The 144,179-nt window shown below is 44.5% G+C and overlaps 1 protein-coding gene across 1 annotated transcript; it reads left to right on the forward strand.

Annotated features, from left to right (window-relative positions):
- The first annotated feature begins 2,587 nt into the window (after positions 1-2,587).
- Positions 2,588-72,634, forward strand: TIMP2 (TIMP metallopeptidase inhibitor 2). The gene is made up of 5 exons (XM_069752413.1): positions 2,588-3,200; positions 36,854-36,954; positions 43,348-43,456; positions 63,766-63,890; positions 70,312-72,634. Exons 1-5 carry the CDS (start codon positions 2,780-2,782, stop codon positions 70,507-70,509), a joined length of 954 nt encoding a protein of 317 aa, XP_069608514.1. The 5' UTR covers positions 2,588-2,779; the 3' UTR covers positions 70,510-72,634.
- Positions 72,635-144,179: the final 71,545 nt, after the last annotated feature.

The following is a 144,179-nucleotide window of genomic DNA, read 5'->3' on the forward strand; positions in this document are numbered from 1 at the left end:
CTTTCTCCCTTATGGAGGCACTGAGGGTTTCTCCCTTATGGAGACACTGAGGCTTTCTTCCTTATGATGGGCACTGAGGCTTTCTCCCTTATGCTGGGCACTGAGGCTTTCTCCCTTATGGTGGGCACTGAGGCTTTCTCCCTTATGGTGGGCACTGAGGCTTTCTCCCTTATGGTGGGCACTGAGGCTTTCTCCCTTTTGGAGGCACTGAGGCTTTCTCCCTTATGGTGGGCACTGAGGCTTTCTCCCTTATGGTGGGCACTGAAGCTTTCTCCCTCATGGAGGCACTGAGGCTTTCTCCCTTATGGTGGGCACTGAGGCTTTCTCCCTTATGTTGGGCACTGAGGCTTTTTCCCTTATGGTGGGCACTGAGGCTTGTTCTCATATGGTGGGCACTGAGGTTTTCCCCCTTATGGTGGGCACTGAGGCTTTTTCCCTTATGGAGGCACTGAGGGTTGCTCCCATATGCGGGCACTGAGGCTTTCTCCCTTATGGTGGGCACTGAGGCTTCCTCCTTTATGGGGGCACTGTGGCTTTCTCCCATATGGGGGCACTGAGGCTTTCTCCCTTATGGTGGGCACTGAGGCTTTCTCCCTTATGGTGGGCACTGAGGCTTTCTCCCTTATGGTGGGCACTGAGGCTTTCTCCCTTATGGGAGCACTGAGGCTTTTTCCCTTATGGAGGCACTGAGGCTTTCTCCCTTATGGTGGGCACTGAGGTTTTCCCCCTTATGGTGGGCACTGAGGCTTTCTCCGTTATGGTGGGCACTGAGGTTTTCCCCCTTATGGTGGGCACTGAGGTTTTCTCCCTTATGGTGGGCACTGAGGCTTTTTCCCTTATGGAGGCACTGAGGCTTTCTCCCTTATGGTGGGCACTGAGGCTTTCTCCCTTATGGGGGGCACTGAGGCTTTCTCCCTTATGGGGGGCACTGAGGCTTTCTCCCTTATGGTGGGCACTGAGGCTTTCTCTCTTATGTTGGGCACTGAGGCTTTCTCCCTTATGGTGGGCACTGAGGCTTGCTCTCATATGGTGGGCACTGAGGCTTGCTCTCATATGGTGGGCACTGAGGCTTTCTCCCTTATGGTGGGCACTGAGGCTTTCTCCCTTATGGGGGGCACTGAGGCTTTCTCCCTTATGGGGGGCACTGAGGCTTTCTCCCTTATGGTGGGCACTGAGGCTTTTTCCCTTATGGTGGGCACTGAGGCTTTCTCCCGTATGGTGGGCACTGAGGCTTACTCCCTTATGGAGGCACTGAGGCTTGCTTCCCTAAGGTGGGCACTGAGGCTTTCTCCCTTATCGGGGGCACTGAGGCTTTCTCCCTTATGGAGGCACTGAGGGTTTCTCCCTTATGGAGACACTGAGGCTTTCTTCCTTATGATGGGCACTGAGGCTTTCTCCCTTATGCTGGGCACTGAGGCTTTCTCCCTTATGGTGGGCACTGAGGCTTTCTCCCTTATGGTGGGCACTGAGGCTTTCTCCCTTATGGTGGGCACTGAAGCTTTCTCCCTCATGGAGGCACTGAGGCTTTTTCCCTTATGGTGGGCACTGAGGCTTTTTCCCTTATGGTGGGCACTGAGGCTTGCTCTCATATGGTGGGCACTGAAGTTTTCCCCCTTATGGTGGGCACTGAGGCTTTTTCCCTTATGGAGGCACTGAGGGTTGCTCCCATATGCGGGCACTGAGGCTTTCTCCCTTATGGTGGGCACTGAGGCTTCCTCCTTTATGGGGGCACTGTGGCTTTCTCCCATATGGGGGCACTGAGGCTTTCTCCCTTATGGTGGCACTGAGGCTTTCTCCCTTATGGTGGCACTAAGGCTTTCTCCCTTATGGTGGGCACTGAGGCTTGCTCCCTCATGGTGGGCACCAAGGCTTTCTCCCTTATGGTGGGCACTGAGGTTTGCTTCCATATGCGGGCACTGAGGCTTTCTTCCTTATGGTGGGCACTGAGGCTTTCTCCCTTATGGTGGGCACTGAGGCTTTCTCCCTTATGGGAGCACTGAGGCTTTTTCCCTTATGGAGGCACTGAGGCTTTCTCCCTTATGGTGGGCACTGAGGCTTTCTCCCTTATGGTGGGCACTGAGGCTTTCTCCCTTATGGGAGCACTGAGGCTTTTTCCCTTATGGAGGCACTGAGGCTTTCTCCCTTATGGTGGGCACTGAGGTTTTCCCCCTTATGGTGGGCACTGAGGCTTTCTCCGTTATGGTGGGCACTGAGGTTTTCCCCCTTATGGTGGGCACTGAGGCTTTTTCCCTTATGGAGGCACTGAGGCTTTCTCCCTTATGGTGGGCACTGAGGCTTTCTCCCTTATGGGGGGCACTGAGGCTTTCTCCCTTATGGGGGGCACTGAGGCTTTCTCCCTTATGGGGGCACTGAGGCTTTCTCCCTTATGGTGGGCACTGAGGCTTTCTCTCTTATGTTGGGCACTGAGGCTTTCTCCCTTATGGTGGGCACTGAGGCTTGCTCTCATATGGTGGGCACTGAGGCTTGCTCTCATATGGTGGGCACTGAGGCTTTCTCCCTTATGGTGGGCACTGAGGCTTTCTCCCTTATGGGGGGCACTGAGGCTTTCTCCCTTATGGGGGGCACTGTCCTCTCATTCAGGATAACACAGGCTATGGTGCTGCAGAATACAGTGGAATTTTATGTCGCCGTTTTTCTGTATCGCGACATCTGACCTGTACTCGCTATTGGCCGGTAGAAGACAATGTTGCTAAATTGCAGACAAGGAGTTATGGCCGTGGTTCCCTCATGATTGGGGTGACAGCTGCCTGGTGGAGCCATGACAGACAGACGTCCCTGTGAGAAGTCGTGCACACAGGGCTCCGCTGTCAGCGGCTTCTGTCAGACATTTTGGGGTGAGCCGCATCTCCGCTCGTCTCCTCCGTCCCTCCTCTCCGTCATCCCCGTGACTCTCGCACTCCCCGGATCCTGGCCGGCTGCCCAGAAGGAGGCGGAGTCTGCGCCCCAAAGCCCCTCACTCCAGCCAAGGCGTAGACAGAAGCCACAGCCCGGGACATCCAGCGATCCGCTCTCCTCCAACCTGGTCCTACATGCGGCTTTGAGAATGCGGACGGCCCCGGTTTCCGGCCTCCTGGCCCCCGTGGCCCTTCTGCTTCTCCTGTGGCCCTCAGAGCGAGTGACTGACGCCTGCAGCTGCTCCCCCGTGCACCCACAGCAGGCCTTCTGTAACGCGGACATAGGTGAGGCCGGCGGTGCGGCTGTGTGGACGGGCAGGGGGTGATGGGCAGCGGCGGAGGTGCTGGCACTGGCTGCTGATGAGAGGAGAACACTGCGGTGCATCCGTCGCAGGCAGAGCTGGGCGCTGGGCATGATGACAGGAGGCTGTGTGCTCTCTGGTCTGTGCCCAGGACTCCGGCCACTGCTTGGGTATATGAGAAGTGTCCGCAGCTGGCAGGGACCTCGGTGGGGGCACTATGGGGGCACTGCTGACCGAGACGTGTTTGAGGACACCAATGCTTTGCAATGTATTCTGCGCTGCGACTTGTCCACCAGTCCCAGGGGCGGTCCCCACGATCTGCGCTGCCACTTGTTCGCCAGTCCCAGGGGTGATCCCCACGATCTGCGCTGCCACTTGTTCACCAGTCCCAGGGGCGGTCCCCACGATCTGCGCTGCCACTTGTTCGCCAGTCCCAGGGGTGATCCCCAAGGTCTGCGCTGCCACTTGTTCACCAGTCCCAGGGCAGTCCCCACGGTCTGCGCTGCTACTTGTTCACCAGTCCCAGGGCAGTCCCCACGGTCTGCGCTGCCACTTGTTCACCAGTCCCAGAGGTGGTCCCCACGGTCTGCGCTGCCACTTGTTCACCAGTCGCAGGGGTGGTTCCCACGGTCTGTGCTGCCACTTGTTCACCAGTCCCAGGGCGGTCCCCACGGTCTGCGCTGCCACTTGTTCACCAGTCACAGGGGTGGTCCCCCACGGTCTGCGCTGCTACTTGTTCACCAGTCCCAGGGCGGTCCCCACGGTCTGCGCTGCTACTTGTTCACCAGTCCCAGGGCAGTCCCCACGGTCTGCGCTGCCACTTGTTCACCAGTCCCAGAGGTGGTCCCCACGGTCTGCGCTGCCACTTGTTCACCAGTCCCAGGGGTGGTCCCCAAGGTCTGTGCTGTCACTTGTTCACCAGTCCCAGGGGTGGTCCCCAAGGTCTGTGCTGCCACTTGTTCACCAGTCCCAGGGGCGGTCCCCACAGTCTACACTGCCACTTGTTCACCAGTCCCAGGGTCGGTCCCCACAGTCTGCACTGCCACTTGTTCACCAGTCCCAGGGGCGGTCCCCAAGGTCTATGCTCAGCACTACAAGTAGAAGCAGCTCCTTATATGCCGGGACTTGTGCCTTCCTGCTGCCCTGAGCTCTGGCTGTACTTGTATAGGGATGAATCCTGTAAATCCTCTGCTTTCTGCGGGTTATAAACAGTTCTCTTCTGCACAATATAGAATATTCCCAGACGCAGCGACAACGCACACAGCCCGCACCCATATAGCAGAAGGAAGGTCTGTGTGCAACGAGAGGCGGTGGGTAACAGTACAGCCCTCCCTATAAGATGATGGCCTCTGGGCATTCTCCCTACTTATATTTTATTTGTCACATGATTCATGCCACCCAAAGTGTGACTTAAGAGACCAGCTTGTTTTTTTCAGGCTTGTATATTTTCTTCTGAAACTTTTTGAAGTTTCAGAAGAAAACACACTTTTAAGATATGACTAGAACGATCAGTCCTGGGCACAAGTTCATGGAAAGGATGCCCTGAAACCAGAGCCACAAAGCTTATAAGAAGCATGGGGGATCTTTGAAGAACTACCGTATATACTCGAGTATAAGCCGACCCGAGTATAAGCCGACCCCCCTAATTTTGCCACAAAAAACTGGGAAAACTTATTGACTCGAGTATAAGCCTAGGGTGGAAATGCAGCATTTACCGGTGAATTTCAAAAATAAAAATAGATCATTATTTCCCCATTGCTGTGCCATATAGTGCTCTACACCGTTCATTATTTCCCCATAGCTGTGCCCCATATAGTGCTCTGCACCGTTCATTGTGCCCCATTGCTGTGCCATATACAGTGCTCTGCACCGTTCATTGTGCCCCATTGCTGTGCCATATACGGTGCTCTGCACCGTTCATTGTGCCCCATTGCTGTGCCATATACAGTGCTCTGCACCGTTCATTGTGCCCCATATCTGTGCCCATATACGGTGCTCTGCTCCGTTCATTGTGCCCCATTGCTGTGCCATATACGGTGCTCTGCACCGTTCATTGTGCCCCATATCTGTGCCCATATACAGTGCTCTGCACCGTTCATTGTGCCCCATTGCTGTGCCATATACGGTGCTTTGCACCGTTCATTGTGCCCCATTGCTGTGCCATATACGGTGCTCTGCACCATTCATTGTGCCCCATAGAAATCTCTGCCGCCGCTGCTGCAATAAAAAAAAAACACATACTCACCTCCCTTGATTGCAGCTCCCGGCGTCTCGTTCCGGCGCCTCCATCTTCCCGGCGTCTCTGCTCTGACTGATCAGGCAGAGGGCGCCGCGCACACTATATGCGTCATCACGCCCTCTGCCTGAACAGTCAGAGCGCAGACGCCGGGAAGATGGAGGCGCCGGCCGGGAAGATGGAGCGGCGCCCGGCGGCTGGAACGAGGACAGGTGAATATGCTATACTTACCTAGTCCTGGCGATCCTCGCGCTGTCCCTCTGCCTGGTCTTCGGTGCCGCAGCTCTTCCTGTCAGCGGTCACCGGCACCGCTGATTAGAGGAATGAATAGGCGGCTCCGCCCCTATGGGAGGTGGAGCCGCTTATTCATATCTCTAATGAGCGATCCCACGTGACCGCTGAAGAGGGGAAGAAGCTGCAGCACAGAAGACCGTGGGACGGCAGGGACAGCGCGAGGATCGCTGGGACTAGGTAAGTATACCTCAGCGCCCTCACCCCCTCACCCGCCGACCCTGCCACCCACATTGACTCGAGTATAAGCCGAGAGGGGCACTTTCAGCCCAAAAATTTGGGCTGAAAATCTCGGCTTATACTCGAGTATATACGGTATATGTATTTAGTCCTGAGAAGGAAAATCTAAGGGGGACAGTATTGACTTGAAAAAGTACCGTAGATAAACCTCCATTCAAAAGACAAGGGGGCACTCCTTCCACCTAGAGGAAGATAGGTTCAATCCCCGGAGGAGACAAGGCTCCTTTACTGTGAGAACTGTTAATCCGTGGAATAGTCCTGCTCAGGAGCTGGTCACAGGTGGAACAATCCATGGTTTAAAAAAAAAGTCTCTTTATAAGAGAATAACATACGGTAAATGTTTATGTACAATATATAAAGTTATTGTATCAGTCAACATGGGATCAGAAGGGAACAACTTGCTCTTTAGGCTGACTGTTATTATGGATGTGCGTATTCCCCCTCCTTGTTTCCTTTCCCACCCTGTGTTGAATTTGATGGACATTTGTTTGTTTTCAGTAGTATTGTGTTACTATGCAGATAGTCTGGGATGCCCGTCATTTGCATTATTCTACCAATCTGCATTGACCTCAAGTCTAGGACTTGAAAACATTGAATAGCCAGTTAGCCATCGTGCCCAAAAATTAGCCATTGGAATCTGACCAGACGGATCGTTTTCTGCTGATCTATGAAAGTTCTTATAAGATCGATCCTATTGTCTGGCTTCTGAAACAAAGTATTGGCCAACTAGCCCCTAAAGTCTGTACTATCTTGTCCACACCTGCTTTAGCCTTAGGCCATGTTCCAACAATGAGTTTTTGATGCTGCTTATTTTCGCCACAAAATACAAGAAACTAAGTGATACATGGCTGGTATCAGGGTCTCTGTTCCTACAGGATGCTTCTCTTAGATGGGGTAGCAAAAACCTGATGGCAAATTCCATTTAAACCAGCCAATGGGTCACTCTTTGCCTTTGCAGTGATTTTGGTTCCACCAGTCTTACTATGTAGGGAAAGCATGTTAAAGGGGTATTCCCAAATCTGGAAGTTATCCCCTGTCCATCAGATGGGGAATAACTTCCCAATTGCTGAGGGTCTGACCTCAAGGAACCCCCACCGATCCTGAGAGTCATTTGAATGGAATAACGGAAGTGCTTATGGGAGTGCTGAAGACCATCAGTGCGCAGCATTTGGCTGTCATCGGCACTAACGTTGAGAATGAATGGGTAGGTGGGAGGCCCAGCGAACAGACCGCCAGCAATCGAGATGTTATCTCCTATCCTGAGAATAGGGGATAACCTAGAAGCTTGAGAGTACCCCTTGGAAGGTGTACAGAGGAATACTCAGGATGGCCTGAATGGCCAGATGGGAGGAAGCTACCGGCACTCTAGGGAGTGCAGATAAGTTGTCACTACAAGATGGAAGGGGAGAGTCCTCCTGATGTCCTTATTTAATCTCTAGGTACAGTAACCCCCATGTGAGTGAGCGGATCTTTGTGTAATCTGGATTGTGTGCTCTGCTCAGGCTGAGGTTTCCTTTATGTCAGCTATTTAATAACTCCTCTGAAGTAGGTGATCGTAGAGGCAGTAGTCATTGCTGTATGGGCTAGAAATACCTGATATATGCATGCTCAGTAATTATGCATGACTTCTAGGAGAAAGCGCCGGCTACCTCCCACCTCGGCACAGTAATGATATCCAGATGAAAGGAAATGGGGAGGAGAGATGCTGACCTAAAGGAAACATTCTGTGCTTAGAAGAGGTGGTCATGCTTCCTTCCATGGGCAGTCAGACACACGGGCACAGATTACTGTACACCGACGAGATGCCTGCTCAGCATGTTTGTATATTTACATATGTGGATGTGCTTTGTGGACATTTCTAGAATTGGAAGCAATCCAGATTGAAAGACAATCTTCAAAAACACTTCAACAAACAATAATGATAACTTTGCTGATTTTTTTTGCTGATGAAGCACAGAGGAAATGGTACCCAGAATTCTTGCTGGATAAACGTTACCGCTGGTTACATTGTAGAAAGAAATGATATTTTTCTTTCGGTTCTTTATCTATTACCTGCTACCAGTTTAATTTCTTAAACTCTCGGACAGTCCTTTTAATCCCCTAACATATGTTCTAACGTGATAAAATCAGAAAGGCAGCCCCGGGAAACAAAACACCAGGGCCTACACATTCTCAATGGAAAATTCAAGGTACAGTACAAACAAAGCTGCAGGCAACCGTAAGGGAATGTGATGTGTTCAGTTTCTTCACACTGTTAGGCCATTGGCAGGAAAAGTGTTAACAAAAAAAGTACAAACTTATACTTTACATTTATGGCGACAATATATGCCAAATGTGTGTATTTTTACCGAAAAACATGGGGCACTGAAGTTTTAGAACAGAGAATAACCAAAATAACCATATAGTAAAGGAAACGGTTTTATAAAAGAAGAACCTGAATCTGGTCCCATTTCTATCAGCGAAGAACAGAAAACGGCAGAATGGACATAGCTTCTTAAAAATTGCATAGTTGAATATTAAGAAGGATTAGGCTGCTGTATTTCAACATGCCCAACTATTCTCATGGTAAAGCCACAGTCAGGGATGATTCACAGCGGCCTACTGTCCTTTCCAAATTGAAAATACATTTTATTAGGTCTTATTATTTGTTCTACTTAAAAGGAACTAACTTTACTTTCCATATACTTTAAATAGTACAGGCAAATAAAAAACTTTGTAATATATCTTATCAGAGAAATTATCTTCCTTCCCAACTTATCAGACACTTCTTCCTTTGTCAACCACTTTGAAAAAACAGCAACAATCTCTTTGTACAGGTAAGGCATAGCTCATTATACTCTATGGAGGAGGGAAGAAGAGAGAGGAGCAAGGAGAGGAAACAAGCAGAGAGACAGAAACATTGTGCAGAGCTCTCTAACAAGTGTTTTACCTGACTTCAAAGCTTGACTCATAGCACAAATAGCACACCAAGACTAGGCATAAAAATAAACTTTTTTTAAAATTATTTTTATTTTTTTTCTCCCAAAACCAAAGTAATTACACAACAAAAGTGAGGCATCGCAATGTTTCTGATGAAGTATCTTTCATCATGGTGAAAACGAGAATTGGTCATTTCCACACTCTCTCTGGAGCCCTAGACAGCCCTGCGATTCCATCCCTTCATACACTGGTAGAAATTGATTTTTTTCTTTTTTCATTCTAGAAGGACATCCGATCCCACACATATCCCGTTTTAAGCCATAACTTGAAACTTTACTACACTTTACCTTGTGGTGTAAATTTTTTGGGATATGAGGGTATAAAAAAATTAAACATAGACAATGTACCATTTACAGTGACTCTTTGTTTCTCTTTGTCCCTTGACCAGTTTTTTAACCATTTGCATATAGTGCCCCCTAGTCCCTACTTCTGAAGCCATACAAGGCCATTGTGTGGTACAGTATCAAATGCTTTTGAAAAGTCCAGGTGTATCACATCTGCCGCATGATCAACATCCAGATTTGCATTACCTTCTCATAGAAACCCACTACTTTTTTTGTTAAGGAATTCTTTGGTTATTAAACAATATACAAAATAGAAGCAGGTCCTGTAGAGAAAGGGTTCTAAAAGACCAATGTGAGTGATAGTGCCTAAGTACAGTAAACAAGTAACAAATAATTGTAATGACGGGAATGTCCATATCAATGTGGTTGACTGAGGTGGGACAAGAATATAAGATTATCTTATAGAGGGCAAAAGAGGAAGACCATCTGGTGGGGGGTGGTGCCCAGTAATTTAGGGTGAGTGCAATGTATAATGCTTATTTTTGGTAGCAGGTCCAAGGCTTTCTTAGCCCTAGATGCCCCTATTTTGTGGAACAGTGAAGGTGGGTGAGATTCCCAGCTAGGCAGCTTTTCGGGGTGTTCAATTGAGTGCATTTTGCGTGAAGAAAGTATACACCACTCCTAGTTATGAGATATGGTGCCCAAATAGGGTTCAAACCCGTAGATTATGTAATAGAAAAACTTGGCACTCAGGATGTTACAGTGAAAGTTTTATTTGGCAATCCTTATAGTTGTTAACGTTTCGGTCCTACATTTGGACTTTCATCAAGAACGAGGTTCCAGGTTCTGCCACGAGGTGGTGGCCTGTCTACAAGGAAGAGGGGGCAGTGCAGTCTTGTGGAGCTGTGATAGTGTGAGAGTAGGTAAATGATACTGATTGTCCCTTGAATTATGGATATAGTACCACTTGTAGCAGCGGTAGGTAATGGCGCTCTAAGTACATTTTAGTTATCCAATCTGAGTAAGAAGGGGTGTTGATGGTTTCCAAAGTACAAGGATTCAGTGTTTTGCAGCTCCCAACAATAGTGCTAGCAAGTCATGTTTTTTAGGTTGAAAGTATTTAGAAGGGTGTGACAATATCTCACTACTTCTACAGTTCTTCTAGACATCCTCCCTCTGAGCTGGGAGATAACTGTATGGTAAAGAAGGACTGTTAGGGTAAGTTCACACAGGGTGTTTTTGCTGCTTTTATTTTCTGCAGCAAAACCTGATCTTCTTGGCAGGAAAGAAGCTACGTCAAAAATGCAGGTTTAGGTGCGTTTTGTTGCGTATTTAGTGCGTTTTTTTTTCTCTTTGTCCATGCTAATATCCTTGGATTTTCAGCAGCAAAAACGCAGCAAATAAATATACCTGTGTTTTTGCTGTGTTTTTTTCAACACCCATTCAAGTCAATGGGTGAAAAAACGCGGCGAAAACTCTGAAAGAAGTGACATGCTCCATGTCCAAAAAATGCAGCAAAGCACAAAATACTGATCAAACAAAAAACCAATGTGTGTGCATGAGATTTCTGAAATCTCATACGCTTTGCTGGTACTGTAAAAAGCAGCTGAAAATTAGCATAAAAACACAGCAAAAACGCTCAGTGTGAACTTACCCTAGATGTGTAGAATGTAACATCGGCAAGATTTGTGCTGCTTTTTACTTCACGCAAGATATACAGGTGCTTCTCCCTAAATTAGAATATCATCAAAATGTTAATTTATTTCAGTTCTTCAATACAAGAAGTGAAACTCATATATTATATAGAGTCATTACAAACAGAGGGATCTATTTCAAGTGTTTATTTTAATGTTGATGATTATGGCTTAAAGCCAATGAAAATCCAAAAGTCATTATCTCAGTAAATTAGAATAATTAACTAAAAACACCTGCAAAGGCTTCCTAAGCGTTTATAAAGGTCCCTTAGTCAGTTTCAGTAGGCTCCACAATCATGGGGAAGACTGCTGACTTGACAGATGTCCAGAAGGCAGTCATTGACACTCCACAAGAAGGGTAAGCCACAAAAGGTCATTGCTAAAGAAGCTGGCTGTTCAGAGTGCTTTATCCAAGCATATTAATGGAAGGTTGAGTGGAAGGAAAAAGTATGGTAAAAAAAGGTGCACAAGCAACCAGGATAACTGCAGCCTTGAAAGAATTGTTAAGAAAAGGCCAAAAATTTGGGGGGGATTCACAAGGAGTGGACTTCTGCTGAAGTCTTTGCTTCAAGAGCCGCCACACACAGAAGTATCCAGGACATGCGCTACAAGTGTCACATTCCAAGTGTCAAGCCACTCATGACCAATAGACAATGCCAGAAGCGTCTTACCTGGGCCAAGGAGACAAAGAACTGGACTGTTGCTCAGTGGTACAAGGGGTTGTTTTCAGATGAAAGTAAATTTTGCATTTAATTTGGAAGTCAAGGTCCCAGATTCTGGCGGAAGAGTGGAGAGGTACAAATTCCAAGCTGCTTGAGGTCTAGTGTGAAGTTTCCACAATCAGTGATGGTTTGGGGAGCCATGTCATCTGCTGGTGTAGGTCCAGTTCGTTCTATCAAGACCAAAGTCAGCGTAGCCGTGAAGCAGGAAATTTTAAAGTACTTCATGCTTCCCTCTGCCGACAAGCTTTTTGAAGATGGAAATTCGATTCTCCAGCAGGACTTGGCCCCTGTCCACTCCGCCAAAAGTACCAGTACCTGGTTTAAAAACAACATTATCACTGTACTTGATTGGCCAGTAAACTCACCTGAACTTAGCCCCATAGAGAATATATGAGGTATTGTAAAGAGGAAGATGAGACACCAGACCCAACAATGCAGACAAGCTGAAGGCTGCTGTCAAAGCAACTTGGGCTTCCATAACACCTCAGCAGTGCCACAGGCTGATTGCCTCCATGCCACGCCGCATTGATACATTAAAGGGAACCTGTCACCCCAAAAATCGCGGGTGAGGTAAGCCCACCGGCATCAGGGGCTTATCTACAGCATTCTGTAACGCTGTAGATAAGCCCCCGATGTTACCTGAAAAAGGAGAAAAAGACGTTATATTATACTCACCCAGGGGCGGTCCCGCTGCTGGTCAGGTCGGATGGGCGTCTATGGTCCGCTGCGGCGCCTCCCATCTTCATTACAAGACGTCCTCTTCTGATCTTCAGCCACGGCTCCGGCGCAGGCGTACTTTGCTCTGCCCTGTTGAGGGCAGACAAAGTACTGCAGTGCGCAGGCGCCGGGCCTCTGAACTTTCCGGCGCCTGCGCACTGCAGTACTATCCTCTGCTCTCAAGAGGGCAGAGCAAAGTACGCCTGCGCCGGAGCCGTGGCTGAAGATTAGAAGAGGACGTCTTGTAATGAAGATGGGAGGCGCCGCAGCGGACCAGAGACGCCCATCCGACCTGACCAGCAGCGGGACCGCCCCTGGGTGAGTATAATATAACATCTTTTTCTCCTTTTTCAGGTAACATCGGGGGCTAATCTACAGCATTACAGAATGCTGCAGATAAGCTCCTGATGCCGGTGGGCTTACCTCACCCGCGATTTTCGGGGTGACAGGTTCCCTTTAATTGATGCAAAAGGAGCTCTGGCCAAGTATTGAGTGCATTAATTGGATTTTAAAATCATTTTTCAAGCTGGTGTTATAAAGTAATCTAATTTACTGAGATAATGACTTTGGATTTTCATTGGCTGTAAGCCATAGTCATCAACATTAAAGGTACCTTCACACTGAACAACTTAACAACGATATCGCTAGCGATCCGTGACGTTGCAGCGTCCTGGATAGCGATATCATTGTGTTTGACACGCACCAGCGATCTGGATCCCGCTGTGACATCGCTGGTCGGAGCAGAAAGGCCAGAACTTTATTTTGTCGCTGGATCACCCGCTGACATCGCTGAATCGGCGTGTGTGACGCCGATTCAGCGATGTCTTCACTGGTAACCAGGGTAAACATCGGGTTACTAAGCGCAGGGCCGCGCTTAGTAACCCGATGTTTACCCTGGTTACCAGTGTAAATGTAAAAAAAAAAAAACAGTACATACTTACATTCCTGTGTCTGTCCCGCGCCGTCAGCTCCCCGCACTGACTGTGAGCGCCGGCCGGCCGTAAAGCACAGCGGTGACGTCACTGCTCTGCTTTACGGCCGTCCGGCGCTGACACAGTGCAGGGAAGCTGACGGCGCTGGACAGACACCGGAATGTAAGTATGTACTGTTTTTTTTTTTTTACATTTACACTGGTAACCAGGGTAAACATCGGGTTACTAAGCGCGGCCCTGCGCTTAGTAACCCGATGTTTACCCTGGTTACCAGGAGACTTCGGCATCGTTGGTCGCTGGAGAGCTGTCTGTGTGACAGCTCTCCAGCGACGAAACAGCGACGCTGCAGCTATCGGCATCGTTGCCTATATCGCTGCAGCGTCGCTTAATGTGATGGTACCTTAACAGAAATAAACACCTGAAATAGATCACTCTGTTGGTAATGACTCTATATAATATGAGTTTCACTTTTTGTATCGAAGAACTGAAATAAATTAACTTTTGGATGATATTCTAATTTAGTGAGAAGCACTTGTAGCTATATAAGAAGCAATGTAAGATAGTTTTCTGATTATTGTGGAGCATCAGGAATAGGAGGAGGGAACTGGAAGTATCAGGAACTGTCTTTGTGGATGCTGTTGGATCTGCAAGATTAGGGTGGACAAATATCTGAGAATTTGGAAGCTATAGAGCCAATATGAAAACCAGCTTTAAATATATAATGGACAATTAATAAAACTTACATTGACATCTAAAAAATAGGATCTGCAACCAGGTACGGTATATTGGCTATTTAATTTAGCACCCAGATTTTCACAGCATTTACTGTATTTCTCTTTTTTTATCAGTGATTAAACCAAAACTATATGGTGTTCTCCATAAAGGAATTGAACTGATATTGGTTTCTTTATCATATAGCAAGCCATAAATAGGTTCAGATGCAAAAATACAACTGAGAACATTAGCGGTGGAGAGCATTAGTTGCTAGTGAGAGTTTGGTTGTTTTTGATAATTGTTCTCATGGTTGTTTTGGATGATTGCTTGATGAGTGTCCTCACTATTATAATGATTTAGCAAGGTTCACTGCGTCTCTCTGGATGAACATGTACTACCCTGTACATTCCTCAATCTCACAAACTACAATTGCATCTGCTTTTACCAAGTTCTTGTTTAAAGAAGCACTCATCCTATCAATGTTTTTATCTTAATATATTGAATTCATCATATTATATAGCACTGTGTACTTACAATTGCTCATTTTGCCTTTATACTCAGCTAATTATTCTCTTGTTCCATTAGGTCTATGACATCACATGATTTTAAACAGACTAGCTGAATCCTCCTAGGCTCTATGTAGAAACAGGAGGTCAATTTTCCCTGTATGATTCACCTGTCACTACATAATTCCTTGGCCAGGAAATGATCAGAGCAGCTGGATCAAGAGTTGAAGACGAGAATGATAAATGCAGGGAAAAGAGACTTCCAGTTTCTACATACAATAGAGGAGAGAAAAGAGAAGAATTAGCTGGGTAAAAAGGCAAAATTAGCAATTGTAAGTATGCTGTGCAGTACAATATGATGATTGCAATGTATTAAGAGGATAAAAACTTTGATGAACTGCTTTAAAGTATTTACTGAAAAAGTTACTTAGAAGTTTTACAGTTTTATTTTTCAGAAAAAGAAATATTTCTCAAAGTAGTTTTCCTGCTATAAGTTTGTCTATGGGCTTGCTCTATGTGAAAATATTGCTCTATGTGAAAATAACAAAATCAGCCGTTGCTCACCCTCCGCAGATCCAGCTCTGCCTTAGTGACTCCTATATTGACAGGCTGCAGCGGTGACGTCATAACTGCATCACTTGTGATTGTCACAGCCAATCACTAGGCTCAGTGGTGTCATGCTGACTACCTCGACATCAACACTAAGCTTAGTGATTGGCTTCAGCGGTTAAGTGCGCTGTAGTCATAACTTCACTGCTGCAGCCTGTCAGCAAAGACCGGAGCAGTGGCAGTGATGCAACCTAGGGGGATAAATAAGATATACCTGAAAATCTCCTTTGATTATGGCCCAAATATGCAGTTCTATGAATTGGAGTTCAGAGGGGTTATTGTTTTATACAAGTTGATAAGTTTATATTCATAAAATGGATATATCTTGACAAAATCACCCCAAAAAATTAGACTGCAAATATAAAATTCACCATTTAGTAACGACTTTCTATGATATACTCAGTAAGCCGTGATTAGTACCTACCAACAGTGGAATCCGCTAGGATAGCTAATGTGCATGGGAGGAAAAGTGTGTCTGGTCCGTTCCCTCTGAAAAGCTACTGTAAAGGAAATGCTGGCTACAATAGAAAGGAATCATAAGACAGTGCGTCTCGTAATGCTTAGGGGATGCATAGTCGCTAGCAGGTCACGGTCTTTATGCTAACTCCTGTCCACTAACAAAAGCTTCATTGATTTGTAAGTAAGCCTCAGAACGGTCCATGGAGCAATGGCAGAAGGAGCCTGCATTGATGAATTACATTTTCTCTTACAACATGTGGATGAATATTTGTGCATGCATATCTTACATTGGAAGATATATTAAGGTGCGCTATGGTAAGAATATCCAGCGAAGCCAGAGTGATGCTCTGGTCAATGTTCTGAAAAACCAAATGAGTATTAACATTCAGTTGGATGTTACTTTGATATGTACTGCCTCGCTAAATAATTTTGCAAGCCAAGTACACTCCCCCGCATAGTAACAGTATTTCTTAATGGCAGTGGCATATTGTAACAGGATAATGTCAAACTGTTCAGAAATTATTGGAGAAAAATGGCAAAAAGTTTATTGTGTAGACTTCTAAATTCCCATTAATTCAATTGAGCATTTGTGGGATTATTATTATTTATTTATATAGCACTATTGATTCCATGGTGCAATACATGAGTAGGGGTTACATAAAAATTACAGATATTACTTACAGTAGGCAAACTAACAATTGCAGACTGATACAGAGGGACGAGGACCCTGCCCTTGCGGGCTTACATTCTACAGGATGGTCAGGAAAGAGACAATAGTAGCTTCGGTAGTGGTGAGGAGGCAGCGAGGTCAGTGCAGGCTGTAGGCTTTCCTGAAGAGGTGGATTTTAAGGTTCCGTCTGAAGGATCCGAATGTGGTTGATAATAGGACATGTTGGGGCAAAGAATTCCAGAGGATGGGGGATATTCGGGAGAAGTCTTGGAGGCGGTGGGGTGAGGAGCAAATAAGTGTGGAGGAGAGAAGGAGGTCTTGGGAGGACAGGAGATTACATGAGGGAAGATATCGGGAGATTAGTTCAGAAATACTCTATATGGGGGAGACAGGTTATGGATGGCCTTGTAGGTCAGTATTAGTAATTTGAACTGAATACGCTGAGGAAATGGGAGCCAGTGAAGAGATTTGCAGAGGGGGGAAGCGGAGAAGTAGCGAGGAGAGAGATGAATTAGTCAGGCAGCAGAGTTTAGGATGGACTGGAGAGGTGCAAGTGTGTTAGCAGGGAGGCCACAGAAAAGGATGTTGCAGTAGTCAAGGTGGGAGGTGATGAAGGCATACACAAGCATTTTAGTAGATTGACGGTTGAGGAAAGGACGGATTCTGGACACATATTTGAGCTGGAGGCAACAGGTGGAAAGAGCTTGGATGTGTGGTTTGAAGGACAGGGCAGACTCAAGTGTTACTCCGAGGCAGCGGACTTCCGGTACAGGAGAAAGCGTGATGTCGTTAATTACGATAGATAGGTCAGGTAAGGAAGATCTATGAGATGGAGAAAAGATGAGGAGTTCAGATTTGTCCACATTGAGTTTGAGGAAGCGAGAGGAGAAGAATGTGGATATGGCTGATAGACACTCCGGGATTCTGGACAGCAGAGAGGTGACGTCTGGGCCACAAAGTTAGATCTGAGTGTCATCAGCATAAAGGTGGTACTGGAATCCATGGGACTTTATGAGTTGTCCTAGGCCAAGTGTATAGATTGAGAAGAGTAGGGGTCCTAGAATGGGATGTGCTGGAATTAACAGGTCTAAGCCCTCCTTCACACATCAGTGTCGCTGGTACTAATGATGACAGTTTTCACACGTACCAGCTGTTTGCTTATCCTTTACTGGTTAGTTTACGGGGACCCCAGAAAAAAATGACACGGGGTCCTCCTATAATTTCTAACCAGCATAGGCTAAACAGACAGCTGTGGCCAAATTTTAATGGCCAGGGAAGGGGCCAGGGATATTGGACCCCCTAACAGACTAACAACATTATCCCTCAGCGGTCCCAGAAATGGCTCATATGCGCCAAATCTGGCTCTTAGCCTCGCTCTTCCCACTTGCTCTGGTGCGGCGGCAAGTGGTGATAATAAGGTTGGGTTGATGTCACCTTTGTATTGTCAGCTGACATCAAAGCGTAGGGGTTAGTAGCGGAGAGGTGTCTATAAGGCGTCCTTTATTTAAAATTAATACACCCCACCCTCTTTTTCCTATTTATTACATTAAAAATCAAAATAATAAAACATCATATTCCTTACCTGTCCAACAACAATCCAATTGCCCGACGAAGAGCTCCAGCTCCACTACATCTGGATTGCAATGGCATGATGCGACAACTCAGCCATGAATTAAGGAGACGCTGAGCTGAGATTGGGACGCAGCTTCAGTGATGATCGGTAACGTCATAGAGGATACCGCAAGTCACAACCAGCTGTCCCAAACTCAGCTCAGGGTAAGGCCGGGTTCACATTGCGTCAATGGCAATGCACTGATGGCATCCGTTACACAACGGCACTTACGCAATGTAACAGATGCTTCAGCGCACCCATTGACTGCCATTATGTAGCGCATCGCTAACACATTTCATAATCGGCATGCATTAGCGATGTGCTGTCATTCTGTGACGGACCCTCGGACGCGGTCTGCAGTGTCTCCGGGTCCATCACCGATAGCGTAGGTGGAGCATCTGCGTTATCGCGATCACATAACGCGATCTTTAAAAGGCACTAGCGTTGCTGCAGTCCGTTTAACGCATGCGTTGATTTGACTGCATCAACGCAATGTGAACCCTGCCTAAGTCTGCCGATGAACTGCTGTAACCTTCATTGCGTCACCGCTAGCACCATGAGAAGTTATCGTATCCAGAGAGTGGTGATGAGTGATTGCTACTCTGATGGGTCCCAGGCTTTTGATCTGCAGTGAGTGCTAATAATGAACCTATCAACAAAGGAAAGGCTTAATAGCACGGTTTCTATTTTTGCAGTCAACACCAATGTTCGTAGTACAATGCAGTCTAAAGAAAATTCGCCTGAATTCTGGGGCCATACTTTTTGAAAGGAGACATTTTTACAGCACACCTGGCACACTTCTCCAATGTTTTAAAAACGTTCAGTGGTTTATTGCGGCCATGTTTACATGTGCCAATAATTGGGAATGAGCAGTTTTACAGACCTGTGAATGAGGATTTTTAGATGATTTCTTAGAACAAAATCGGATAATCACTTATGTAAATACCGTATATAATATCCTTGTTTGAAAGGTAGTCCAATGGGATAGTTAGTAATTTGGAAGGAATGTTTTCCCTTTTATTGCAGATTGGATTATGCCTTATGATTTCTTGCAACTTTGGATGAATAGATGAAAATAACGTTCTAGTATTTACCATTTCCCGCCATCCTCATTCTTTCTTTTACCCGGTTTGAACTTTATTGGCCTAAGTCTTTTTTTCAACCATACTGTACTATGTAACTACTTTGTAACTATGTAATTTTCTTATAAAGGAAAGGTTTCCTGGTGCTGTTCAGTTCAACAGTAAGTTGAGTATTTTCAATGATGCCTTGTTTTCCAGCCTGAAACTTAAATATATTTCTCAGGAAGCATACAGACCACATTGTGGCTAGGAGGGATAGCAGCTCATTCTAAGCGTCAGCATTGGCTCCAAAAAGTTTACCTACCCCCATCCCTACAAACAAGCATGTGTCGTATTGCACATGTCTTTGTCAAAATCTTCCATGCTATCAGACGTTCTTTTCTTACTTTTTACTCTTTCTTTGGGGTTTGTTCCAAATTGGTAAATTATCACTAATCAATAGAATAGGGACAATTTACTATTTAATCCATAGAATAGTGATAACTTCCTACTATTGATTCTTAGGGCACAAAAGCGCACAGAGAGGTAAAAAAATACTCTGTTGTAAAAAAGTCACAGTAAATAAGCAAGTGCTAGTCAAAAAATGAAAAAATACAGGGTATTTAGTTAATACTTTTTTTGCAAAAAAAAGTATGTTAAGCTGCTCCACCAATCGCCAAGGTATACCCATAATAGAGCAGTCCTATCTAATGCTCTTTGTTCTTTGGTGGTGTGAACAGGTTTCTACAGACTTGTTCACTGTGCAAGTAGCCCATGTGTTTTTGGTTTTATTGATTCTTAGGGGTCCGACCTTTGGGTCCCACATCAATTCCATATAGACCAATCTGAATGGCACACCATTGTTATGTTCTTTATATATGGCACTGCTGGAGAGTGGCTTATATTTGCCTATCAATAATGAAAAACCAATGGCTTTGTGTGTAGATGAGAACTTAGACTTAAATATTTCTTGATAAATAACCTCTTTGCTTAGATCTCCTATGCTGGAGTTTCGTGTGCATTTTTTGAGTGAGACTTAAGAGTAACCATTTTTTTTAATTTTTAGAATTTCTTAAATCGATAGTACACATGAAAATCAGCAACTTTGTGATACATCTTATTAGAAAAATTTGCTTCTGTCTCCATTCTGTAAGTCTGTGAAAATCAATTTTTCCACAGACTCATTGACATACCTGACCAAATGCAATCCGATTTTCAGATACAAATCGAGCATGCTGCGAGGAAAAAAATCGGACATATACATGGCCCCATAGAATAACATTAGTACGAGTGCAATTCAATATTTTGTAGGATCGCGCTCAGAGCGAAAATACGATCGTCTGCACGAGCCCTTATGATAGGTCATCTGTATCATATCAGTAGGGGTCTGGCACCTGATAACCCCACGAATCAGTTGTTTGTATTGACGGTAGCGGATGTAAGTAAGCAGTTGGAGTAGCTGAATGGCACAATTGTGCAGTGGCTGCTGCCAGGTAGTACAGATCCGCCCCTATTCAAATTAAAAGAATATACTCGAGTATAAGCGGTGGGGTCGACGGGTGGGGGGGGAGAGAGGGCTGAGGCATACTTACCTGCTTCCGGGGCTTCTGGCGCTGTCCCTGCAGTCCCACGGTCTTCGGTGCTGCAGCTCTTCCCCTGTTCAGTGGTCACGTGGGACTGCTCATTAGAGAAATGAATATGGACTCCACTCCCATAGGGGTGGAGCCGCATATTCATTTCTCTAATAAGCGGTAACGGTGACCGCTGATAGAGGAAGAGGCTGCGGCACCCGGAGACCAGCTGTCCGGGAGAAGGAGCGGGATGCCGGGAGCAGGTAAGTATTACATATTCACCTGTCCGCGTTCCACCCGCCGGGCGCCGCTCCGTCTTCCCGCAGCCGCAGCATTATATATACCGGTAGCACAGCTTTCTATTGCACATCTATGGGGCAATAATGAACGGTGCAGAGCAATATATGGCACAGCTTTCTATTGCACATCTATGGGGCAATAATGAACGGTGCAGAGCACTATATGGCACAGTTTTATATGGCACAGCTTTCTATGGGGCAATAATGAACGGTGCAGAGCACTATATGGCAGAGCTTTCTATGGCATATCTATGGGACCATAATGAACGGTGCAGAGCACCATATGGCAGAGCTTTATATGGCACATCTATGGGGCAATAATGAACGGTGCAGAGCACTATATGGCAGAGCTTTCTATGGCACATCTATGGGACCATAATGAATGGTGCAGAGCACTATATGGCAGAGCTTTATATGGCACATCTATGGGGCAATAATGAACAATATGGAGCATTATATATGGCACAGCTTTATATGGAGCATCTATGGGGCAATAATGAACAGTATGGAGCATTATATATGGCACAGCTTTATATGGAGCATCTATGGGGCAATAATGAACAATATGGAACATTATATGTGGCACAGCTTTATATGGAGCATCCTATGGGGCAATAATGAACGGTATGGAGCATCTATTTTCATTTTTGAAATTCACCGGTAGCCTCTGCATTTCCTACCCTAGGCTTATACTCGAGTCAATAAGTTTTCCCTGTTTTTTGTGGCAAAATTAGGGGGGTCGGCTTATACTCGGGTCTGCTTATATTCGAGTATATACGGTAATGGATCTGCAGCACTCGGCAGTGGCCACTACACTGATATGATATTGATGACCAATCATGATGATAGGTGTTTTGAATTCTGCTCTTGGGCTCCCTCTGGTGGTTTTTGATGGTAAAGCAGTTATTCCTGAGCAGCAGTCTTGGACAGGTGTTTCTGCTAATTGCAATTCTGACTGGGGTATTTAGCTGTGCAGGACTCATTAGTCCTTGCCAGTAGTCAATGTTCCTTTGGAAGTGTTGGTCCTCTGCCTGGCCTCTCCTGCTTGCTGCCAATTCAGCAAAGATAAGTCTTTGCTTCATTTTTTTTAGACACACGGCTGTGTGTTTATTTTCTGTGCTGATCTTGTTTCTATTTTGTTCCTGCTAGACTGTGCCTGATGTTTTTCTCAGTCTAGTTGGATTCGCTGGAGTCGCAGATATACTCTCCACATCTTTAATTAGGTGGTGGAGTTTTTGTATTTTTCTGCTGTGGACATTTTGTAGTGTTTTATGCTGACCGCATAGTATCCTGTACTATCCTTTCCTATCTAGGTAGAAGTGGCCTCCTTTGCTTATCCTTGTTTTCTGTCTGCGTGTGTCTTTTCCTCTCCTACTCACAGTCATTATTTGTGGGGGGCTACCTATCCTTTGGGGGTCTACTCTGAGGCAAGAGAGTTTTCCTATTTCCATCTTTAGGGATATTTAGTTCTCCGGCTGTGTCGAGGTGTCTAGGTCTGGTTAGGCACACCCCACGGCTACTTCTAGTTGCGGTGATAGGATCAGGGTTTGCGGTCAGTAAAGTTACCACTGCTCCTGCGAAAGTCATTTCATGCTGCTCCAAGGCCACCTGATCATAACAGATAGGTCATCAATATGATAGTGGAGCAATAGCTTGTAAAAGACAAACAGTGCAACATTTTTAAAGAAAACCAACTGCAAAATTATTCTAAGCCCAAAATACATGCATTTACGGTAAGTAAATTAAAATCCACAAAGGTGTTCATATCCTTTAATACTGGTAATAATTAGTTTAGTGTGCAAGTTAGGCTAGTTTCACACATCCTTGTGAGTGTTGCCATCCCAGAGAAATGGACTTACCTTATATACTCGAGTATAAGCCGACCCGAGTATAAGCCGAGACCTGTAATTTTGCCACAAAAAAACTGGGAAAACTTAATGACTCGAGTATAAGCCTAGGGTGGGAAATGCAGCAGCTACTGGTAAATTTCAAAAATAAAAATAGATACCAATAAAAGTAAAATTAATTGAGACATCAGTAGGTTAAGTGTTTTTGAATATCCATATTGAATCAGGAGCCCCATATAATGCTCCATACAGTTCATGATTCGCCCCATATAATGCTCCATACAGTTTATGATGGGCCCCATAAGATGCTCCATATTAAAATATGCCCCATACAATGCTGCATAAAGGTTGACTATGGCCCCATAAGATGCTCCATAGAAACATTTGCCCCATACAATGCTGCACAAAGGTTAATAATGGCCCCATAAGATGCTCCATAGAAACATTTGACCCATATGATGCTGCACAAAGATTGATGGCCCATAACATGCTCCATAGAAACATTTGCCCCATACCATGCTGCATAAAGGTTAATAATGGCCCCATAAGATGCTCCATAGAAACATGTGCCCCATACAATGCTGCACAAAGGTTGATGGCCCCACAAGATGCTCCATAGATTATGCCCCATATGCTGTTGCTGCGATTAAAAAAAAAATCACATACTCACCTCTTGTCGCTCAGGCCCCCGGCACTTGCGATATTCACCTGTCCTCGTTCCACCGCCGGGCGCCGCTGTGTCTTCCAAGTCTCTGACTGTTCAGGCAGAGGGTGGCATGCAGTAAACACGTCCTTGCTCCCTCTAACCAGAACAGTCACAGCCAGAGGACGTGGAAGATGGAGCGGCGCCCGGAGGTGGAACGGGGAGAGGTGAAAATCGCGCAATGTTCACCCTCCCCTGTTATACTCCCCTGCTCCCAGCGCGGTCCCTGCTTCTCAGTGAGAGATGGTCCCCGGGCACCGGCAGCTTCTTCCGGTGTTCAGCGGTCACTGGTACCGCTCATTAAAGTAATGAATATGCATCCATATTCATTACTTTAATGAGCGGTACAACGTGATCGCTGAACACAAGAAGAGCTGCCGGCGCCTGGAGACAATCAGAGACGCGCCGGGAGCAGGTAAGTATGATTTGACAGCTGCCGCTCCCCCGCCGACCCCCTGGGACTCGAGTATAAGCTGAGAGGGGCACTTTCAGGGTATGTGCACACGTCCGGATTTCTTGCAGAAATTTCCTGAAGAAAACCGGAAATTTTCTGCAAGAAATCCGCATTTTTTTTTTTTGCGTTTTTTTCCCGTTTTTTGCGGTTTTCTTAGCATTTTGCAAGCGTAATTAGCTTGCAGAATGCTAAAGTTTTCCAAGCGATCTGTAGCATCGCTTGGAAAACTGACTGACAGGTTGGTCACACTTGTCAAACATAGTGTTTGACAAGTGTGACCAACTTTTTACTATAGATGCAGCCTATGCCGCATCTATAGTAAAAGATAGAATGTTTAAAAATAATAAAAAAAAATAAAAAAAAATGGTTATACTCACCCTGCAGACAGCCGATCTCCTCAGCGGCGTCCATTCCTATAGATGGTGTGTGTGTGCAGGACCTTCGATGACGTCGCGGTCACGTGACCAATCACAGGATCGCGACGTCATCGCAGGTCCTTCACACAGACCATCTATAGGAACAGAAGCGGCAGCATGCACCGCTGAGAGTCGGGAAGACACCGGGGCCATCAGAGGGTAAGTATATGACTATTTTTTATTTTAATTCTTTTTTTTTTTACCAATTATATGGTGCCCAGTCCGTGGAGGAGTGTCTCCTCTCCTCCACCCTGGGTACCAACCGCACATAATCTGCTTACTTCCCGCATGGTGTGCACAGCCCCATGCGGAAAGTCAGCAGATCAATGCACTCCTAGGTGTGCGGAATCCCTGCAATTCCGCATTTTTAACCCCTTTCTGCCAATGGACGTACTATTCCGTCCAGGTGGGGTGGTACTTCCCAAGGACGGAATAGTACGTCCAGCACGATCGGCCGCGCTCACGGGGGGAGCGCGGCCGAGTGTCAGCTGCCTATCGCAGCTGACATCCGGCACTATGTGCCATGAGCAGTCACAGACCGCTCCCGGCATATTAACCCCCGGCACACCGCGATCAAACATGATCGCGGTGTGCCAGCGGTACAGGGAAGCATCGCGCAGGGAGGCCCGGATCCAAGATGGCCGCGGCATCCGGGTCCTGCAGGGAGGGAGGTGGCTTCACAGAGCCTGCTCAGAGCAGGCACTGTGAAGCCTGCACTGCTCTAAGTCAGATCGGTGATCTGACAGAGTGCTGTGCAAACTGTCAGATCACCGATCTGTGATGTCCCCACCTGGGACAAAGTAAAAAAGTAAAAAAAAAAAAATTCCACACGTGTAAAAATTTTTTTTTAAAAAATCCTAAATAATGAAAAAAAAAAATATTCCCATAAATTCATTTCTTTATCTAAATAAAAAAAAACAAACAATAAAAGTACACATATTTAGTATCGCCACGTCCGTAACAACCCCACCTATAAAACTATATCACTAGTTAACCCCTTCAGTAACACCGTAAGAAAAAAAAAAAACGAGGCAAAAAACAACGCTTTATTATTATACCGCCGAACAAAAAGTGGAATAACACGCGATCAAAAAGACAGATATAAATAACCATGGTACCGCTGAAAGCGTCATCTCGTCCCGCAAAAAACGAGCTGCTAAACAGCATCATCAGCAAAAAAAATAAAAAAGTTATAGTCCTCAGAATAAAGCGATGCAAAAATAATTATTTTTTCTATAAAATAGTTTTTATCGTATAAAAGCGCCAAAACATAAAAATATGATATAAATGAGGTATCGCTGTAATCGTACTGACCCGAAGAATAAAACTGCTTTATCCATTTTACCAAACGCGGAACGGTATAAACGCCTCCCCCAAAAGAAATTCATGAATAGCTGGTTTTTGGTCATTCTGCCTCACAAAAATCGGAATAAAAAGCGATCAAAAAATGTCACGTGCCTGAAAATGTTACCAATAAAAACGTCAACTCGTCCCGCAAAAAACAAGACCTCACATGACTCTGTGGACCAAAATATGGAAAAATTATAGCTCTCAAAATGTGGTAACGCAAAAAATATTTTTTTGCAATAAAAAGCGTCTTTTAGTGTGTGACGGCTGCCAATCATAAAAATCCGCTAAAAAACCCGCTATAAAAGTAAATCAAACCCCCCTTCATCACCCCCTTAGTTAAGGAAAAATTAAAAAATGTAAAAAATGTATTTATTTCCATTCTCCCATTAGGGCTAGGGTTAGGGTTAGGGCTAGGGTTAGGACTAGGGTTAGGGCTAGGGTTGGGGCTAGGGTTAGGGCTAGGGTTGGGGCTAGGGTTAAGGCTAAAGTTAGGGTTGGGGCTAAAGTTAGGGTTAGGGTTTGGATTACATTTACGGTTGGGATTAGGGTTAGGGGTGTGTCTGGGTTAGAGGTGTGGTTAGGGTTACTGTTGGGATTAGGGTTAGGGGTGTGTTTGGATTAGGGTTTCAGTTAGAATTGGGGGTTTCCACTGTTTAGGCACATCAGGGGCTCTCCAAATGCGACATGGCGTCCGATCTCAATTCCAGCCAATTCTGCGTTGAAAACGTAAAACAGTGCTCCTTCCCTTCCGAGCTCTCCTGTGTGCCCAAACAGGGGTTTACCCCAACATATTGGGTATCAGCGTACTCAGGACAAATTGGACAACAACTTTTGGTGTCCAATTTCTCCTGTTACCCTTGGGAAAATACAAAACTAGGGGCTAAAAAATAATTTTTGTGGGAAAAAAAAGGATTTTTTATTTTCACGGCTCTGCGATATAAACTGTAGTGAAACACTTGGGGGTTCAAAGTTCTCACAACACATCTAGATAAGTTCCTTGGGGGGTCTAGTTTCCAAAATGGTGTTACTTGTGGGGGGTTTCAATGTTTAGGCACATCAGTGGCTCTCCAAACGCAACATGGCGTCCCATCTCAATTCCAGTCATTTTGCATTGAAAAGTCAAATGGCGCTCCTTCGCTTCCGAGCTCTGTCATGCGCCCAAACAGTGGTTTACCCCCACATGGCGGGTATCGGCGTACCCAGGACAAATTGTACAACAAAGTTTGGGGTCCATTTTCTCCTGTTACCCTTGGTAAAATAAAACAAATTGGAGATGAAGTAAATTTTTTGTGAAAAAAAGTTAAATGTTCATTTTTATTTAAACATTCCAAAAATTCCTGTGAAACACCTGAAGGGTTAATAAACTTCTTGAATGTGGGTTTGAGCACCTTGAGGGGTGCAGTTTTTAGAATGGTGTTACACTTGGGTATTTTCTATCATATAGACCCCTCAAAATGACTTCAAATGAGATGTGGTCCCTAAAAAAAATGGTGTTGTAAAAATGAGAAATTGCTGGTCAACTTTTAACCCTTATTACTCCCTAACAAAAAAAGTTTTTGGTTCCAAAATTGTGCTGATGTAAAGTAGACATGTGGGAAATGTTACTTATTAAGTATTTTGTGTGACATATCTCTGTGATTTAATTGCATAAAAATTCAAAGTTGGAAAATTGCGAAATTTTCAAAATTTTCGCCAAATTTCCATTTTTTCCACAAATAAACGCAGGTAATATCAAAGAAATTTTACCACTATCATGAAGTACAATATGTCTCGAGAAAACAATGTCAGAATCACCGGGATCGGTTGAAGCGTTCCAGAGTTATAACCTCATAAGGGGACAGTGGTCAGAATTGTAAAAATTGGCCTGGTCATTAACGTGCAAACCACCCTTGGGGGTAAAGGAGTTAATGAACATGTTGCTTTTTTTCCGCAATGCGATTTTTTTCGCGGAAAAAAAAGCAACATTTGCACTAGAAATGCGGAATACACTGTAATTAATAGGAGGCATATGTAAGCGTTTTTTTCGCGTTTTTATCACGTTTTTATAGCGAAAAAACGCGAAAAATACTGAACGTGTGCACATGGCCTTAGCCCCAAAAAATGGGGCACACACATTGCAGATTTGACTGTGGAATTTTCTGTGCAGATTCTGCATTTCTTGGCAGAAAACGCAGGTTAAAATCTGCGCCTTTTTATGGTATGTGCACCCCTGCAGATTTCTATAATGGAATGGGTGCAGAAATGCAGCAGATCTGCACAAAAGAAGTGACATGGTCCTTTTTTGAATCTAGTGCGTTTTCTGTGCAGATTTTTCCACACCATCAGCACAGCATTTTTTTTTGCCATTGATTTACATTATACTGTAAATCACTTGCAGATCTGCAGCGTTTCTGCGCGGAAAAAAAAAGCTGCATATCTGCAGGAAATCTGCAACGTGTGCACATACCCTGAAAATCTCGGCTTATACTCGAGTATATACGGTAATTTTTTTCTCAGATGTCATACGACTTGCATCCTAATTGCTTCAAGTTGCATCAGTTTTTGTCTCATCCCTTTTTTTACTGAAACAGATTGAGTTTTTTTCATCCATTGACTCTTAACAATGGATCAGTTTAAAACGGATGAAACTCAGATGGAACTCTGATCAAGGCTAGGGTCGCCCAACTGTTTGCTCTCCATCCGAGAAAATCGGTTTGATTATGGTAATCAGACTTTGATCAGAGTTTGATGAAAGTGGGATATGATTTATCTCAGAGAGGAAAAAAGAAAAAGTTTCTACACTTTCTTTACTATGTCAGTCCATGAAAATCTGACCAGTCTTCGATGTCATCTGAGTGCCGTCCAATTTTATTTCACAGACCCATAGACTTGAATGGGCAACTGCCATCCAATATCCGGAGGCAAATCGTGCATGCTGCCATTTTTTTTCTACAGGCGATTCCATCTGAAGCAAAAATCGGATGTGCAGTCCCATAAAATAACATGGGTATGAGTGCGATCCGTCAAAACCACAGATTGCACTCTTTTGATTTATACGGTGTAGTGCAGCGGGGTTGGGTTAGTGTGACAGACAGGGACCACAGGAACAGTTCACAGCAAAACGTGTTTAATTTGTCCACTCTCATGCAGTGTACAGCACACGGTATCCTCCGGATCGCAGCTGGGAAACAAGACAGTTCATAAATGTCCGGTTACCGAGGGCAACTGTACCACCGTATCACGCTGCAGGGTGCTAGGAGTTCGTTCTCTGCTGGTTTTGTGTTTGCTAACACAGATGGAGCTTCTGTAGAACCGACTGCTCCACAGGTTGCCAACTCCAAACTGATACACCCCAAACCCTTCCTGCAGGTTTTTTTCTCTAAACTGGACTTTGTGGCCATGGGCCACTTGTAAGATCCGGCCTGCAGGAAACGGACCAGCCCCACTACCTTCCTGCAGTCCGTTTCAAAAATAAAAGCCCTTAACGGGATTTCCTGAACAATTCCTTGGTCAAATAACATGGCCAGGTTCAAGCTTACTTTTACTCTGCCTTGTAACTCACAGGCATCTTGCTGTGACCCTTGTGTGGCACTCCAGTGGATCTAATATGCTTCTGAGCGCATCCTGACCCTCGCAAATCACACCAGTCGCTGCCTCACAACGGTCATCTGCACAAGCCCTTAAAAATTATGTCTTCCTATTTTCATCTGTGTCTCACTGATTCCCATAGACTTTAATTGCCGAGTCCGTACGAACCATAGACACCCCTTTTTTAAAACTGATAAGTGTATGGATCAATGAAAGTATGGATCAGTTTGCTGTCTGAGACATGTCACACAGATGTGTGAATATAGCCTAAAAAGGACCCTGTTACAACTTTAATGTGGCCTAAATTACAGGGATCAGCTGCCTGATTGTAAAAGTCTACGCTTGACTCAGAAACAACGCAGCTTGTAAAAAACATAGTTAATGATAAAGTCAGGAACGTGGAGACTAGTCATCTGGGTGGCTCCTTGCCGACTTCTACATGCTCGGCTTAATCTTGTGACAAGTTCCCTTTAGTCATTGGTTGTTGGCCAAATAGGAAGTTGCTGCAGAGTGGAGAAGTTGACTGTATTGGTAAACTGAGAAGATTTCCACAGCTAAATGTAACTTAAAGATTTCCACTCATACAGGTCCCCTCACTTGCTTACTTTGGTTTGCATGAGGTTTTGTAAGGAAATAAAATTAAAGAAAAAAGTCTTCAGTCTCTGTATGCGACTGTAGAGTGCCAGATCATGACAATGTCCATTATGCACGTTGATACAAATCCCCTTATTCCTGTGGGAGGTGGAGTGGGAGGTCTATGCTATTTGCATACTTGCAGTCATGAGCCCACTAGTCTCATTCAACTTTTCTTAATTCACTTCTTCAAGTCCTCCACATTTTTGGTTCTGATGCTTCCCTCGCCACCCACCAGTTTATGTACTCCCTGCTCTGTCTGAACTGGTATGTGAATACTGAATCCAATCATTTGCCTAAGTGGAGACCAATAAATCACCACCACCAGAAGGCATTAAAGGGAACCTGTCACCCCGTTTTTTCAAAAAGAGCTAAAAATAGTGTTAAATAGGGGCAGAGCTGGGCTTTACATTAGTGTATTTTGGAGCCTTTATTCCCCACCTATGCTGCCGAAATACCTTTGTAAAGTCGCCGTTTTGGGCTGTCACTCACGCTGGTCAGGTCATATGGGCGTGGTGACAGCGCTGTTTCTCCCCCAGATCTCCGTTGGTTGCGTAGTGGTGTGCGCATGTCCAAGTGGTGAATCCACTGCGCAGCTTCAAGGAAAATAGTGCGATCTGCGCTATTCAGCCGTTTATCGGTGGGCGCGGCCATCTTTGTGAGGCCGCGCGTGCGCAGATGGTTCTTCTCGGGTTCCCGGGGCTTCAGGAAAATGGCCGCGGGATGCCGCGCGTGCGCAGATGGAGATCGCGGCGGCCATTTTCCTGCAGCCGAGATGCGAACTCGGCTTCAGGAAAATGGCCGTCGGGATCGCCATCTGCTCACGCGCGGCATCCCGCGGCCATTTTCCTGAAGCCCCGGGAAGCCGAGAAGAACCATCTGCGCACGCGCGGCCTCACAAAGATGGCCGCGCCCACCGATAAACGGCTGAATGGCGCAGATCGCGCTATTTTCCTTGAAGCTGCGCAGTGAATTCGCCACTTGGACATGCGCACACCACTACGCCACCAACGGAGATCTGGGGGAGAAACAGCGCTGTCACCACGCCCATATAACCTGACCAGCGTGAGTGACAGCTCAAAACGGCGACTTTACAAAGGTATTTCGGCAGCATAGGTGGGGAATAAAGGCTCCAAAATACACTAATGTAAAGCCCAGCTCTGCCCCTATTTAACGCTATTTTTAGCTCTTCTTGAAAAAACGGGGTGACAGGTTCCCTTTAAGAAAGCAAGAATCCAGGATGTCTGTGTGTGCTGTGTATGGAAGACATCATGGCAGCTAGTCTCCAACCACTATCTCAGAGACAACTGAAAAAGGGGAAACTAGTGGGGGTGCAAGATACAAGTCATATGACCTGAAATAGTTTTGTTCCTCATGTACATGCAGCGCCCAGCCAGGGCCGTGGGGTACTCGGTACCGGGTCCTTCGGTTCTCAGTGGGATGTCACGGTGGCTGACCCAGTCCGTGGCCCTAGGGGGACGTCCGCTGATGAAATGGGGGAAAGGTCTTTAAAGGGATAATGTTCGTGACGCCACCTGTGGTATTCGGTGAGGGTGACCGACGCTGCTTAGGGGTCCGCTGGGGTGATGTTATGGCAGCTAGATGGTATACCTTCCCACAGATGAAATATGTCCCCAGGGCTTCCCAGAGTATAGATGGTGGATGATGTAAGGCGCAGTGAATAATGAGGACACAAGGTTGCAGTCTCTTTACCTTTACTGAAGGCTTCAGCATCCACAGTCCAGGGTAGGGACCACAGGGTAGGCAAAGTCCTCTTATCCAGGTGGAATTCAATAGCCTTCCTCTAGCGCCTGAGTGTTGTAGTTCCTCCTTGCTGAGCAACTGGGTAAGGTCCCCACAACTATTATAGATGTTAAGTCTCTTCTCTCTCTGTCCCCCTTATGGATAGGACAAACCCGTATGACTGGTGGCCTGAGGCTTTTTATAGGGACCCTAGAGATGCCCAGGCCCTCACAAGTTGCCACCCTGCCTCCTGGGTATATGGTCGGGCAGCTGACGTGGAATCAACTGTCTTGCCAGTCTCTGAAGTAACGGCATAGAGATCCTTACTCTCTTGGTGTTATGGCTACCGGTAGTGTGCTTCAGAAGGAGGCAGCCTGCTTCTAACTGGTCTCCCACTGATGTTCCTCTCCTGTTGCTATGACTTCGTTGCTGACTCACTGCAACACAATTCCTTTCGTGTCCTTTCTTAGGATGCTGCCGCATGGGATGCAGGCGCAGGTCCGTGTACCTTCATCTTCCACAGGCCGCAGTCTGGAGCTGGCTGGAACCCACTCCAACCAGCCTCTGCCAAACTCGGTCGGGACTCACTGACTATCTCCTTCTCCCTCCAGTCAGCTTCTGTCTGGGTGAAGCCCAGTCAGCTTCTGCCTAACTTCCTAACCAATCCGCCAGTTTTACCTAAGTGTGAGGAGTGCCCTAATAGATAGAAGCATGGCTCCCCCTAGCAGACTGGAGTGTGAAGTGTGTTTTGAGGTTGTGATACCTGGACAGAAGATCTCCTTCATTGCCCTCAGACGTAACATCACTCCTCCTGGTGGAAGAATAACATTACTGCAACGACCAGGACTCTGGGGCGCTGCATACACATATAGGACAGTATCTCCTGATAAGGCACCTAAAACTACAACTATGCCAGAAAGGGTTTTTCTCAAGTTGTATCTTGAGCATTACGCAGCAGCTCTCCAGTCTTGTACTTATGGTACATCTTTTTAGGGGGAATGGGCACTCCTCCTTGAGTGCTACTATGACACATTGACAGTTTGTCAGAGCATGTTCTGAAGTCTAAAGGTACCGTCACACATAAGGATATCGTTAACGATATCATTGCTTTTCGTGACGTAGCAACGATATCGTTAACGAAATCGTTGTGTGTGACAGCGACCAACGATCAGGCCCCTGCTGGGAGATCGTTGGTCGCTGGGGAAAGTCCAGCACTTTATTTTGTCGCTGGACTTCCCGCTGACATCGCTGGATCGGCGTGTGTGACGCCGATCCAGCGATGTCTTCACTGGTAACCAGGGTAAATATCGGGTTACTAAGCGCAGGGCCACGCTTAGTAACCCGATGTTTACCCTGGTTACCGTTGTAAATGTAAAAAAACAAACACTACATACTTACATTCCCGGTGTCTGGTCATGTCCCTCGCCGTCAGCTTCCCGCACTGACTGGTGAGCGCAAGCCAGCCGTAAAGCACAGCGGTGACGTCACCGCTGTACTTTATGGCCGCTCAGTCAGTGCGGGAAGCTGAAGGCGAGGGACATGACCAGACACCGGGAATGTAAGTATGTAGTGTTTGTTTTTTTTACATTTACAACGGTAACCAGGGTAAACATCGGGTTACTAAGCGCGGCCCTGCGCTTAGTAACCCGATGTTTACCCTGGTTACCCGGGGACTTCAGGATCGTTGGTCGCTGGAGAGCTGTCTGTGTGACAGCTCTCCAGCGACCAAACAGCGACCCTGCAGCGATCGACATCGTTGTCGGTATCGCTGCAGCGTCGCTTAGTGTGACGGTACCTTAAACTGTTATTAATATGTTTGCATTTAGAGATAACAGGAGTTGTGAACAATCATATGACTTAGGTGTGAGAGCAGTAATTAGGAGAACTTCTCTGAAAATGCTGGGGGATGGTGATTTTGCAGGACTGATCACAGCAGCTCTCACCGGAGATGAGGGAAAGGTGGGAGCTGAGCAGCTAACTGCTGTATTTAAATCAGTGGGTTGGAGAAAGGTAGCTGGGAACAAATCATTTATCACTTAGGCCTGGAATGTAACCACTGGACATTGTTCGACAGGTTCTGGTGATTGCTTTTCTTGGCAGCAAGCTGTACACTGAGTAAGATAAAAGCTCTTATTGCAGAAGAATGACAGCAAGGAGAAAAAGCAAGTAATTTGCTTATTTCCATTCAGTCTAACAACTATACCTATTTCACAAAATGAGAATACCCCTGTAAGGGTTATTCCCAACTTTAGAAGTTATTCTTGGAAAGCGCTGAGTTCCTGTACTCGGCTATCTCTAGTAGTCCCATAGAGAATGAATGGAGCAACAGTGAGCACATCTGACCATTGCTTCTTTCATTTCAGAGCCCCATTCTCAACTCTGCTGTGGATAGATAATAACTTCTAAAGATGGATTTAAGGCTGGCATACTTTTGCCTTTGATTTAAGGGAGAAGTGCACAATAGGGTAAATCCCTAATAAAGGCGACAGTAGAAACAATAGGTTTGCTCCTCTTGGGTGGTTCTGTGAGAAGGTTTAGATAACCAGCTGCCACTGCCCTGTGACTGGGGGAAAATCCACCAAATGAAATGATGAAAAACAGGTTTAAAAATTGGCTGCGCTTCTGGAAACATGTTTTTTGCAGGTACTCCTGTAGGTCTTTACACTAGATAAAGATGTCATTTGGCATTGAAACGCGTAGGGGACAATAAACAACCTTCTAAGAATATGGCAGCAAGAGACTTCTTTCCAGGAGCGCAGCCAATTTTTAAACTTGTTCTGATAATTATCAATAAGTATTGTATCAGAAACTAGAAACCATTTCATCAAGAAAACTTTGTGGACATTTGTAAGTTTTGTAAATAATTTGTATCATGCTGCAAACAAAACAAATCACATTACAACACTCCTGTCAACACGAACAATGTGCACAGACAATACTTTTATATCAAAGAGATGTAAATGTGAATTGAGGTTCAGTTGTAGGACTAAAGCTTCATTTTTTTACCTTTATGTTGGTATGATTTCAATGATGGTACAACCGTGTCCCATTTATTACACTTATTGTATCTGAATCTTCTGGCTCCCTACCCCCTTCCTCGTCTTCCATCACGAATTTTGCACTAGCTCCTGGCTCTGTTGCTTTGGTTTTGGCTTGGAAAATGCAGAGTAGCAGTTCCCTCCACAAAGCTTCTCTGTTTCCAACAAATCCTCTCTGAGTTTGGATGCATTTTTGTCTAATGATTCAGCAGCATGAGAGGAAAAGAGCTGGATCTTACCGTTACCCATAGCCATCATTTGTCTCTACCACCCACTACTGCTGGCGATTTCTTTTCTTAATGTCTTCCTACACACCTTCACTACACTCATTTTTCTAAATGTCATCTACGGCATTGTCTATAATCTTCTTTAAAGTTATGGATGAATCAGTAGAAATGTTTAATGCAAGATCATAAAGCTGCAGCTTGTCAGACGGTAATGCACTTAACTGTCATATGATTCACCTGAAATACACTATCGTTCAAAAGTTTAGGGTCACTTACAAATTTCCTTGTTTTTGAAAGAAAAGCACAGTTTTTTCCAATGAAGCTAACATTAAATGATTCAGAAATACACTCTATACATTGTTAATGTGGTAAATGACTATTCTAGCTGCAAACGTCTGGTTTGTAATCCAATATCTTCATAGGTGTATAGAGGCCCATTTCCAACAACCATCTCTCCAGTGTTCTTATGGTTCTTTGTGTTTGCTAACTGTGTAAGAAGGCCAATGGATGGTTAGAATACCCTTGAAAACCCTTGTGCAAGTATGTTAGCACAGCTGAAAACAGTTTGGCTGATTAGAGAACCTATAAACCTGACCTTCCTTTGAGCTAGTTGTGAATCTGGAGCATTAAATTTGTTGGTTCCATTAAACTCTCAAAATGGCCAGAAAAAAAGAACTTTCAAGTGAAACTCGACAGTCTATTCTTGTTCTTAGAAATGAAGGCTATTCCATGCGAGAAATTGCCAAGAAACTGAAGATTTCCTGCAACGGTGTGTGCTACTCCCTTCAGAGGAGAGCACAAACAGTCTCTAACCAGAGTAGAAAGAGAAGTGGGAGGCCCCGCTGTACAACTGAGCAACAAGACAAGTACATTAGAGTTTGTAGTTTGAGAAATCGACGCCTCACAGGTCCCCAACTGGCAGCTTCATTAAATAGTACACGCAAAACGTTAGTGTCAATGTCTACAGTGAAGAGGCGACTCCGGGATGCTGGCCTTCAGGGCAGAGTGGCAAAGAAAAAGCCATATCTGAGACTGGCTAATAAAAGGAAAAGATTAATATGGGCAAAAGAAAACAGACATTGAACAGTGGAAGATTGGAAAAAAGTGTTATGGACAGACGAATCCATGTTTGAGGTGTATTGATCACACAGAAGAACCTTTGTGAGACGCAAAACAACTGAAAAGATGCTGGAAGAGTGCCTGACACCATCTGTCAAGCATGGTGGAAGTAATGTGATGGTCTGGGGTTGCTTTGGTGCTGGTAAAGTGGGAGATTTGTACAAGGTAAAAGGGATTTTGAATAAGGAAGGCTATCACTCCATGTTGCATTGCCATAGCAAACCCTGTGGACAGCGCTTGATTGGAGCCAACTTCATCCTACAACAGGACAATGACCCAAAGCACACCTCCAAATTATGCAAGAACTACTTAGGGAAGAAGCAGGCAGCTGATATTCTATCTGTAATGGAGTGGCCAGCACAGTCTCCAGATCTCAACCCCATTGAGCTGTTGTGGGAGCAGCTTGACCGTATGGTACGCAAAATGGTCCCATGAAGCCAAACCAACTTGTAGGAGGGGCTTCTGGAAGCATGGGGTGAAATTTCTCCAGATTACCTCAGCAAATTAACTGCTAGAATGCCAAAGGTCTGCAATGCTGTAATTGCTACAAAGGGAGCATTCTTTGACGAAAGCAAAGTTTGAAGGAGAAAATTATTATTTCAAATAAAAATCTTTTTTTCGAACCTTGTCAATGTCTGGACTAGATTTTAAATTCATTTGGCAACTCATTTAATTACTAAAAGTATGAGTTTTCATGGAAAACACAAAATTCTCTGGGTGACCCTAAATTTTTGAACGGTAGTGTGCTTCAGTGACTTTCTCACTAGATAATAAACCTATCACTGTCTGCAAAAGCGTTTACACGTGGGCTATGCTTCACTTTTTGAAGATTGTAATGTATAAATGACAAATGAATTTCCCTTCGACATGCAACTTGTGAAGATGAAAAAACCTGGGCATGTTTGCCATTGTGATTTTAATGTTTTCTTCTCTTTACACACAGTGATCAGAGCAAAGGCCATAGTGGGTAAAGAGGTTGACAGTGGGAATGATGTCTATGGAAATCCCATCAAAAGAATCCAGTATGAAATCAAACAAATTAAGGTAGGAAACGTAACTTTAGCTGTTCACAATACCACGTGTCATGGCAGATGGGCATCGTAGCGTATTGGCTATATCTTGAGAATAAGAATAGTTCCTATAGAATAGTTCCTATAGTTCTTGTGTATAATTTAATGCAGTGGTCCATTTAGCACTGGGAGAGGACTGCGAGTCACATCCAGACCTCTCCCCTTCCCCAAATTAGTGACATCCTGCTCCCACCCACCTTAAAATAGCTTCAAGCACTTTCTCTGACTGGCAGTATTAGCCTGTCTCCACTTTACTAAACTTAATTTATATCCAAACCACTAAGACCAGTATATATGCATCCACATCTGCTTTTCTGTGTGGAGCTACTCACAAAGTCACCATCTGGAGACCTGCTCGTCATAGCTGTTTACTAGACCTGGTGCTAATTTAACAAGCTGAGCCGGAAGTCATGCATACTAAGCCCATGAGGTTGGGGACCCCTGATCTAATGTGTTAATTTCTCACTATAATCAAAATTTTTGCTTGCTGTCAGTGTAGGAGTATTCAGAGTCTTAAAGAGAGTGTCCACTACTTTTACAGTGATGAGCTATCCTTAGGAGAGGTCATCAATGTCTGATCGGCCAGGGTTCGACACTCGGCACCCTCGCCGATCAGCTGTTACCATTGTAGGCTGTCGCCCGCCGGCTGCTTTATCTTCTAGTAGTGGCCACAGCAGGGTAATACACATCCGCCTTCTATTGAAATCAATTCAGTCACCAATAACAGTTGATCGGTGGGGGTGCCGAGTGTCAGACCACGGCCGATCAGACATTGATGACCTATACTGAGGAAAGGTCATCAATGTAAAAGTAGTGGACAACCTATTTAAATCCTAGAGAGACCTGTCTACAGTGTATGCAGACAATTGAATTCTCTTTGAGTTGAACAGATAAATTGTATCAAAGTACAGTATCAGGCCAGGAGAAAGAATGATGCTACTGATGTATTGAGCTAGCAAAGTATTAAGTTTAGGTCTCGTTCAAGTTTTTATAGTGTACTATGCTGAGCTCTGTGTTGTGCCATTTAAATGTCTCTACCAGAGGTTACTATTGCAAAACAATGGGGAGACAAAGAGCGCAATAGGGTCTTATCCACGTTACACAGAGGAGAATATACACCAAATTTGCTCACCTGGTTAGGATGAGATTAGAGCATATAGATAGCAGCTGCTGCAGATCCACAGGTCTTCACCGACCAGAGAAAATAATGTCTTCAAAGGGAGATTTGTAGTTAAAGTACTGTGCTGCCGCTAAGATGAATTTCAGGAGAGTATAGTTGATTCACAGTGGTTTTATTCTACGTGTTTCAGGGGTCTCATGCCCCCTTCATCAGGAAATACCAAAGGGGGCATGAGACCCCTGAAACGCGTAGAATAAAACCACTGTGAATCAACTATACTCTCCTGAAATTCATCTTAGCGGCAGCGCAGAACTTTAACTACAAATATCCCTTTGAAGACATTATTTTCTACCAGAGGTTGACAGCAGCATTTAAGAGGTTAAACAATACCGTTAGGTGCTAACATACAGTACATCACATGTCCACAAGTAATCACTGTTGTCAGAGGCTAGCGCCTAGCTCTGTTGTTGAAGGCACGTTTCGGCTGCATAACTCAGCCAGCACCTGCCCTTTGTGGAGCTGGCCGGGTTCCTGAGTCCACTCCATACCACTCTCGTTCCATGATGTAATAATACGCCATGGTTCCCAAAGGGGTTAAAGTATGTTGTTGGTTAAATGACCATTCTAATGACGACATGCTTGATTCAGTATTGGTCTTCTATAGTCATTCAGCCTGGCCATACACGTTCAGTGAAGCCAAGCCACAAACGACACCTTTCTTAGAATAGTCTTTCATCCAAATTTAGGATGAAAAAACATCAAACACTACCAACTTTATTTCAAAACTAGATGGTGGCCCGATTCTAACGCATCGGGTATTCTAGAATATGTATGTAGTTTATTTATGAAGATTTTAGAATAATACAATGAATACACAGAATTCGGCTGGCCGGGCGCGACCAATTAGCGAAGCGTGGTTGAAATCCCGCGCCAATTTGCGGCCGGAGTGCGCCTGTTGCTGATTGTTCGCAGCCGGCCACGTAGTATATAGCACAGCCACGTAGTATATAGCAGCCCACATAGCATATAATACAGCCACGTAGTATATAATACAGCCACGTAGTATATAACACAGCTCACGTAGTATATAACAGCCCACGCAGTATATAACGCAGCCCACGTAGTGTATAACACAGCCCACGTAGTGTTTTTACACAGCCCACGTAGTGTATAACACAGTCCACATAGTGTATAACACAGCCCACGTAGTATATTGCACAGCCACGTAGTATGTAGCACAGCCCACGTAGTATATTGCACAGCAACGTAGTATATTGCACAGCCTACGTAGTATATAGCACAGCCACGTAGTATATAGCACAGCCACGTAGTATATTGCACAGCCCACGTAGTATATTTCACAGCCCACGTAGTACTGTATATTGCACAGCCACGTAATATATTGCACAGCCACGTAGTATATTGCACAGCCCACGTAATATATAGCACAGCCACGTAGTATATAGCACAGCCATGTAGTATATAGCACAGGCCACGTAGTATATTACACAGCCCACGTAGTATATTTCACAGCCCACGTAGTATATTGCACAGCCACGTAGTATATTGCACAGCCCACGTAATATATAGCACAGCCACGTAGTATATAGCACAGCCATGTAGTATATAGCACAGCCATGTAGTATATAGCACAGGCCACGAAGTATATTACATCCCACGTAGTATATAGCACAGTGACATAGTACCGTATATAACACAGCCCATTCAGTGTATAACAGTCACGTAGTCCCACATAATATATAGCACAGCCAAGTAGTATATAGCACAGCCACATAGTATATTGCACAGCCACGTAGTATATTGCACAGTCCATGTAGTATATTGCACAGCCCACGTAGTATATAACAGAGCCACGTAGTATATTACACAGCCCACGTAGTATATAGCAGAGCTACGTAGTACATTGCACAGCCGACGCAGTATATAACAGCCCACACAGTATATAGCACAGCCCACGCAGTATATTACAGCCACGTAATATATTACACAGCCCACGTGGTATATTGCACAGCGACGTAGTATATAACACAGTCCATGCAGTATATAACACAGCCCACGTATACCCACGTAGTACATAGCACAGCAAAGTAGTATATTGCACAGCCACGAAGTATATTGCACAGCCACGTAGTATATTGCACAGCCCCGTAGTATATAGCACAGCCCACGTAGTGTATTGCAGAGCTGACGCAGTATATTGCAGAGCCGACGCAGTATATAACACAGCCCACGCAGTATATTACACAGCCACGTAGTATATTACACAGCCCACGTAGTATATAGCACAGCCATGTATTATATTGCACAGCCGACGTAGTATATAACATAGCCCACGCAGTATATAACGCTGCCCACGTAGTATATAACACAGCCCACGCAGTATATAGCAATGTGGGCACCATATCCGTGTTTAAAAAAAGAATTATAATAAAAAATCATTATATACTCACCCTGCGACGGCCCCCGGATGCAGCCCAGGCCTTTCCAGCTCCTCGCGCGCCGCTCTGGTCCGAAGCGGCAATAACACGTGATGATGTAGCGGTCTCGCGAGACTGCTACGTCATCTCCGGTCATTGCCGCAATGCATTCTGGGGACCAGAGCGGCGCGCGAGGAGCGGGAAAGGCCTGGGCTGGATCCGGGGGCCGTCGCAGGGTGAGTATATAATGATTTTTTTTTATTATTTTTAACATATGTTTTTACTATTGATGCTTCATGTGGTCGTCCGCATAGCTGATGAGCACCGGACCTGCCTGTTATTGACATGGATTAGGCTGGTCTGTAAATTAGACCAGGCTAGTGCATGCTGCAAGTATTTTCACATGGACCATCGGTCTGGGTCGAAATGTTCTCAGTCTCTCAAGGTAATGCTGGGTTCAGAGGAGCCTAAGTGAACTCATCTCTTTTTCACCCAGAAAAAATGGACCATTTTCATCTGCAGTGTCATTTGTATTCTCTCTGTATGTCCATTTTTTAGGTGTATATAACATCCATATGGCATCTGTTTCCTAAGTCAATAATTGGAATGTATCCATAAAAATAAGGACGTCCTATTCAGTAACCTCTCTATTGAATAACATTGGTCTATGTGCTAACTTATGTTAAGATGGACAGCACACGTGCACATAACACACTCGTTGCAAGGAGCCCTAACACTGCTTTCACACATGTAACATTAATGGTCTGTGTATGGACCGCGATGTCTGGAAAGGCTGCAGGTCTCATGACCCAAACTGAAGAACGTTACATTTGCCTGTCAGGTTAGCAGACTTAGGGTATGTTCCCACGGTCAGTAAACGCTGCGGGTACCTAATCAGCAGCTGCTGACCGCTGACGCCTGCACATTCCGTCCTAACAGTCTCTTCTTGTTTGGCTGCAGTGTTCTCATTGCATCCAATCAGCGACTACTAATTAGCTGCAGTGGTCACATAAAATCTCCTGCTGACTATTGATGCTAGCATATCAGCAGGGAATGCTGGTCCAGGGGGTGATTATTGTTTGTTTTTTATTTAATTACTCTGGGGTCATGAAGTATAAACTGTAAAGTAGGAGACAACCACCTTCAATACAGGTCCTTCTCAAAAAATTAGCATATAGTGTTAAATTTCATTATTTACCATAATGTAATGATTACAATTAAACTTTCATATATTATAGATTCATTATCCACCAACTGAAATTTGTCAGGTCTTTTATTGTTTTAATACTGATGATTTTGGCATACAACTCCTGATAACCCAAAAAACCTGTCTCAATAAATTAGCATATTTCACCCATTCAATCAAATAAAAGTGTTTTTTAATAACAAACAAAAAAACCATCAAATAATAATGTTCAGTTATGCACTCAATACTTGGTCGGGAATCCTTTGGCAGAAATGACTGCTTCAATGCGGCGTGGCATGGAGGCAATCAGCCTGTGACACTGCTGAGATGTTATGGAGGCCCAGGATGCTTCAATAGCGGCCTTAAGCTCATCCAGAGTGTTGGGTCTTGCGTCTCTCAACTTTCTCTTCACAATATCCCACAGATTCTCTATGGGGTTCAGGTCAGGAGAGTTGGCAGGCCAATTGAGCACAGTAATACCATGGTCAGTAAACCATTTACCAGTGGTTTTGGCACTGTGAGCAGGTGCCAGGTCGTGCTGAAAAATGAAATCTTCATCTCCATAAAGCATTTCAGCCGATGGAAGCATGAAATGCTCCAAAATCTCCTGATAGCTAGCTGCATTGACCAACATCAGCAGCTGACATGGCACCCCACACCATCACTGACTGTGGGTACTTGACACTGGACTTCAGGCATTTTGGCATTTCCTTCTCTCCAGTCTTCCTCCAGACTCTGGCACCTTGATTTCCGAATGACATGCAAAATTTGCTTTCATCAGAAAAAAGTACTTGGGACCACTTAGCAACAGTCCAGTGCTGCTTCTCTGTAGCCCAGGTCAGGCGCCTCTGCCGCTGTTTATGGTTCAAAAGTGGCTTTACCTGGGGAATGCGGCACCTGTAGCCCATTTCCTGCACACGCCTGTGCACGGTGGCTCTGGATGTTTCCACACCAGACTCAGTCCACTGCTTCCTCAGGTTCCCCAAGGTCTGGAATCGGTCCTTCTCCACAATCTTCCTCAGGGTCCGGTCTCCTCTTCTCGTTGTACAGCGTTTTCTGCCACATTGTTTCCTTCCAACAGACTTACCATTGAGGTGCCTTGATACAGCACTCTGGGAACAGCCTATTTGTTGAGAAATTTCTTTCTGGGTCTTACCCTCTTGCTTGAGGGTGTCAATGATGGCCTTCTTGACATCTGTCAGGTCGCTAGTCTTACCCATGATGGGGGTTTTGAGTAATGAACCAGGCAGGGAGTTTATAAAAGCCTCAGGTATCTTTTGCATGTGTTTAGAGTTAATTAGTTGATTCAGAAGATTAGGGTAATAGGTCGTTTAGAGAACCTTTTCTTGATATGCTAATTTATTGAGACAGGTTTTTTGGGTTATCAGGAGTTGTATGCCAAAATCATCAGTATTAAAACAATAAAAGACCTGACAAATTTCAGTTGGTGGATAATGAATCTATAATATATGAAAGTTTAATTGTAATCATTACATTATGGTAAATAATGAAATTTAACACTATATGCTAATTTTTTGAGAAGGACCTGTATATTAATGATCCATTTATGGAAATATTTGTTGTCATTCATACCGTATTCAAATTTTTTACATGCTTTTGTAGATGTTCAAGGGACCTACCGAGGATATACAGTACATCTTTACTGCTCCCTCATCGGCTGTATGTGGAGTGACACTGGAGACTGGAGGCAAAAAGGAGTATTTGATTGCAGGTTTGTGCTTTTTACATGTGACTGTATTCGCTCTGATTTTGGTAATGTTATATAGCCTAGCTTTATACAATACTTGTAATGGTATGGTAAACTCAATCTGCCATCTTCTGATGGCATAACAACAAAATAAACCTGGAAAATCCCTTGCCTCGCCAGCCACTGATGACATTGATGTAAACAAACTGATAGAAAAGGTGTAACTTATAATGGTGTCTTATGTTATGTCTGTAATCGTCAATATGAAAAGGCGTTGGACGTCTACTTTTCATTAGCAATCTTGACATGTCTGTTTCACTAAACACTTATTGTCATTAAGTTACATACAGTCATGGCTGAAAGTGTTTGCACCTTTGAAATTGCTCCAGGAAATGAAGTGTATTTCTCCCTGAAAATTATTGCAAATTACGCATGTTTTGTTATACACATGTACATTTCCTTTGTGTGCATTGGAACAATACCAAAGAACAGAGAAAAAAAGGCAAATTTAAAAATATTTTCCAACAAAACCCCCAAAAATGGGCCAGACAAAATTGTCGTCAGCTTTCCAAAAATGTGGATAAAAAACTTTGTTTTAAGCATGTGATGTTCGTTCATACTCGCCTGTGGCAAGTAACAGGTGTGGACAATATGAAAATCACACATGAAACCAGCTAAAAAGGAGAGAAGTTGACTCAATATTTGCATTGTATGTCTGTGTGTGCCACACTAGGCATGGAGAACAGAGAAAGAGGAGAAGAGAACTGTCTGAGGACTTGAGAATCAAAATTGTTGAAAAATATCAACAACCTCAAGGATACAAGTCCATCTCCAGAGATCTTGATGTTCCTTTATCCACAGTAGAAAGCATAATCAAGAAGTTTACAATCCACTGCACTGTAGCTAATCTCCCTTGACATGGAAGGTAGATAAAAATACATGAAAGGTTGGAATGCAGGATAGTCTGGATGGTAGATAAGCAAAGCAGCCCCAATCAAGTTCCAAAGAAATTCAAGCTGTTCTGCAGGCTCACGGTGCATCAGTGTCAGCTTGAACTATTTGTCAACATTGGAATGAAATGAAACGCTATGGCAGGAGATTCAGAAGGTTCCACTGCTAACATAGAGACATAACAAAGCTAAACTGCAGTTGCCAAAATGTACGTGAGTAAACAAAAATCCTTCTGGGTAAGTGTCTTGTGGACAGGGGAGACAAAGATAGAGCTTTTTTGTAAAGCACATCATTTTACGGTTTACCAAGAATGCAATGAAGCCAACAAAGAAAAGAACATAGTACCTACAATCAAAAATATGGTGGAGGTTCAAAGATGTTTTGGGGTTGCTTTGCCGCTTCTGGCACTAGGTGCCTTGACTATGTGCAAGTCATTATGAAATCTGAAGATTACCAAAGGATATTGGGTCACAATGTAGTGCTCAGTGTCAGAAAGCTGAGTTTGCGTCCTAGGTCATGGGTCTTCCAGCAGGACAATTACCGTACCCAAAACATGCTTCAAGAAGCCCCCAAAAATGGATGGAAGCAAAGCGCTAGAGAGATCTGAAATGGCCAACAATGAGTCCGGATCTAAATCCTATTGATCATCTGTGTAGAGATCTTAAAATTGCTGTTTAGAGAAGGCGCCTTCAAATATGAGAGACCTGGAGCAGTTTGCAAAAAAGAGTGGTCCAAAATTCTAGTTGAGAGGTGTAAGAAGCATATTGATGGTTCTAGGAAGCAATTGATTGCAGTTATTTATTCCAAAGGGTGTGCAACCAAATATTAAGTTGAGGGTGTCAATAATTTTGTCCGGCCCTTTTGGGGGGTTTTGTATGAAATTACCGTATTTTTCGCTTTGTAAGACGCACTTTATTTCCCCCAAATCTGGGGGGGAAATGGGGGTGCGTCTTACAAAGCGATATACCGCTTACGGTTACATTGGGATGAGGGGGTGTCCGCTGCTGCGGTTGTCTGCCGCTGCTGCTGTGGTTGTCCGCTGCCGCCCAGGATGATGCTGGAGTCTCCGGTGCTCTGGGGGGGCTCTGGCGACATTTTGTGAAAGGCCAGAGCCCCCCAGCAGTTGGTCTAGGCTTTCCTGTGCGACGGACTTCGGGAAAATGGCCGCCGGAAACTCGGGAGATGAGATTTCATCTCTCGAGATATTGGTCCCAAGATCTCCATCTGCGCATGCGTCGCCATTTTCCCGAAGTCCACCGCACAAGAAAGCATGGACGAACTCCTGGGGGGCACTGGCCTTTCACAAAATGTCGGCAGAGCCCCCCGCAGCACCGGAGACACCCCCACAGCACCAGAGGCACCCTTGCAGCACCAGAGACACCCCTGCAGCACCGGAGCCCCCCTGCAGCACAGGACACCTGTACACCCCCTCATCTCAGTCTGCAGCAACATTTCACTCCTGTCTCCAGCAGCGACCCTGGGACCCTGATCCACTGCAACCACAACCCCCGATAAGCAATAAGATGCATGGATTATAAGAAGCACCACCAATTTATTTAAAAGTTTTTTCCTATTTTTCTCCTCAAAATTTGGGGTGCGTCTTCGAATCGAAAAATACAGTATGTCTAATTTGCTTTTTTCCCTCTGTTTTTTTTTTGTGATGTTCCAATACGCACAAAGGAAATACACGTGTGTAACAAAACTTGTGTAATTGCAATAATTTTCTAAGAGATATACTTCCTTTTCTGGAACAATTTCGAGGATGCAAACACTTACGGCCATGACTGTATGCTCTTAGATCACTGTTTTGTGCTGTTCGTCTTGGTTTTTTTATTCTCATGGAAATGTATAAATACATTGACAAGAGGTAATTATTAACAGACACATGGCATAATGCATTATGAAAGTGTTAATAGGGGAATGTCTCATCAGAAACTAACCTATTTGAATTGTTTTCTGTTAAATGCATTTTTTACATTTTTAACAGGCTTTGTTTTATTTTAATTTGTAAAAAATCTTGCCAAGAAGAATAATTTTAGAAATGTACAAGTCCATTGAGAAACAAACTAAAATCTTTTCTGGTGGAAAATAAAAATAAAGAACTAAAATAATGGGGTTGTATAAATATGCATACCCTTAAATTAATACTTTGTTGAAGTAGTCTATGAATTTATGAGATAATTCAGTGTTTTGGGGTAGGAGTCTATCAACATGGTACATCTAGAATTGCAAATCTTTGCCCACTGTTACTTCTAGTAGCTCCAAATCTATCAGCTTGTGAGGGTATCTTCTATGTACAGCGCCCTCTTTAGGTCAACCCACAGATTTTCAAATGGATTCATGTCTGGGCTCTGGTTAGGCCATTCCAAAACTTTGATCTTCTGGTTATTAACCCCTTAGCGACCGCCGATACGCCTTTTAACGGCGGCCGCTAAGGGTACTTAAACCACAGCGCCGTTAATTAACGGCGCTGTGGAAAAAGTCAATAGCGCCCCCCAGAGGCCGATTTTCTCCGGGGTCTCGGCTGCCGGGGGTAGCCGAGACCCCAGAGAACATGATTCGGGGGGTTTTTAACCCACCCCGCATTTGCGATCGCCGGTAATTAACCGTTTACCGGCGATCGCAAAAAAAAAAAAACGTGATCTCTTTTTAATTTCTCTGTCCTCCGATGTGATCGCACATCGGAGGACAGAGAAAAGGGGTCCCAGGTGGCCCCCCAATACTCACCTAGCTCCCCCGATGCTCCTCGTGTCTCCCGGTGGGCGCCGCCATCTTCAAAATGGCGGGCGCATGCGCAGTGCGCCCGCCGGCCGGCACCGGGAGAATCTTTGGGGTCTCGGCTGCCGGGGGTAGCCGAGACCCCAAAGAGCATGATCAGGGTCGGTTTTACCGACCCCTGTTTTGCGATCGCCGGTAATTAACTGTTTACCGGCGACCGCAAAAAAAAAAGTAAAGTGTAATTCTCTGTCCTCTGATGTGATCGCACATCAGAGGACAGAGAAATAGGGGGATTCGGGGACCCTACAATACTCACCTGTGTCCCTGGGTCCTCCTGCTGCTCCTCCTGGCCGCCGGCAGAAGAACATGGCGGACGCATGCCCAGTGCGCCTGCCATCTGTCTCCATCTGCCGGCCGGCAGGAGAACAGCAGTTGGGGCTAAAATTAGGGTTAGGGGTAGGGTTAGGTTAGGGGTAGGGTTAGGGGTAGGGTTAGGTTAGGGGTAGGGTTAGGGGTAGGGTTAGGTTAGGGGTAGGGTTAGGGCTAGGGTTAGGGCTAAATTTAGGCTTAGGGTTGGGGCTAAATTTAGGGTTAGGCTTCTTTCACACTTACGTCGGTACGGGGCCGTCGCAATGCGTCGGCCCGACATACTGACGCACGTTGTGAAAATCGTGCACAACGTGGGCAGCAGCTGTAGTTTTTCAATGCATCCGCTGCCCAATCTATGTCCTGGGGAGGAGGGGGCGGAGTTACGGCCACGCATGCGCGGTCAGAAATGGCGGATGCGACGTACAAAAAAACGTTTCATTGAACGTTTTTTTGTGCCGACGGTCCGCCAAAACACAACTGATCCAGTGCACGACGGACGCGACGTGTGGCCATCCGTCACGATCCGTCGGCAATACAAGTCTATGGGCAAAAAACGCATCCTGCGGGCACATTTGCAGGATCCGTTTCTTGTCCAAAACTACGGATTGCGACGGAATGCCAAACGACGCAAGTGTGAAAGTAGCCTTAGGGCTAGGGTTAGGGTTGGGGCTAAAGTTAGGGCTAGGGTTGGGGCTAAAGTTAGGGTTAGAGCTGGGATTAGGGTTAGGGTTTGGATTAGGGTTGGTATTAGGGTTAGGGTTGGCATTAGGGTTACGCTTGGGATTAGGGTTAGGTTTGGGATTAGGGTTAAGGTTAGGGTTGTGATTAGGGGTGTATTGGGATTAGGGTTAGGTTTGAGGTTAGGGTTGAGATTAGGATTAGGGGTGTGTTGGATTTAGGGTTTTGATTAGGGTTATGGTTAGGGTTGACATTAGGGTTGTTTTGGGGTAAGGGTTGTGATTATGGTTAGGGTTAGTGATTAGGATTATGGATCAGGTTGGGATTAGGGTTAGGGGTGTGTTGGGGTTAGGGTTGGAGCTAGAATTGGGGGGTTTCCACTGTTTAGGTACATCAGGGGGTCTCCAAACACGACAGCCAATTTTGCGCTCAAAAAGTCAAATGGTGCTCCCTCCCTTCTGAGCTCTGCCGTGTGCCCAAACAGTGGGTTACCCCCACATATGGGGCATCAGCGTACTCGGGATAAATTGGACAACAAATTCTGGAGTCCAATTTCTCTTGTTACCCTTGTGAAAATAAAAACTTGGGGGCTACAATATCTTTTTTGTGAAAAAAAAAATATTTTTTATTTTCACGACTCTGCATTCTAAACTTCTGTGAAGCACTTGGGCATTCAAAGTTCTCACCACACATCTAGATAAGTTCCTTGGGGGTTCTAGTTTCCAAAATGGGGTCACTTGTGGGGGGTTACTACAGTTTAGGTACATCAGGGGCTCTGCAATCGCAACATAATGCCCACAGACCATTCTATCAAAGTCTGCATTCCAAAAAGGCGCTCCTTCCCTTACGAGCTCTGCCGTGCGCCCAAACAGTGGTTTACCCCCACATATGGGGTACCAGCATACTCAGGACAAATTGGACAACAACTTTTGGGGTCCAATTTCTCTTGTTACCCTTGTGAAAATAAAAACTTGGGGGCTAAAAAATCTTTTTTGTGGAAAAAAAAATATTTTTTATTTTCACGGCTCTGCATTATAAACTTCTGTGAAGCACATGGGGGTTCAAAGTGCTCACCACACATCTAGATATGTTCCTTAAGGGGTCTAGTTTCCAAAATGGGGTCACTTGTGGGGGGTTTCCACTGTTTAGGCACATCAGAGGCTCTCCAAACGCGACATGGCGTCCAATCTCAATTCCAGCCAATTCTACATTGAAAAAGTAAAACGGCGCTCCTTCACTTCCAAGCTCTGCGGTGCGCCCAAACAGTGGTTTACCCTCACATATGGGGTATCGACGTATTCAGGAGAAATTGCTCAACAACTTTTGTGGTCTAATTTCTCCTGTTACCCTTGTGAAAATAATAATTTGTGGGCGAAAAGATCATTTTTGTGTAAACAAAAGCGATTTTTTATTTTCACGGCTCTACGTTATAAACTTCTGTGAAGCACTTGGGGGTTCAAAGTGCTCACCACACATCTAGATAAGTTCCTTAAGGGGTCTAGTTTCCAAAATGGTGTCACTTGAGGGGTTTCCACTGTTTAGGCACATCAGGGGCTCTCTAAACGTGACATGGCGTCCGATCTCAATTCCAGCCAATTCTGCATTGAAAAAGTCAAACGGCGCTCCTTCACTTCTAAGTTCTGCGGTGCGCCCAAAAAGTTGTTTACCCCCACATATGGGGTATTGGCGTATTCAGGAGAAATTGCATAACAAAATTTATGGTTACATTTCTGTTTTTACACTTGTGAAAATAAAAAAAATGGTTCTGAATTAAGATGTTTGCAAAAAAAAGTTAAATGTTCATTTTTTCCTTCCACATTGTTTCAGTTCCTGTGAAGCACGTAAAGGGTTAATAAACTTCTTGAATGTGGTTTTGAGAACCTTGAGGGGTGTAGTTTTTAGAATGGTGTCACACTTGGGTATTTTCTATCATATAGACCCCTCAAAATGACTTCAAATGTGATGTGGTCCCTAAAAAAAAATGGTGTTGTAAAAATGAGAAATTGCTGGTCAAATTTTAACCCTTATAACTCCCTAACAAAAAAATTTTGTTTCCAAAATTGTGCTGATGTAAAGTAGACATGTGGGAAATGTTATTTATTAACTATTTTTCGTGACATATCTCTCTGATTTAAGGGCATAAAAATACAAAGTTTGAAAATTGCAAAATTTTAAAAATTTTCGCCATATTTCCGTTTTTTTCATAAATAATCGCAAGTAATATCGAAGAAATGTTACCACTAACATGAAGTACAATATGTCACGAAAAAACAATCTCAGAATCAGCGGGATCCGTTGAAGCGTTCCAGAGTTATAACCTCATAAAGTGACAGTGGTCAGAATTGCAAAAATTGGCTCGGTCATTAAGTACCAAATTGGCTGTCACTAAGGGGTTAAAGCCATTCTTTTGTTTATTTTGAACTTAGCATTGTTGTGCTGAAAGGTGAAATTACTCTTCGTCTTCTTAGCAGAGACCTGAAGGTTTTGAAGCAAAATTGACTGATATTTGGAACTATTCATAATTCCCTCCACCTTCACTTAAGCCCCAGTTCCAGCTGCGTGGCTCCAAAGCATAATGCTGCTTCCTTAACCCCTTTCTGACCTCGGACGGGATAGTACGTCCGAGGTCAGATCCCCTGCTTTGATGTTGGCTCCTGCACTGAGCCCACATCAAAGCCGCGACATGTCAGCTGTTTTGAACAGCAGCTGACATGTGCGCGCAATAGCAGCGCGTGGAATCGCGATCCACTCGCCGCTATTAACTAGTTAAATGCCGCTGTCATACGCTGACAGCGGCATTTAACTACCGCTTACAGCCGCGCGGCCGGAAGTGCGCTCATCGCTGACCCCCGTCACATGATTTGGGGTCAGCGATGCGTCGGCTTAGTAACCAGAGGTCTCCTTGATGATCACTGCTATGTAGCTGAGCCGATCAGGCTATGCCAACTTTTAGCCTCCCATGGAGGCTATTAAAGCATGGCAAAAGTAAAAAAAAAACGTTTGAAAAAATATGCAATAAATAAAAAAAAATGTAAAAGTTTAAATCACTCCCCTTTCGCCCCATTCAAAATAAAACAATAAAAATAAAATCAAATATATACATATTTAGTATCGCTGCATTCAGAATCACCCGATCTATCAATAAAAAAAAGGATTAACCTGATCCCTAAACGGCGTAGAGAGAAAAAAATTCGAAACACCAAAATTAAGTATTTTTGGTAGCCGCGACATTGCATTAAAATGCAATAACGTGAGATCAAAAGAACGTATTTTGCACCAAAATGGTATCATTAAAAATGTCAGCTTATAAAGGCACGGATGATTGACCTCGTGGAGACCAAAACATCCAACACCGCGGAGACACCATCACGTGTTTCTCAATGCAGTGATCCAGAACACTGCCCCCAAATATGCAAATGCATGTAGAGGAGCTGCGGAGACACCATCACGTGTTTCTCAACGCAGGCAGTGAATAGCCAGGCCTTTCCCCGGGAAGGAACAACCAAGGGAAGGGCAGCATCCAATAAAGGAAAACCACCTATGCCAAGCAAGGTATCCATCCACAGACAGCTGTTTCAGGGTTTTTGCCCCTCATCAGTGTGGAGTAGGAAACTGGCTATCAGGACCAGTGCCTAGTAGAAAGTCTATAAAGGCACGGATGATTGACCTCGTGGAGACCAAAACATCCAACACCGCGGAGACACCATCACGTGTTTCTCAACGCAGTGATCCAGAACACTGCCCCCAATTATGCAAATGCATGTAGAGGAGCTGCGGAGACACCATCACGTGTTTCTCAACGCAGGCAGTGAATAGCCAGGCCTTTTCCTTTATTGGATGTTGCCCGTCCCTTGGTTGTTCCTTCCCGGGGAAAGGCCTGGCTATTCACTGCCTGCGTTGAGAAACACGTGATGGTGTCTCCGCAGCTCCTCTACATAAAAACGTCAGCTTGTCACGCAAAAAATAAGCCCTCACCCGACCCCAGATCAGGAAAATGGAGACGCTACGGGTATCGGAAAATGGCGCAATTGTTCTTTTTTTTAGCAAAGCTTGGAATTTTTTTTACCACTTAGATAAAAAATAACCTAGACATGTTTGGGGTCTATGAACTCGTAATGACCTGGAGAATCATAACGGCAGATCAGTTTCAGCATTTAGTGAAGCTAGCAAAAAAGCCAAACAAAAAACAAGTGTGGGATTGCACTTTTTTTGCAATTTCACCGCACTTGGAATTTTTTTTCCCATTTTCTAGTACACAACATGGTAAAACCAATGGTGTCGTTCAAAAGTACAACTCGTCCCGCAAAAAATAAGCCCTCATGGCCATATTGATGGGAAAAATAAAAAAGTTATGGCTCTGGGAAGGAGGGGAGCGAAAAACGAACACGGAAAACGGAAAATCCCAAGGTCATGAAGGGGTTAATGTTTCACATTGGGTATGGTGTTCTTTTGGTGATGTGCAGTGTTATCTTTGTGTCAAATATGGCCAAAAGTGTCAACTTCGGTCTCAATAGACTATAACACTTTTACGCACATAAACAGACTAAGACTGACTTGACATAGGTTTTGGTAAAACGTAGCCAGGCTTTGATGTTTTTTTCTTTGTTAAAAAAAAAGGCTCTAGTCTTACCTTCCTACGCCACAGGCCAGTCATATGAAGAGTATGTATACACAACCCCTTTCTGACCTCGGACGGGATAGTACGTCCAAGGTCAGATCCCCTGCTTTGATGTGGGCTCCTGTGGTGAGCCCGCATCAAAGTCGGGATATGTCAGCTGTTTTGAACAGCTGACATGTGCGTGCAATAGTGCCACTGTCAAACGCTAACAGTGCCATTTAACTAGATTGGACTTGTTTACTGATGGATTATTTCCACTTTGAGAAGGGTTTCTCAATTAGCTCTTGACAAAACATTAACCAGTTATGATGTAAATTTCAGGAGATTATTACTTCAGATCATTGGGTTATGGCCCCATTTCCTTTTAAATTGAGGAAACATTGCACATTCATGTTTATGTAAGACAGGTGGAAATGGCAAACATATAATATATACCTACAAGTACAAAAGTGGGTATTCTTATAACACATTCCAAAATCATGTAAATGATCAAAAATCATCGACAGCCCTTGCTTAAGGGGGATCTCCTTGAGAATGAGATAAAATGGCATCCCTGATATAATTCCCGTCCTAGTCACGTGTTAGCACTAGCTGCAGACTAAAAGACTTGTTAAGAGACCTGTGTGACAACAGCTGTGTCACACATACCTGAGTCAGCAGCCAGGAGCACGGCTGTTATATGTGAAGAAATATATCACTTCTTAGTTGAGCACATAAGGGGTTAACGTGATCTTCATCCTTCTCAATGTTTTCCATTTGGGTATAGTAAGTCTCTGTTCGCGGCTATAAAGCAGTAAAATTGGTAGAGGAAGAGGATGTCTATGAAGCTGGAGGTCTTCTCTGGAGGTCTTCTCGCCAAATACAGTGTGGGTAAAAACATATTTCTACACATATCACAGCCGTGCTCCTGCCTGTGTGATACAGCTCTTGTCAGTTGAGGCACAAGTCTTGGGGGCTGTGTATCTTTAGTCTTAAGAAAGGAGCACAAATCAGTTCACCTGTCCAGTGCGCGGCTATAGTACTCTTCCAACAATATGGCTATGTGCACACGCTGCGGATTTTGCTGCCGGTCCGCAGCTGTTTTCCATGCGTTGTACAGTACCATATAAACGTATGGAAAACAAAATCCGCAGTGCACATGCTGCGGGAAAAAAAACAACGGAAATGCAGCCTTGTTTTTTCCGCAGCATGTCAATTCTTTGTGCGGATTCCGCAGCAATTTACACCTGCTCCTCATCTTAATTGAATTAGCAAACAGGTGAATATATAACTAGAATAAAAACAATCACAAAAAATAAAAATATATATATGTAAATACAAAGACATTTGTGCATTAACATAATAAATATTATTTAAAATACCTAATAATGAAGGATCAGAACTGTTTGTTTTTTTTACATCGGGAGACAAAATGCAGTCTTCAGTGTGCAGCCCATACTGCGATATGGATAGGATGGGCTGCAGTTTTAGGGTATGTGCACACGTCAGGATTTTTAGCGTTTTTTTTGCGGAATTTCGCTATAAAAACGCTATAAATCCGGTAAAAAAACGCTAACATTATGCATCCTATCTTTTAGAATGCATTCCGCATTTTTTGTGCAGATGTTAGCGTTTTTTTCCGCAAAAAAAACGCATACCGCAAAAAATCAGGACATGCTCTAGCTTTTTCCGTTTTTTTTGCGGATTTCCTATCAAAAAGGTCATTCCGGGGGGGGGAAAAAAAAAACACGCAAAAAATCCGCAAAAAAAACGCGCAAATTCCGCGAGAAATCCGCGCGAAAAAAGGACGCGGATTTCTGGCAGAATTCTCAGGATTTTGTCAGGAAAAAATCCTGACGTGTTCACATGCCCTTAATTAGATCAGAGACTCCATTTTATCTCATTCTTGGAGAACCAATTTAAGTGCTTCAGGGCTCTGTAAAAAAAAATTAAAACAATGTATAATTACCTCCTACAGTGGCGCCATTCCAGCAATTTTAGCTCTGCTATTTACAGCGGGTCACGTGACACTACATCGGCTCATCAAAGCTGGCGTTTGCTTTATCAAAATAGCAAAGGCTGCAGCAGGTCGCTGTTTTTATATATATATTTTTTTTAGGTTGGGTACTTTTTATTCCTTTTTTTTTATTTTTCCAGATGTTTTATACATACATATATTTTGAACTTCATTTTTCCTCCAAGAGATCATAAAAGATTTCTGTGGAATATATTTATTATTCTTTATGACTCATTTTTTCCACTGTAAATGATGCATTCATAGGATTCTCATTGTGGTAGAAGGCAGAAATGATCTGGGTCTGTTAGGACTCAGCAGCACTGCTATGGCAGGCAGTATTCGGCAATCGCCTGATCACCAGGTCCTACAGATGGAAAGGCGATACTGATACCTCTGTACACTACACAGCACCACATATGTTAGACAGCCGGAGACCAGACCTGCCCTTGGTAGAACATAGGAGCAGGAATTTACTCCTGTGCTGCGAATTTACAATGGCACGGCGTTACATGCCAGGATGACGCACGCTTGGTCATTATTTGGATAAAATCAACACCATGTTCATTTTATTTATATGCTTTACTTTATGGTGATTAAAAAGGTATTATGAAAAACAGGTTTTACATTCCAATGTTAACCCTTTTTACAACAGTGGATCCAGGTAGTTTATGGAGTAAGCCTAGGCCCTTGACCTAGTTGGTAGCTGCAACATTTGGGAACTGAGTTAACTCTAATCCTAGCTGTTTAACTCCATAAATATTGAGATCAACATTGACCGTTGCATATAAGCAATTAGACATCACACAACTCCCCCCCTTCATAAAATCGAAGGATTGTAATGGTGGCTGAGGCCTAGTGTAACCCTGCAACAGTTGAGCTTGGCATATACAAGTGCTTCTCCCTAAATTAGAATATCAACAAAAAGTTAATTTATTTCAGTTCTTCAATAGAAAAAGTGAAACTCATATATAGAGTCATTACAAACAGAGCGATCTATTTCAACTGTTTATTTTTGTTAGTGTTGATGATTATGGCTTACAGCCAATGAAAACGCTAAAGTCATTATCTCAGTAAATTAGAATAATTAACACACCTTCAAAGGCTTCCTAAGCATTTAAAAAGGTCCCTTAGTCTGTTTCAGTAGGCTCCACAATCATGGGGAAGACTGCTGACTTGACAGATGTCCAGAAGGCAGTCATTGACACATAAGGTCATTGCTAAAGAAGCTGGCTGTTTACACAGTGCTGTATCCAAGCCTATTAATGGAAAGTTGAGTGGAAAGAAAAAGTGTGGTAGAAAAAGGTGCACAAGCAACCAGGATAACTGCAGCCTTGAAAGGATTGTTAAGAAAATGCCATTCAAAAATTGCGGGAAATTCTCAAGAAGTGGACTGCTGCTGGAGTCATTGCTTCAAGAGCCACCACACACAGAAGTATCCAGGACATGGGCTACAAGTGTCGCATTCCTTGTGTCAAGCCACTCATGACCAATAGACAGCGCCAGAAGTGTCTTAGGCTACTTTCACACTAGCATCGTTTTGAATACGTCGCAATGCGTCATTTAGGGGAAAAAACGCATCCTGCAAAGTTGTCTGCAGGATGCGTTTTTTCCCCATAGACTAACATTTGCGACACATTGACACACGTCGCAACCGTCGTGCGACGGTTGCGTCGTGTTGTGGCGGACCGTCGGCAGCAAAAAACGTTACATGTAACGTTTTTTGCTGCGTTGTGTGTTATGGCTGGCAATCAGGCAACACAGCGTGCAGTAATCAGCGCACATACAGAGATCTGGCAATAACCAAAAACAATAGGACGAGCTCTGAGACGTGGAATCTCTGTAGACTGCAGTACCTGATCTATCCTCACACAACTATAAGCAGCAGTGGATTGCGCCTATCAACTACCTATGCAACTCGGCACTGCCTGAGGAGCTGACTAGCCTGAAGATAGAAATACAAGCCTGACTTACCTCAGAGAAATACCCCAAAGGAATAGGCAGCCCCCCACATATAATGACTGTTAGCAAGATGAAAAGACAAACGTAGGAATGAAATAGATTCAGCAAAGTGAGGCCCGATATTCTAGACAGAGCGAGGATAGCAAAGAGAACTATGCAGTCTACAAAAAACCCTAAAACGAAAACCACGCAAAGGGGCAAAAAGACCCACCGTGCCGAACTAACAGCACGGCGGTGCACCCCTTTGCTTCTCAGAGCTTCCAGCAAAAGTTAATAGCAAGCTGGACAGAAAAAACAGAAAACAAACTAGAAGCACTTATCTAGCAGAGCAGCAGGCCCAAGGAAAGATGCAGTAGCTCAGATCCAACACTGGAACATTGACAAGGAGCAAGGAAGACAGACTCAGGTGGAGCTAAATAGCAAGGCAGCCAACGAGCTCACCAAAACACCTGAGGGAGGAAGCCCAGATACTGCAATACCACTTGTGACCACAGAAGTGAACTCAGCCACAGAATTCACAACAGTACCCCCCCTTGAGGAGGGGTCACCGAACCCTCACCAGAACCCCCAGGCCGACCAGGATGAGCCACATGAAAGGCACGAACAAGATCTGGGGCATGGACATCAGAGGCAAAAACCCAGGAATTATCTTCCTGAGCATAACCCTTCCATTTGACCAGATACTGGAGTTTCCGTCTAGAGACACGAGAATCCAAAATCTTCTCCACAATATACTCCAATTCCCCCTCCACCAAAACAGGGGCAGGAGGCTCCACAGATGGAACCATAGGTGCCACGTATCTCCTCAACAACGACCTATGGAATACATTATGTATGGAAAAGGAGTCTGGGAGGGTCAGACGAAAAGACACCGGATTGAGAATCTCAGAAATCCTATACGGACCAATAAAACGAGGTTTAAATTTAGGAGAGGAAACCTTCATAGGTATATGACGAGAAGATAACCAAACCAGATCCCCAACACGAAGTCGGGGTCCCACACGGCGTCTGCGATTAGCGAAAAGCTGAGCCTTCTCCTGGGACAAGGTCAAATTGTCCACTACCTGAGTCCAGATCTGCTGCAACCTGTCCACCACATAATCCACACCAGGACAGTCCGAAGACTCAACCTGTCCTGAAGAGAAACGAGGATGGAACCCAGAATTGCAGAAAAATGGAGAGACCAAGGTAGCCGAGCTGGCCCGATTATTAAGGGCGAACTCAGCCAACGGCAAAAATGACACCCAATCATCCTGGTCAGCGGAAACAAAACATCTCAGATATGTTTCCAAGGTCTGATTGGTTCGTTCGGTCTGGCCATTAGTCTGAGGATGGAAGGCCGAGGAAAAAGATAGGTCAATGCCCATCCTACCACAAAAGGCTCGCCAGAACCTCGAGACAAACTGGGAACCTCTGTCAGAAACAATATTCTCAGGAATGCCATGTAAACGAACCACATGCTGGAAGAACAAAGGCACCAAATCAGAGGAGGAAGGCAATTTAACCAAGGGCACCAGATGGACCATTTTAGAAAAGCGATCACAGACCACCCAAATGACCGACATTTTTTGAGAAACGGGAAGGTCAGAAATGAAATCCATCGAAATATGTGTCCAAGGCCTCTTCGAGACCGGCAAGGGCAAAAGCAACCCACTGGCACGTGAACAGCAGGGCTTAGCCCTAGCACAAATTCCACAGGACTGCACAAAAGCACGCACATCCCGTGACAGAGATGGCCACCAGAAGGATCTAGCAACCAACTCCCTGGTACCAAAGATTCCTGGATGACCGGCCAGCACCGAACAATGAAGTTCAGAGATAACTTTACTAGTCCACCTATCAGGGACGAACAGTTTCTCGGCCGGACAACGATCAGGTTTATTAGCCTGAAATTTCTGCAACACTCTCCGCAAATCAGGGGAGATGGCAGACACAATGACTCCTTCCTTGAGGATACTCGCCGGCTCAGATAACCCCGGAGAGTCGGGCACAAAACTCCTAGACAGAGCATCCGCCTTCACATTTTTAGAGCCCGGAAGGTATGAAATCACAAAATCAAAACGAGCAAAAAATAACGACCAACGGGCCTGTCTAGGATTCAAGCGCTTGGCAGACTCAAGATAAGTAAGGTTCTTATGATCAGTCAAAACCACCACGCGATGCTTAGCACCCTCAAGCCAATGACGCCACTCCTCGAATGCCCACTTCATGGCCAGCAACTCTCGGTTGCCCACATCATAATTACACTCAGCAGCAGAAAATTTCCTGGAAAAGAAAGCACATGGTTTGAACACTGAGCAACCAGAACCTCTCTGTGACAAAACCGCCCCTGCACCAATCTCAGAAGCATCAACCTCGACCTGGAACGGAAGAGAAACATCAGGTTGACACAACACAGGGGCACAGCAAAAACGACGCTTCAACTCCTGAAAAGCTTCCACGGCAGCAGAAGACCAATTAACCAAATCAGCACCCTTCTTGGTCAAATCGGTCAATGGTCTGGCAATGCTAGAAAAATTACAGATGAAGCGACGATAAAAATTAGCAAAGCCCAGGAATTTCTGCAGACTTTTTAGAGATGTCGGCTGAGTCCAATCCTGGATGGCCTGAACCTTAACCGGATCCATCTCGATAGTAGAAGGGGAAAAGATGAACCCCAAAAATGAAACTTTCTGCACACCGAAGAGACACTTTGATCCCTTCACGAACAAGGAATTAGCACGCAGTACCTGGAAAACCATTCTGACTTGCTTCACATGAGACTCCCAATCATCTGAGAAGATCAAAATGTCATCCAAGTAAACAATCAAGAATTTATCCAGATACTCACGGAAAATGTCATGCATAAAAGACTGAAAAACAGATGGAGCATTGGCAAGTCCGAACGGCATCACCAGATACTCAAAATGACCCTCGGGCGTATTAAATGCCGTTTTCCATTCATCTCCCTGCCTGATTCTCACCAGATTATACGCACCACGAAGATCAATCTTAGTAAACCAACTAGCCCCCTTAATCCGAGCAAACAAGTCAGAAATCAATGGCAAGGGATACTGAAACTTAACAGTGATCTTATTAAGAAGGCGGTAATCAATACACGGTCTTAGCAAACCATCCTTCTTGGCTACAAAAAAAAACCCTGCTCCCAATGGTGACGACGATGGGCGAATATGTCCCTTCTCCAGGGACTCCTTCACATAACTGCGCATAGCGGTGTGTTCAGGTACGGACAAATTAAATAAACGACCCTTAGGGAATTTACTACCAGGAATCAAATCGATAGCACAATCACAATTCCTATGCGGAGGTAGGGCATCAGACTTGGACTCTTCAAATACATCCTGAAAGTCCGACAAGAACTCTGGAATGTCAGAAGGAATGGATGACGAAATAGACAAAAATGGAACATCACCATGTACTCCCTGACAACCCCAGCTGGTTACCGACATAGAGTTCCAATCCAATACTGGATTATGGGTTTGTAGCCATGGCAACCCCAACACGACCACATCATGCAAATTATGCAGTACCAAAAAGCGAATAACTTCCTGATGTGCAGGAGCCATGCACATGGTCAGCTGGGCCCAGTACTGAGGCTTATTCTTGGCCAAAGGTGTAGCATCAATTCCTCTCAACGGAATAGGACACCGCAAAGGCTCCAAGAAAAATCCACAACGTTTAGCATAATCCAAATCCATCAGATTCAGGGCAGCGCCTGAATCCACAAACGCCATGACAGAATATGATGACAAAGAGCACATTAAGGTAATGGACAAAAGGAATTTGGACTGTACAGTACCAATAACGGCAGAGCTATAGAACCGCCTAGTGCGTTTAGGACAATTAGAAATAGCATGAGTAGAATCACCACAATAGAAACACAGTCTGTTCAGACGTCTGTGTTCGTGCCGTTCTACTTTAGTCATAGTCCTGTCGCACTGCATAGGCTCAGGCTTACTCTCAGACAATACCGCCAGATGGTGCACAGATTTACGCTCGCGCAAGCGACGACCGATCTGAATGGCCAAGGACATAGACTCATTCAAACCAGCAGGCATAGGAAATCCCACCATTACATCCTTAAGAGCTTCAGAGAGACCCTTTCTGAACAAAGCCGCTAGTGCAGATTCATTCCACAGAGTGAGTACTGACCATTTCCTAAATTTCTGACAATATACTTCTACATCATCCTGACCCTGGCATAAAGCCAGCAGATTTTTCTCAGCTTGATCCACTGAATTAGGCTCATCGTAAAGCAATCCCAGCGCCTGGAAAAATGCATCAACATTACTCAATGCAGAATCTCCTGGTGCAAGAGAAAACGCCCAGTCCTGTGGGTCGCCGCGCAAAAAAGAAATAATAATCAAAACCTGTTGAATAGGATTACCAGAAGAATGAGGTTTCAAGGCCAAAAATAGCTTACAATTATTTCTGAAGCTCAGGAACTTAGTTCTGTCACCAAAAAACAAATCAGGAATCGGAATTCTTGGTTCTAGCATCGATTTCTGATCAATAGTATCTTGAATCTTTTGTACATTTACAACGAGATTATCCATTGAGGAGCACAGAGCCTGAATATCCATGTCCACAGCTGTGTCCTGAAGCACTCTAATGTCTAGGGGAAAAAAAAGACTGAAGACAGAGCTAAGAAAAAAAAATGATGTCAGGATTTCTTTTTTCCCTCTATTGGAAATCATTGAAGGGCTCCTTGTACTGTTATGGCTGGCAATCAGGCAACACAGCGTGCAGTAATCAGCGCACATACAGAGATCTGGCAATAACCAAAAACAATAGGACGAGCTCTGAGACGTGGAATCTCTGTAGACTGCAGTACCTGATCTATCCTCACACAACTATAAGCAGCAGTGGATTGCGCCTATCAACTACCTATGCAACTCGGCACTGCCTGAGGAGCTGACTAGCCTGAAGATAGAAATACAAGCCTGACTTACCTCAGAGAAATACCCCAAAGGAATAGGCAGCCCCCCACATATAATGACTGTTAGCAAGATGAAAAGACAAACGTAGGAATGAAATAGATTCAGCAAAGTGAGGCCCGATATTCTAGACAGAGCGAGGATAGCAAAGAGAACTATGCAGTCTACAAAAAACCCTAAAACGAAAACCACGCAAAGGGGCAAAAAGACCCACCGTGCCGAACTAACAGCACGGCGGTGCACCCCTTTGCTTCTCAGAGCTTCCAGCAAAAGTTAATAGCAAGCTGGACAGAAAAAACAGAAAACAAACTAGAAGCACTTATCTAGCAGAGCAGCAGGCCCAAGGAAAGATGCAGTAGCTCAGATCCAACACTGGAACATTGACAAGGAGCAAGGAAGACAGACTCAGGTGGAGCTAAATAGCAAGGCAGCCAACGAGCTCACCAAAACACCTGAGGGAGGAAGCCCAGAGACTGCAATACCACTTGTGACCACAGAAGTGAACTCAGCCACAGAATTCACAACAGTTGTGCCCGCCATTTCCGACCGCGCATGCGCGGCCGGAACTCCGCCCCCACCTCCCCGCAACTCACAATGGGGCAGCGGATACGCTGGAAAAATGCATCCGCTGCCCCCGTTGTGCGGCGCTTGCACAGTATGCGTCGGTACGTCGGGCCGACGCAGGGCGACGGCCCTGTACCGACGCTAGTGTGAAAGTAGCCTTACTTGGGCCAAGGAGGAAAAGAATTGGACTGTTGGTCAGTGCTCCAAGGTGTTGTTTTCAGATGAAAGTAAATTTTGCATTTCATTTGGAAATCAAAGTCCCAGAGTCTGGAGGAAGAGTGGAGAGGCCACAATCCAAGTTGCTTGAGGTCTAGTGTGAAGTTTACACAATCAGTGATGGTTTGGGGAGCCATGTCATCTGCTGGTGTAGGTCCACTGTGTTTTATTAAGACCAAAGTCAGCGCATCTGTCTACCAGGAAATTTTAGAGCACTTCATGCTTCCCTCTGCCAACAAGCTTTTTAGAGATGGAAATTGAGTTCTCCAGCAGGACTTGGCACCTGTCCACACTGCCAAAAGTACCAATAGCTGGTTTAAAAACAACAGTATTAGGCTGCCGTCACACTAGCAGTATTTGGTCAGTATTTTACATCAGTATTTGTAAGCCAAAACCAGGAGTGGGTGATAAATGCAGAAGTGGTGCATATGTTTCTATTATACTTTTCTCAATTTGTTACACTCCTGGTTTTGGCTTAACAAATACTGATGTAAAATACTGACCAAATACTGCTAGTGTGACGGCAGCCTTACTGTGCTGAATTAGCAAGCAAACTACCCTGACCTTAACCCCATAGAGAATCTATGGGGTATTGTGAAGAGGAAGATGAGACACCAGACCCACAATGCAGATGAGCTGAAGGCTGCTATCAAAGCAACCTGGGCTTCCATAACACCTCAGCAGTGCCACAGGCTGATCGCCTCCATGCCACGCCGCATTGATGCAGTAATTGATGCAAAAGGAGCCTCGACCAAGTACTGAGTGCATTTGCTGAACATACATTTCAGTAGGCCAACATTTCGGATTTTAAAATAATTTTCCAAGCTGGTGTTATAAAGTAGTCTATTTTACTGAGATAATGACTGGTGTTTATTGGCTGTAAGCCATAATCATCAAACATTAACAGAAATAAACACTTGAAATATATCACTCTGTAATGACTCTATATAATATAAGTTTCACTTTTTGTATTGAAGAACTGAAATAAATTAACTTTTTGATTATATTCTTATTTAGTGATAAGCACTTGTAGTATAAGGCTGTCTGCACTCTACAACATATCACTGCATCCTATATGAGTGAAAGGAGTGGATGGGGGGCTGGGAATGTTTGAGGGTCCGTAGACTATTCTGTGTTTAGCATTCGCAGCACAGGAGTGGGATGGGACAACTCAAGAGCAGGAAGGAGAATCAAAGTTTTGCAGTCTAAATTGACAGTCAGCTTCATAGCAATGCAATAGGAGAACGGAAACATGTAAACTAAGGCAAGAGGCAAAACAGCTATTCAGGTACTTGGATTTACATTGTCACTGCTTCTTGTTTTTCAGGTAAGGCAGAGGGAAATGGGAAAATGCATATCACACTATGTGACTTCATTGTGCCATGGGAATCTCTCACTCAAACGCAAAAGAAAAGTCTTAATCAGAGATATGAGATGGGCTGTGAGTGTAAGGTAAGTCATTGGCTGAATTTTTGACAGTAGAAAGTGGAACTATCATTATTTTCTTTTAGAATCTCAAATAAAATTGTATGCACATGAATGGTATACATCCTAAGTCTCAGAACTATCTTTTTCCGCACTTTATACTTTGAGTGTCTTTATGCAGTTTGTATCAAGGCATATAATTTTGCAAAAAAAGAAGCATAATAATTCAGATTTATGGCTATAAGTCAGAACCAAGCAGAGCCTGACAACAAACTCCTTCAGAATATCAAAGAACATGATTTGAATTCATACATGATACTTATGCAAAATAATGTGTGTGACTCTGTTGTTTAAAGAATATGTGAAGATATCTTCATCTAGATAACATATCTTCACATATTCTTTAAAACATATACATAGTCATACACATTTTATTCCATATTGGCTGCTACAAACTAGCCATACATGATCGGTGACACTGCATAGTGGATGAGAACTAACTGCGACAAGGTGTACCCATCGGGACGGTCCTAGCCTGTCTAATATTAAAACTTTACCATGTGTCGTACAGGCAAAGCAAAACAGGGCCTCAACTGAGATAACCACCCACAAGAAGCTATATAGATAAAATACCTCCCCCTGTTTGTACAAAGTACAAAATATGACTGCAAAACCAAATAAATTAGCTGGACTATAAGCTGGTATATGTGCAAAGGGTAATTGCACTTTCACACTGCGGCCATTTCACAGACAAAACCCAAGAAAAAAAAGCAAAATGAGCATATCCTACAGCAAGTAAATAATAAAAAAACATGGAAACAACATAGGGTATGCCAAACAAGGAGAGTGGCCTTCCTTCATGAAGTCTCTTGTCGCACACAACCTCCCATCCTTTATTACACACTTTCATCAACTGGATAAATATGTTTACACTGGAGATCAGACAGTTAAACTTGTGCTGCACCCCCTGTAGAATTATGAGCCAGTATCCTGGCATAGTGTTTGATAAAGGAAAACTTTGTCTTACCCCCTAACCAAAATAAGCGTGTGCCTATTTTTACAAAGTTTGAGAACATTATGATTTACTTCCAGAGGACAGGAGAATAAGACGGTTCCTTTCAACTCCATATGGAACAAACATGGAGCCCTTGACTAATCTCTCATACTTGTTTATTATTTTTGAACAGTCCGAAAGTCAAAGTATTTACTTACTATTAATCCTTTGTCACGGAAGTCAATTTTCATTTTTACTTTTTCATTTTCTCCTCTCCATTTTCCAAGAATTGCCGTATAATGTTTTAATTTTTTGGTCGAAATAGCCATTTGGGGGCTTGATTTTTGCTCAACGAGTTGTACTTTTGAATGACATCATCCATTTTACCATACAACGTACTAAAAAACAGGAAAAAAATTCCAAGTGAGATTAAATATGAAATAGTTAAAAAAATGCTATTCCACAGTTGTTTTTTATTTTGTTGTTACGGTATTCTTGTCTGGGAGCAACATAGAGTCCTTTTATAAGATAATTATATAATGGCACTTCAAAAATCAGGACAACAACATCAAGGCTTAGGAATTAAATCAATCCTAAAGCAATAAGAAGTATTCATCACAAGTGGAGGTAAAAAATAATCCTAAATCCTCTTTAAATATAAATAACATATCAAAACATGGAGATGCCTCATCAGACACAGATGGCCAGAACAATAGATATACAGTAACTTTATTGATGAATATAAAGAAAAACAATCTCAAAAGTAGTAAAACATGTTGAAAAAGAATATACCGTATATACTCGAGTATAAGCCGAGGCACCTAATTTTACCACAATAAACTGGGAAAACTTATTGACTTGAGTATAAGCTAGGTATGCATTGCCCCCTCATCCCCATCCTGGTATGCATGGCTCCTCATCTCTATCCTGGCATGCATGGCTCTTCATCCCTATCATTGTATGCATGGCTCCTCATCCCTATCATGGTATGCATGGCTCCTCATCCCTATCCTGGTATGCATGGCTCCTCATCTCTATCCTGGCATGCATGGCTCTTCATCCCTATCATTGTATGCATGGCTCCTCATCCCTATCCTGGTCTGCATGGCTCCTCATCCCTATCCTGGTATGCATGGCTCCTCATCTCTATCCTGATATGCATGGCTCTTCATCCCTATCCTTATATGCATGGCTACTCATCCCTATGCTGGTATGCATGGCTCTTCATCCCTATCCTGGTATGCATGGCTCTTCATCCCTATCCTTATATCCATGGCTCTTCATCCCTATCCTGGTATGCATGGCTCTTCATCACTATCCGGGTGTGCATGGCTCCTCATACCTATCCTGGAATGCATGTCTCTTTATCCCTATCCTGTATGCATGGCTCCTCATCCTTATCCTGGTATGCATGTCTCTTCATCCATATCCTGGTATGCATGGCTCTTCATCCCTAACCAGGTGTGCATGGCTCTTCATCCCTATCCTGGTATGCATGGCTCTTCATCCCTATCATTGTTTGCATGGCCCCTCATCCCTATCCTGGTATGCATGGCTCTTCATCCCTATCCTGGTATGCATGGCTCTTCATCCCTATCCTGGTGTGCATGGCTGCTCATCCCTATCCTGGTATGCATGGCTCCTCATCCCTATCCTAGTATGCGTGGCTCTTCATCCCTATCCTTGTATGCATGGCCCACATCAGAAAAACACTTTAAAAAAAAAATAGACCACCCACTTACCATCCCTGCGTTCTCCTCTTGTTCCGTGCCAGCAGCTGTAGCGGCGAAGCGATCACGTGTGCCCACTACTTAAGGGAATGAATATTCACCGCCCTCCATGCCTATGGGCGTGGAGGGCAGTGAATATTCATTCATAAAATAATGTGCTGAAAAAAATCGGTTTATACTCAAGTATATACTATACATACATGTATTTGTACTGAATCAAAAAGTGCACATAGTATTTAAACAACGTACATGCATGCAGAGCAAAGAAAAAAAAATATTGTATAAGCACCAATACCTGAAGATATAATGCAAACTTCCAGCATGCAGGAGACTCTAGCTCTGTGTCCCACCACCCCTCAGTGCACTTGTATAGAGGGAGTCTGTGCCCATCTCATCTAGTCGGCATGTGACCACAATCATGCAAGTCACATACTTGCAATCAGGTGCCCGCCGCTCCCGTCATTGGGGGGTTATCAAATACATGCAATAGTATTAAGCGAGACTGGGGAAGTCTAATCGGGATGTGGCCGGAATTATACAAATTGCATACTTGTGGTCACGTGACTGCCGACTTGGGAGACTCCTCACAACATGCACTGCTCACCATGTGAGAATACACAGGGGTGCAGTCACTTTTAGCCTAAGGCTGGACAACTCCTTCATGAAGAAATACATCGGTTAAATTTATTGGTTGAGAAGCCAAATGTCTTGGTGCTTTTCGAGAAATTGTAGATAATTAGTGATTTTAATCTGAATGCCCTTGACTGTAACACTGTTTGTTGATATTGTAAGACTTTGGCAGTGACTGCAGTGAGGAAAACATTAATTTTACACAACCTAGTAAAATAAGTAAAATAGGCCCATGTGTGTCTTCCTGTGCCATGTTAGGAAGTGTACGTAGGGTATGAATCTTATTAAAATTGTCGATGAGTCAACACTACTCAACACATATACAATGCAGCTTTATAATGCTCCATAGCAAAAAATGGATGCCATTACTAAGAGGGCAGAATCTCACATTACATACAGAATTTGCAACAAACCGTTTAACTGTTATTAAAAGCATGTGACAAAAGGTTTTGTGGTCAGGCGAGACAAAATTGGAACATTTCGTTCTGAGTTCAAAGTGCTACATCTGGCAAAATCTCTACAACAGTGAATGAGGACAAAATGCAGTAACTTTACATTAAATCCTTGTTCCATTTTTTCAGGCCATAAATGATGCTTGGATAAAAGAATCATTTTGGGACATTATCTGAAGTTTTTGGCAAATTATAGGCATAGGGGGACCAAAACCATGCTACATGTCTAGAGGGAGGTATAACGTGTTAACAGAAAGGTTGTCATCAAATTACAACAAAATGTGCTGACACTACGTAACCTCTTCCCACCCCTTTGATGTACTGCTATACCTTTGGAACAATTTAGTCTCTCCAACTGAACTTAAAGAAGTTGCCCACTACTTGGACAACCTCTTCTCATACCCCACGCTTGGCCCTGATGTAATAAAAAAGCTTATACTCACCTCCCGTGCTGACGCTGTTCCCTCATTGTCAGCATTCGCTCTCCCCGGGACTCCCGTGATGTTGTTGTGACACATGACCCCGGTGCCCAGTCAGCACTGGCGTCACTGTCCCCACCTCCTGTCAAATTGAACATGAAGCGGAAGTGAGAGATCAGCTGCAGCCCGGACTTACTCTTCATGTTCAATATGTCTGGTGGTGGGGACAGTGACGCCAGCGCTGATTGGGGGCCGAGGTCACATGTCAACAACCGCATGATTGCCCCAGGACCGTGAGTGCCGACACTGCTGGAACAGCGCCAGCACGGGAGGTGAGTAAAGGTTTTTTTTATTTTATTGGGGCCAAATATTTAGATTAATAAGGGGTTGTCCAGTGGACAACGCCTTTAATATTATGTCATGGTGATAAGTAGGAAAGCATGAGCTGTGCCCATGGCATTACTTGTAGGTGCTGGCTGTACTGGACAGCCATTACTTTAGGGTCAGAAACAATATATAGTAAAGGTACCAGCTCACCCATCTTCTTAGTTGTGATAGTTCTGAAGAACCTCACCTTTGCTAGGAATAAAGGAGTTTCAGAGAAGCAATTAAATATGACCCAGCTTAATCCATTGATTAAAATCCAATCCTTTATTAAAGCTGCATTAAAATCCATGCGTTTTTAATCCTGGTGTTGTCAGATATAACTCCATTCCTAAATTCGGACAAACAACCGCACTCAGACAATATTTTAAAGTTGCATCAGAGGTGTGAAGTATTTATTGAGTAACACCACAGTGGTCAATAGAGTTCTGAGGTAACGTTTCGACCCGTAAGGTCTTTCTCAAACCTCACACAAATGGTCCAGAGGAACTAAGAGGTGCGAGGGTCCGGAACGGCACGGACAGGGCGCAGCGTCCCTAGAAGCACTGTGGGTCCCTGGACCATTTGTGTGAGGTTTGAGAAAGACCTTACGGGTCGAAACGTTACCTGAGAACTCTATTGACCACTGTGGTGTTACTCAATAAATACTTCACACCTCTGATGCAACTTTAAAATATTGTCTGAGTGCGGTTGTTTGTCCGAATTTATGATTGAACTGGATCCAGTCCAGGTTCAGCCGGCACCAGCTTCATTTCAACAGAGTGCACGCCTTTCCCCTCTAACTCCATTCCTGGCTGTATAATAATAAAGTAGACACATATGGCACTCAGAAAGAATCCGGGTGCTCAAGTAGGGTACCAACCCCGTAGTCTAATGTAAAAAGAAGTTGGCACTCCAGATAGTAATGCTGTTTTATTTGTAGCAATCCAAAATAATACATATGACACTTTCGTCTTATAACTCAGAACTTCATCAGACATCAGATTGCACCTGAATGAACAGAAACCAAGTAGAGAGTACACACTGCGGGGGAAGTGACAGTTGGCAGTGTGTATTGCTTGTTCTTGGTTACTGTTCAATCACATGCAATTCTTAAATCTGATAAAGACCTGTGTTATGTCATATATGCATTATTTGAAATGCTACAATGGAAAACTCCATTCCTGACTACTTGCTCCTTAAATGCAGTCAACCCATCACAACCCCAACCCAACATGATCAGGGGGTGCTGACAGATCGCTATTGCATCCAGAGTTCTAACAATAACCCTCAGATCTGCCATCTTGCTTCCCTAATAGACCTGTCGGCATTATCCTGATGCCCTGTTTGCTATTTCCACATCTGTAACAGTATACACAATAAAATTATCAAAGCGATTAAGAGTTGATGAGCAGTACTCGCCAGCGGCTGCAATCACTGAGTGGAGCTGCACAGCTCCATTCATCATCTTGCCATTTCTGGAGCTAATAACATCTGTTCCGTGGGGATGCTGGATATCAACCCCCCACTCAACCCATATTTTGCCTTACCATAGTCAATATTATATTAACAATATTTCCATGAAATGTTTTTTTTTTTTAAAGCTTCAAAATATTTTCAACCTTTGAACTCTTTTGTGGTTTATTTTACCATTGTCAATACAATACACAGTGCTTTCTATGCAGATACATTTCTTATATCCATAAGAAATAAGGAGTTTTCATTTTGACAAGGAAATGCGATTCATCATGAGTATCGATCTCCCTAGTGTGATCTTATAACTTAAACCAATGCTTTCACCATGTAGTAAAACATGTAGCAACTATTTCTGATTGTTGTCTATCTACTTTGCTTCCTCAGATCTCACGTTGTCCTTCCATCCCCTGTCTTGTCTATTCCCAAGATGAATGTCTCTGGACAGATTGGACGACAGAGAAGAGCATAAATGGACGGCAGGCAAAACATTATGCCTGCATTAAGCGTAGTGATGGATCCTGCTCCTGGTATCGGGGAACTGCCCCACCAAAACAGGAGTTCCTCGACATAGAGGACCCTTAAGTGTTATTTTGTGCAAGTTCAACCCACCAGTTCTGAGGGTTTTTGTTTTTCTTTGGCCCAGGTAAACATCCGTTCCTGCAAGTCCCTTGGCTGAACAGAAGAAGCTGGACTGCAAGCTGTCATGGGACAGGGTTTTAACCCTTTCATTGCTGAATATTGCAGCACTGAAAGGATTAAATGGATCAGGATGAGGATGGACTCTGCTTCCACCCTAGTTCTTAGACTTCCTTCTACTACTTTCCCTAGCATACAGTTTGCTGGAGCGCACAAGGCCACAAATAGAATCCCTTTATTCTGTGTAGCTGGTCTACAGTCCTTTCCATGACTTTCCCCAAGTGCCCTATTCCCTTTCCAAAACAGATATCCTACAAAGCGAGGTCCAAGCTCTGAGTTCTGTTTACCTATCCTCATCCTCTAGTAATTAGAGAAAGTAGTGTTCTCATGCAATTGAAGCAGGGACTGGCTTCCTGTGTGATTCTGAGAATGCTTTCATTATACAATTCGCAGCAATTTCTTCAAGTTTTCAGTACCTGGTTTTTTTTATTTTTGAGACTTTCTGGGAGTGTTCTTAAAGGAACTCTAATGCTAAAGTAAAAGTCGCTGTTAAAAGATGCATGCTATATATTGCACTGACTAACAACAGTCAAAGTAAAGGTTTGTAGAGGTTACTTTTACATTTTTACATATTCCATTTTAATGAGAACAGCTAACAAAATATTCCCAAAGGTTTTTTTTGCTTGTTTTTTTTACGAATGTAATTATTAGCTAAAACAGAGCTGACTCATCCACTTTAAAACTACGATTTAGATTAAATCATTTTGGGAGACAAAAACATGTATATTTCATATAATCAGCTTGTGGGAAGGGCCAAACGTAATCCTACAAAGAAAACTGTGATTTTTTTTCTAGAGTTTATCATGTTATCTAAATGAATTAGGAAAAGCGTGAATTTAAGTAGCCCAATAAGGCAGTTTATCTTGCCGATTCTTGATATATATGTTATTTGTCTCATAAAAGACATTACAAACATTTCACAATCTCTGATCAGCAAGGTCTGCCTGGACGAAGCAGAGCAGAAGTAGTAAAGTGTGCCGCTAGTGCCACTGACACTGTAGTCTAGTGATGAGCAGAGCCCTAAGCCCTAATCCCCGCCTAGCAGTGCAACATCCTAGTGAGTGTCGCTAATGTGACTATCCATATAACACTGTTTTCATGATGACCTACAGGACACACATTCATATATGTTTCCGTGTACAATCAGTGCATGCCGCAGCATTCTGTGCAGGTCAGACTGAACATTTAGCATTAGTATTCTTTTAAGTTGATTGCGGTGTAAATGTGTTGCATTGCGGCAGCAAACAAGCCATGTGGACTCTGCATCATAGTACAGCACTGTTCGTGTTGTAATTATATAGAACTAAACTTTGTGAAAAAGCTGTAGGTACCAGACATGCTTTAATGGTAAACTAAAACAACATCCATTATGCACACATATCACAGCCTCCGAGTACACAGGACACAGCGCACCCCACTCTCTATACACTGTACCCTCTTTATTAATACAGTCATCAGTTACTATGGTCCAATGTGCACAGGATACTCGCCCCTCTTTTTACTCCCCACAGGGCACAAGTTGCGTGTACACAGACCATAGCGCCAAATCCTTTGTTGAATAGGAGAGAATGTTAACCGTGCCTGATGTACTGTATAGCTTTTGGGAATATTTAATCCCTCATTACTAGAAAACTTTTTATCATATTTATATCATACTATTTGTTATTTCCCTTTTTATTCCTGATATGGCTTTCTGGTCTCTGTGTCAAGCCACTCCCCTTTGTACAAACAAGTATACTGTAAATCACAGTAATGCTATTTGTAGAGTTCTTGCTTGGTAAAATATAAAACGGAATGTGTATTTTTTTTTTCCTGCTGCAAGTATTAATTTAAAGCTTTTGTTATCTTTTGTGTTTTTATTATTATTTTTTTTGCTGAAAATAAAGTCTGAGACTTGTGGAGAGAGAAGAGGAAAGTTGCATGTCCCGTGCTTTGCACTCATTCCGATGCTCGATGACAAATTCTGTATGTGAAAGTTTCATCGGTGCCATTAAAAAGTATTATCTGCCAATAGGAGAGAGCATTGACCTATTATTGCGTCTCACCCTATCACATGGCTTTTCTCTTCAGTTTAGGTTTTAGGGTATGTGCGCACGTTGCGGATTTTGATGCGGATCCGCAGCGTTTTTGGACGTGCGGAATTGCATCAAATCCGTAGTGTAGTGCACATCCAATGTTAGTCAGTGAGAAATCTATAATTGTTGTGCACATGCTGCAGAAAAATCTGTGCGGATTTGCAGTGTTTTATTTTCCGCAGCATGTCAATTCTTTTTGCGGATCTGCAGCGTTTCTGCACCCATTGACTTCCATTGAGTCAGTCAAATCCGCAGCAAAACCGCAGGTGTAAAATGATTTGCTGCGGATGTGCCTGCGAAAGATGATGCAGATAGGGAGAAGGAAGGGTGTGGGCGGAGACTGTGTGTGCGGAGAAGATGTACGTGTCTTGTGTGCGGGTGTCTGTGTCTGCGGGTGTGTGCACGGCTGTGTATGTGTGTGTATGGGTCTGTGTGTAGGCAGGCATCGTCTGATGGGACTGCTAGTCCCATCCAGCTATGAACAGTGACAGCATTAGCCAATGATCGGACAGAAGTATTCCCATCATCCGGCTACTGTGTTGAATAGTAAAAAAAAACACATATGCACATACTCACCAAACAGCTAATCCCTGACACCATCGATCGCCTGCAAAAATAACATAATAAACCAACAGTATACTTCCTGTTCTGATTTAATCCATTTATTAACAAGTGTCCCACAAAATCTCCCTTAGGCCTCATTCACACGTCAGTATTTTTTGATCAGTAATTGAATGCCAAAACCAGGAGTGGAACTTACAGAGAAAAACTGTAAGTGAAGGATTGACACTTGTCCTGTGTTTTGGAGACACTCCTGGTTTTGACATACAAATAGTGATCAAAACATACTGACGTGTGAATGAGGCCTTATAGAGCTGTCACATCATGAGATGTGACCGCTCTACAGGGGCTCGGGTGATACAGTGACCGGAGGTGATCCTCCCGCAGTGGATCACTCTGCCGCCTAGAGGTCACCGGAGTTCATACTGTCACTTGCAGCTTCGTAGTGCCGTAGAGTGAGAGCACGAACGCCGATGAAGTACAGTGCGGGAGCATTATCTCCGGTCAGTGTATCATCATAGGCCCCCTGTAAAGCGGTCATATCTCCTGATGTGACAGCTCTGTATGGGAGATCGTCGTGGGACACTCATTATTAAATGGATTACATCGGAACAGGGAGTATTTGTGTCGTTTTATTATTTTTAATACAGGAGATCGAAAGCGTCGCATGGATTAGATGGATAATAAAGATGGCAAACTGTGTTTAGTGTTTTATTTCATTAAAATACTTTATTCTGGCTGTGTCTTTATTTAACCTATAACAACTATAGGATTAATAATGGATAGGCATCTTATCAACACCTCTCCATTACTAAGCCTGGCTTGATGTCACCTTACAATACAAAGGTGACATCAACCCCACAACTATTACCCCACTTGCCACCGCTACAGAGCAAGTGGGAAGAGCAAGGCTAAGTGCCGGAATTGGTGCATCTTAGAGATGCGCCATTTCTAGGGCGGCTGAGAGCTGGTGCTTGTAGTCGGGGGGGCGGGGGGGGTGGCAATATCCATGGCCCCTTCCTAGGCTATGAATATCAGCTCGCAGCTGTCTGAATAGCCTTTTCTGGTTATTATAGGGGGACCCCACTTCATTTTTTGGGGGGCTCCCCTATTTTATTGGCAAATGCAAAATATACTGCTGTGAGCTGATATTAATAGCCTGGGAAGCGCCATGGGTATTGCCCCATTCCCAGGCTATAAACATCGGCCCCCCAGTCGCTGGCTTTCCCTCTCTGTTTTTGAAAATTGTGCTGGAGCCCATGCCATTTTTTTGCCTTTTTTTCTTTTTTTAAATTAAACAGATATTGTGTTTAAGGTCGGGGTCACACTTGTGAGAAACTCCTACGAGTCTCGCACCTCAATACCCGGCACTGCTGCTGACACTCGGGACCAGAGTGTGCGGCTGCATGTATTTCTATGCAGCTGAACACTGCGGCCTAACACAGATTTTGTGTATGTGTGCCTTTATTTAACTTTTTAGGTACCATTTTATTATGTTCATTACTAAACATCGGGCTTGGTATTCTATATCTATCTAGAGATATATCTATCTATCTATAGATAGATATACCTATAGATCTTTCTATAGATAGATCTATATATAGATAGATCTATAGAAAAAGAAAACAAAAAGCAGCACCAAAAGAAAATAAGGGGTGAAAAAAATCCTTCCAGGTATATACCAAACTTGGACTATAGATAGATCTATAGATAGATATTCACTGATATTTGTTTTGCGTGTGTAAACATTATATTTGAACATGGTATGTGTCGTCGCAAGTTAAACGGACATGCTGCGATCTAAAAAGACACGCCGCATGTCCGGAATCGCAGGGCCGCTGGATGCGTGTTACTACACATAGTGGAGACGGGATTTCAAGAAATCCCCTCCACTATGCTGTAACATTTGGACGCTGCGTGTTTGACGCTGCGGCACTATGCAGCGTCAAACACGCAGCGTTTCCTGAATGTGGTAACATACCCTAAGAATGCAAGGGAAGTGAGGCCAGGTCTTCTCATCAAGGATTCATAATAAACTCACCTTAGGGCAGAGTGGTACAGGGGATTGTATGATCTCCATGAGGATATCTAGGAGCTCTTTCCAAAATTCTGCACTAGGAGGACAATACCACATCAGGTGTATAAAATCTGCAGCCTTTTCCCCACACCTATGGCAATCTGTAGTGGTAGATCTACCCATTTTATATAACTTGCTATGTGACAGATAGCATTGATGGACTATATACATTTGGACAAGCTTGTTTTTCTGGATTATCTCAATAGGAGTAACTATAACTCCATATCAGCATGGGTTTATGAGGAATCGCTCCTGTCAAAGCAATCTACTCAGTTTTTATGAAGAGGTAAGCTATAGACTGGACCAAGGTGAGTCTATATATCTTGATTTTTCCAAAGCGTTTGATACCGTGCCACACATGAGGTTGGTACACAAAATGAGAATGCTGGGTCTGGGGGAAAATGGGTAAGTAACTGGCTTAATGATTTAAAGCAGAGGGTGGTTATAAATGGTATATTCTTTAACTTGGTTGCTGTGACCAGTGGGGTGCCGCAGTTGTTGGTGCTGGGACCTATTCTCTTCAACATATTTATTAACGATCTGGTAGAAGGTTCACACAGTAAAATATCGATATTTGCAGATGATTCAAAACTATGTAAAGCAGTCAATACAAGAGAAGATAGAATTCCGCTACAGATGGTTCTGGAAAAGTTGGAAACTTGGGCCGAGAGGTGGCAAGTTAACAATGATAAATGTAAGGTTATACACATAGTGGATGCTTTCCTGAAACGGAAAGTACTTGCAAGCAGCATAATACAAAGAATAGCAGGTTTACCCAGAATCCTTTGCAGTAGGCGGAGCTATGCAAATCATCTCTTTCCACCCCAGTCTAATCCACAGCGCTTGGAATCGCCAAGCGTGCAATGCTGCGGATTAGTTTCTAAATTTACACAGCCAACCAATTCCTACCTGTGGACACGTGTTTCGGGCTTTAGGCCCTCATCAGCACAGGGCTGGAATTGGTTGGCTGTATGGAGTGGGGCTCGGTGAGCAAGCGATACATACATGCTAGCCACCTTAGGGAGAGACCCAAGTTGGGCTAAATGTAGCGGGACGAAAGAGACCGAAAAGCCCTCTACTTAAAAGGAAATACATAGTGGATGCTTTCCTGAAACGGAAAGTACTTGCAAGCAGCATAATACAAAGAATAGCAGGTTTACCCAGAATCCTTTGCAGTAGGCGGAGCTATGCAAATCATCTCTTTCCACCCCAGTCTAATCCACAGCGCTTGGAATCGCCGCCAAGCGTGCAATGCTGCGGATTAGTTTCTAAATTTACACAGCCAACCAATTCCTACCTGTGGACACATGTTTCGGGCTTTAGGCCCTCATCAGCACAGGGCTGGAATTGGTTGGCTGTATGGAGTGGGGCTCGGTGAGCAAGCGATACATACATGTAAGGTTATACACATGGGATGAATGAATCAATATCACCATTACCCACTGAACGGGAAACCCTGACATGGAGAAGGACTTGGGGATCCTAGTTAATGATAAACTTAGTTACCTGGAGCAGCCACGGCTGCCAAGGCAAACAGGATCATGGGGTGCATTAAAAGAGATCTGGATGCACCACATGAAGAGAGCATTATACTGCCTCTGTACAAATCCCTAGTTAGACCGCACATGGAGTACTGTGTACAGTATTGGGCACCGGTGCTCAAGAATGATATAATGGAGCTAGAGCGAGTACAAAAGAGAGCAATAAAATTAATACAGGGGATGGGGGAACTACAATACCCAGAGAGATTATCAAAATTAGGATTATTTAGTCTAGAAAAAAGACGACTGAGGGGCGATTTAATAACCAAGTATAAGTATATAATGGAACAATACAAATATCTCTCCAAGGATCCGTTTATACCAAGGAAGGTTATTTTATCATTTTCCCCAATTAGCGTCAAACTGAAGGGATGTATCCTATATTTACTACACATTTCAGGTGGGAGAGAGTTCTGCTCCTATAATATTGGGGAATTATTTGAAATGCCTCTTGGAAGATATTCCAGGTGTGACACCAACTGAAGTGTCTCCACACTTCCGAACACATAGTCAATTCTGGACAATGTGTTTCTAGGGAGAGTATGACAACAGAACACTCTAGAATCACAGTTTCTCACACTCCAGTGGTCTAGCCACCCCAACTCACCCACAAAAGCCTGTAGACGCGAAGGCACCATATTACATAATGTTAACCAACAGTTTATCATTTTGAGGCTCCATTAACAAGTTAAAGTCCCCTAAACTGAATGTTGGGGGAGAGGGATATGTAGCTACATATATATTAGCCTATTCCGGATTAGCCGGAGTGGGGTTGTATATAGCTAGGATAACAAAGGGTGAACCTTCAAGGTATGCACAAACTAAAATATAGCGACCTTCGGTGTCAGACCGTGAAGATATTACCTTCAACCTAAGGGTGTTATGCACAAGCACTGAGACTCCCCTAAAATAAATGTGTGATAGAAGTCTAGGGATCCCTGTACCCAGGGCTTCAGCAAGACACTACTTGTGTTTGGGGTGAGGTGGGTCTCCTGAATGCACACCACCTGGGGGTTACATTTACAGAGGAAATAGAAGACGAACCCTCTTCCTAGGTGTTCCCAAGCCCCTTATGTTCCTTGATAAGAAACGTATCTTAGCCATTATAAAACAACTGAAGTTAGCGCAGCTTGTAGCATCTCTTTGTAAAGGAATAGAATAGCGGAACATGGCACTCCTATGGATGGTGCTCAAGTAGGATCCCATCCCATGCAATATAATTATAAAGTACATGACTTAGCACTCAGGCCATGTTCACACTTTGCGGTGTCCCTCTGCGGGTTCTCCCGCAGCGGATTTGATAAATCAGGGCAAAACCGCTGCGGTTCTCCCTGCAGATTTATCGCGGTTTGTTCCGCGGTTTCCGCTGCGGGTTTCCGCCTATACTATTGATGCTGCATATGCAGCAATATGCAGCATCAATAGTAATGTTAAAAATAATAAAAATTGGTTATACTCACCCTCTGACGTCCCGATCTCCTCGGCGCTGCACCCGGCGCACCACAGGTCCTGGTCGCACAGCAACTCTGACCGGACGGTCGCGTGCAGCGCTGAGACTTCAGAGGGTGAGTATAATGATTTTTTATTTTAATTCTTTTTTTTTTTTAATCAAATATAGTTCCCGGGGCCTGGAGGAGAGTCTCCTCTCCTCCATCCCGGGTAGGAACCGCACATTAGCCGCTTACTTCCCACAACGTGGGCACAGCCCCATGCGGGAAGTAAGCGGTTCAATGCATTCCTATGGGTGCAGAATCGCAGCGATTCTGCACAAAGAAGTGACATGCTGCGGGTTTTAAACCGCTGCGTTTCTGCGCGGTTTTTCCCGCAGCATGTGCACAGCGGTTTGCGGTTTCCATAGGGTTTACATGTAAATGAAAACGCTATGGAAACTGCTGCGGACCCCCAGCATCAAAATCGCGGCGGTTCCGCGGTAAAAAGCGCAAAGTGTGAACCCAGCCTAATGTAGTAAATAATTTTATTTGGTGCAGAAAATCCAAATAAACAAAACATTTCAGACATGTTGACCATCAGATACACGGATTGTAAGAGGTTAATGTGCACGGCAACAATATTTTGGAATCCGGCCAAGAGTGCTCTGGGGGGTGCCCCCAAAGTAGGAGGTTTGGTGCATTTCTTATGAGTACGTTTCACAGCAAAGGCCAAGGGGAAAGGTGAGCTGGGAAATAATTCCAGTTGCATCCCCCTCTTCGTGTAATATGAATGGCAAATTCTTTCAGTCTCTCAGTAGTGGAGGAACTTCAGGCTGAACTCATCGAGTCGGGGGTGCACTACCCACAGAATTTGTTGCACATAGGAGAAATGATGTGTAAAAATAAAGTCCCCAGTAACATAAGGAGGAATCACAGGGATTTAAGAAGGATGAAAAACTCAGAAGTTACCAAGATATAGGGTTGTCACACTATACCTCGTGACAAGAATTACAGTTTATTAAAAAATATATATATATGTAGAAAAAAGAGCTCCAAGTGGGTGAAGCAAAGTTTTGCAGCATTGGGTCAGACAGTAAAAGGATAGATGTCAGAATGACATAAAAACCAGTGTATGCCCACTTCAATACTGTGCAGTCAAATGTAGCAGGTTACTTCTTGTACAGCTTTATCTGCAACCAAGTACTAGCTCCCAGCAGGAGCAATCACAGCGTTAAGGGTATGTGCACACGTTGCGGAAAATTGTGCGGATTTTTCCGCACTGATTTTGGTAAATCCACAGGTAAACCGCGTTTTTTTTGTGCGGATTCCACCTGCGGTTTTACACCTGCGGATTCCTATTATGGAGCAGGTGTAAACCACTGCGGAATCCGCACAAAGAATTGACATGCTGCGAAATAAACTGCAGCGTTTCTGCGTGTGCACTGCGGATTTTGTTTTCCATAGGTTTACATGGTATTGTAAACTCATGGAAAATCGCTGCAAATCCGCAGCGGCCAATCCACTGCAGATCTGCAGCAAAATCCGCAGCGTGTGCACATAACCTAATTCAAATCCCAGGCAGTTGCTTGTAGCTTATATTTATACAGTTTTGTGAGAAAGGCTTCAGTATCTTACCACTGTTTTATGCATTCAAACCTCAGCTCTTTCTGGAATTTTCAGCCCAGTGTGCGGTCCTATCAGTGACTGATAGCTTTGTATAACTGTACAAAAGTAGCTGTCAGTCACTGGTAGGGCCATGCACTGGATGGAAAATCCCAGAAAAAGCAATGGATTAAATTAAGAAAAATAATTTTTTACTGAATCCTTTCTCACAAAATTCTATTTATCAATCTACTCACTGTCCCTGTTGTATATCATAATGCCTGCAGATTGGTCTGTATTTTCATGGTCTCAGGATGGGTCGTGTCTGGGTCTTCTAGCATGACAGTGACCCGAAACAAACAGCCAAGACTACTAAGCAGTGGCTCCATAAGAAGCATTTCAAGCTCCTGGCGTGGCCTAACCAGTTTCCAGACCTGAACCCTATAGAAAACCTTTGGAGGGAGCTGAAACTCAATGTTGCCCAGCAACAGCCCCAAAACCTGAAAAATCTGGAGATCTGTATGGAGGAGTGGGCCAAAATCCCTGCTGCAGTGTGTGCAAACTTGGTCAAGAACTACAGGAAACATCTGACCTCTGTAATGGCAAACAAAGGTTTCTGTACCAAATATTAAACTAATTAATTAAACTAAACTATCAAACTAATTATGTAAAAATCATACAATGCGATTTTCTGGATTTTGCTTTAAGATTCTGTCTCTCACAGTTGAAGTTACCTACAATAAAAATTAAAGACCTCTCCATTCTTTGTAGGTGGGAAAACTTGCAAAATGGGCAGTGTATCAAATACTTATTTTCCCCACTGTATAATGTACTGTATAGGTACCAAAACTGTGAATCATATTGAAAATTGGATGTACGTGCACCTTAACCCCTTAGTGACAGAGCCAGTTTGTTACTTTTATGACCAAGCCAATTTTTACAATTCTGCCCACTGTCACTTTATGAGGTTATAACTCTGGAACGCTTTAACGGATTCCGATGATTCTGAGAATGTTTTTTTCGTGACATATAGTACTCCATGTTAGTGGTGAAATTTCTTCCTATTACTTGCGTTTATTTATGAAAAAAACGGAAATATGGCAAAAATGTTTAAAATTTTGCAATTTTCAAACTTTGAAATTGTATGCCCTTAAATCAGAGAGCTATGTCACACAAAATAGTTAATAAATAACATTCCCTACATGTCTACTTTACATCAGCACAATTTTGGAAACAAATTTTTTTGTTAGGAAGTTATAAGGGTTTAAAGTTGACTAGCGATTTCTCATTTTTACCAAATTTAACAAAATTTACAAAACCCTTTTTTTAGGGACCATCTCACATTTAAAGTCACTCTGAGGGGTGTTCATGACAGAAAATACCCAAAAGTGACACCATTCTAAAAACTACACCCCTCAAGGTGCTCAAAACCACATTCAAGAATTTGATTAACCCTTTATCTGGAAGGAAAAAATTAACATTTAACTTTTTTTTACATTTTACTTCAGAACCAATTTTTTTTATTTTCACAAGTGTAAAAAGAGAAAATGAACCACAAAATATGTTGTGCAATTTCTCCTGAATACGCCGATACCCCATATGTGGGGGTAAACCACTGTTTGGGCGCATGGCAGAGCTTGGAAGAGGAGCGCCGTTTGACTTTTTCAACGCAGAATTGGCTGGAATTGAGATCGGACGCCATGTTGCATTTGTGACACCATTTTGGAAACTAGACCCCTTATGGAACTTATCTAAATGTGTGGTGTGCATTTTGAACCCTCAAGTGCTTCACAGAAGTTTATAACGTAGAGCAGTGAAAATAAAAAATCTTTTTTTCCCTCAAAAATAATCTTTTAGAACGCAATTTTTTACTTTCACAAGGGTAAAAGGAGAAATTGGACCATGAAAGCTGTCGTGCAATTTGTCCTGAGTACGTTGATACCCCATATGTGGGGGGGACCACTGTTTGAGCGCATGGCTGAGCTCGGAAGGGAAGGAGCGCCGTTTTGGAATGCAGACTTTGATAGAATGGTCTGTGGGCATCATGTTGCGTTTGCAGAGCCGCTGATGTGCCTAAACAGTAGAAACCCCACACAAGTGACCTCGTTTTGGAAACTAGACCCCATAAGGAACTTATCTAGAGGTGTGGTGAGCCGTGAAAATAAAAAAATAATATTTTTTCCACAAAAAGGATCTTTTCACCGACAAATTTTTACTTTCACAAGGGTAACAGGAGAAATTGGACCATGAAAGTTGTTGTGCAATTTGTCCTGAGATGGAATGGTCTGCGGGTGTCATGTTGTGTTGCAGAGCCCTTGATGTGCCTAAACAGTAAAAAAAAAAACACAAGTGACCCCATATTGAAAACCAGACCCCCCAAGGAACTTATCTAGATTGAGGTCAGCACTTTGAACGCCCAAGTGCTTCAAAGAAGTTTATAACGCAGAGCCGTGAAAATAACTTTTTTTTCCACAAAAATAATTTTTTCGCCCCCAATTTTTATTATTTTCCCAAGGGTAGCAGGAGAAACTGGACCCCAAAAGTTGTTGTCTAATTTGTCCTGAGTACGCTGAAGCCCCATATATGGGGGTACACCACTGTTTGGGTGCACGGCAGAGCTCAGAAGGGAGTGAGCACCATTTGACTTTTTCAACGCAAAATTGGCTGAAATCAATGGTGGAGCCATGTCGCATTTAGAGACCTCCTGATGTATCTAAACAGTGGAAACCCCCAATTCTAACTCCAACCCTAACCCCTGCACACCCCTAACCATAATCCTAATCACAACTATAACCCTAACCACAAACCTAATCCTAAACCCAACACACCCATAATCCTAACCCTAATCCCAAACCTAACTAATCCCAAACCAAACCCTAATCCCAACCCTCATCCTAACCCTAATCCCATCCCTAACCATAACCCTAATCCCAAACCTAAGGCTTATTTTACACTTACTGGGTTTTTTTGCGGCCCGTTACTGCGGGCCTTTTTTGCAAGCTGTATTGCCGCAATTTTCACGGTCTGCCGCAATAACAGACCGCAAAAAAACTTGCGGATCACCGTTTTTCAGGTTTACAATACTATGGCAAAAGTATTAGAAAAAAAACATGGCAGTCCACAAAACTGGAAGTCACGGTGCACCGTTAAAACAACCTTCCATTTTTTTTGCGGTCCCATTGGATTACAATGGGGGCCGTGTCCGTAAGCCGTGAAAAATATCGAGCAGGCTCGATATTTTTTCACAGCCGTGAATACGGCCCATTGACTGGCTCCACATCTGTTGCCTCCTGATGAACCGTATGGACGGGGAAATGCGTCGAGGCGGGAAGCTAAGTTTGGGTTAAACCCCAACTGTGTTCATTTATCTGCTTATTTGTTGTTTATACAGCCACAAACCGTGCATTTTTTGGTTGTTTGCACTTAAAGTGGCAGGGTTTATCATGCATAAATTGTATTGATAAGGCTAGTCATATGGTGGTTTGTAGGTTATGTCAGACCATATATATGTATTTAGTATTTGCACTGGGAGGGTGTGTTTTTAATATTTTCTCATTAAAATTTAAAGTTTTTTAAGGGATTACATGATTTACACTTTAGTTTTTTTCCACTGGCTCCAATATATTCTTTCTCTACAAAATAGAGAAATTAAATGGCACATCAGACATTTTTTTGTGGTCACCGCTACACGATTAGTAGCAACGATCGCAAAACTGGGGTCGGTAAAAACCAACCCGAATTATGTTCTCTGGGGTTTCGGCTACCCCTGGCAGCCGAGACCCCAAGATCTGCTGGGTACCGGCCAGCAGATCTCAGCGGGCGCACTACGCATGCGCCTGCCATTTTTTTTCTGGGAAAATGTGGTGGCGGCCATGGGGGGGGGGGGGGGGGCAGGAGGGCCGAGGAGCACCGGGGGGATCGGAGACCCTATTTCTCCTCTGATGTGCGATCACATCAGAGGAGAGAGAAATTAAATGGCACATCGGACCTTTTTTTTGCGGTCGCCAGTAAACGGTTAATACCAGCGATCGCAAAACCGGGGTAGGTAAAAACCGACCCAAATCATGTTCTCTGGGGTCTCGGCTACCCCCCGGCAGCCAAGACCCCAGAAAAAAATCCAACTCTGGGGGGCGCTATGCACTTTTTCCACAGCGCCGTTATCTAACGGTGCTGTGGTTTAAGTACCCTTAACTACCGCCATTAAAAGGCGTATCGGCGGTCGTTAAGGGGTTAAACAAGATATATTTCATACGTATTTTGGAGGACATGTGTGTATTTTAAGATAGATGATTATTTCTTGTGATTCCTTCATGTGGCCGCCATCTGAATTTGAGATTCCTAGATGGTATATATATATATATATATATATATATATATATATATATATATATATATATATATATATTTATATATGTTGTGTATATGAATTGAATAGCACTAGGGTCTCCAGGAACTGCAGTCGTTGAGTGGGAATTAATTAGGGTGCCAACCTCTGCGGTTAGGTAGGCTAACAGTTGCATATGGCTTATCAGGGTAGGTTAGTCTCCACTGTGTATCCCTGTGTATAACCTTCATTATGTACAGTACATTATGCTTTTAAACTACAAGAATGGTTCAAATGCGAACATGGTTTTAGACATCCATTAATAAAAGGTTTTTTTTGTTTTTTTGTGTTGGTACTTAAACTACACTCCTATATTACAATCATTAATTCAGATCTTTCTAAATGGAAATGCAGAGATTTTTCTTGGCTGGCGACAATCAATATGCTAACAATGAACATTCTTCCACTTCTCTATTTCAAACAATTTCATATGTCTTTTGTAAACAGGCTTAGAAGAATGTTTACCACATTTATGTGGGCACTGAAACCTCCGGAAACTTGCCAAAAATCTCTCTGAAGGAAAAAAGCAAAATGGTGGCCTGACTTATACAGACTCCCTACTCTATGTGTCTGCCAAAGTTGTGGACCGGTTCCACCATCAAAACTAAAAGATATAGTTCAAATTACAACAATTTCAAGCAACTTTTGCCCTTAACTTCAATTTCCTGGCTAGTTAGATTTGTCCTGTTTAAAATCCAAGTCAGAATTGGCGCCCAACTCTACTCATTCCGTGTGTAGGCTCTTAGATTATCTTCAATTATAAAACTTCTATGAGAACAAAATATGACTTTCTTTGCACTAAGAGATGACCTCCTTTGAGCAATTGTATGTCAATAAGAGAACCCCAGTGAGTGATCTTGTTTATATATAACTTGTCCCTTGACTTTTTAACCAAAGTTTACCCTTCTTTCTAGTAAGCTATGAAAGAAAACTCAATTGTGTCTTCAATTCTACAAACTGGGCTAAGGCATTTACTCTGTCATAATTTATTTATTTATTTTACTCATTTATATAGCGCCATTAATTTCACAGCGCTTTACAAACATTGTCCTCATTGGGGCTCACAATCTAGAATCCCTAAACAGTATGTCTTTGGAGTGTGGGAGAAAACTTGAGAACCCAGAGGAAACCCACGCAAACACGAGGAGAACATACATACTCTTTGCAGATGTTGTCCTTGGTTAGATTTGAACCCAGGACCCCAGTGCTACAAGGCTGAAGTGCTAACCACTGAGCCACCATGCTGTATCTGTATCTCTAGCAAAGCGCAAAAAAATTATAAAATCCTGATGAGATGGTACAAAACGCCAGTAACCTCACATTACACGCTTCCATCTGTATCTTACATTTGTTGGCATTGTGGTCATGGTCATGGCACCATCTTAATATATGGTGAAAATTTTCTGTTCTACAAACATTTTGGACGATGATAGTAGATCTCAATGCTTTTAATAGAGGCCTTAAAATACTAAATCAACCTACTGTGCTGTGCTTTCTATGGTCCAAGGTTTTCTGTGGGTGCTCTCTTGAAACTTCATCAGATTAGCGCTTGTAGTAGCTTGCATTGTACTTCTACGCCTATGAAAAGGCACGTGACCTCCATCTATAACAGGTATAGTATTGGTAGATATTACACTTAGGGTATGTAGGAGATCATGGCAGTCTCAAAGGCAATATAAAACAAATTTGTAGCTGCTTTTAATCCTTGGCTTATCTTGACTTTACATTCCCTCCCAAATGTAAAAATTACATTTGTTGAGGAATTTTCTATAACTTTAACCTCTATATCCCCAAAGTGGTACGCACGTTAACGACCAGGCCAATTTTTACAATTCTGACCAGTGTCACTTTATGAGGTAATAACTCTGGAACGCTTCAACAGCTCCCACTGATTCTGAAATACTTTTTTCATGACATATTGTGCTTCATGATAGTGGTAATATTACTTCGATATAACTTGTGTTTATTTGTGAAAAAAATGGAAATTTGGACAAAATTTGAAACATTTTGCAATTTTTAAACTTTGAATTCTTATGCCCTTATATCAGAGAGATACAGTATGTCAAACAAAATAGCTAATGAACAACATTTCCCACCTGTCAACTTTACATTAACACAACTTATTAAAAACATTTTTTTTTCGTTAGGATGTTATAAGGTTTGAAAGTTGACCAGCGATTTCTCCTTTTTCCAACAAAATTTACACAACCATTTTTTTTACGGACCACATTACTTTTGAAGTCACTTTGAGGGGTCTATATCATAGAAAATACCCAAAAGTGACACCATTCTAAAAATTGCACCCCTCAAGGTGCTCAAAATCATATTCAAAAAGTTTATTAACTCTTCAGGTACTTCACATGAATTTTTGGATTGTGAAAAAAATAACAATTAACTTTTTCACAAAATTTTTTCTTCAGATCCAATTTTTTTGTATTTTGACAAAAGTAACAGATAAAAATGGACCTCACAATTTGTTGGGCAATTTCTCCTGAGCATGCCAATACCCCATATGAGGGAAAGAAAACACTGTTTAGGCGCACAGCAGAGCTTGGAAGGGAAGGAGCGCTATTTGACTTTTTGAATGCAAAAATTGCTGGAACAATTGGCGGATACCATGTCGCATTTGGTGAACCCCTGATGTGCTTAAACAGGGAAAATCCTCCACAAGTGACACCATTTTAGAAAGTAGACCCCTCAAATAAATTATCTAGATGTGTGGTGAGCACATTAAACCCTCAGGTGCATCTTAATAAGGGTAACAGGAGAAATTGCACCATACAATTTGTATTACAATTTCTCCTGAGTACGCTGATAACCCATATGAGGGAGGAAACTACTTTTTGGGCGCACGGCAGGGCTCGGAAGGGAAGGAGCATCATTTGACTTTCTGAATGTAAAATTTCCTGGATTCATTAGTGGACGTCAAGCCCCGTTTGGAGAGCTCCTGATGTGCCTAAACAGTGGAACACTCCCACAACTGACCTCATTTTGTAAACTAGATTCCTCAAGGAATGTATTTAGATGTGTGATGATCACCCTTCAGGTGCTTCACAGAAGTTTATAATGTTGAGCCGTGAAAATAAAAAAAATCACATTTTCCCCACAAAAATGTTATTTTAGCCCAAAATTTTTCATTTTCATAAGGCTAGGTTCACATTGCATTAGTGCAGTCCGTTCAACGCATATGCTAATGGACTGCGCTAAGGCAAGTGCCAAAAAAGGATCGCGTTTGTTAGGAGTCGAGTTTCCTCTGCTGCACAGGGGGAATCTTGATCCGTGTCTGCTGCGGTCTCCCATTCGGTATCGGCCGCAGTGGGCTCTGCTCAGCGGAGATGTCGCTCCCAGCGTCTCGCTGGGGCTGATTCGGTGCATAGGGTCACTACTGCCTTTTCTGGCTTTCCTATGGTACCCTGCACTGATCTGCGGTGAGCGAGCCTCTCTGGGACTAAGTCCTTGTTTACTCACACTGAGCATGCCCAGGGCAGGGTCTCCCATTGGAGGTCGAGGGCCACATGTTCGGTCACATGCTCAGGTGCAGTACATTCCATTGGTCCTTCTGGAAGGTCCTGAAAGGGCAAAACATGCTCAGGTACTGCAGCACTTTCCATTGGTCCTTCTGGAAGGTCCTGAAAGGGCAAAAACTTCAGTAGCAGCTTCCTGTGCTGCAACTATATAAACTGCGCATGACCGCACGGCCATGCGCTAGTATTGTCTTATGTTATGTGCTTTGCGCCAGTGTGGTCACATGTATGTGTGTTCAGGGACCCGGCTGAAATAAGCCCCTAGAATGCTGGCTCCTCCGGCGAGGAGATTGAGTCTGAGTGTATTCAGGGACCCGGCTGAAATAAGCCCCTAGAATGCTGGCTCCTCCGGCGAGGAGTTTTGTATGTTTGTGTGACCACTGACTGCTCTCTGTTTGGGCAGTTAGCCTGTGCCTCTGTGGAGTCTAACAGGGCACAGTGCTTTCCTTTCACGGCTACTCAGTGAATTAACTGAGTTAGTCTATACCGCCATATAGCTCTGCCATTTGCTAGCAGCAGGTACTCCTGCACGGTGGACCCCGGGCTGCGAACGCACCAATATCAATAAACATCTCTATTTACTCGGTGCGTTCCGCTAGCCCTAACAGAATACTAGCGCCAGGGTCTGGCTAGTAAATGGTGGACATTCAGCAATCTTTGCGGTATATCCAGCAGCTGGAGGGTAGGTTGGCGGCTCTCGAGAGCTCAACCTCAGCTGTGGATGTTACCGCAGTTGCTGTACAGGCTGCTAGCGTGGCTGCGCAACCTTGTCCACTGCCACCTCTGTTCCGACGTTATCTCGCCTCCCGCTGCCAGAAAAATTTTCTGGAAATAGCAAAACTTGTAGGGGATTCGTGAGTCAGTGCTCTATTCACCTCGAGCTCCTGGCTGCACGTTTTCCTACAGAGCGGGCTAAGGTGGGATTTATTGTGTCTCTTTTGTCGGACAGGGCGTTGGAGTGGGCTACGCCGCTGTGGGAGCGTGGTGATCATGTGGTGCAGAGTGCTCCGTTGTTTCTGAGCACTCTGAAAAAGGTCTTTTTAGGACCTCAAGTCACCCATGACACAGCGCTCCAACTACTGGCATTAACTCAGGGTGAGTCCTTGGTCAGCCATTTTTCCGTCCGCTTCCGTACTTTAGCTTCCGAGCTGGAGTGGTCGGATAAAGCCCTTATCCCCATATTTTGGAGGGGCCTGGCTGACCACATTAAGGACGCTCTGGCCACTAGGGAGATTCCTGCCACACTGGAGGAGTTAATAACTGTCTCTACTCGTATTGACCTCCGTTTTAACGAGCGGAGGTTGGAGCGAGCCCAGTGTAGGCAGAGGTTTCGGCTGGCTCCCACCTTCGCCAAACCTTTGGAATCTCCAGTCCAGGCATCCGAGTCACATGAGGCCTTAGAGGTGACACGAGCGGGATCCAAGTCTCAGTCTGCCCGTGCACATAAGGTCCATCATGTTTGCCAGCAGTCAGGACACCTTGCCTCCAAGGGTCCTCAGCGGTCGGGGAAACGTCAGAGTCTAGTGGCAGTTGGAGGAGGTACACTAGACACGGCGACGTTTGCCTCAAAGTTGTCCTTCAAGGGGACAATTACCATAGGCCCATCCACTCTTATGGTCGAGCTATGCGTGGATTCTGGGGCAGAGGGTAACTTTATGTCTTCCGCTTTTGCCCAGCGTCACGCAATACCCTTGGTGATGCTCGCCAAGCCGGTAACCGTTCGAGTGGTAAATGGGTCAACACTACCTTCACAGATTACCCACCAAACCATTCCTTTCACGCTATCTGTGTCTCCATCACATCAGGAGATAATCTCCCTATTAGTCATTCCTGAGGGAATTGATGAAGTCCTGTTGGGGATACCATGGCTTCGCTACCATTCTCATATTGAGTGGTCCTCTGGGAGAATTTTGGGATGGAGTAAATCCTGCGAGGGTAGATGTCTGAGGGAGTGCGTTCAGGTTGCTACTACACAGGTACCCGCAGATCTTTCCTCTCTCCCCAAGCACTATTGGCCCTATGCAGACGTGTTCTCCAAAAGAGCTGCGGAGACCCTTCCGCCTCACTGCCCCTATGACTGTCCTATTGACCTCTTGCCTGGTGCTGAGCCTCCCCGGGGTCGAGTCTATCCGTTATCTCTCCCGGAGACAGAGGCAATGTCCCAGTACATCCAGGAGAATCTGGCAAGAGGATTCATTAGGAAGTCTGTGTCACCGGCAGGGGCAGGGTTCTTCTTCGTACAGAAGAAGACTGGAGACTTACGTCCATGCATAGACTACAGGGGTCTTAACGCCATCACCGTTAAGAACAAGTACCCACTACCCCTGATATCTGAGCTGTTTGATAGGCTACGGGGAGCGAGGGTATTTACAAAGTTAGATCTGCGGGGTGCTTACAACCTGATTCGCATCCGTGAGGGGGATGAATGGAAGACGGCTTTTAACACCAGGGATGGGCACTATGAATATCTGGTGATGCCCTTCGGGCTCTGTAATGCCCCAGCCGTTTTCCAAGACTTTGTGAACGACATCTTCCGGGATATGCTCACCACCTCGGTCGTAGTCTATCTGGATGATATTCTCATCTTCTCTCCAGATATTGACTCCCATCGGAGAGATGTTCGCAAAGTCTTCGACCTCTTACGGGCAAACTCCCTCTACGCCAAGTTGGAGAAGTGTGTGTTTGAGCAGGAGTCCTTGCCTTTCCTTCGTTATATCATCTCTGCCCAGGGTTTGGCTATGGATCCTGCCAAGCTACAGGCTGTAATGGACTGGCAGGAACCCCATTCTCTTAAAGCGGTGCAGCGCTTTATGGGGTTCATTAATTACTATCGCCAGTTCATTCCACACTTCTCAACTTTGGTAGCTCCCTTGGTTGCCCTCACCAAGAAGGGAGCAAATCCCAAGTTGTGGTCAGAGGAGGTCTCCAAAGCCTTTCTCTCGATCAAGTCACACTTCGCTAGCGCTCCCTTCCTACATCGCCCCGATGTTGATAAGCCATTTATCTTGGAGGTGGATGCCTCATCCGTTGGTGCTGGAGCAGTCCTTTTCCAAAAGGATGCTCAAGGTCGGAAGCATCCTTGCTTCTTCTCCAAGACCTTCACACCAGCGGAGAGGAATTATTCCATCGGGGACAGGGAGTTGCTGGCCATGAAGTTGGCTTTTTCGGAGTGGAGACATCTCTTGGAGGGAGCTCGCTTTCCCTTCCAAGTCTTCACTGACCACAAGAACTTGGTGTATCTGCAAACGGCCCAGCGGCTGAATTCTCACCAGGCTAGATGGTCCCTGTTCTTCTCCTGGTTCCATTTTACTCTCCATTTCCTCCCCGGGGAGAAGAACGTTCGTGCTGACGCTCTCTCCCGCTCCGTGGTGTCATCGGAGGAGGAGGAGGAGGAGCCTCGGCTTATTGTCCCTTCTGAGAGCCTGAGAACTGTAGCTCCGGTTTTGCTAGAGTCTGTGCCCCCAGGCAAGACTTTCGTACCAGCTAACTTGCGACCGGAAGTTCTCTCTTGGGCTCACTCCTCCAGAGTGGGTGGGCATTTTGGGACCAAGAGGACATCTGAGCTTCTGGCGAGAACATACTGGTGGCCGCATATGGCCCGAGATGTCAAGGACTATATTCAGGTGTGCGTTTCTTGCGCCCAGAATCGGTCTCCTCGGCAACGGCCTGCTGGGTTGCTTTACCCTCTACCGGTGGCAGACAGGCCCTGGGAAATGGTCGGGATGGACTTTGTGGTGGGTCTACCCAAGTCGTGTGGCTGCTCCATTGTTTGGGTTGTCACCGACCATTTCTCCAAGATGGTGCATTTGGTGCCGCTTCCTCGGTTACCCTCAGCACGGGCCTTGGCGGTGTTGTTCATTAAACACGTTTTCCGATTGCATGGTATGCCTGATAAGATTGTCAGCGATCGGGGTCCCCAGTTCGCATCTCGGTTTTGGAGAGAGCTCTGCCGTTTACTCAGCATAGAGTTAAACCTCTCCTCTGCATACCATCCTGAGACGAATGGGTTGGTGGAGAGAACCAACCAGACTCTGGTGACATATTTGCGACATTTCGTCTCTGCTAGGCAGGATGACTGGGCATCTTTGCTACCTTGGGCGGAATTTGCCCTGAACAACGCCGTAGCCAATTCCACTGATCAAACTCCTTTTCTCCTTAATTACGGCCAGCATCCGCGTGTCCCTGTGCCCATGCCCGTGTCATCCACCGATTCTAGGGTGGCAGACTGGGCGGTGGAGGCACGTGACATCTGGGACCGCACACAGGATGCCATCCGGGCCTCCAAGGAGAGAATGAGGGTTTCGGCTGATACACACCGGCGCCCCGCTCCGGTCTTTGCTCCTGGCGACTTAGTGTGGCTCTCCGTCCGTAACATCAGGCTGCGAGTTGAGTCCACTAAGTTTGCTCCTCGCTACATTGGCCCGTTTAAGGTTCTGGAACAGGTCAACCCTGTGGTCTACCGTTTGGCTATTCCTCCACGCCTTGGTATCAGCGATACTTTCCACGTTTCCCTCTTAAAGCCCGTTCATTTGTCCCGGTTTTCCGAGTCATCTGCTGGGACATCGGGTTCATCCACGGATGAGTTTGAGGTGAATGCTATTGTGGGGTGCAAGGTGGTACGTGGCAAGAAATTTTATCTGGTGGACTGGAAGGGTCACGGCCCAGAGGATAGAACCTGGGAGCCTGTGGAGCACATTCGGGCTCCGCTGCTTATCGCAGCTTTTGAGCGTAGTGAGGCTCAAGGAGGGGGGCCCTAGGAGGGGGGGTAATGTTAGGAGTCGAGTTTCCTCTGCTGCACAGGGGGAATCTCGATCCGTGTCTGCTGCGGTCTCCCATTCGGTATCGGCCGCAGTGGGCTCTGCTCAGCGGAGACGTCGCTCCCAGCGTCTCGCTGGGGCTGATTCGGTGCATAGGGTCACTACTGCCTTTTCTGGCTTTCCTATGGTACCCTGCACTGATCTGCGGTGAGCGAGCCTCTCTGGGACTAAGTCCTTGTTTACTCACACTGAGCATGCCCAGGGCAGGGTCTCCCATTGGAGGTCGAGGGCCACATGTTCGGTCACATGCTCAGGTGCAGTACATTCCATTGGTCCTTCTGGAAGGTCCTGAAAGGGCAAAACATGCTCAGGTACTGCAGCACTTTCCATTGGTCCTTCTGGAAGGTCCTGAAAGGGCAAAAACTTCAGTAGCAGCTTCCTGTGCTGCAACTATATAAACTGCGCATGACCGCACGGCCATGCGCTAGTATTGTCTTATGTTATGTGCTTTGCGCCAGTGTGGTCACATGTATGTGTGTTCAGGGACCCGGCTGAAATAAGCCCCTAGAATGCTGGCTCCTCCGGCGAGGAGATTGAGTCTGAGTGTATTCAGGGACCCGGCTGAAATAAGCCCCTAGAATGCTGGCTCCTCCGGCGAGGAGTTTTGTATGTTTGTGTGACCACTGACTGCTCTCTGTTTGGGCAGTTAGCCTGTGCCTCTGTGGAGTCTAACAGGGCACAGTGCTTTCCTTTCACGGCTACTCAGTGAATTAACTGAGTTAGTCTATACCGCCATATAGCTCCGCCATTTGCTAGCAGCAGGTACTCCTGCACGGTAGACCCCGGGCTGCGAACGCACCAATATCAATAAACATCTCTATTTACTCGGTGCGTTCCGCTAGCCCTAACAGAGTTTATGCGATCGTGCTAGCGCAGATGCTCTATCTGCGCTAGCGGTGACGGACCCGAAAACGCTGCAGACTGCGTCTGAGGTCCGTCACAGAATGACGGCACATCACTAACGCATGCCGATTATGACATGCTTTAGCGATGCGCTACATAATGGCAGTCAATGGGAGCGCTAACAGAACCATTACATAGTGTGCTGCTATGTAACGGATGCCGTCAGCGGACTGCCATTAACGCAATGTGAACCCAGCCTAAGGGTTACAGTAGAAATTGCACCATACAATTTGTAGTGCAATTTCTCCTTAACATACCGGTGCCCCATATGAGGAAGAAAACTACTGTTTGAGCGACAAGGCTTGGAAAGGAAGAAGCATCATTTGACTTTTTGAATGTAAAATTTCCTGGAATCATTAGCGGACGTCAATTTGTTGTGCAATTTCTATGTCGATAACCCATATGTGGGAGAATATTACTTTTGAGGCACAGTGCAAAGCTCAGAAGGGAAGAGGAGCCATATTGGAGTTCAGATTTTGCTGGAATGGTTTGAGGGTGGCATGTCACATTGGCCAAGCCCGTCAGGTGCCAGAACAACAGAAACTCCCCATACAGTATGTGAACTCATTTTACAAACCACACTCCCAATGAATTTATCTAGGGGTGCAAAGATCATATTGAAACCACATGTGCCTCACCGGTTTTTATACCATTTTATACCATAGAGCGATGAAGAAAGAATAAATTACATTTTTAGCACTAAAATGTTGTTTTAGCCCCAAGTTTTTAATTTTTCTAAGGACTAATAGGATTTTTTTTTTTCACAACAAACTGAGGTCCATTTATTCCTGAGTGCGTCAATACCCTACATGTAATCAGGAAATATTTTTCAGGCACAGTGCAAAGCTCAGAAGAGAAGGAGCACCATACTATAGTGCAGATTTTACTGTTATGGTTTGCGGGTGTCATGACCACTGGGAGAGCCGATGAGGTGCCAGAACAGCAGAACCACCCATAAGTGACCCCATTTTACAAACTACACCTCCCAATCAATTCATCTAGGTGTGCAATGATCATATTGACACCACGGGTGTGTCACAGAACTACATTTTTATCACCAAAATTCATTGTTTTAGCCTCAGATTTTACATTTTCATACAAGAAGTGGGTACAAATGGCACAATAATTAAGCCTGGGAGCTTTCTAGGAAAGTTCCCACGATCTATGAACAGCCAGCAGAGGGCGCCTCACCGCAAATGAAGCTAAATATAGATCATTGACTTATTTTTAGCTTCATTCCCCCGGGTTTTGCAGCAAGGAGCAGCCTGCATTAGCGGAACTCCTTGCTGCAAAATGTTTTAACCCCTTCAGAAGGATTTACATCATTGGACTTTACAGATCTGCGGAAGGTAAGTATATTGTTGGTTTATTATGTTTTTTCTTTTACAGAACGAGGGTCTTCAGTGATTGGATTGGGCGTTAAATAAAATATTACAACAACCTTTGTTTTTATTTCATTAAAATAATTTTTAATAATGTGTGTGTGTTTTTTTTTTTACCCTTTCATTCAATTGGATTAATAATGGATAGGTGTCATAATTGACGCCTCTCCATTATTAATTAGGCTTAATGTCACCTTACAATAGCAAGGTGGCATTAACCCTTCATTACCCCATATCCCACCGCTACACGGGAATGGGAAGAGAGTGGCCAAGTGCCAGAATAGGCGCATCTTCCAGATGTGCCTTTTCTGGGGTGGCTGGGGGCAGGTGTTTTTAGCCAGGGGGGGGCCAATAACAGTGGACCCTCTCCAGGCTATTAATATCTGCCCTCAGTCACTGGCTTTACTACTCTGGCGGAGAAAATTGCGCGGGAGCCCACGCCAATTTTTTCCGCCATTTAACCCTTTATTTTAAGAGCTAGAACGGCCACATTTTGCAGATACACACTACTAACATTAGTAGTGTGGATTATGCAAAAAAAATGGTGATATGAGATGGTTTACTGTATGTAAACCATGTCTCATATCATGTCGGGTTTAGGAAGGAGAAAGCAAAAGCCGGTAATTGAATTACCGGCTTTTTGCTATCTCGCGCTGTATGAAGGAATAATATATATATATATATATATGTGTCTACTGACATATATATATATATATATATATAGACAGTATATATGTTTTTATTTTTTTTTTAACACATGGATCCCTTGTATAGGCGTATGTCGGTTTGGCAAGCCTGCGATAAAAACACGCAGTACGGCTGCCATACGGATTACATACGGAGGATGCCATGCGCAAAAAACGGTGACACACCCTGCCTACGGTGGAGCTACGGACCACTATTTTCGGGACTTTTCAGCGTATTACGGCCGTAATATACGGACCGTATTTGCATACGCTGAGTGTGACGCCGGCCTTAATTCAGGATGTTTTTTGGGGGTGGGAGTGGTGGTGGGGTTATGCTGTTTCGCGTGTAGTAAAAATGGTAAGGCAGTTTTATTTTTCAGGTCAGTACGATTACCGCAATACCACAGTTATATAGTTTTTCATTTTGGCGCTTTTACACATTAAAAATTATTTTATAGAAAAAAATGATTATTTTGCATTGCTTTATTCTGAGAGATATAACTTTTTTAGTTATCTGCTGATGTAGCAGTATTGCAGCTTGTTTTTTGTAGGACAAGATGATATTTTCATCGGTATCATGCTTATTTATATCCGTCTTTTTGATCGCGTTTCATTCCACTTTTTGTTCTGCGGTATGATGATAAAGCATTGTTTTTTGCCTTGTTTTTTATTTATTTTATTATGGTGTTCACTAAAGCGGTTAACTAGTGAGACAGTTTTACAGGTGAAGTCATTCCGAATGCGGCGATACCAAATGTGTATTTTTATTGTTTATAAATTTTTTTCATACAAATATTTATTTATGGGTACAATATTGTTTGATTTTTTTTTTTTATAGATTTTTACAATTATTTTTACAAAAATTTAATGTTTTTATTATGTCCTACTTCAGGCTTTCATTTTTTACAGGCTGATCGCTTTTATAGGATGGGGATGCAGCAGCATCCCTATGTTATGCAAATTATCAGTGCTGCACTGACAGATAAAGTTGCTGATTATTCACTGCGCATGATCAGTAAGTTTCCTAGCTCTGGTGACCTGAGTGTCGTCATGACAACATCAGGTCACCATGACAACGATTGGGATGACATCTCGGGGTCTCCGATCCAAGGGCACAGGGGCTGTCTTCCCTCTACCTGCTCCCAGAATGCTGCGATCGAGTTCAATCACAGCACCTAGGGGGTCAAAGTGCAAGGTGCGCTCCTGGCACTCAGTGCCGGGTGTCAACTGTCAGAATCAGCTGACACCTGGCGGTGATCGTGCTTGCACAGCATGTGTGCACGTGCGATCCCCAAGACGTATCCATACAACACAGGTCAGTAAGACCCAGGTCACAAGGAGAGATGAGCGAATTTTTTTGGGTTCCTGTATACCTGGATCAGCTGATCGGCACCGCAGCTGCATATGTCAAGGCTGTGTGATAGGCACATGTATGGGAGAGTCTGTTTGTTGGACTCTCCATATATGTGTCATGCGTGTCACACAGCCACGACACATCCTGGTTCCCTCTGCAGCTTATTCGGCAAGCGCTGTAGCTTGTCGAATAAGAGGGAACCAGAGCAATTCGCTCATCTCTGGTCAAAAAGGATGTATGGAGATACATCTTTGGTGGGAAAGGGGTTACAAGCCACTGTACATTTGTATTAAAAAATCCCAATGTCTCTTCTCCATTGAGTTATGGCTAGGTGGTGAGTACCCTGTATGTTTAATTTATTTTTTCTCTTGTTTTCTGTACCCTGCTATTGTTTCTTTTACCTCTTTTGGACTACCCTCTAAAAGAATGTTTAGCGCTACAAAGAGACATTTTATAGAGGACTATAAATTCTAAGGACTCTAAATTCTAAGTTCTAACTCTAAGGAAGCTTATTCCTTTCTAAGTTAGCTTTTGATGTCTAAAATATATATTGCAATTGAATAATGTAATTACAGTATGTCATTTTCATGGACTCTCTAAGCCTTTATTGACTTAGTTGGTTTTGTTCTTTTACCTTGAAAACCTCAATAAAAAATGTTAGTGCAAAAAAAAAAATGGGTTACTGAGCTGAAGATGTCAGCACCGAGCTTGGGTTCCAGTGCCTCCATATCCTGCTTTGTTTTGATGCATAAAAGAGCCTCATTTCTCTCTCCCTGAGATGGTGATATATTTGAAGATGGTTAATTAAAGGGAACCTGTCACCCCCAAAATCGACGATGAGCTAAGCCCACCAAGCATCAGGGGCTTATCTACAGAATTGTGTAATGCTGTAGATAAGCCCTCAATGTATCCTGAAAGATAAGAAAAACTAGTTAGATTATACTCACCCAAGGGTGGTCCCGCTGCGGTGGGCCTAGCGGTCCGGTCCGGGGCCTCCCATCTTCTTACGATGATATCCTCTTCTTGTCCGAGGCCCCGGACCGCGACACCCATCGGACCGGACCACAGCGGGACCGCCCCGGGGTGAGTATAATATAACCTCTTTTTCTCATCTTTCAAGGATACATCGGGGGCTTATCTACAGCATTACAGAATGCAGTAGATAAGCCCCTGATGCTGGTGGGCTTAGCTCATCGTTGATTTTGAGGGTGACAGGTTCCCTTTAATTAGCTAATTGTCATAGTTAAGGCGACCTTTGTCTCTCTCATAGCTGATAGAGAGACAGATAAGCAATTGGCTTAGCTATGGAAATTAGCTAATACCTAATAATCAAGCAGATTTGTTGATACAAGTATTCTAGTTAGTTTTGTTTCTAAACTTACACACAATAAAACAACTTAAAGGATATCAAATGTCATATCATGACATTACAAAGATCACTTCCCCACTTCCCATCATTTGCTGTGTACAGTGGCAAGCTCAGCAGGCGTTGTATTATCATTTGTGGAGTGGAATGGGAAAGTAACATAACACTACAATAATAATCGGAAGGAAGATAACAGATGATCGCACTATTTACAAAAAGTGATGAGAACAGCCCAGCTTCTGCTACACATGAGAGAGCATTCTCACAACATTTTCCCATATAATGAGTCATTATCTGTTCTTGATTTATGTCCATATGGCTGCTATAAAGCAAATGATAAAGTATAGCCTAGAGCTCATAATGCTGAGACAGATGGTGGTAAACAGCAGTATTTAGGAAAATGCTGTATTTTCTCAGACAGGGGGATTTTTTTAAATGGATTCTGTGTAATCTGTGCATTCAGTTTAGATTGAAGGTTGATGGATATGGGTTTTGGGACTAGTTTGGATACACAGTTGGATTCTCCTAGTAGCCTATACATTTTAGATACTGTTAAAAATATCTAGAGCTACTGCTTGAACAAGATGGTCATCCCTGTAATAATAAGAAGGATAGAAAAGAAAGAATTATGATTAAAAAAAAATCAGTCAAAATTAAACCATACTCTCAAACATGCTTCACCAAGTATGTCTCCTACTTCACTTCATTTTCACAGAAGGAAGAAAATTGCCCCTCTCACATTAGCTGAGTAACTATTTGGAAAATTTGCCATAGTTGAGAAGGACTGGGTGCAGGCGTAAATACTTCATGGATATGGATACATTTAGGAGCATATTTATTTTACTTACAGGTTACCCTGAATTTTTATTATTTTTGTGTATAGGGTTAAGAACTAACAGGCAGGTAGTTGCTAACATCCTGCCTTTTCTGAACACGGTCAATCCCTGCCGACTCAGCCGGCGATTTCCCTGTTTCATTTCACTTCTCGCCAACATAGCAACTCTTCCTTTTCCGGTATGCTCGGTCTTAGGGTCATCAGACTCATCACTGCAAAAGTAATGCTAATTGACAGCTAGCTCCCCGCAGTTTGTTCTGACAGGGAGTTTGATACTCTTATTGTTTTTATTAACTCGTTCCCCTCTTTCTTTTATGTACAGCTGTAATCATCACTTACTGCAAATTAAATTTATTCGTAAAATGTACAAAGCAATCAAATAATATAAATAGCTCAGCACAACTAATATAACAAGTGGTTTTTCCAAATTTTATGCAAAATGTGACTTTTAATGACTACTGCAATCACAGAATTATTCACCGCTTTTCACCCCCAGTACTTAGTAGAGCAGCTTTAGCTGTTATAACTAGATGCAAATATGATGCATTTCCAGACACCAGGTTCTCTCAGCGTTCCTGAGGAATCTTAGCCCATTCCTCATGAGGAATGGCTTCCAGTTCACTAATATTCTTTAGTTGACAAGAGAGTGGTAACATAGTAACATAGTAACATAGTTAGTAAGGCCGAAAAAAGACATTTGTCCATCCAGTTCAGCCTATACTCCATCATAATAAATCCCCAGATCTACGTCCTTCTACAGAACCTAATTGTATGATACAATATTGTTCTGCTCCAGGAAGACATCCAGGCCTCTCTTGAACCCCTCGACTGAGTTCGCCATCACCACCTCCTCAGGCAAGCAATTCCAGATTCTCACTGCCCTAACAGTAAAGAATCCTCATCTATGTTGGTGGAAAAACCTTCTCTCCTCCAGACGCAAAGAATGCCCCCTTGTGCCCGTCACCGTCCTTGGTATAAACAGATCCTCAGCGAGATATTTGTATTGTCCCCTTATATACTTATACATGGTTATTAGATCGCCCCTCAGTCGTCTTTTTTCTAGACTAAATAATCCTAATTTCGCTAATCTATCTGGGTATTGTAGTTCTCCCATCCCCTTTATTAATTTTGTTGCCCTCCTTTGTACTCTCTCTAGTTCCATTATATCCTTCCTGAGCACCGGTGCCCAAAAAGTTAAGAGATTACTGACTTGCACACACAAGGAAAAGGATTAAAAAAATAGCAAAGGCATTGAATATGCCTAGAGATACATTTGAAAGCAGAGTTCACAAGTACAAAGTTAAAGTACTGTAACATTGACTACATTACCTGGACTTGGTAGAAAGAGGATGCCCCCATCTCCCACCATATTCCTGAGAAGGCAGGAAGTCAAAAAAACTCGCAGTTTGCACCTGTGTGAAATGTCCGTGTGCTGCCCTAATTAAATGGATCTGTTAAGACATCCATTTAAAATGACAAAACTGGAACTTTTTGTGCCTGTGGATCCTTAGTATTTAAGGAGGAGGAAGAGTGAAGCATACACGGAAACAAAAGCCCTGCCTACAGTGATACATGGCGGTAACTCAGTGATGTTTCAGAGCTGCTTTACTTCCTCTGGCAATTAAAACTTGTAGCATGTGGAAAGTAGAAATGTGCGAATATCTTCGGCTCCCTCCTTATTCGGCAAGCTATAGCTCTTACCGAATAAACTGCATTGGGAACCTGGCTAACTGGAGCGCTCCGATAATCAGCTTTTCTGAGCCACAGCTGCATGTGTTGCGGCTGTGTGACAGGCACACCACATGCATGGGAAGCCCAACAAACAGGCCCTCCATGCATGTGTTGTGCCTGTCACACAGCCGCAACAAATGCAGCTGCGGCTTGGAACAGCTGATTATCGGAGCTCTCCAGTAAGCCGGGTTCTCGATGCAGCTTATTCGTTAAGCACTATAGCTTGCCAAATAAGGAGGGAGCCAAGGGTATTCACTCATCTCTAGTGAAAAACAAGATAAATTCAATCAAGTATCACAAAATCGTAGGAGAAAACATTATTATTATTATTTATTTTTAGACTATCATTGATTCAGGGGTGCTGTACATGAGAAGGGGTTACATACACAATACAAAAGTTCCATCTTAAAGTTCCAAGTGTGAAAGATAATCGGATGTGTTGCGGCACAAAATTCCAGAGGATGAGGCATATTAGAAGTACGTTTGGAAGCGAGAGTGTTAGCAGGGAGGCCACAGAAGATGATATTGCAGTAGGCGGGAGATGATGAAGACATGCACTAAAATTTTAGTAAATTGATGGTTGAGGAAAGGACGGATTTTGGAAATATCTTTGAGTTGGAAGCGGTAAGAAGTTGCAAAAGCTTGGATGTGTTGTTTGAAAAATAGGGCAGAATAGAGTTCAGTTTTGTCCACATTGAGTTTTAAGAAGAGAGAGGAGAAAAAGGATGATATGGCTGATAGACACTCTGTGATGCTGGAAAGTAGAGAAGTGACGTCTGGGCCAGAGGGGTAGATCTAAGGGTCATCAGCGTATAGGTGGTAATGAAAGTCATGGTACTTTATGAGTTGCCCCAGGCCAAAGGCATAGATTGAAAAGAGTAGAGGTCTCAGAACAGAGCCTTGAGGGATACCGACTGAAAAAAGGTAGAATGAGGAGGTAGTGTCGGAGTGGGAGATGCTAAATGTGTGTTTGGAAAAGTATGAGAAGATCCAGGAGAGGACAAAGTATTTGACGCCAGGGGAAGAGAGGTTTTGTAATAGGAGGAAGGGGTCGACAGGACAGATCTAGAAGGAAGAGAACAGAGATTTGTCTGTTATCTTTGGCTACAGTAAGTCGTTAGTAATTTTGGCCAGGGCAGTTTCGGTTGAGTGGTGGGGACGGAAGACAGATTGTCGGTTATCAAAGAGTGAGTTAGATGAGAGGCGGGAGGAAAATTCAGCATGGACATACTGTTCGAGGAGTTCGGAGGTGAACAGAAGCAGTGATATGGGATGCAGACATCAGGTCGAGGGACTGTTTCTTCAGGATAGGTTTGATTGTGGCATGTTTGAAAACAGAGGGGAAAGTACCAGACTGTGGACCATACAGGAGCCACAGTACTGATGATTGTTGATCCAAGTAAGATGTGTCTGTACCTTCGCTGTTAATGAAGATTCCAGGATATCAAGAAGTATCTTTCTATGAAACATGCACCTCCATGACATGGCCATTCCAGCTGAGAACAGAAGATGTGAAAAGAGAAGATGGAACTGTCTTTGCAACTGGTGAACACAACTTGTGTGCTCGGCAGCACACTTCTGCACAGGCTCAGCAGCACACTGCTGCACAAGCGCCTTCACTTCCTTGGTACTGGGAAGGGAGGGCACTCCTTCTTGAATGACAGTTTTGGTTCAGTAGTCTTGAACCATAGCCAGTCCCTCATGTCTCCATAGCTAGCCCCTCTTGTAATCTTGTAATATCTCCATAGCCAGCACCTTATGTCCCCATAGGAAGCCCTTCTTGTAATGTCTCTATAGACAGCCAATCTTGTAATGTCTGCATAGCCAACCACTTATGTCCCCATAGCCAGCCCCTTATGTCCACATACACAGACCCTCTTGTAATGTCCCCATAGTCAGCTCCTTATGTACACATAGCCAGCCCCCTTTTGTAATGTCCCATAGCCAGCCCCTTATGTCCTCATAGCCAACTCCTTTTGTTATGTCCCCATAGACAGCTCCTTATGTGCACATAGCCAGCCCCTCTTGTAATGTCACCACAGGTTCTAGGTATAATAGCCTCCATTCTATAAAATGGAAAATAATAGAATAAAAATTGAAAAAAGCTTACTCTTCTAATCCAGGCTCCATGTCTAGTGAAACTCAATCTCCTCTTCCATCTGGTAAACAGTGGGCGCTGGACGGCACGATGACGTCACTGCATCTCGACGTCTTCTGCGGCACTGGAGTTCCCAGAATAGCAGTGAGCCGATTACAGCTTCTCTGCTCTAGTGCGGGCAGTGCCGACATCAATGGTATTCACATCTTACACAGAGTATGGGGAAGGAGTGACGTCCAGGATGCAATCAGAGAGAGGGTTGAGCAGTGTCAGTGACTGACACTGCTTCCCTGTGTGCCTGCGCCCCAGCCATCACTGTGCTGAATGCCTGTGGCCAGAAGGTGACTGGTAACCATAGGCATTCAGCAATGTCAGGGTTTTTTTTCTCTGAAATGCGCCCCCCCTTGGCAGGAGGTAGCACCTTAGGCAGGTGCCTACCCTGCCTACCCTTTGTCATCAAATCAATCTGACACATTCTATCTGAATTTACTTCCCACACTGAGTTCCCACTATCATATTTTCTGATTATGTCTAGGTCCTCTGAGTTATTTACTACTAACCCCTTCACGACCTTGGAAGTATCCATACATCCTGGCTTGGAAGGGGTTCCTGACCTTGGATGCATGGATATGTAAAGCAGATGACTGGATGCAATACGCAAATGGATACGAGGTGGGAACAGCAAATTAACTATTTATTTCCTCCAAAATCATGCAATACAAAACATATAATGAGTCTTAGAGTTCACTTTAATGATAGGGAAGTCTCTTAGGGATCATGTTTATGATAGTCTAACAGGGGTGATACACCCATTCACGTCGGAACTATTGTGTTGACTCCTACTTAAGCAATGGCCCTAGCGCGGGGTCGCGGTTCTTCCCACTAGGCCACAAGTCCCCATGACAAAGTCTACCATAGCACGTTGGGCCTCCTTCGCTTCTATTGACCCCTGTCCTGTCTGCTGTCCAAATCCAGGTCAGCCCCTGTACCGTACTTCACCGATGGAAGTGACGGCTCTGCTCACTCGAGTCTCCCATTCACCAACGCTGGCATCTTCTTCCAGGTGGAGACTCCTCATGTGTTATGATCTGGTGGTTTAGGAACAACATGAGACAAGCTCTGAAGGAGGTGGTATCTGTACTAACCGCAAACCCTGAACCTAGCAGCGCAACTAAAAATAGCCGTGGGGGGTACCTGACGCTCCCTAGACCCCTCGGCACAGCCTAAGATCTAACTTCCCCTAAAGATGGAAACAGGAAACCTATCTTGCCTCAGAGAAAATCCCCAAAGGAAAGATAGCCCCCCACAAATATTGACGGTGAGAGGAGGGGAAAATAACATACGCAGAAATGAAATCAGATTTTAGCATAGGAGGCCAGTCTAGCTTGATAGATAGGACAGGAAAGGATACTGTGCGGTCAGTATAAAAACTACAAAACAATCCACACAGAGTTTACAAAATCTCCACACCTGACTAAAGGTGTGGAGGGTAAATCTGCTTCCCAGAGCTTCCAGCTCTGACAACTGACAACTGGACAAATATAGAATGCACAGAACAATAAGTCCACAACATGTGGACTGAAATGAGCAAAGCCAGAACTTATCTTTGCAGAACTGGTCAGGAAACCAGGAGAATCCAAGCAGAGATGTGAATCCAGCTAGGAACATTGACAAGTGGCACAGGCTGAATAAAGAGCCAGACTTAAATAGCGGACAATAAGTGGAGGCAGCTGATGACAGCTAACTCCAAGGAGCAGCCATACCACTAGAAACCACAAGAGGGAGCCCAAGAGCAGAACTCACAAGAGTGCCACTTACAACCACCGGAGGGAGCCCAAGAGCCGAATTCACAACACTCATGGATCTTGTGTGTTTGACACAAGTGTGGGTGTCTTCCAGGTCTGGGAAAAAAAAGACTGGGCTCCGGCTCTTGACTGGCATTGTCTGGGCTCTGGGTCTTGACTGGCACAGATCTGGGAGGCGGGCCGTGACTGACATAGTCGGAACTCCAGGAATTGACCAGCTCAGATGGGTTCCTCAGGCCTTGAACCGTGTAGTCTGGACTGATCCGGTGCTACATGGATCCTGTGTGCAAGTCCACTGGCACACGCTTCCTAGTGAGGCCTGTCACATTGGCTGCAGCGTCTTCTTCTGTACATGTCTGGACCCCTCCCGCTCATGGCACCAAAACCCACTCCGGTTTGGCGAGCAAACCTTTTAAACTCAGGAACCCCATCATCAATGGTAGCTGACTATGTGTCATATCCAAACTCCTCAACCCTGCAACTCTTCGGGTTGGTTCCGCATGGTCCTATTCGGACGGTAGGTGTCAGTCTTCTAGCACCAATGACGCACCAAGTCTTTTTCTCCACATGTAGACAGCAACTATGAGGTATACAGGGAAGACTAGATTAACATTTCTATTACCAGTATGCCCATACTAATAGCTAAAAAGTGTCCCAGTGATTGACAGATTCCCTTTAAAGCATTAGTCAACTTCTGGACAGTCTGTGGTGCAACATTCTGTGGTGTTGGTGGATGGAAAAAGACATGATGTCCCAGATGTGCTCAATTGGATTCAGGTTCTGGGGAATGAGCATGCCATTCCATTGCATCAAGACCTTCATGATGCAGGAACCTCTGACACACTTCAGCCACATGAGGCCTAGCTTTGTCATGCATCAGAAGGAATCCCAGGACCCACTGCATATGGTCTCACAATGGGTCTGAGGATCTCATCCCGGTACCTAATGGCAGTCAAGGTACCTCTGGCTAGCAAATGGAGGGCTATGCAGCTCTCCACAGAATACCTCCCCACACCATTACTGACCCACTGCCAAACTGGTCATGCTGGTGGATATTGCAGGCAGCAGAATGTTCTCCATGGTGTCTCCAGACTCTGTTATTTCTGTCAAATGTGCTTAGTGTGAGCCTGCTTTCATCTGTGAAGAGCACAAGTCACCAATGTCAAGCGCAGTAAATATTCATTTGTCTTTAGCAGCGGGCACAGGCTTAGCCTCAGCAGCCGGTTCCTGCCTTCTGTGACCAGCTGCTCTGCCGCTGCCCCTCCCCCTTCATCTTCTGGGATCCTTACTCAAATATAAGCCGAGGGGAGCTTTTTCAGCACAAAATATGTGCTGACAAATTCTGCTTATACTCGAGTATATAAGGTATTCTACAAAAATCTGTGCTCCAAAAGGCAAATACCGCTCCGTCCCTCCCAACTCTCTCCGTCTGGCTAAGCAGTACTGTACAGCCACATATGGGGCATTTCCAAGTTCAGCAAAAATTGTGTAACAAATTTTAGAAGCCATTTTTATGTACGAAAATGTAAAAGCTGGGGCTACAATAAAATGTTTGTGGTAAAAATGTAATTATTTTTTCTTCAAAGTCCAATGGTATAAAATTATGTGACATACCTGTAGTGTCAATACGATCACTGCACCCTTAGATTAATTAATTGAGAGGTGTACAGTGGGGGGAAAAAGTATTTGCTCCTTTGCTGATTTTATAAGGTTGCCCAATGACAAAGACATGAACAGTATATAATTTTAAGGGTAGGTTAATTTTAACATTGAGAGATTGAATATCAAAAACAAATTATAAATAAATTATAAATTTCTTTGGCAAGCACAGCAGTCAGATTTTTTTGTAGTTGACGATGAGGTTTGCGCACACGTCAGGAGGAATTTTGTCCACTCCTCTTTGCAGATCATCTCTAAATCTTTAAGATTTTGAGGCTGTCGCTTGGCAACTCGGAGCTTCAACTTCCTCCATAAGTTTTCTATGGGATTAAGGTCTGAAGACTGGCTAGGCCACTGTTATGAACAGGTGATTCAGAACCACAATGGACCTAGTGGTTAAGAGCACACAAAGTGACCTGATAGTTACTAACATAGGACGAGCTCTGAGACGTGGAAACTCTGCTGACCGCAATCCCTAATCCTATCATACCACACTAGAGGTAGCCGTGGATTGCGTCTAACGCTCCCTATGCAACTCGGCACAGCCTGAGAAGCTAACTAGCCCTGAAGATAGAAAAATAAGCCTACCTTGCCTCAGAGAAATTCCCCAAAGGAAAAGGCAGCCCCCCACATATAATGACTGTGAGTTAAGATGAAAATACAAACACAGAGATGAAATAGATTTAGCAAAGTGAGGCCTGACTTACTGAATAGACCGAGGATAGGAAAGATAGCTTTGCGGTCAACACAAAAACCTACAAACAACCACGCAGAGGGGCAAAAAGACCCTCCGCACCGACTAACGTACGGAGGTGCTCCCTCTGCGTCTCAGAGCTTCCAGCAAGCAAGAAAAACCAATATAGCAAGCTGGACAGAAAATATAGCAAACAAAAGTAACACAAGCAGAACTTAGCTTATGCAGGGCAGACAGGCCACAAGAACGATCCAGGAGAGAGCCAGCCCAATACTGGAACATTGACTGGAGGCCAGGAACAAAGAACTAGGTGGAGTTAAATAGAGCAGCACCTAACGACTTAACCTCGTCACCTGAGGAAGGAAACTCAGAAGCCACAGCCCCACTCACATATACCAGCGGAAGCTCATAGACAGAACCAGCCGAAGTACCACTCATGACCACAGGAGGGAGCTTGACGACAGAATTCACAACAGTACCCCCCCTTGAGGAGGGGTCACCGAACCCTCACCAGAGCCCCCAGTGTTATGAAAGGTAATTCAGTACCACAATGGACATAGAGGTCAGCGCACATACAGTGACCTGACAATAACCCAAAAAACAAGAACGAGCTCTGAGATGTGGGAACTCTGTTGACCGCAATCCCTAATCCTCTCCAACCACACTAAAGGCAGCCGTGGATTGCGCCTAACGCTCCCTATGCAACTCGGCACGGCCTGAGAAACTAGCTAGCCTGAAGATAGAAAATAAGCCTACCTTGCCTCAGAGAAATACCCCAAAGGAAAAGGCAGCCCCCACATATAATGACTGTGAGTTAAGATGAAAAGACAAACGTAGAGATGAAATAGATTTAGCAAAGTGAGGCCCAACTTTCTGAACAGAGCGAGGATAGGAAAGGTAACTTTGCGGTCAACAAAAAACCCTACAAAAACCACGCAAAGGGGGCAAAAAGACCCTCCGTACCGAACTAACGGCACGGAGGTACACCCTCTGCGTCCCAGAGCTTCCAGCAAGCAGAAAAAAACAAATTGACAAGCTGGACAGAAAAAAACAGCAAACAAATAGCAAAGAGGAACTTAGCTATGCAGAGCAGCAGGCCACAGGAACGATCCAGGAGGAAACAGGTCCAATACTAGAACATTGACTAGAGGCCAGGATCAAAGCACTAGGTGGAGTTAAATAGAGCAGCACCTAACGACTTCACCACATCACCTGAGGAAGGAAACTCAGAAGCCGCAGTACCACTTTCCTCCACCAACGGAAGCTCACAGAGAGAACCAGCCGAAGTACCACTTGTGACCACAGGAGGGAGCTCTGCCACAGAATTCACAACAGTACCCCCCCCTTGAGGAGGGGTCTCCGAACCCTCACCAGAGCTCCCAGGACGACCAGGATGAGCCATATGAAAGGCACGAACAAGATCGGGAGCATGGACATCAGAGGCAAAGACCCAGGAATTATCTTCCTGACCATAACCCTTCCACTTAACCAGATACTGGAGTTTCCGCCTTGAAACACGAGAATGCAAAATCTTCTCCACAATATACTCCAACTCCCCCTCCACCAAAACCGGGGCAGGAGGATCAACAGAAGGAACCATAGGTGCCACGTATCTCCGCAACAATGACCTATGGAATACGTTATGTATGGAAAAAGAATCTGGAAGGGTCAGACGAAAAGACACAGGATTAAGAACCTCAGAAATCCTATACGGACCAATAAAACGAGGTTTAAACTTAGGAGAGGAAACCTTCATAGGAATATGACGATAAGATAACCAAACCAAGTCCCCAACCCGAAGTCGGGGACCCACACAGCGTCTGCGATTAGCGAAACGTTGAGCCTTCTCCTGGGACAAAGTCAAATTGTCCACTACATGAGTCCAAATCTGCTGCAACCTGTCCACCACAGTATCCACACCAGGACAGTCCGAAGACTCAACCTGCCCTGAAGAGAAACGAGGATGGAACCCAGAGTTGCAGAAAAACGGTGAAACCAAGGTAGCTGAGCTGGCCCGATTATTAAGGGCGAACTCAGCCAAAGGCAAAAAGGACACCCAGTCATCCTGATCAGCAGAAACAAAGCATCTCAGATATGTTTCCAAGGTCTGATTGGCTCGTTCGGTCTGGCCATTAGTCTGAGGATGGAAAGCCGAGGAAAAAGACAAGTCAATGCCCATCCTACCACAAAAGGCTCGCCAAAACCTCGAAACAAACTGGGAACCTCTGTCAGAAACGATATTCTCTGGAATGCCATGTAAACGAACCACATGCTGGAAAAACAATGGCACCAAATCAGAGGAGGAAGGCAATTTAGACAAGGGTACCAAATGGACCATCTTAGAGAAGCGATCACAGACCACCCAAATGACTGACATCTTTTGAGAGATGGGAAGATCTGAAATAAAATCCATAGAGATATGTGTCCAAGGCCTCTTCGGGACCGGCAAGGGCAAAAGCAACCCACTGGCACGAGAACAGCAGGGCTTAGCCCGAGCACAAATCCCACAGGACTGCACAAAAGTACGCACATCCCGCGACAGAGATGGCCACCAAAAGGATCTAGCCACTAACTCTCTGGTACCAAAGATTCCAGGATGACCAGCCAACACGGAACAATGAACCTCAGAGATAACTTTATTCGTCCACCTATCAGGGACAAACAGTTTCTCCGCTGGGCAACGATCAGGTTTATTAGCCTGAAATTTTTGCAGCACCCGCCGCAAATCAGGGGAGATGGCAGACACAATTACTCCCTCTTTGAGGATACCCGCCGGCTCAGATACACCCGGAGAGTCGGGCACAAAACTCCTAGACAGAGCATCCGCCTTCACATTTTTAGAGCCCGGAAGGTATGAAATCACAAAGTCAAAACGGGCAAAAAACAACGACCAACGAGCTTGTCTAGGATTCAACCGCTTGGCGGACTCGAGATAAGTCAAGTTCTTATGATCAGTCAAGACCACCACGCGATGCTTAGCTCCTTCAAGCCAATGACGCCACTCCTCGAATGCCCACTTCATGGCCAGCAACTCTCGTTTGCCCACATCATAATTTCGCTCAGCAGGCGAAAACTTCCTGGAAAAGAAGGCGCATGGTTTCATCACCGAGCAATCAGAACTTCTCTGCGACAAAACAGCCCCTGCTCCAATCTCAGAAGCATCAACCTCGACCTGGAATGGAAGCGAAACATCTGGTTGACACAACACAGGGGCAGAAGAAAAACGACGTTTCAACTCTTGAAAAGCTTCCACCGCAGCAGAAGACCAATTGACCAAATCAGCACCTTTCTTGGTCAAATCGGTCAATGGTTTAGCAATACTAGAAAAATTGCAGATGAAGCGACGATAAAAATTGGCAAAGCCCAGGAACTTTTGCAGACTTTTCAGAGATGTCGGCTGAGTCCAATTATGGATGGCTTGGACCTTAACAGGGTCCATCTCGATAGTAGAAGGGGAAAAGATGAACCCCAAAAATGAAACCTTCTGAACACCAAAGAGACACTTTGATCCCTTCACAAACAAAGAATTAGCACGCAGGACCTGAAACACCGTTCTGACCTGCTTCACATGAGACTCCCAATCATCCGAGAAGATCAAAATGTCATCTAAGTACACAATCAGGAATTTATCCAGGTACTCTCGGAAGATGTCATGCATAAAGAACTGAAACACTGATGGAGCATTGGCAAGTCCGAATGGCATTACTAGATACTCAAAATGGCCCTTGGGCGTATTAAATGCAGTGTTCCACTCATCGCCTCGCTTAATACGCACAAGATTATACGCACCACGAAGATCTATCTTGGTGAACCAACTAGCCCCCTTAATCCGAGCAAACAAATCAGATAACAATGGCAAGGGGTACTGAAATTTAACCGTGATCTTATTTAGAAGGCGGTAATCTATACAAGGTCTCAGTGAACCATCCTTCTTGGCTACAAAAAAGAACCCTGCTCCTAATGGCGACGATGACGGGCGAATATGCCCCTTCTCCAAAGACTCCTTCACATAACTCCGCATAGCGGCGTGCTCAGGCACAGATAAATTAAACAGTCGACCTTTTGGGAATTTACTACCAGGAATCAAATCGATAGCACAATCACAATCCCTATGCGGAGGTAGGGTATCGGACTTGGGCTCATCAAATAAATCCCGGTAATCAGACAAGAACTCAGGAACCTCAGAAGGGGTGGATGACGAAATAGTCAGAAATGGGACATCACCATGTACCCCCTGACAACCCCAGCTGGACAGACATGGATTTCCAATCTAATACTGGATTATGGACTTGTAGCCATGGCAACCCCAACACAACCACATCATGCAGATTATGCAACACCAGAAAGCGAATAACCTCCTGATGTGCAGGAGCCATGCACATGGTCAGCTGGGTCCAGTACTGAGGCTTATTCTTGGCCAAAGGCGTAGCATCAATTCCTCTCAATGGAATAGGACACTGCAAGGGCTCCAAGAAAAACCCACAACGCCTAGCATACTCCAAGTCCATCAAATTCAGAGCAGCGCCTGAGTCCACAAATGCCATGACAGAATACGATGACAAAGAGCAGATCAAGGTAACAGACAGAAGAAATTTTGACTGTACCGTACCAATGGTGGCAGACCTAGCGAACCGCTTAGTGCGCTTAGGACAATCAGAGATAGCATGAGTGGAATCACCACAGTAGAAACACAGCCCATTCAGACGTCTGTGTTCTTGCCGTTCAACTCTGGTCAAAGTCCTATCGCACTGCATAGGCTCAGGTTTAAGCTTAGGTAATACCGCCAAATAGTGCACAGATTTACGCTCGCGCAAGCGTCGACCGATCTGAATGGCAAAAGACATAGACTCATTCAGACCAGCAGGCATAGGAAATCCCACCATGACATCCTTAAGGGCTTCAGAGAGACCTTTTCTGAAAATAGCTGCGAGCACACCTTCATTCCACTGAGTGAGTACGGACCACTTTCTAAATTTCTGACAATATACCTCTATTTCATCCTGACCCTGACACAGAGCCAGCAAATTCTTCTCTGCCTGATCCACAGAATTAGGCTCATCGTACAGCAATCCGAGCGCCAGGAAAAACGCATCGATATTACTTAATGCAGGATCTCCTGACGCAAGAGAAAATGCCCAGTCCTGAGGGTCGCCACGCAAAAAAGAAATAACGATCCTAACTTGTTGAACTGGGTCACCAGAGGAGCGAGGTTTCAAAGCCAGAAATAGTTTACAATTATTTTTGAAACTCAGAAATTTAGTTCTATCTCCAAAAAACAAATCAGGAATAGGAATTCTCGGTTCTAACATAGAATTCTGAACCACAAAGTCTTGAATACTTTGTACTCTTGCCGTGAGCTGATCCACACATGAAGACAGACCTTTAATGTCCATTGCTACACCTGTGTCCTGAACCACCCAAATGTCTAGGGGAAAAAAAAGGCAAAACACAGTGCAAAGAAAATAAAATGGTCTCAGAACTTCTTTTTTCCCTCTATTGGGAATCATTAGTACTTTGGGCCTCCAGTACTGTTATGAAAGGTAATTCAGTACCACAATGGACATAGAGGTCAGCGCACATACAGTGACCTGACAATAACCCAAAAAACAAGAACGAGCTCTGAGATGTGGGAACTCTGTTGACCGCAATCCCTAATCCTCTCCAACACAACTAGAGGCAGCCGTGGATTGCGCCTAACGCTACCTATGCAACTCGGCACGGCCTGAGAAACTAGCTAGCCTGAAGATAGAAAATAAGCCTACCTTGCCTCAGAGAAATACCCCAAAGGAAAAGGCAGCCCCCACATATAATGACTGTGAGTTAAGATGAAAAGACAAACGTAGAGATGAAATAGATTTAGCAAAGTGAGGCCCAACTTTCTGAACAGAGCGAGGATAGGAAAGGTAACTTTGCGGTCAACACAAAACCCTACAAAAACCACGCAAAGGGGGCAAAAAGACCCTCCGTACCGAACTAAAGGCACAGAGGTACACCCTCTGCGTCCCAGAGCTTCCAGCAAGCAGAAAAAAACAAATTGACAAGCTGGACAGAAAAAAACAGCAAACAAATAGCAAAGAGGAACTTAGTTATGCAGAGCAGCAGGCCACAGGAACGATCCAGGAGGAAACAGGTCCAATACTAGAACATTGACTGGAGGCCAGGATCAAAGCACTAGGTGGAGTTAAATAGAGCAGCACCTAACGACTTCACCACATTACCTGAGGAAGGAAACTCAGAAGCCGCAGTACCACTTTCCTCCACCAACGGAAGCTCACAGAGAGAACCAGCCGAAGTACCACTTGTGACCACAGGAGGGAGCTCTGCCACAAAATTCACAACACCCCAGGCCGACCAGGATGAGCCAAATGAAAGGCACGAACCAGATCGGCAGCATGAACATCAGAGGCAAAGACCCAGGAATTATCTTCCTGACCATAACCCTTCCACTTAACCAGGTACTAAAGTTTCCGTCTCGAAATACGAGAATCCAAAATCTTCTCCACTATATACTCCAACTCCCCCTCCACCAAAACCGGGGCCGGAGGATCAACGGATGGAACCACAGGTGCCACGTATCTCCGCAACAATGACCTATGGAATACGTTATGGATGGAAAAAGAAGCTGGAAGGGTCAAACGAAAAGACACAGGATTAAGAACCTCAGAAATCCTATACGGACCAATGAAACGAGGCTTAAACTTAGGAGAGGAAACTTTCATAGGAATATAACGAGATGACAACCAAACCAAATCCCCAACACGAAGTCGGGGACCCACACAGCGCCTGCGGTTAGCGAAACGTTGAGCCTTCTCCTGAGACAATGTCAAATTGTCCACCACATGAGTCCAAATCTGTGCAACCTATCCACCACAGTATCCACACCAGGACAGTCAGAAGACTCAACCTGCCCTGAAGAGAAACGAGGATGGAAACCAGAATTGCAGAAAAACGGCGAAACCAAAGTAGCCGAGCTGGCCCGATTATTAAGGGCGAACTCAGCCAAAGGCAAAAAAGACACCCAATCATCCTGATCGGCAGAAACAAAACATCTCAGATATGTTTCCAAGGTCTGATTGGTTCGTTCAGTCTGGCCATTTGTCTGAGGATGGAAAGCCGAGGAAAAAGACAAATCAATGCCCATCCTAGCACAAAAGGCTCGCCAAAACCTCGAAACAAACTGGGAACCTCTGTCAGAAACGATGTTCTCCGGAATGCCATGTAAACGAACCACATGCTGGAAGAACAATGGTACCAAATCAGAGGAGGAAGGCAATTTAGACAAGGGTACCAAATGGACCATCTTCGAGAAGCGATCACAAACAACCCAAATGACCAACATTTTTTGAGAGACGGGGAGATCCGAAATAAAATCCATAGAGATATGTGTCCAGGGCCTCTTTGGGACTGGCAAGGGCAAAAGCAACCCACTGGCACGAGAACAGCAGGGCTTAGCCCGAGCACAAATCCCACAGGACTGCACAAATGAACGCACATCCCGCGACAGAGACGGCCACCAAAAGGATCTAGCCACTAACTCTCTGGTACCAAAGATTCCAGGATGACCAGCCAACACCGAACAATGAACCTCAGAGATAACTTTATTCGTCCACCTATCAGGGACAAACAGTTTCTCCGCTGGGCAACGGTCAGGTCTATTAGCCTGAAATTTTTGCAGCACCCGCCGCAAATCAGGGGAGATGGCAGACAAAATTACCCCCTCCTTGAAAACACCCGCCGGCTCAGACAAACCCGGAGAGTCGGGCACAAAACTCCTAGACAGGGCATCCGCCTTCACATTTTTAGAGCCCGGAAGGTACGAAACCACAAAGTCAAAACGGGAGAAAAACAGCGACCAACGAGCCTGTCTAGGATTCAACCGTTTGGCAGACTCGAGATAAGTCAAGTTCTTATGATCAGTCAAGACCACCACGCGATGCTTAGCTCCTTCAAGCCAATGACGCCACTCCTCGAATGCCCACTTCATGGCCAGCAACTCTCGATTGCCAACATCATAATTACGCTCAGCAGGCGAAAACTTCCTGGAAAAGAAGGCGCATGGTTTCATCACCGAGCAATCAGAACTTCTTTGTGACAAAACAGCCCCTGCTCCAATGTCAGAAGCATCAACCTCGACCTGGAACGGGAGCGAAACATCTGGTTGACACAACACAGGGGCAGAAGAAAAACGACGCTTCAACTCTTGAAAAGCTTCCACAGCAGCAGAAGACCAATTGACCACATCAGCACCCTTCTTGGTCAAATCAGTCAACGGTTTAGCAATACTAGAAAAATTATTGATGAAGCGACGATAAAAATTAGCAAAGCCCAGGAACTTTTGCAGACTCTTCAGAGACGTCGGCTGAGTCCAATCATAAATGGCCTGAACTTTAACAGGGTCCATCTCGATAGTAGAAGGGGAAAAAATGAAACCCAAAAATGAAACCTTCTGAACACCAAAGAGACACTTTGACCCCTTCACAAACAAAGAATTCGCACGCAGGACCTGAAACACCATTCTGACCTGCCTCACGTGAGACTCCCAATCATCCGAGAAGACCAAAATATCATCCAAGTATACAATCAGGAATTTATCCAGGTACTCTCGGAAGATGTCATGCATAAAGGACTGAAACACTGATGGAGCATTAGAAAGCCCGAATGGCATAACCAGGAACTCAAAATGGCCCTCGGGCGTATTAAATGCTGTTTTCCATTCATCGCCCTGTTTAATGCGCACAAGATTATACGCACCACCAAGATCTATCTTGGTGAACCAACTAGCCCCCTTAATCCGAGCAAACAAATCAGACAGCAGCGGCAAGGGGTACTGAAATTTTACCGTGATTTTATTTAGAAGGCGGTAATCAATACAAGGTCTCAGCGAACCATCCTTCTTGGCCACAAAAAAGAACCCTGCTCCCAATGGCGACGATGACGGGCGAATATGACCCTTCTCCAAGGATTCCTTTACGTAACTCCGCATAGCGGCGTGCTCAGGCACAGACAAATTAAACAGTCGACCTTTAGGAAACTTACTACCAGGAATCAAATCGATAGCGCAATCACAATCCCTATGAGGAGGTAGTGCTCTGGACTTGGGCTCATCAAATACATCCCGGTAATCCGACAAGAACTCTGGGACCTCAGAAGGGGTGGATGATGAAATAGACAGAAATGGAACATCACCATGTACCCCCTGACAACCCCAGCTGGACACAGACATTGATTTCCAATCCAATACTGGGTTATGGACTTGTAGCCATGGCAACCCCAACACGACCACATCATGCAGATTATGCAAAACCAAAAAGCGAATATCCTCCTGATGCGCAGGAGCCATGCACATGGTCAGTTGGGTCCAGTACTGAGGCTTATTCTTGGCCAAAGGCGTAGCATCAATTCCTTTCAATGGAATAGGATACTGCAAGGGCTCCAAGAAAAACCCACAGCGCCTAGCATACTCCAAGTCCATCAAATTCAGGGCAGCGCCTGAATCCACAAATGCCATGACAGAATAGGATGACAAAGAGCAGATCAAAGTAACGGACAAAAGAAATTTCGACTGTACCGTACCAATGGTGGCAGAGCTAGCGAACCGCTTAGTGCGCTTAGGACAATCGGAGATAGCATGAGTGGAATCACCACAGTAAAAACACAGCCCATCCCGTTCTTGCCGTTCAGCTCTGGTCAAAGTCATATTGCATTGCATAGGCTCAGGGTTATGCTCAGATAATACCGCCAAATGGTGCACAGTTTTACGCTCACGTAAGCGTCGATCGATCTGAATGGCCAAAGACATAGACTCATTCAGACCAGCAGGCATAGGAAATCCCACCATGACATCCTTAAGGGCTTCAGAGAGACCCTTTCTGAAAATTGCTGCCAGAGCACATTCATTCCATTGAGTGAGCACAGACCACTTCCTAAATTTCTGATAATATATCTCTACCTCATCCTGACCCTGACACAGAGCCAGCAAGATTTTCTCTGCCTGATCCACTGAATTAGGTTCATCATAAAGCAATCCAAGCGCCAGGAAAAACGCATCAACATCACGCAATGCCGGATCCCCTGGCGCAAGGGAAAATGCCCAGTCTTGAGGGTCGCCACGTAATAAAGAAATAATGATCTTTACTTGTTGAACTGGGTCACCAGAGGAGCGGGGTTTCAAAGCCAGAAATAGTTTACAATTATTTTTGAAATTCAGAAACTTAGCTCTATCTCCAGAAAATAACTCAGGAATAGGAATTTTAGGTTCTAACATAGGATTCTGAACCACTAAATCTTGAATGTTCTGAACACTTATAGCGAGATTATCCATGAAAGAGGACAGACCTTGAATGTCCATGTCTACACCTGTGTTCTGAACCACCCTGATGTAAAGGGGAAAAGAAAGACAAAACACAGTGCAAAGAAAAAAAATGGTCTCAGAACTTCTCTTTTCCCTCTATTGAGAAGCATTAGTACTTTGGGCCTCCAGTACTGTTATGAACAGGTGATTCAGAACCACAATGGACCTAGTGGTTAAGAGCACACAAAGTGACCTGATAGTTACTAACATAGGACGAGCTCTGAGACGTGGAAACTCTGCTGACCGCAATCCCTAATCCTATCATACCACACTAGAGGTAGCCGTGGATTGCGCCTAACGCTCCCTATGCAACTCGGCACAGCCTGAGAAACTAACTAGCCCTGAAGATAGAAAAATAAGCCTACCTTGCCCCAGAGAAATTCCCCAAAGGAAAAGGCAGCCCCCCACTTATAATGACTGTGAGTTAAGATGAAAATACAAACACAGAGATGAAATAGATTTAGCAAAGTGAGGCCCGACTTACTGAATAGACCGAGGATAGGAAAGATAGCTTTGCGGTCAACACAAAAACCTACAAACAACCACGCAGAGGGGCAAAAAGACCCTCCGCACCGACTAACGGTACGGAGGTGCTCCCTCTGCGTCTCAGAGCTTCCAGCAAGCAAGAAAAACCAATATAGCAAGCTGGACAGAAAATATAGCAAACAAAAGTAACACAAGCAGAACTTAGCTTATGCAGGGCAGACAGGCCACAAGAACGATCCAGGAGAGAGCCAGCCCAATACTGGAACATTGACTGGAGGCCAGGAACAAAGAACTAGGTGGAGTTAAATAGAGCAGCACCTAACGACTTAACCTCGTCACCTGAGGAAGGAAACTCAGAAGCCGCAGCCCCACTCACATATACCAGCGGAAGCTCATAGACAGAACCAGCCGAAGTACCACTCATGACCACAGGAGGGAGCTTGACCACAGAATTCACAACAGGCCACTCCATGACCTTAATGTGCTTCTTTTTGAGCCACTCCTTTGTTGCCTTGGCTGTATGTTTTGGGTCATTGTCTTGCCGGAAGACCCAGCCATGACCAATTTTTAATGTCCTGGTGGAGGGAAGGAGATTGTCACTCAGGATTTTACGCTACATGGCTCCATCCTTTCTCCCATTGATGCGGTGAAGTAGTCCTGTGCCCTTAGTAGAGAAACACCCCCATAACATAACCTTTCCACCTCCATGCTTGACAGTGGGGACAGTGTTCTTTGTGTCATAGGAAGCATTTCTCTTCCTTCAAACACGGCGAGTTGAGTTAATGCCAAAGAGCTCAATTTTTGTCTCATCTGAATACAGCACTGTTGTGAATTCTGTGGCAGAGCTCCCTCCTGTGGTCACAAGTGGTACTTCGGCTGATTCTCTCTGGGAGCTTCCGTTTGTGGAGGAAAGTGGTACTGCGGCTTCTGAGTTTCCTCCCTCAGGTGATCTGGTGAGGTCGTTAGGTGCTTCTCTACTTAACTCCACCTAATGCTTTGATCCATGCTTCCTGTCAATGTTCCAGTGTTGGACTTGTTTTTCCCTGGATCATTCCTGTGGCCTTCTGCTCTGCATAGCTAAGTTCTTCTTTGCTATTTGTGTGCTATTTTTTTCTGTCCAGCTTGTCTATTTGTTTTGCTGGAAGCTCTGGGACGCAAAGGGTGTACCTCCGTGCCGTTAGTTCGGTACGGAGGGTCTTTTTGCCCCCTTTGCGTGGTTTTCTTTAGGGTTTTGTGTAGACCGCAAAGTTATCTTTCCTATCCTCGCTCTGTTAAGAAAGTCGGGCCTCACTTTGCTGAATCTATTTCATCCCTACGTTTGTCTTTTCATCTTAACTCACAGTCATTATATGTGGGGGGCTGCCTTTTCCTTTGGGGTATTTCTCTGAGGCAAGGTAGGCTTATTTTCTATCTTCAGGCTAGTTAGTTTCTCAGGCTGTGCCGAGTTGCATAGGCAGAGTTAGGCGCAATCCACGGCTGCCTCTAGTGTTGTTTGGAGAGGATTAGGGATTGCGGTCTGCAGAGTTCCCACGTCTCAGAGCTCGTTCTATTATTTTGGGTTATTGTCAGATCACTGTATGTGCTCTGACCGCTATGTCCATTGTGATACTGAATTGCCTATCACAACACAGCACCTTCTCCCAATCACTCACAAAATAATTGTGGTGTTCATTGGTAAACCTTAGAAAGGCCTGCACATGTGCCTTCTTAAGTAGAGGGACCTTGTGAGCACTGCAGGATTTTAAACCTTTATGGCATAATGTGTTACCAATGGTTTTCTTGGTGACTGTGGTCCCAGCTGCCTTGAGATCATTAACAAGTTCCCCACATGTAGTTTTAGACTGATCTCTCACCTTCATGATCAAGCATGCCCCACAAGGTGAGATCTTGCATGGTACCCCAGATCGATGTTGATTGACAGTCATTTTGTATTTCTTCCATTTTCTTACTATTGCACCAACAGTTGTCTCCTCACCCAGCATCTTACTTATGGTTGTGTAGCCCATTCCAGCTTTGTGCAGGTCTATGATCTTGTCCCTGAAATTCTTAGAAAGCACTTGCCCATGTTGTAGAGGTTAGAGTCTGACTGATTAATTGAGTCTGTGGACAGGAGTCTTTTATAAAGGTGATTATGTAAGACAGCTGTCTTTAATGCAAGTAACGAGTTGATTTGGAGCGTCTACCTGGTTTGTAGAAGCCAGAACTTTTAATGGTTGGTAGGGGATCAAATACTTATTTCTCACTGCAAAATGCAAATAACTTTATATAATTTATACAATGTGATTTTCTGGATTTTATTTTTGATATTCCATCTCTCAATTTAAAAATTAATCTACCCTTAAAATGATAGACTGTTCATGTCTTTTCCAGTGGGCAAACTTACAAAATTAGCAAGGGATCAAATACTTATTTCCTCCACTGTAGTTTGTAAAATGGGGTCACCTCCGGGGGGGGGGGGGGGGGGGAAGGTTCTGCTGTTCTGGCACCTCAGGGGCTTTTCCACTGGGACATTGCACCCACAAGCCATAACAGTAAAATATTCACTATAATATGGCGCTCCTTCCCTTCTGAGCTTTGTACTGTGACTGAAAAGTATTCGTGTGAAGGTAATGACGAATTCTTCCATTGGCTACTGTCACTTGTTTTTTTTGCCTTCCTCTGAAATTATGTTTTCAACCCAAATAACTATGTTATTATTCAAGCTTTTGGCATTGAACAAAAATGAATACTCTGACAAGTGTTATACTTTAATATCATATTTTTTCAATCTCAATTTTCCTTAAAAATACATTCATTTCCTAATTCCAGCACTATTTTCTTTCTGTAAGAAAAATTCCAGACATATTTTTGTGATGAGCATGTTTCATGGACAGTGTATTTTTAAATTCTGTTGAAAAATGCTTTTGAAGAAATTAAAGTGAACAATTAAGAAAAAATGTGTAACTAAAAATAACTGTTTTTTTTTCTTCATTCTATTGTTTTGCACTGTGCAACAATTGGAATCAAATTTCAATATCCATCTGTTCCTTATCTGAGACTTTGTGAAATTGTTGCTATGAGGCTTTACTGTCATCCTAGAACAGCAGTTTCCAAGAAAATGGTAAATAAAAAAAATGAAAGTGGGAGTTAAAAACATTAGATGGGTTGTCCCTTCAAAAAGCAGCTATGTTAGTTACATACAGTATAATGTGCTAAAAAAATGTATTAATTTACTTGTGGTCAGAAATAAAAAAAAGTTTTAAAATGGTTTTGTTTTCTTCTTTTTCTTTTAGTGTTCATCGTGCAGACATGTTAACTATATTGAATGCATCGGTATGATTATAGCGATATCACGACCAGAGCCTGCGCTATAGCAGCTATCGGATCTTTATACACAGCGATAGCTGCTACTGCGCACGTGTGACGGGCGCCATTTTCAAATTGACTTTTTTCCCCCTCGCTTAATTAAATAAGCAAAAGGGGTTAAGTGCACAGTAAACCTGCGATTATGCTGCAGCGCAGGTGCCACAACCGGCAACTGTCTGCAGAAGTGTTTTTTTTTAATTCAGTATGTACTGATATTCATTATGCAAACTAGGGTGCAGGTCAGTGAGGGATCCGTGACCTGTCAGCAGTCTGTATTATGAATATATATTCAGAGCACCACAAGCACCAAAACCGCCTTAGGCCGGTTTGACATGTCAGTGGCTCCGGTACGTGTGGTGACAGTTTCCTCACGTACCGGAGACACTGACACACGTAGACGCATTAAAATGAATGTGTCTCTGCAGATGTCAGCGTGTTTTCACGGACCGTGTGTCCGTGTGCAAAACACTGGGACATGTCAGTGTTCGTGGGAGCGCACGGATCTCACGGACCCATTAAAGTCAATGGGTGCGTGTAAACACGTACCGCACACGGATGCTGTCCATGTGCTGTCCGTGTGCTTTTTTTAAAGTCATAGGGTTAAAATTGAAACAAATTGTTTCAATACACGGACACACAGACAGCACACGGACGATAAACATGGCCACATGGATTGCACACGGATGACACATGGATGGCCTACGTGCACACACGGACACAGACAGCTCCGGGACCGTTTCTTCCAATACCGGAAATAACTGGACGGGTGAGACCGGCCTTAGGGCACGAGAATCTCATTAACACAAAACTGAAAATAAAGATTAAGAAACAACCACAAGTCGGATTTCATCAACCAAAGTATCATTTTATTCAGTATAATGGCGCCGACCTGACACTATGTGTAGGTTACTATGCACAATCCTGCTGACAGGTTCCCTTTAACCTCTTTCCGACATCGGGCGTAATAGTACGCCGATGTCGGACTCCCTCCCTTTGATGTGGGTGAGCCCACATCTTTCCCGGTACATGTCAGCTGTTTTGAACAGCTGACATGTGCCCGGAACAGCTGCGTGTGGAATTGTGATGCACCCGCGGCTATTAACCCATTAAATGCAGCTGTCAAACACTGACAGCGGCATTTAACAAGAGCTTCCGGCAATCGCGCTGGAATTCTGCCCACCGGTGACCCCCATCACGTGATCGCGGGTCACTGGTGGGTTGGCATGACAACTAGAGGTCTCCTGGAGACCTCTATGGTTGTCACTGCCGGCTTGCTGTGAATGCGCCCAGTGGTCGGCACTCATAGCAAGTGAGCAATTCAGCTACATATAGGCGATCTGATCATCGCCTATATGTAGCTGAGCCAATTGGGTTATGGCAGCTTATAGTCTCCCATGGAAACTATTGAAGCATGCCAAAAGTAAAAAAAAAAAAAAGTTTTTAAAAATCTAAGAAAAACAAAACTTCAAATCACCCTTTGGCCCCATTCAAAATGAAACAACTTAAAAAAATCAAACATACACATATTTGGTATCGCCACGTTTAGAATCGCCCGATCTATAAATAAAAAAAAAAGGTTTATCGGGTGATCATTAGCCTGTTTGCATTTAAAAATGATTGTGAATCGAGCATTCTTAAGAATGTGTCTTTAAGATTATCTTTGTAGTTGCAGCTAAGCTTCAGCAACCAACAGGTGCGTATGTGCAGAAAAAGCAGAAAGATAAACCTACATAGGGCTAACCTGGGGTTCAACCTAGAAGACGGTAGATGAGGTATGTGTGTAAGAGGGTGGTGCTGTTATGGACAGTAAGGAACACACTGTCACTTTAAGAGACTGTACCCCCTTGTCTGGCATGATGAAATGTTCTGCTTCTCCCTTGCAATAGACTGTATAAATGAACTGGACTGTGCAGAGGGTGGGGGTGGACCCTGAACAGTGTGTGTGAGCTGGAGCTGCTGCAGAGAGAACTTTGTGCTGTTTTGCTGCAAGAGAAGACCCACAGCCTGTAACGTAGTGGACTTGTGAAATTTGACAGACTTCTCCGGGTGCAGCGAGAGTGGCTGTCCTGTGTGAGTTTGAGAAGCCACAAAGACACCTAGAAAGGGATTTACAATTTCCAGAAGCATCTCCAGGACCCAGAAGCAAGGAGAAGACCATGTTTCACAGAGCTGGCAGAAAGCCGTGCGCACTACCGTACTAGACTGTAGGGGGCCCCTTGGGACTGGATCTGAGTCCCCAACATCACCGTGAGTTTGCTCCTGTTTGGTGCACATGTTAGGGCCTAGTGTAGGCTTCAATCGTCAGTACACGGGAGCTGTGTGGCCTGCTTAGTAAAGGCCAGGGAGGCTATACCTAGAGTAGCATCATTATTTGTTTATTGTTTGCATTTGCTTGTGTGGCATATATTGAATCTTTAACAGTTGGAGCACCGTGCTATTTGACGGACAAGCTAAAGAATATAACTCTTATAAATTATCTTTTGCCATTGCATACCCGTTTGCATCTTCCTCATCCACTTCATTCCTTGCCTTCCAATAAATTTACTCTTTGCTGTTTGCACCTCATGTTGTGTACGGTACTCTTCCCGCACCATGGTGGTCCCCCGGCCATCGCTTCAAGTGGCGCTGCGAGCAGGGTACTGTCACCAAGATGGAGGCAGCAGACAGCAACCGCAGGAATACTAATGTTAATGGAGATGTTGTGGGCATTGGTGGAACCTCTGCAAGGACACTCCCTATGAGCACCATATTTAGTGTGCTACCAAAGTTTGATGGCAAAAATATGCCACTGTCCGAATGGGTGTCCCGGCTGCAAAGCACCCTGAAGATTTATAACATCAGCCCAGACCTTGAAGCGGACATTGCTTTAACTGCCATAGGGGGAGAAGCCGATAGAAACGTATGCCTACAACCAGAACTCACCCGCAGTACCCTGAAGGAGCTAGTGAAAATCCTGGAAGAGATCTACAGCGAGACTGCTAGCGCCGGACACCTTTGCACCAAATTTTTCTCTAGGCTGCAGCGGGAAGAAGAAGGAATTTCTCAGTATGCAACAGCACTGCAATAACAAGCACTTTTCACCTATTGTGTCTCCCCCCCATTTCCTTGTAGATTGTAAGCTTGCGAGCAGGGACCTCACCCCTAATGTCACTGATTAAATTGTCTTAACTTGTACTGAATTTATTGTCTGTACATGTCCCCGCTTAATTGTAAAGTGCTGCAGAATATGTTGGCGCTATATAAATAAAAATTATTATTATTATTAAGTGTTAGCAGAGGTGCAGAGAAAGGAGGTGGATGGATTTGGTGGCATGGGCTCTAAAGACTGGATACTCCGGGAGCAATTCATTCTGAGGCTGCACAGCACATCCTTGAGGCGAGCACTGTCAGAACGGGTCCGGGCAGATCCGGCTCTTACGTTTCGTGATGATGCGTGTCCAGGGCGCCAATACCAGAAGGAACCCAAACCATCAGGGGGTGCTGGTCCAGGTGGTGCAAGACTTGCAGCGGTCCCTTGTCAACGTGCAAGAGAAACTGACCCAGATGGAGCGAAGGGTTGGGGAACTACAACAGTCTCATCCACTGTACTCATGCAACCATTCTTCGGCCCGACCGATAAGGGATCAGTGGGAGTAAGCACCTCCCGTCAGGCATCGGAGGCACGAGGACAGGCTCGAGGTGCCCCCCGGTGAGGAGGCATCCAATGCTGGGAATCTGGAGGACGGGGGCACCTTGCCAGAGAGTTGAGATCAGTGTGGGGATAAGGGACGGTTTAAAGGCACAGTATTTCAGAATGTATGCAAAAGTGGCAATTGTGTAGATGGGGAACATTTTAGAGACTGGACAGTATAGGCAGACAGTGTGAGGTGATAGCGTGAAGATGGGGTTCAGTGTGAAAAGGCATCAGCTTGTGGAGACAGTGTAAGGGTACATTGTGAAGAATAAGAAACACTAGCTTACAAGGTGAACATTGTGTTGGGTTATAGCTAGTAAGGGTAGACAGTGTGACGGTTATCGCTAAAAAGGGCAGACAGTGTTGTGGTTTCACAAATAAGGATGGACAATGTGAATAGCCAGCCCAGTATGGAAAGATGGCAGGATGGAGAGGAGACTAAAGATAGACACAGGGTGGTGCTTACAGCTAATAAGGGTGGACGTTAGTAATTATAGCTAAGGAGGGGAGGCAGAATAGTGGTTATAGCTAACTAGATGGTGGCCCAATTCTAACGCATCAGGCATTCTAGAATATGTATGCATGTATGCATATAGCAGCCACATAGTATATAGCACAGGCCACGTAGTATATAGGAGCCATGTAGTATATAGCATACAAATAGTACGTGGCCACGGAATATATAACAGTGGCCACGCAGTATATAGCACAGCCCAAACAGTATATAACACAGCCCATGTACTATATAACACAGCCCACGCAGTATATAGCAGCCACGCAGTATATAACGCAGGCGACGTAGTATATAGCAGCCACGCGGTATACAACACAGCCCAAGTAGTATATAGCAGTGTGGGCACCATATCCCTGTTAAAAAAAAATAATTAAAATAAAAAATAGTTATATACTCACCCGCCGGGATCCAGTGAAGCTCTGGCGATGCGCGCGTGTCTGCCGCCATCTTCCGTTCCCAGGATGCATTGCGAAATTACCCAGATGACTAGGCCCCCATCAATAGTAAAAAGTTGGGGACACACAGGGTTAATAGCAGCGTTAACGGAGTGCGTTACCCGCGGCATAACGCGGTCCGTTACGGCTGGCATTAACCCTGTGTGAGCGGTGACTGGAGGGGAGTATGCGGGCGCCGTGCACTGACTGCAGGGGAGTAGGGAGGGACTAATTGGACTGTGCCCGTCGCTGATTGGTCGCGGCAGCCATGACAGGCAGCTGGCGAGACCATTCAGCGATGCGGGATTTCCGTTACGGAAGTTGCAGACAGACAGACAGACGGAAGTACTCCTTAGGCCGGGGACACACACAACGTATAAAAAAACGGACCGTTTTTGATGGACGAGAATCGCACAAATGTTACCAAAACATTGATCCGTGTGCAGTGCGAGGATGCGATTTTCTCGCATCAAATGATCCGTGTGACATCCGTGTGACATCCGTATGGCATCCCTACTGCGTGTTTTCATCGCAGGCTTGCAAAACCGACATACGGCAATACAAGGGATCCATGTGACCAAAAAAAACAAAACATATATACTGTCAATATATATACAGTGGGGCAAAAAAGTATTTAGTCAGTCAGCAACAGTGCAAGTTCCACCACTTAAAAAGATGAGAGGCGTTTGTAATTTACATCATAGGTAGACCTCAACTATGGGAGACAAACTGAGAAAAAAAAAACAGAAAATCACATTGTCTGTTTTTTTTATCATTTTATTTGCATATTATGGTGGAAAATAAGTATTTGGTCAGAAACAAACAATCAAGATTTCTGGCTCTCACAGACCTGTAACTTCTTCTTTAAGAGTCTCCTCTTTCCTCCACTCATTACCCATAGTAATTGCACCTGTTTAAACTTGTTATCAGTATAAAAAGACACCTGTGCACACCCTCAAACAGTCTGACTCCAAACTCCACTATGGTGAAGACCAAAGAGCTGTCAAAGGACACCAGAAACAAAATTGTAGCCCTGCACCAGGCTGGGAAGACTGAATCTGCAATAGCCAACCAGCTTGGAGTGAAGAAATCAACAGTGGGAGCAATAATTAGAAAATGGAAGACATACAAGACCACTGATAATCTCCCTCGATCTGGGGCTCCACGCAAAATCCCACCCCGTGGGGTTAGAATGATCACAAGAACGGTGAGCAAAAATCCCAGAACCACGCGGGGGGACCTAGTGAATGAACTGCAGAGAGCTGGGACCAATGTAACAAGGCCTACCATAAGTAACACACTACGCCACCATGGACTCAGATCCTGCAGTGCCAGACGTGTCCCACTGCTTAAGCCAGTACATGTTCGGGCCCGTCTGAAGTTTGCTAGAGAGCATTTGGATGATCCAGAGGAGTTTTGGGAGAATGTCCTATGGTCTGATGAAACCAAACTGGAACTGTTTGGTAGAAACACAACTTGTCGTGTTTGGAGGAAAAAGAATACTGAGTTGCATCCATCAAACACCATACCTACTGTAAAGCATGGTGGTGGAAACATCATGCTTTGGGGCTGTTTCTCTGCAAAGAGGCCAGGACGACTGATCCGGGTACATAAAAGAATGAATGGGGCCATGTATCGTGAGATTTTGAGTGCAAACCTCCTTCCATCAGCAAGGGCATTGAAGATGAAACGTGGCTGGGTCTTTCAACATGACAATGATCCAAAGCACACCGCCAGGGCAACGAAGGAGTGGCTTCGTAAGAAGCATTTCAAGGTCCTGGAGTGGCCTAGCCAGTCTCCAGATCTCAACCCTATAGAAAACCTTTGGAGGGAGTTGAAAGTCCGTGTTGCCAAGCGAAAAGCCAAAAACATCACTGCTCTAGAGGAGATCTGCATGGAGGAATGGGCCAACATACCAACAACAGTGTGTGGCAACCTTGTGAAGACTTACAGAAAACGTTTGACCTCTGTCATTGCCAACAAAGGATATATTACAAAGTATTGAGATGAAATTTTGTTTCTGACCAAATACTTATTTTCCACCATAATATGCAAATAAAATGTTAAAAAAAACAGACAATGTGATTTTCTGGATTTTTTTTCTCAGTTTGTCTCCCATAGTTGAGGTCTACCTATGATGTAAATTACAGACGCCTCTCATTTTTTTAAGTGGTGGAACTTGCACTATTGCTGACTGACTAAATACTTTTTTGCCCCACTGTATATATATGTCAGTAGACACATATATGTATATATATTAATATTTCATCCAGCGCGAGATAGCAAAAAGCCGGTAATTCAATTACCGGCTTTTGCTTTCTCCTTCCTAAACCCGACATGATATGAGACATGGTTTACATACAGTAAACCATCTCATATCACCATTTTTTTTGCATAATCCACACTACTAATGTTAGTAGTGTGTATCTGCAAAATTTGGCCGTTCTAGCTCTTAAAGCTCGTGGGAACTTTCCTAGAAAGCCTGGGAGCTTTCTTGGTAAGTGGGGTGGCTGGGGGCAGGTGTTTTTAGCCAGGGGGGGGGCCAATAACCATGGACCCTCTCCAGGCTATTAATATCTGCCCTCAGTCACTGGCTTTACTACTCTGGTGGAGAAAATTGCGCGGGAGCCCACGCCAATTTTTTCCGCAATTTAAACCTTTATTTTAAGAGCTAGAACGGCCAAATTTTGCAGATACACACTACTAACATTAGTAGTGTGGATTATGCAAAAAAAATGGTGATATGAGATGGTTTACTGTATGTAAACCATGTCTCATATCATGTCGGGTTTTAGGAAGGAGAAAGCAAAAGCCGGTAATTGAATTACCGGCTTTTTGCTATATCGCGGCTGTATGAAGTAAGAATATATATACATATATGTGTCTCACTGACATATATATATATATATATATATATATACATATTCTATGTGTACATATTTATTCTACCTATTCTACTGTAAGCTGTCAGTGTGATTTTACTGTACACCGCACTGAATTGCCGGCTTTTCTCTGTAACAGCTCTGCGTATTTCTCGCAAGTCACACTGCTGGTCCGTGTGTAATCCGTATTTTTGGGGCTTCCATAGACTTTCATTGGCGATTCTCGGCCGAGAAACGCTGACAATCGCAGCATGCTGCGATTTCACTCGGATCCTGAATACGGCCGAGAAAATATCGGATGATGGGAGCTGCCCCATTGATTAACATTGGGACGAGTGCTATGCGATTTTTTATCGCATTGCACTCGTCCGTATTACGGTCTAGTGTGACCCCGGCCTTAGACAATTATATATATAGATAATGGCGGACAGTGCGGCAGTTATAGTTAGTCATGGAAATACAAGTTGCTGAGCAGAGGCACTGGGGAGACAGAGCAGTGTAAATAAGCAGATGGCTACAGAGAAAAACCTTGAAATTTGAATCCAAGTAAATCTGAAGCCTTTATTCAATTTTTAGTGAAGTCAGTTATGCTTAATTGTGTAGTGGGAGGAGGCTGTATTTTATCACCCTTTATTACAGGTTGGTGGTGGTGTTTCAATATAATCTGAGTGCCTGCTGAAACCTTTGGACTTCATTATCTTCGTGCTTAGATAGGAGATATTTAATTAAACAATACACTGCAATACTTTTAGAGTAGCACAGTGTATTGTACAAAGTCCCCTTATTGAAGTAGATTCTGAAAATAATGGCATGTCTGTAAGGCTGCCGTCACACTAGCAATATTTGGTCAGTATTTTACCTCAGTATTTGTAAGCCAAAACCAGGAGTGGAACAATTAGAGGAAAAGTATAATAGAAACATATGCACCACTTCTGCATTTATCACCCACTCCTGGTTTTGGCTTACAGATACTGATGTAAAATACTGACCAAATACTGCTAGTGTGACGGCAGCATAAGGCCAGCCTTACACTCAGCGTATAAAAATACGGTCCATAATTTACGCCCGTAATACGCAGAAAAGTCCCCAAAATAGTGGTCTGTATCTCATCCGTAGGCAGGGTGTGTCAGCGTATTTTGCGCATGGCATCCTCCATATGTAATCCGTATGGCATCCGTACTGCGAGATTTTCTCGCAGGCTTGCAAAACCGACATACAGACATACAATGGATCCATGTTCTCAAAAAATCATAAAAACATATATACTGTCTATATATATATATATATATATACTAGCTATTGAACCCGTTCTACGCCCGGGTAGCGAGCATTTATATTGGTATATGGTCTGCATCCTGGTATGTGCTGCTCCATCCTGCATCCCCATCCTGTCATGTGCTGCACCCATCCTGCGTCCCCATCCTGTCATGTGCTGCACCCATCCTGCGTCCCCATCCTGTCATGTGCTGCTCCATCCTGCGTCCCCATCCTGTCATGTGCTGCACCCATCCTGCGCCCCCATCCTGTCATGTGCTGCACCCATCCTGCGTCCCCATCCTGGTATGTGCTGCACCCATCCTGCGTCCCCATCCTGTCATGTGCTGCACCCATCCTGCGTCCCCATCCTGTCATGTGCTGCACCCATCCTGCGTCCCCATCCTGTCATGTGCTGCACCCATCCTGCGTCCCCATCCTGTCATGTGCTGCACCCATCCTGCGTCCCCATCCTGTCATGTGCTGCACCCATCCTGCGTCCCCATCCTGTCATGTGCTGCACCCATCCTGTCATGTGCTGCACCCATCCTGCGTCCCCATCCTGTCATGTGCTGCACCCAACCGGCGTCCCCATCCTGGTATGTGCTGCACCCATCCTGCGTCCCCATCCTGTCATGTGCTGCACCCATCCTGCGTCCCCATCCTGGTATGTGCTGCACCCATCCTGCGTCCCCATCCTGGTATGTGCTGCAACCATCCTGCGTCCCCATCCTGGTATGTGCTGCAACCATCCTGCGTCCCCATCCTGCGTCCCCATCCTGGTATGTGCTGCAACCATCCTGTGTCTCCATCCAGCGTTCCCATCCTGGTATGTGCTGCACCCATCCTGCATCCCCATCCTGGTATGTGCTGCAACCATCCTGCGTCTCCATCCAGCGTCCCCATCCTGGTATGTGCTGCACCCATCCTGCGTCCCCATCCTGCGTCCCCATCCTGGTATGTGCTGCACCCATCCTGCGTCCCCATCCTGCGTCCCCATCCTGGTATGTGCTGCACCCATCCTGCGTCCCCATCCTGGTATGTGCTGCAACCATCCTGCGTCCCCATCCTGCGTCCACATCCTGGTATGTGCTGCAACCATCCTGCGTCCCCATCCTGGTATGTGCTGCACCCATCCTGAGTCCCCATCCTGCATCCCCATCCTGGTATGTGCTGCAACCATCCTGCGTCCCCATCCTGTCATGTGCTGCACCCATCCGGGGGCCTGAGCAGGTGGGGACACCGGCGCGCTGTGGGGGTCAGGTGCCGGTATCGCCTCCAGCTCAGGCCCCCCAGCACTTACTATACTCACCTGTCTGTCCCGTTCCAGCGCTGCGCGCCGCCATCTTCCCGGTCTCCTGGCTGTGACTGTTCAGTCAGAGGGCGGCGCCGGCGTGCATTAAGCGCGTCATCACGCCCTCTGAACTGAAGATCACAGGCCGAAGACCGGGAAGATGGCGGCGCTCAGCGGTGGAACGCAGGACAGGTGAATATGGCCGATACTCACCCTCCTGGCGGTCCCTGCTTCTCTGTTGGAGATCGCGGTGTGCGTTCAGTGTGAACGCATACCGCGATCTCCCGGGAGCGTCACTCTGTGAGGCCCAGACTGCGCCAGCGCTTGCGCCGGCGCAGTCTATAAAGGCTTCGGACAGAGTGACGCTCCCAGCGTTATATTATAGATATATGTGTGTGTGTGTCAGTGAGATATATATATATATATATATATATATATATACAGTTAGGGCCAGAAATATTTGGACAGTGACACAAGTTTTGTTATTTTAGCTGTTTACAAAAACATGTTCAGAAATACAATTATATATATAATATGTGCTGAAAGTGCACACTCCCAGCTGCAATATGATAGTTTCCACATCCAAATCGGAGAAAGGGTTTCGGAATCATAGCTCTGTAATGCATAGCGTCCTCTTTTTCAAGGGACCAAAAGTAATTGGACAATGGACTCTAAGGGCTGCAATTAACTCTGAAGGCGTCTCGCTCGTTAACCTGTAATCAATGAAGTAGTTAAAAGGTCAGGGGTGGATTCCAGGTGTGTGGTTTTGCATTTGGAAGCTGTTGCTGTGAGCAGACAACATGCGGTCAAAGGAACTCTCAATTGAGGTGAAGCAGAACATCCTGAGGCTGAAAAAAAAGAAAAAATCCATCAGAGAGATAGCAGACATGCTTGGAGTAGCAAAATCAACAGTTGGGTACATTCTGAGAAAAAAGGAATTGACTGGTGAGCTTGGGAACTCAAAAAGGCCTGGGCGTCCACGGATGACAACAGTGGTGGATGATCGCCGCATACTTAATTTGGTGAAGAAGAACCCGTTCACAACATCAACTGAAGTCCAGAACACTCTCAGTGAAGTAGGTGTATCTGTCTCTAAGTCAACAGTAAAGAGAAGACTCCATGACAGTAAATACAAAGGGTTCACATCTAGATGCAAACCATTCATCAATACCAAAAATAGACAGGCCAGAGTTAAATTTGCAGAAAAACACCTCAAGAAGCCAGCTCAGTTCTGGAAAAGTATTCTATGGACAGATGAGACAAAGATCAACCTGTACCAGAATGATGGGAAGAAAAAAGTTTGGAGAAGAAAGGGAACGGCACATGATCCAAGGCACACCACATCCTCTGTAAAACATGGTGGAGGCAACGTGATGGCATGGGCATGCATGGCTTTCAATGGCACTGGGTCAGTTGTGTTTATTGATGACATAAGAGCAGACAAGAGTAGCCGGATGAATTCTGAAGTGTACCGGGATATACTTTCAGCCCAGATTCAGCCAAATGCTGCAAAGTTGATTGGACGGCGCTTCATAGTACAGATGGACAATGACCCCAAGCATACAGCCAAAGCTACCCAGGAGTTCATGAGTGCCAAAAAGTGGAACATTCTGCAATGGCCAAGTCAATCTCCAGATCTAAACCCAATTGAGCATGCATTTCACTTGCTCAAATCCAGACTTAAGACGGAAAGACCCACAAACAAGCAAGACCTGAAGGCTGCGGCTGTAAAGGCCTGGCAAAGCATTAAGAAGGAGGAAACCCAGCGTTTGGTGATGTCCATGGGTTCCAGACTTAAGGCAGTGATTGCCTCCAAAGGATTTGCACCAAAATATTGAAAATAAAAATATTTTGTTTGGGTTATGTTTATTTGTCCAATTACTTTTGACCTCCTAAAATGTGGAGTGTTTGTAAAGAAATGTGTACAATTCCTACATTTTCTATCAGATATTTTTGTTCAACCCTTCAAATTAAACGTTACAATCTGCACTTGAATTCTGTTGTAGAGGTTTCATTTCAAATCCAATGTGGTGGCATGCAGAGCCCAACTCGCGAAAATTGTGTCACTGTCCAAATATTTCTGGCCCTAACTGTATATATATATTAAGATTTCATACAGCACTAGATAGCTTAAAAGCCGGTAATTCAATTGCCGGCTTTTGCTATCTCCTTTCCAAACCCGACATGATATGAGACATGGTTTACATACAGTAAACCATCTCATATCTTTTTTTTTTGCATATTCCACACTACTAATGTTAGTAGTGTGTATGTGCAAAATTTGGGCGCTCTATTAATTTAAAGGGTTAAATCGCGAAAAAAATTGGCGTGGGCTCCCGCGCAATTTTCTCCGCCAGAATGGTAAAGCCAGTGACTGAGGGCAGATATTAATAGCCATGGTTAGCCATGGTTATTGACCCCCCCTGGCTAAAAACATCTGCCCCCAGCCACCCCAGAAAAGGCACATCTGGAAGATGCGCCTATTCTGGCACTTGGCCACTCTCTTCCCATTCCCGTGTAGCGGTGGGATATGGGGTAATGAAGGGTTAATGTCACCTTGCTATTGTAAGGTGACATTAAGCCAGATTAATAATGGAGAGGCGTCAACTATGACACCTATCCATTATTAATCCAATAGTATGAAATGGTTAAAAAACACACACACATTACAAAGTCTTTTAATGAAATAAAGACACAGGTTTTTGTAATATTTTATTACCCTGGTAATCCACCTGAAGACCCTCGCTCTGTAAAATAGGTAAACTAAAAAAACAACAATATTCCATACCTTCCGTCGTTCTGTCACGTCCAACGATGTAAATCCATCTGAAGGGGTTAACTAATTTTACAAGCAGGAGCCTGCTAATGCAGCTGTGCTCCTGCCAGTAAAACCCCAGCGAATGAATGGAATGTAGGTCAACTACCTGTAGTTACCTTCAGTCACGGTGATGCGCCCACTGCTGGATGTCCTCATATGAACTCGAGCCTGGGAACTTTTCAGAATATTTTCCCACGCTCAAGTTCAAGTGCAACAGAGGATTTTGGAGGTCCATCGGGATCCTCAGCTCCGCCACAACCAGCAATGACTGCTGCATCCCCTTTAGACGCAGGACGCTGTTATGGTCTGGTGATTAAGGAGCGACATGCGACTAGCTCTGAGCAGGTGGTAACTATACTGACCGCAGTCCCTAAGCTCGACTCAACACTAGAAGTAGCCGTGGAATGCTCCTAACTCTGCCTAGGCATCTCGTCACAGCCTAAGAGCTAACTACCCCTAAAGAAAGAAGCAGGAAAACTACCTTGCCTCAGAGAAAATCCCCAAAGGATAGATTAGCCCCCCACAAGTAATGACTGTGAGAGGAGAAGGAAATGACATACGTAGTATGAAACAAGATTAAGCACAGGAGGCCACTTCTAGCTAGATAGAAATAGTACAAGAAAGAACGCTGTGCGGTCAGTAATAAAAACTAGAAAAAGTCCACCGCAGAGGAATGCAAAAATCTCCACACCTGTCTAAAGGTGTGGAGGGCAAACTCTGCTGCCCAGAGCTTCCAGCCTAGCTGAATAGATCCATACTGATAAGCTGGACAAATGAACAAAACATAGCAAGTGCTGAACAACAAAGTCCACAACAAGTGAACTGCAAAAGGACAAGCAAGGACTTAGCTTTTGCTGAACTGGTCAGAGTGTCAGAAAAATCCTAAGAGCAATGACTCCAGGCAGGAACAATTGACAACTGGCATTGAATGAGGGATAAGGCCAGACTAATATAGCCGAGTCAGAAAGACGATCAGTGAAAACAGCTGCTGAAGCTAAATCCAAGAAGCAGCCATACCACTCAAAACCACAGGAGGGAGCCCAAGAGCAGAACTCACAAAAATGCTACTTACAACCACTGGAGGGAGCCCAAGAGCGGAATTCACAACAGTACCCCACCCCCCCTTGAGGAGGGGTCACCGAACCCTCACCAGAGCCCCCAGGCCGATCAGGACGAGCCAAATGAAAAGCACGAACCAAATCGGCGGCATGAACATCGGAGGCAACAACCCAAGAATTATCCTCCTGGCCATAACCCTTCCACTTGACAAGATACTGAAGCTTCCGCCTCGAAAAACGAGAATCCAAAATTTTCTCAAACACATATTCCAACTCCCCCTCAACCAACACCGGGGCAGGAGGATCAACAGATGGAACAAAGGGCACCACATATCTCCGCAACAAAGATCTATGGAAAACATTGTGGATGACAAAAGAGGCTGGAAGGGCCAAATGAAAAGATACAGGATTGATAATCTCAGAAATCTTATAAGGATCAATAAACCGAGGCTTGAACTTAGGGGAAGAAACCTTCATAGGAACATGACAAGAGGACAACCAGACCAAATCCCCCACACGAAGCCGAGGACCAACACACCGACGGCGGTTAGCAAAACGCTGAGCCTTTTCCTGAGACAACGTCAAATTGTCCACCACATGAGTCCAAATCTGCTGCAACCTGTCCATCACAGAATCTACACCAGGACAATCAGAAGGCTCAACCTGCCCTGAAGAAAAACGAGGATGGAAACCAAAATTACAAAAGAAAGGCGAAACCAAAGTAGCCGAACTGGCCCGATTATTAAGGGCAAACTCGGCCAACGGCAAGAAAGTCACCCAATCATCCTGATCAGCAGACACAAAGCATCTCAAATAGGTCTCCAAGGTTTGATTAGTTCGCTCAGTTTGACCATTTGTCTGAGGATGGAACGCCGAAGAAAAAGACAAATCAATACCCATCCTAGCACAAAAGGCCCGCCAAAACCTGGAAACAAACTGGGAACCTCTGTCAGACACAATATTCTCTGGAATGCCATGCAAACGAACCACATGTTGAAAAAACAATGGAACCAAATCAGAGGAGGAAGGCAATTTAGGCAAAGGTACCAAATGGACCATTTTAGAGAACCGGTCACAAACCACCCAGATAACAGACATCCTCTGGGACACAGGAAGATCCGAAATAAAATCCATGGAAATATGCGTCCAAGGCCTCTCCGGGAAGGGCAAAGGCAAAAGCAACCCACTAGCGCGGGAACAGCAAGGCTTAGCCCGGGCTCAAGTCCCACAGGACTGCACAAAAGAATGCACATCCCGCGACAAGGAAGGCCACCAAAAGGACCTAGCAACCAAATCTCTGGTACCAAAAATCCCAGGATGACCGGCCAACACAGAACAATGGACCTCAGAAATTACCTTACTTGGCCATCTATCAGGAACAAACAGCTTCCCCACAGGACAGCGGTCAGGTTTATCAGCCTGAAACTCCCGAAGCGCACGCCGCAAATCAGGGGAGATGGCAGACAGAATCACCCCTTCCCTAAGAATGCCAACCGGCTCCAGGACTCCAGGAGAATCAGGCAAAAAACTCCTAGAGAGGGCATCAGCCTTAACATTCTTAGATCCCGGAAGATACGAGACCACAAAATCAAAACGGGAGAAAAACAGGGACCATCGAGCCTGTCTAGGATTCAGCCGCTTGGCCGACTCAAGGTAAATCAGATTCTTATGATCGGTCAGGACCACAACACGGTGTTTAGCTCCCTCAAGCCAATGTCGCCACTCCTCAAACGCCCACTTCATAGCCAACAACTCCCGATTGCCGACATCATAATTGCGTTCCGCAGGCGAAAACTTTCTGGAAAAAAAGCACACGGTTTCATCAAAGAACCATCAGACTCCCTCTGAGACAAAACGGCCCCTGCCCCAATCTCAGAAGCGTCGACCTCAACCTGAAAAGGAAGAGAAACATCCGGTTGACGCAACACAGGGGCAGAAGTAAATCGGCCTTTAAGCTCCTGAAAGGCCTCAACAGCCTCAGAGGACCAATTCGTCACATCAGCGCCTTTCTTCATCAAATCAGTAAGGGGCTTAACCACACTGGAAAAGTTGGCAATGAAACGGCGATAGAAATTAGCAAAGCCCAAAAATTTTTGAAGACCCTTCACAGATGTGGGTTGGATCCAGTCATGAATAGCTTGGACCTTAACAGGATCCATTTCTATAGACGAGGGAGAAAAAATAAAACCCAAAAAAGAGACCTTCTGAACTCCGAATAGGCACTTAGACCCCTTCACAAATAAAGCATTATCACGAAGGATCTGGAACACCATCCTGACCTGCTTCACATGAGACTCCCAATCATTGAAAAAAATCTAAATATCATCCAAATATACGACCATGAATTTATCAAGATAATTGCGGAAAATATCATGCATGAAAGACTGGAACACAGATGGAGCATTAGAGAGCCCAAATGGCATCACAAGGTATTCAAAAAGGCCTTCGGGCGTATTAAATGCAGTTTTCCATTCGTCACCCTGTTTAATACGAACAAGATTCTATGCCCCTCGGAGGTCAATCTTAGTAAACCAACTAGCCCCCTTAATCTGAGCAAACAAATCAGTAAGCAAAGGCAAGGGGTATTGGAATTTGACCGTGATCTTATTAAGAAGACGATAATCAATACAGGTCAAAAAACCTGATCTGCACATCCAAACATAGACACAGTGTGAACAGGTGCTGAACCCAGAGTCGCCAACTCGTATATATTTAAGTAAATAGGGCAGCACACTGCAGCGCCAAAACATGCAAACTTGAAAACACAAAATTTGAACTGCATTACTGCACTGAAAATATGAAAAATGAGAGCTTTTAGCGCATAAAAATGGCCAATTTTATGTGTACCTCATAGCCACGATAAGGCATCTCTCTTATACGAGGCCCTACCCTTGACCTACCTCTCTGAGAATAAACGTCTCCATCTGAATGGGTACATGTGAAACCTCTCCTTGGACTCAAATTCTCTCTCACTGTGGAGGGGTATTGGACCTATTATAATTAAAACACCTGAAGCTAGGAGGCGGGGAGTGCACGATCAGAAGGCTAGAGAATACATTTCAAAAAACCTGATCTGCACATCCAAACATAGACACAGTGTGAACAGGTGCTGAACCCAGAGTCGCCAACTCGTATATATTTAAGTAAATAGGGCAGCACACTGCAGCGCCAAAACATGCAAACTTGAAAACACAAAATTTGAACTGCATTACTGCACTGAAAATATGAAAAATGAGAGCTTTTAGCGCATAAAAATGGCCAATTTTATGTGTACCTCGTAGCCACGATAAGGCATCTCTCTTATACGAGGCCCTACGCTTGACCTACCTCTCTGAGAATAAACGTCTCCATCTGAATGGGTACATGTGAAACCTCTCCTTGGACTCAAATTCTCTCTCACTGTGGAGGGGTATTGGACCTATTATAATTAAAACACCTGAAGCTAGGAGGCGGGGAGTGCACGATCAGAAGGCTAGAGAATACATTTCAAAAAACCTGATCTGCACATCCAAACATAGACACAGTGTGAACAGGTGCTGAACCCAGAGTCGCCAACTCGTATATATTTAAGTAAATAGGGCAGCACACTGCAGCGCCAAAACATGCAAACTTGAAAACACAAAATTTGAACTGCATTACTGCACTGAAAATATGAAAAATGAGAGCTTTTAGCGCATAAAAATGGCCAATTTTATGTGTACCTCGTAGCCACGATAAGGCATCTCTCTTATACGAGGCCCTACGCTTGACCTACCTCTCTGAGAATAAACGTCTCCATCTGAATGGGTACATGTGAAACCTCTCCTTGGACTCAAATTCTCTCTCACTGTGGAGGGGTATTGGACCTATTATAATTAAAACACCTGAAGCTAGGAGGCGGGGAGTGCACGATCAGAAGGCTAGAGAATACATTTCAAAAAACCTGATCTGCACATCCAAACATAGACACAGTGTGAACAGGTGCTGAACCCAGAGTCGCCAACTCGTATATATTTAAGTAAATAGGGCAGCACACTGCAGCGCCAAAACATGCAAACTTGAAAACACAAAATTTGAACTGCATTACTGCACTGAAAATATGAAAAATGAGAGCTTTTAGCGCATAAAAATGGCCAATTTTATGTGTACCTCGTAGCCACGATAAGGCATCTCTCTTATACGAGGCCCTACGCTTGACCTACCTCTCTGAGAATAAACGTCTCCATCTGAATGGGTACATGTGAAACCTCTCCTTGGACTCAAATTCTCTCTCACTGTGGAGGGGTATTGGACCTATTATAATTAAAACACCTGAAGCTAGGAGGCGGGGAGTGCACGATCAGAAGGCTAGAGAATACATTTCAAAAAACCTGATCTGCACATCCAAACATAGACACAGTGTGAACAGGTGCTGAACCCAGAGTCGCCAACTCGTATATATTTAAGTAAATAGGGCAGCACACTGCAGCGCCAAAACATGCAAACTTGAAAACACAAAATTTGAACTGCATTACTGCACTGAAAATATGAAAAATGAGAGCTTTTAGCGCATAAAAATGGCCAATTTTATGTGTACCTCGTAGCCACGATAAGGCATCTCTCTTATACGAGGCCCTACGCTTGACCTACCTCTCTGAGAATAAACGTCTCCATCTGAATGGGTACATGTGAAACCTCTCCTTGGACTCAAATTCTCTCTCACTGTGGAGGGGTATTGGACCTATTATAATTAAAACACCTGAAGCTCTGTTCACACTGTGTCTATGTTTGGATGTGCAGATCAGGTTTTTTGAAATGTATTCTCTAGCCTTCTGATCGTGCACTCCCCGCCTCCTAGCTTCAGGTGTTTTAATTATAATAGGTCCAATACCCCTCCACAGTGAGAGAGAATTTGAGTCCAAGGAGAGGTTTCACATGTACCCATTCAGATGGAGACGTTTATTCTCAGAGAGGTAGGTCAAGCGTAGGGCCTCGTATAAGAGAGATGCCTTATCGTGGCTACGAGGTACACATAAAATTGGCCATTTTTATGCGCTAAAAGCTCTCATTTTTCATATTTTCAGTGCAGTAATGCAGTTCAAATTTTGTGTTTTCAAGTTTGCATGTTTTGGCGCTGCAGTGTGCTGCCCTATTTACTTAAATATATACGAGTTGGCGACTCTGGGTTCAGCACCTGTTCACACTGTGTCTATGTTTGGATGTGCAGATCAGGTTTTTTGAAATGTATTCTCTAGCCTTCTGATCGTGCACTCCCCGCCTCCTAGCTTCAGGTGTTTTAATTATAATAGGTCCAATACCCCTCCACAGTGAGAGAGAATTTGAGTCCAAGGAGAGGTTTCACATGTACCCATTCAGATGGAGACGTTTATTCTCAGAGAGGTAGGTCAAGCGTAGGGCCTCGTATAAGAGAGATGCCTTATCGTGGCTACGAGGTACACATAAAATTGGCCATTTTTATGCGCTAAAAGCTCTCATTTTTCATATTTTCAGTGCAGTAATGCAGTTCAAATTTTGTGTTTTCAAGTTTGCATGTTTTGGCGCTGCAGTGTGCTGCCCTATTTACTTAAATATATACGAGTTGGCGACTCTGGGTTCAGCACCTGTTCACACTGTGTCTATGTTTGGATGTGCAGATCAGGTTTTTTGAAATGTATTCTCTAGCCTTCTGATCGTGCACTCCCCGCCTCCTAGCTTCAGGTGTTTTAATTATAATAGGTCCAATACCCCTCCACAGTGAGAGAGAATTTGAGTCCAAGGAGAGGTTTCACATGTACCCATTCAGATGGAGACGTTTATTCTCAGAGAGGTAGGTCAAGCGTAGGGCCTCGTATAAGAGAGATGCCTTATCGTGGCTACGAGGTACACATAAAATTGGCCATTTTTATGCGCTAAAAGCTCTCATTTTTCATATTTTCAGTGCAGTAATGCAGTTCAAATTTTGTGTTTTCAAGTTTGCATGTTTTGGCGCTGCAGTGTGCTGCCCTATTTACTTAAATATATACGAGTTGGCGACTCTGGGTTCAGCACCTGTTCACACTGTGTCTATGTTTGGATGTGCAGATCAGGTTTTTTGAAATGTATTCTCTAGCCTTCTGATCGTGCACTCCCCGCCTCCTAGCTTCAGGTGTTTTAATTATAATAGGTCCAATACCCCTCCACAGTGAGAGAGAATTTGAGTCCAAGGAGAGGTTTCACATGTACCCATTCAGATGGAGACGTTTATTCTCAGAGAGGTAGGTCAAGCGTAGGGCCTCGTATAAGAGAGATGCCTTATCGTGGCTACGAGGTACACATAAAATTGGCCATTTTTATGCGCTAAAAGCTCTCATTTTTCATATTTTCAGTGCAGTAATGCAGTTCAAATTTTGTGTTTTCAAGTTTGCATGTTTTGGCGCTGCAGTGTGCTGCCCTATTTACTTAAATATATACGAGTTGGCGACTCTGGGTTCAGCACCTGTTCACACTGTGTCTATGTTTGGATGTGCAGATCAGGTTTTTTGAAATGTATTCTCTAGCCTTCTGATCGTGCACTCCCCGCCTCCTAGCTTCAGGTGTTTTAATTATAATAGGTCCAATACCCCTCCACAGTGAGAGAGAATTTGAGTCCAAGGAGAGGTTTCACATGTACCCATTCAGATGGAGACGTTTATTCTCAGAGAGGTAGGTCAAGCGTAGGGCCTCGTATAAGAGAGATGCCTTATCGTGGCTACGAGGTACACATAAAATTGGCCATTTTTATGCGCTAAAAGCTCTCATTTTTCATATTTTCAGTGCAGTAATGCAGTTCAAATTTTGTGTTTTCAAGTTTGCATGTTTTGGCGCTGCAGTGTGCTGCCCTATTTACTTAAATATATACGAGTTGGCGACTCTGGGTTCAGCACCTGTTCACACTGTGTCTATGTTTGGATGTGCAGATCAGGTTTTTTGAAATGTATTCTCTAGCCTTCTGATCGTGCACTCCCCGCCTCCTAGCTTCAGGTGTTTTAATTATAATAGGTCCAATACCCCTCCACAGTGAGAGAGAATTTGAGTCCAAGGAGAGGTTTCACATGTACCCATTCAGATGGAGACGTTTATTCTCAGAGAGGTAGGTCAAGCGTAGGGCCTCGTATAAGAGAGATGCCTTATCGTGGCTACGAGGTACACATAAAATTGGCCATTTTTATGCGCTAAAAGCTCTCATTTTTCATATTTTCAGTGCAGTAATGCAGTTCAAATTTTGTGTTTTCAAGTTTGCATGTTTTGGCGCTGCAGTGTGCTGCCCTATTTACTTAAATATATACGAGTTGGCGACTCTGGGTTCAGCACCTGTTCACACTGTGTCTATGTTTGGATGTGCAGATCAGGTTTTTTGAAATGTATTCTCTAGCCTTCTGATCGTGCACTCCCCGCCTCCTAGCTTCAGGTGTTTTAATTATAATAGGTCCAATACCCCTCCACAGTGAGAGAGAATTTGAGTCCAAGGAGAGGTTTCACATGTACCCATTCAGATGGAGACGTTTATTCTCAGAGAGGTAGGTCAAGCGTAGGGCCTCGTATAAGAGAGATGCCTTATCGTGGCTACGAGGTACACATAAAATTGGCCATTTTTATGCGCTAAAAGCTCTCATTTTTCATATTTTCAGTGCAGTAATGCAGTTCAAATTTTGTGTTTTCAAGTTTGCATGTTTTGGCGCTGCAGTGTGCTGCCCTATTTACTTAAATATATACGAGTTGGCGACTCTGGGTTCAGCACCTGTTCACACTGTGTCTATGTTTGGATGTGCAGATCAGGTTTTTTGAAATGTATTCTCTAGCCTTCTGATCGTGCACTCCCCGCCTCCTAGCTTCAGGTGTTTTAATTATAATAGGTCCAATACCCCTCCACAGTGAGAGAGAATTTGAGTCCAAGGAGAGGTTTCACATGTACCCATTCAGATGGAGACGTTTATTCTCAGAGAGGTAGGTCAAGCGTAGGGCCTCGTATAAGAGAGATGCCTTATCGTGGCTACGAGGTACACATAAAATTGGCCATTTTTATGCGCTAAAAGCTCTCATTTTTCATATTTTCAGTGCAGTAATGCAGTTCAAATTTTGTGTTTTCAAGTTTGCATGTTTTGGCGCTGCAGTGTGCTGCCCTATTTACTTAGATAATCAATACAGGGTCTCAAGGAGCCATCCTTCTTAGCAACAAAAAAGAAACCCGCTCCCAATGGTGACGAAGAGGGCCGAATATGCCCTTTCTCCAAAGATTCCTTAACATAGCTCCGCATGGCGGCATGCTCTGGCACAGACAGATTGAAAAGTCGGCCCTTAGGGAACTTACAACCAGGAATCAAGTTAATAGCACAATCACAGTCCCTATGTGGAGGAAGGGAACTGGACTTGGGCTCATCAAATACATCCTGGAAATCCGACAAAAACTCAGGGACCTCAGAAGAGGGGGAAGAGGAAATTGACATCAAAGGAACGTCACTATGTACTCCTCGACAACCCCAACTAGTCACCGACATAGTTTTCCAATCCAGCACCGGATTATGTTCCTGTAACCATGGAAATCCCAGTACAACAACATCATGCAGGTTATGCAACACCAGAAAACGGCAATCTTCCTGATGTGCAGGTGCCATGTACATAGTCATCTGTGTCCAGTACTGAGGTTTATCCTTGGCCAAGGGTGTAGCATCAATGCCCCTCAAAGGAATAGGGCTCTGCAAAGGCTGCAAGGAAAAACCATAGCGCCTGGCGAATTCTAAGTCCATTAAGTTCAGGGCAGCGCCTGAATCCACAAATGCTATGACAGAAAAGGACGACAATGAGCAAATCAGGGTCACAGATAAGAGAAATTTAGGCTGTATAGTACTAATGGTAACAGACCTAGCGACTCTCTTAGTACGCTTAGGGCAATCAGAGATAACATGAGCCGAATCACCACAGTAAAAACACAGCCTATTCTGACGTCTGA

Source organism: Ranitomeya imitator, chromosome 2 (assembly GCF_032444005.1).
Source record: "Ranitomeya imitator isolate aRanImi1 chromosome 2, aRanImi1.pri, whole genome shotgun sequence".
Taxonomy (NCBI): domain Eukaryota; kingdom Metazoa; phylum Chordata; class Amphibia; order Anura; family Dendrobatidae; genus Ranitomeya; species Ranitomeya imitator.

Excerpts from the sequence above, each read along its gene's own strand:
- TIMP2 (XM_069752413.1), top strand. The coding sequence starts at position 2,780 with ATGACAGACAGACGTCCCTGTGAGAAGTCGTGCACACAGGGCTCCGCT. Across the intron at positions 3,201-36,853 it reads CTTCTGTAACGCGGACATAG|TGATCAGAGCAAAGGCCATA; the intron begins GTGAGGCCGGCG and ends CTTTACACACAG. Across the intron at positions 63,891-70,311 it reads AGATGGGCTGTGAGTGTAAG|ATCTCACGTTGTCCTTCCAT; the intron begins GTAAGTCATTGG and ends TTGCTTCCTCAG.